The 116,553-nt window shown below is 46.9% G+C and overlaps 10 protein-coding genes and 1 non-coding gene across 21 annotated transcripts; 6 read left to right on the top strand and 5 right to left on the bottom strand.

Moving 5' to 3' along the window:
* The first annotated feature begins 2,682 nt into the window (after positions 1–2,682).
* On the top strand, positions 2,683–7,831 carry creb3l3a (cAMP responsive element binding protein 3-like 3a). 2 transcript variants are annotated; one of them, XM_037470518.2, is made up of 10 exons: positions 2,683–2,738; positions 2,995–3,111; positions 3,221–3,458; positions 4,117–4,250; positions 5,177–5,287; positions 5,361–5,467; positions 5,799–5,867; positions 5,954–6,038; positions 6,142–6,235; positions 7,069–7,831. In XM_037470518.2, the coding sequence occupies exons 1-10, from the start codon at positions 2,718–2,720 to the stop codon at positions 7,386–7,388; spliced, it is 1,296 nt and encodes a 431-aa protein (XP_037326415.2). In that variant the 5' UTR covers positions 2,683–2,717; the 3' UTR covers positions 7,389–7,831. The 2 variants fall into 2 exon arrangements, with proteins under 2 accessions (XP_037326415.2, XP_037326414.2); XM_037470517.2 differs by having other exon boundaries at positions 3,218–3,458.
* Positions 7,832–13,754: 5,923 nt separating this feature from the next.
* On the top strand, positions 13,755–16,564 carry rxfp3.2b (relaxin family peptide receptor 3.2b). The gene has a single exon (XM_037468594.2). It carries the CDS (start codon positions 14,275–14,277, stop codon positions 15,475–15,477), a length of 1,203 nt encoding a protein of 400 aa, XP_037324491.1. The 5' UTR covers positions 13,755–14,274; the 3' UTR covers positions 15,478–16,564.
* A 17,058-nt stretch (positions 16,565–33,622) lies between these two features.
* On the bottom strand, positions 33,623–44,120 carry LOC119216170 (peritrophin-55-like). Its single transcript, XM_062563513.1, has 5 exons — positions 43,935–44,120; positions 37,549–37,593; positions 35,792–35,818; positions 35,125–35,576; positions 33,623–33,664 (listed from the first exon to the last, which is right to left on the bottom strand). The coding sequence occupies exons 1-5, from the start codon at positions 43,966–43,968 to the stop codon at positions 33,623–33,625; spliced, it is 600 nt and encodes a 199-aa protein (XP_062419497.1). The 5' UTR covers positions 43,969–44,120.
* A 2,266-nt stretch (positions 44,121–46,386) lies between these two features.
* Positions 46,387–52,542, top strand: LOC119216384 (elongation factor 2b-like). The gene is made up of 13 exons (XM_037469144.2): positions 46,387–46,521; positions 47,421–47,635; positions 48,443–48,624; positions 48,749–48,960; positions 49,172–49,350; positions 49,463–49,568; positions 49,824–50,076; positions 50,173–50,368; positions 50,476–50,842; positions 50,923–51,276; positions 51,442–51,624; positions 51,790–51,922; positions 52,175–52,542. Exons 1-13 carry the CDS (start codon positions 46,519–46,521, stop codon positions 52,366–52,368), a joined length of 2,577 nt encoding a protein of 858 aa, XP_037325041.1. The 5' UTR covers positions 46,387–46,518; the 3' UTR covers positions 52,369–52,542.
* LOC119217322 (small nucleolar RNA SNORD37) lies at positions 49,657–49,725 on the top strand. Its single transcript, XR_005120259.1, has one exon. It is a non-coding gene; the product is annotated as a small nucleolar RNA SNORD37 (small nucleolar RNA).
* Positions 52,543–53,738: 1,196 nt separating the features above from the next.
* On the top strand, positions 53,739–57,398 carry hmg20b (high mobility group 20B). The gene is made up of 9 exons (XM_037470529.2): positions 53,739–53,834; positions 54,132–54,288; positions 54,804–55,004; positions 55,279–55,399; positions 55,523–55,575; positions 55,678–55,744; positions 55,972–56,187; positions 56,344–56,476; positions 56,735–57,398. The coding sequence occupies exons 2-9, from the start codon at positions 54,208–54,210 to the stop codon at positions 56,745–56,747; spliced, it is 885 nt and encodes a 294-aa protein (XP_037326426.1). The 5' UTR covers positions 53,739–53,834; positions 54,132–54,207; the 3' UTR covers positions 56,748–57,398.
* A 954-nt stretch (positions 57,399–58,352) lies between these two features.
* unc13a (unc-13 homolog A (C. elegans)) lies at positions 58,353–88,814 on the top strand. The gene is made up of 42 exons (XM_062563694.1): positions 58,353–58,376; positions 61,940–61,969; positions 62,070–62,169; positions 63,140–63,257; positions 63,588–63,711; positions 64,073–64,143; positions 64,346–64,400; positions 64,932–64,961; positions 65,368–65,566; positions 66,299–66,418; positions 67,860–68,702; positions 68,898–68,991; positions 69,810–69,856; positions 70,011–70,089; positions 71,474–71,548; positions 71,642–71,861; positions 72,527–72,754; positions 72,884–73,025; positions 73,236–73,405; positions 73,516–73,631; positions 73,922–74,085; positions 74,191–74,344; positions 74,443–74,511; positions 75,528–75,617; positions 75,756–75,890; positions 76,462–76,595; positions 76,712–76,797; positions 77,132–77,258; positions 77,357–77,453; positions 77,987–78,130; positions 78,212–78,289; positions 78,366–78,443; positions 78,663–78,751; positions 78,867–79,013; positions 79,417–79,540; positions 83,179–83,235; positions 83,348–83,428; positions 84,242–84,389; positions 84,895–84,951; positions 87,413–87,505; positions 88,246–88,405; positions 88,509–88,814. Exons 1-42 carry the CDS (start codon positions 58,355–58,357, stop codon positions 88,795–88,797), a joined length of 5,484 nt encoding a protein of 1,827 aa, XP_062419678.1. The 5' UTR covers positions 58,353–58,354; the 3' UTR covers positions 88,798–88,814.
* A 1,847-nt stretch (positions 88,815–90,661) lies between these two features.
* Positions 90,662–101,989, bottom strand: si:dkey-110c1.10 (unconventional myosin-Va). Its single transcript, XM_062563512.1, has 35 exons — positions 101,963–101,989; positions 101,292–101,402; positions 101,017–101,185; positions 100,440–100,584; positions 100,153–100,309; positions 99,941–100,084; positions 99,782–99,863; positions 99,574–99,681; positions 99,344–99,456; positions 98,991–99,265; positions 98,793–98,874; positions 97,962–98,102; positions 97,739–97,870; positions 97,553–97,636; positions 97,354–97,470; positions 97,142–97,239; positions 96,960–97,046; positions 96,543–96,863; positions 96,134–96,290; positions 95,798–96,037; positions 95,486–95,698; positions 95,192–95,368; positions 95,013–95,135; positions 94,714–94,887; positions 94,517–94,611; positions 94,311–94,425; positions 94,024–94,129; positions 93,637–93,738; positions 93,204–93,355; positions 92,985–93,074; positions 92,746–92,878; positions 92,357–92,654; positions 92,030–92,204; positions 91,307–91,387; positions 90,662–91,233 (listed from the first exon to the last, which is right to left on the bottom strand). The coding sequence occupies exons 1-35, from the start codon at positions 101,987–101,989 to the stop codon at positions 91,072–91,074; spliced, it is 4,986 nt and encodes a 1,661-aa protein (XP_062419496.1). The 3' UTR covers positions 90,662–91,071.
* Positions 101,990–102,201: 212 nt separating this feature from the next.
* Positions 102,202–108,903, bottom strand: mbd3b (methyl-CpG binding domain protein 3b). Of its 10 annotated transcripts, none has more exons than XM_037469184.2 (8): positions 108,742–108,903; positions 106,729–106,758; positions 106,009–106,168; positions 104,915–105,052; positions 104,603–104,693; positions 104,030–104,207; positions 103,769–103,922; positions 102,202–103,459 (listed from the first exon to the last, which is right to left on the bottom strand). In XM_037469184.2, exons 1-7 carry the CDS (start codon positions 108,753–108,755, stop codon positions 103,775–103,777), a joined length of 759 nt encoding a protein of 252 aa, XP_037325081.1. In that variant the 5' UTR covers positions 108,756–108,903; the 3' UTR covers positions 102,202–103,459; positions 103,769–103,774. The 10 variants fall into 10 exon arrangements, with proteins under 10 accessions (XP_037325081.1, XP_037325082.1, XP_037325075.1 ...); XM_037469185.2 differs by having other exon boundaries at positions 106,729–106,755; XM_037469178.2 differs by lacking the exon at positions 108,742–108,903 and adding an exon at positions 107,070–108,227.
* Positions 108,904–109,010: 107 nt separating this feature from the next.
* LOC119216394 (cytochrome b-c1 complex subunit 10-like) lies at positions 109,011–111,078 on the bottom strand. Its single transcript, XM_037469189.2, has 3 exons — positions 110,911–111,078; positions 109,828–109,970; positions 109,011–109,432 (listed from the first exon to the last, which is right to left on the bottom strand). Exons 1-2 carry the CDS (start codon positions 110,970–110,972, stop codon positions 109,847–109,849), a joined length of 186 nt encoding a protein of 61 aa, XP_037325086.1. The 5' UTR covers positions 110,973–111,078; the 3' UTR covers positions 109,011–109,432; positions 109,828–109,846.
* A 4,171-nt stretch (positions 111,079–115,249) lies between these two features.
* LOC134132188 (transcription factor 4) lies at positions 115,250–115,708 on the bottom strand. Its single transcript, XM_062563511.1, has 2 exons — positions 115,516–115,708; positions 115,250–115,395 (listed from the first exon to the last, which is right to left on the bottom strand). Exons 1-2 carry the CDS (start codon positions 115,706–115,708, stop codon positions 115,250–115,252), a joined length of 339 nt encoding a protein of 112 aa, XP_062419495.1.
* Between the last annotated feature and the right edge of the window lie 845 nt (positions 115,709–116,553).

Here is a 116,553-nt window from a genome sequence, read left to right as displayed (position 1 = left end):
GAATAGCTTGTAAAAACGGTGGTAACCTGAGATTAAATCACCAATAATGACGAAGCCACACAAAACTCATTCTTCTGCACGTCCCAATGTGCATCTACACTCAAACATACTCATGTTCAAGTACATTAGATCTATCATATGATATGTTAGGACATGAGGCATATAATGAAGACAGCCACCAAATGTCACATCTGTCAGCTGAGCTGTGTCACAACCAGCGTCCCGTGTTGTTATAGTATGACGACTGCCGGTAGTTTCATAAGCGATTTTTTTGAGGGGGGGGGTTTCTGTTTTAAATTATGCGAGCCCTCTCAGGGGTCTTGCGGTGTTACAGCTCTTGTCAGACTGGCATTTATTGTAATGATTGGCATTTGGCCTCCAGCATCGGCAGATCTCTTTTCAGGCGGTCATTTACATATTTTGTACCCTCACAACTTTCAATTTGGAATACGTTGTCACCTGAGCCTCGTTTCAGATTTATATAATGTGAAGCGTTTTTTTTTGGGGGGGGGGGGGAGTCGCGTTCAAATGGGGACTTGTGGAATGTCAACTCATCATCAACAACAACAACAACCGGGACAGAGACTATCCAAGGTATTCTGCGTGTTTAGCTCTTGTTTCCTGCACAACTATTCATCACTTTTTAAGAAATCCCCCCCCCCCCCCTGCCAGACTCCCCCACTGAGGAATTGGAATTGAAATGGTCTGACATCCAGTTAATTAATAAAAATAAAAAAGGACGTGTTGTAGCAAGTGAGGCACCCACCTGCGTCCATTCAGACACCTTTTGAATTAGTGTTTCACGGTGCTGTCAGACTTCAGGCCGAAGGCAGCTTGTTCTGATGCTACGAGGATGCGGTGCAGCGTGCGCTTGGTTTTTATGTATCGCAGCCAAACAACAGAAATATGCATTTATTCTCATGGGTCCTCAACGTGATAACATCTTGGAAGTAGGTCACCTGGAATTGAGTTGTTTGTTTGTTTTGCTGAAATTGAGCTCGAGCGGTTCCAAAAAGCAGCGAATGTCTGTCAAGTTTAAAATATATATATATATATATAATTTCACCTTGATAGCATGGATAACCCGCCTAAACAATAACCTTGCAAATAAACAGTGTTGATTGTTTCGATGCTCCTCTGACTCGTCGTCCCATTCATCATGGCTTTATCTTACTCGAGATAAAAAAATGCAATGAGATTACGGGACAGTTCACAATGACAACATATTGACAGCAGGTAATGTTTAACAACGTGTTCGACATCTAATTAGCACTGAACACAAAGTGCAGCGGGTATGTGGCCCACCGACAACAAATTAAAACCTGCTAAATGAGAAGTCAGGGGATCACCAAAGTCATTATGATCCGTCTGCAGCTTTTCTCTAGTAATCCGTCTTGCAGCTTGCAGCCTGCAGGCGGTGATGGAGGAAACGTTAGGTGATCCCCTGAGTTAGCAGGATTCTTTGTGCAGGAGCAACAAACGCACAAATTATGTGTTCTTGTTTATTTATAGGCAGCGAGAATGCTAATGAACTGGAATCCTATGAATCCTGAGTACGATGTTTCATAACAAACCTTCTATTGTACAACATGATTTAGTATTTCACGACAATCACGGCTGCATTTCCGAATTAAAGTCATGAAAACTTTGCACAAGTTGTGGCCAACACCTGAGAAAAGGTCAAATATTAACTTGATGCCAGAAGACCCTTTGATCATTGGGGGGGGGGGGGGTTCCTGGAGTTAAAGACAATCTGCGAGAGACAGAAATATTAACATGAAAGTGCATTTGTGTGTTTTTTCAAATAATCAGCTGGTGGGGTTATTAAACGCAGTTTCGACCTTTGGAACCGTCCTCCATCATATAACCGAGCAGCGATTACGTCTCTTTATGAAAACCAGGCCTGCCCAGGCAAGTCCCTCCAAGTCTCCCCCCCCCCCCCCCCCCCCCCCCCCCCGTGTCAGCTGACTGCTGCCTTATCGCACCAATCACATCTCAGCGCCCACGATTTACAGCATTCGTCATATGAAATATCATTGATATCGATGCTGTTGTACTTTCAGGTCTCTTCTATATTATAAAGATGTATAAAGATGACTCACTCCAGTGTAATAATCTTTACATCCACTAGTTTGAAGAAGGTTATTAAAATAGGTTCACTTGTGCTTTAAGAGGCATTAGGTCGTTATTAATAATGACGAAATGATGCCCTTAATAAAAGAAACCTCCCAAATCCCAAGAACACTGATTTATTTTTATTAAATGTAACAATCAATATGAGTTGATACACAACCATTTGTGTTTGTAATGTCCTTATTGCTTTGGGAATATATGGCAAAGGTCAGAGCTATCCCTTTTGTCAATAAGCTATCAAAGAAATAAGAGGAAAATAAAGACTTTGACCCTCGTGGCGTTCTACCTCTTGGTCGGAGGCGTCTCCAGGTTGACCAACTCGTGAAGTTCCTCAGTAGTGTCCTCTCAGGCTCCCAGTGACATCGTCCAATGAGGACAGGGCCGGCGCGTTGGCTGGGTGTGTTGGAGTTTAAACTTTGGACCTCAGAGGCAGAGCTCAGAGACACAGCGGAGGCTCTTTCACAGCCGGAGACCAAACTACCCCACAGCAGAGGGACAATTTTTTTGGGCTAAAATCTCTGCTGTGTTTGAGGGGAGGCGGGGAGGGTTAGGGGAGGGGGGAGTTCCACTGAAGCAAGCAAACTATGGAGCACTACCAAGACGAGGTAAATAACCAAAGACGGCACAATGCGTTGCGTTGCGGTTAGTCGGCCGAGTTCTTACGACATCTTGGGGTTAACGGACGAGGGTCGATTCTCCTGGAAAGTGACGTCGCAAACAAACCAACGATCTTCGATGGTTACGGCGAAGCCTCCTCAGACACAGAGGCGTCCGTTGGGTCGAGGCCCCCGCTCGGTGTGTGTGTGAGAGAGAGAGAGACACAGAGTCGGCGTTAAATGGTCCCCGCTCGTCTCATTTCAGGGCGGCGACGGCATCGAGCTGCTCGACTGGCTGTTCGATCAGAACGAGGGGATCCTCCGTCACGAGGAGGCGGGACGCCATGGCAACCGCCTCACCTGGCCGCTCCAGGACCCGACTGTGCGTGAGACTGTGGGATCCCTATTGTCGCTGACATTGTGTGTGTGTGTGTGTGTGTGTGTGTGTGTGTTTAACACTTGAAGGGTTGGGGGGGGGGCCCTCTCAGCAGATGCCGCAGGCGGACGACGACTTCCTCAACGCCCTCCTGAGCGGAAGCGGCGACTCGGCCTCGGGCTCGCCCCTCTGGCCGTCTTCTCCCAGCGACAGCGGGATCAGCGAGGACCCCGCCTCGGACCAGATGGACAGCCCCCAGCGCCCCGAGAGCCCCAGCGGGGCCGCGCGGTGTTTCGCCGCGAGGCCACAGACCGACGCGGCGGGCCCGGGAGCCGCAGCGCCCGCTGACCTCTGTGAGTGACCTAAAGTCTTGTTCGATCGAGTTACTCTCAGGTTTAATAATTCTCTTTCTGCCTGATGTGGCCAAAATGTAGCAATGCGTCGGCTTGTTTGGATGTACAAAGTCAGCTGAGGGATGTGTTCAATTGTACAGCACATAGTTTGAGTGGCGTTATTTTCTGATTTATAGAGTGCTGCAAAGAGACGTCCTAAATTCCCTAAAAAAACGCCCTCGCAATGAAACGGCACCTTTTGAAACTGACTCAATCTCCGCTCTGCGTATGCAAATGAGCACATATTAAAGAAAGATAGTGCCTCATTATTCGTTATTAAAATTAATAATTCAAGCCGGTCATGTCTACAAAAATAAGTGTCGTGATGGCATCTATATATTCCAAGAAAAAAAACAAATAATGTGAGGTTTCAGTCACATCTTTTTGATTATGAAACCTTGAATCTCGCTAAAGACAAAGTGAAACCGCACACTTTGCTCGTCACTGTGCGCTCGAAGGCGAAGAAAAGCACACACTCTGGGAGCCAAACACGAGTAATCGCTAATTGTGTAACACGGGTCCAAATGTTCAGCTCTTTTGTGTTGTTTACCACTGAATCCAAACAATGACAACGCTCCTGTGTGTGTGTGTGTGTGTGTGTGTGTGTGCGCGGGTGCAGATGGCTGGCAGGCCGCATTCCCAGCGGGCCGGACGAGGATTACACAACCCCCCCTCGATGCGCGTCGACCACAGATGCCCCCCAGCTTCCCGCTGACTGTCAAGGATCTGCTGCTGTGTGGCACCCAGGAGCCCGTGAGTGTGTCTGCGTTTGTGCGTCTGTTTGCGGCGGACAGTGCAGGCGGAGCAGTCCTACCGGGGGGGTCTCCTCAGGACCTGGTGTGTGTGTGTTTTGACATTTGGCCTTCTTCCTGTTTTACCCAGCAGCACCTCAACTTCGTCCGCCACTTTCCCGGGCCGCCGCTTTGAAGCCTCGAGTTCATAGTTGCGTCTCGCTTTTTTTTGGGGGGGGGGGGTTTGGAAGTGGCGCGACGCTGAGCACGACCAAACGTCTCACACACACACACACACACACACATCACAATTTGAGCCCAACAAACAAGTCACAGTTGACTTTCATGAACCGAAAACACTGTGGAATGGCCTCAATTTCTGAAACAAGGATAAAGAAGACGATAATAAGGCCGCTGTGAATGGAGGCGCGGGAGCGGATAGATCACTAAAAATTGCATTTCGTGGGCACAGAGCCTTGCGGAGCGTTCACCCAGAACCCTCCAGCGACCGAGGCGACGCCGCTGACCCCACGCCGCACCATATGAGGAAGTTGTTTTGTCATAATCGTTTAGTCCCGGGAATGAAATAATCCTGAAGGTGGATGTTATCGCATGCTCACCGGAAGCCAAATAAATGGTTTTTGCTCACAAAACTGCGGTGCCGGGGGGAGGTTTGGACTTGCAGCCCCGCTGCGGGTATTGATCCCATCTCACGAGCGGCGTCTCATGAGGGGAACAACTTTCTCACTCCGTAATTGCTTCAAGGAAGCCACGGAATGAGTGTGATCAAGGTGGCCTGATAGTTGGCTCTCATTTAACTACTTCCTGTTAGGCTGTGGGGGAGAAAGGGAGGAAGGCGAGAATGGGTAGGTGGGGGGGGGAGGAGTTCTGGGGGGCAGACAGAAAATTGAATGGCTTTTAATATTGGTATTCGTATTTCACCGGCAGCCCCCGCACCCGTCTCACCAGTCCATTCAGGAGCTGATTCTCAACGAAGATGAGAAGAAGCTTCTGGCGAAGGAGGGGGTGACTCTGCCCGGCCAGCTACCTCTGACCAAGGTAAACATCATCAGCACCAGGAGGGTCATCTGGGTGGGGCTCAGAATTGAAATGTCCCCCCCCGTCTATCTAGTACGAGGAAAGGATCCTGAAGAAAATACGCAGGAAGATTCGCAATAAGCAGTCGGCTCAGGAGAGCAGGAAGAAGAAGAAGGAGTACATTGATGGGCTCGAGAGCAGGTGAGAGGGTCACAAGAGAGCAAATAGCAAACTTTTGAGGCCTCAAACATTAACATTAACATCACAGACCCCTGATTCACTACAGATGAGAAACGGGGCATTTCATCACCGACCTTTTGGTGCTGTAATGTGAATGTGTGCCGGATATGAAAAGCGATGGCTACTTTTGAATATTAGTCACTTCCTAACCAAGAGAGGTTATTTTAGAATAGTTCTCTACAAAATGGGCTGTGTTTAAAAAAAAAAGGCATAGTTTATTTTCTGCAGCGGAGATACCTGCGTTCTTCTTTAATCTGATGGCTTTCACCGCGTCTCTTTCTCCCTCCTCTAGGATGGCGGCCTGCAACGCACACAACCACGAGCTGCAGAGGAAGGTGTCCCAGCTGCAGAAATGCAACATGTGAGCGTTTTTTTTTTTCTCTCTCTCCGTTCTCCTGACCCATGTGACGTCTCGACGGCTGACCTCGACCCCTTTGCCCCCCGCAGGTCGTTAATGGAACAGTTGCGCAGGCTGCAGGCCATGGTCATGGGTTCCTCCAACAAGCCGGCCCAGGCCGGGACGTGTGTGCTGGTAGGGTCATCTGTGTGTGCCCCCCCCCCCCCGGTGATTCACACCGCTCCCATCACTGAATAACCACAAACTAGATCTCCTTATTTTTCTCCATCACGCACAGGTGCTTCTGCTCTCCTTCTCGCTGATCCTGTTCCCGAGCCTCAAGCCTTTCTCTGACGCCAAGGTCAGCCAAGGGGACTTCGGTCCAGTCAGAAGTGAGTCACCTTCGGTGCCAAACTACTTTGTTCTCAGTCGATAGCCCCTAATGAATTACCATTAATGATCCCTTCACTAATAGATTCATTCACAGAGGTGAAATTTGTTATCGGGAGCTTTTTGACAGCTTTGAAAAAAAGACTAAACTTGATGCTGCACTCTCACTAATGCTAATGAGACCAGTTTCTAGAGCCTCAGTTTGGGCCAAATTCCCCCCCCAAAAAAACTCCATAATACAGACGGTGTATTAGACGTGGGCGTAATTATTGTGGCTTTGAAGCTTGCAGGGTACAGACCTGCACCAAAGTATATTTTACTCTAAAAAGGATCGTAATTAACAAAATGAGCATCATGCTGCATTGACTTCAAAGTAGCAATTTAGACTAAAATCTCATAATAATGAGGCAGAAGGCGATGTAGAGAACCAAATGAAAGTAGACGTGGCGTGGGCGACCGCGGCGCTCAGAGGGTGCGCCGGGGACCGCAGAAGGTTGGCGGTTCGTAACCCTGGCTGCTCCGCGTCCCTCGGGCAAGACACCCAAACCCCAAATCCCAAACCCCTAACCCTAACCCCATGGGGTGGGATAAATGACATGTAATGTGACATAATTAGATATTGCATTTGAAGGAAAAGCAGAAGGACCTTGATTTACTAAGAACTTTGATCGTAATGTTTCAGCACCAACAGGAGCAATGGATCCCAGAGGTTGATTAGTAGTTAGAGGCCCGGTTTATATGGCAAGAATCACGGAAACGGTCAGACTCTCATCTGCTGTGAGTGTGTCCACGGAAGCTCAAACTCGTGTCTTCCCCCCCCCCCCTCCTATCTCAGTCCAGTCACGGTCCCTGCAGAACCTGCAGGCTTCGCGCGTTCTGCATGTCACCGAATCCCCGTTCCCCGCCGCGGACGAGCCGGAGCCTCTGCGCCGGGAAATGGAAGATATCACCGCCGTGATGGAGAAGCTGGACGTGAGCCCGGACCGGTCCGCCATGGAGCCCCTGGAGCCCCTGGAGCCCGTGGCCGTAAACGGCAGCCGGCAAGAACCCGTGGTCGATCATTTCCACGTGGACCCAATTACCGGTCACATAGCTTCCCTGACCCTGGACCCCCGGCGCTCTGCGCGGCTGCGACCGCATGCTGATGACATGTGAGAGGAATGGATGAATTATTTCTACGTGAATTCCCTAAATCTTCCTGCTCCCGATAGCAGAAATATCTGTTTTATACAGTTTAAACTAATCGTTTCTGGCCTTTTAATATTGTTTCTGTATTTAGTTTGTATTTCTTTTCCTTGGTTGTGATGCTGTTTTATTGTGCATAATATAATCGTACACTGAAATTGGTCGTGTGGATTAATTGAGTAATATTGCGCTGCTGACTTTAAATAAAATGTCAGTGCGATTTAGTTTGTTTAAGAATGACAAAAAAAAGCTGGGCACATTGCGCTCGGATGACGTGTACAGTTTTGATCTCAACAGACAATTCTTAAAATGTTAATGTTTTTTTAGGGCATGTTTTCCATTTAAGAATTTATTGGAAGTGTTTGGAATAATTCATGAATAAAATCTGCCTCAAATAAAATATGTCAAAACAAGATCTTTTTTTTTTAATCATATACATTTCAGAGCTTTTATGAATATTAACTCAAAGCGCATGTTGCAGTCATTTCCCCGGCTGAAGGGAAAACGATCCAACGTCAACACAAGGCTGTCCCCAAATGTGGAAGTACGGTGGATTCAGCAAAACTGGGCCAAAGGTGTGACGGGTGACCTTTAATCTCATGACTCAGACTTCTTTCCCAACGATTCGCACGTTGATCTATTTATTTGTTGAAGACAGCTTGTGTCCTCAACGTTCTGAGGCTCGCTGCCCCTTTTGGAAGAAAAGATTGTTTAAAAAAAAAGATGTAACGGAGTCGCTGATTGGTGGACAAACGGAAAACTGGCTTATGAAGAGACATGACAGTTCAGAACTCTGAATTTTTTAACGCCATTTATAATTGAATCCGTAAATAATGGAAAGGCTTTTAAGAATAGATCTGTGTTTCATAATGTATCAAAAACCGAGGTGAAGTTGTTTTTTTCCTCATAGAAGACGAAGTCCAACCATTGGCTGATGACCACCCTCAAATCATCAAGTGTTCGAGGGCTCTCTCGTGGATATTCGGGGCCCCTTTTGAACCTTTTTCAAATGGAGAAATTTCTGAGGACTTTACCCGCAGGGATTTACCCACTATTCGAAGCCTCGTGACCTAATCAGTGGAAGCCAGAATCTTGGTAACGGTGCATAATCAAGAACACATGAAAGCAGAGGAATGCAAGCAGAAACTATATCGCACACTTGGCACATCCAGCAACTATTTCTTTTTGATTTTGTTATCCAAGCTGGGAAACACACTATTTGTCCTATAAGTACCTGTTATCACGTGAAACAGGAGCCTCAAAGAATACGCTGCTTTGCGGTCAATTTCACTCTAAATGGGACCAGAATTAATTAGCATGAGCATCATGCTGTATTAAAAGATGAGTTGACACCGCACAGCAGAGCTTCAGCCAGGGTTCAATCTTCTCTGTCCCCTTTTCAGCTATTTATATCTACTAATACACAAAAACGAAAGCAGCTGTATGTTCTTCGTTGACTCAAATCTAACTTCTTTTGGTTAGATGATCAAATCAGACCCCACTGACATTCATTTTTCTACGTTTTGAGTTCTCCTCTCTCCTTTACTTTCACGTGTGATTAACAAAGGATTGTTCTCTGGCAGTTTGTTATTATCTGAAGGCGCTGTGTTTGTGTCAGGTCTTCAATGTGCATAGAATAGGTAACAACGGTCTGCCAAGGGCAGGATTAGAGTGTAACATTTATCAAACAATACCCCAAATCAGTTCAAATCTCAGCCGTCGAACGGACGAAAGTAAAGTGGGCGACGATTGAGCCGGTGGACCCATAGCTGACCTCCACTCCGTGTAATCAGAGCGATTGACCAGCGGCGCCGTCAATCAGCACCTCCGCCCATCTGTTTAATTAACCCGGTCCCTCGGGGGCCCCCGGCTACGTCTGAGAGTTTGTGAGCCGCGAGGGAATCAAGGGGAGAGTCGATTGGTTCTTCTTTAATCCACCTGATGGGTTTTTCGACACTCTGAGGTGTTTTGGTAGGAAGATCTCAAAACTTTCTTGTTAACAAAATCGTTTTTCCAACTTCAAAAGGAGGTGAGAAGGAATCGAAGCACCTGACAAAGGGAACTTTTTGGATGTTTTTTAGACAGGGTGCACTGTGCTTTTCTGATTTGAAAATCTGAGTCATGCTAATCAAACTAAGCTGATTTTTGTATGTGTTTTTGTCTAAAATAAAACATTGTTTGCTCATATGTCATCATGAACATCAAGCAATATATGGAGGGCATATCACAATAGGATGAGCTTGTTTTCTTGATGTATATAAATCAGGGGGGTGGGAGATCACTTCTAAGGGCTAATATATATTTTACATTGCACCTCATGCACGGCTGCCCATTGTTCTGCAGTCTCACAATGACACTCATTTTCCATCTTTAATTTTCACTCACAGGACTTCTGCGGCACTCGACCCACGGCACACATCAGCACAGGAAATTACCAGTGACATTGCCCTATCATATATTAATGTCTAATTATAATAGTCCTTGAATGAAATTTACTTTTTACCCAGAAACAAGTTGACTATATTAAATTCATCTTTGCAAGTATGCTTCCAATAAACGCTAGTTGGTTAATATAATCTGTTTACAACAAGTATTAGTAATTGTGTGAATTTAATATAACATTTTGTCGCAGCATGAATTAATCAGGGGGATTTAAGGGGAGAATTCCAAGCATATCAACCAATTAAGTAGTTGCGCAGGTGCCACATCTTCACCCGCAATCAGAAACAATAAAGAAAATCTTTATAGAAGCTGCAAATTTCTAATCTGCCTTGTTTGGGCATTCTTTCAGTTTAAACTTGACTTTCAGTCAGTGGCAGCTGGTGGATTTTTCTTTTTTGGTAGGGCCAGCCAAAAAATAAATAAATATCTCAGTATGATTCAACGCAAAAAAGGGTATTAAACACGCATCATTACTTTGCAGTTAAATATTTAACATGTGTTCCAACAGTTTAACATAATAGGAATATCTTATTCAAACTACTCAGTATATCAATGCATATAAATATATAATAATATATATAAAACAATATATGCGCGAATATACGGCGTTAGCTTGTAGCTAACTAGCTAGCTAAACATCCCGGGTGTAGAAATCTACAGAAGCGTCAATGTGTGCGGCTTCCCTTTTATGCCGGTTTCGTTGTCTGGTCGTGAGGTCACGCTGATCCGGGTCCAGCTGTTTCACCTCGAAGTTTCTTCTCTCGTACCGAGTTCAGGTCGGGTCTTCTTGGAAGGACACTGCCGGTGGTCGCTCTTGTTGTTAAACGGTGCGTAGGAGACTCGCCCTGACGACAGGCCGTCAAAAGCAGCAGCCAAGAATTTCATTTTATATCTTTTATAAAAAATATCAAACTGACTTTGAACTGACATTGAGTGTTTACTGAGTAACACAAACATTGCTGTGAATTGGAAGCATTTTGAAATCGGGTCATTTAACGATATTTACAGCTTTCCCCTGTTAAGAATGATAAAATAAGTCCTGCAGAAAGCTGACTAGCGTTTGAGGAGTTTCTTCGCCCTTGGCTCTAAACCTCAGAAAGCCTCGCCATGCGCCCTTCGCTTTGGGGCTCAAGAACCGCTGAACGTACAAATGTCGGCGCGACCTCTACTGACGAGCTCAAAGAGTTGAAGGGAGGTCCGCTACTCTGAATCCACAGAGTGTCTCACAGCAGAGCTGAATCCGTTAAATATTAGCAGATTTGAGACTGCTCTCCCCGTCCTCCCTGGATTAGTAACTGTTCTCAGGGTGTTGATGACTTTGAGCCACTGGCCAGCTGTTGTGAGCTGGCAGCCAAAGGCTCCAGCCGGATATTTTCTACTCCTTCAAAAAGATATGTCATCCTGCTGTTGGTACTATCCACACCCCCCCCCCTCCTGCTGGGACAACAAAAGCGCTCATTCCTTCAAGCAGACGTTCTGCACTCCCAAGCAAATAAACATCAAAACGTGTCAATCCAATTGTTTTAATGATTCTACCATGTAGGACAAAGAACAAAGACACGTCCTCTTGGGGGTCAGTGAGACAGGGTTCAGTCCGATGGTATCAGTCACGAAACGCAACAGGTTATGTCATACATGTGTCACGGTTTGCTCGCCGCAACATTAGACAAGTACAAGGAATTGCTCATGGTGAATGCATTGGACGATAAGATTTACACAGTGCAAGAAATATGGATGAAAAATAATGTTTTACAATTTACAATTAAATGTTCAATTAAATTGACAAAAGAATAGAGAATAATTTAAAATGAAAATGAGGCCAACAGAGTGCATGTGAAAGTGTCGAGTGTATTTACATAATAATTATGAGGGGATGTGCAGGGGAGTGACCGGTAGGAAGTCGGGATCACAGAGTCCCTCAGTGGGGGACCAGGGCTCTGATGATGAGCCCGACTGCCGCCATGTTGATCTTGGCACAAGGTACAATCCCCAGGCGTTGTTCCTTTTGACTCCATTGATTTTCAACCTGGACCTTATAAATCAGGTTGATTACAAGTCTACGAGAAAATAACCATCACGTTTGATTTATCACTGCAGCTAACTGAGTTGATGTGTGTCCATGGTCCCAAAAAACTAGTTTTTTACAGCATGATTAGTAAATGATGGTCACACTTGGGTTAAAATAGACAAAGAAACGAGCTATTCATTGGGGCGTGGCTACACTGTGATTGACAGGTCGCTACCACAGTGTTGTCCAATCTGGGAATTGTCCCTGTTTCTGTGTCGTAACTTTAACCCTTCGTCTGTGTATTTTCAATTCATGAACGGGTAAATGAAGGGTTAATTCTGAGTCACCAGAGCGGTCCATCATTTTCCAGTTAGCAAAATTGGCAGAAGTAATTAGGAAAGCCCTTTGAGCCTAATTGAACTGCAGGTTACAATGCGAAGACTTAATAACACAAAAGAAGGGGACAAAAGGAGAACATATTGACAGACTCTCCATCACAACTGAAGGCTGTCTCCCCTTTTGGATCACTTACGTGATTACTTGGGGTCTCTGAGAGCTGGTTCGGTGTGCAATGTAAGCTGCTTAGTAAGCAGGCGGCTTGGCCTCATGCTTTGATTTAAACGCCGAGAACATTAAGGCACACTGTCAGCGCTCCGGTATTTGGAGGTTTAAGGGTTGTTCAAGTGTCAGGAACTGGGTCACAATGGATTAAAATGGTAAAGATGAATTTTTTCTCATCCTCTCATGTCTTTCTAATTTGCTCTGAAATGTACTGGGAGGGAATACTTAGGGAGAAGAGAAGAGACTCCAAAAAACTTAAGGTAACAGGATGATGCAACAGTAATACTTGCCAGCTGGAAGAAGTGAAGTGATTTTGTAGCACATGACGAGGTAAAGGAGGCATATTATTGCAATCTGGATGGACAGAAAACTGCACTTCTTTAGTGACTAAAGGGAAAGCAAAAAATGAAACTGATTCCTTACATCATCTTAATCGTATTAAGTTTGTGCAAAAGTGCCCAGACCAGACATCTGTAAATCAAATAAAGCTAAGTTCAATATTCTTGTTTAGTTTTGCTGGAATGTCAGAGTCGAAGGATTTTATAGAAGGCATCTGGTCTATCAGAAGGTCTGCTGAGTCCCTCAGCTCCTTTAAATCCACATTGCTGCCTTTCATTTACCAATTCTGCATTTCTGAATTTTTGGTAATCTTAAACTACATTGCAAATTTTTATGTTGTCTGTTTTATATCTTATAATTTTCTGTTTCTCTTATGTCTAAATCAATGTTCTTAACTGTTTTTAAATGTCTTTGGCTTATGTTTGGATGTTTTATGCACTTTGAATCACCTTGTTGAAATGTGCACTACAAATACAATTACCTTGCCGCCCACCTCTTTGTATTAATTGGAATCAATGTCAACAGCCATTAGAAATACATTTTCACCATGTTTTGACGAAAATAATGTTTTTTTTGTGGAGCCTCATGTGACCTTCTGAAACAATAATGAACTAATGTATCACCGCTTTGTTCTCACAAATGCTGCTCCTTCTCCCCATCTATAACTCCCCCAACAAACCGTTGAGCTATATATTCGCCAACATTTAGAACTCAGAACTTCAGTTGATTACTTTTTATCTATTAAAGCTGTAAAATAAAAACAAGTGTCTTTTTAGTATTTATAATGAAAGGCATATTTAAAAAGATAAAAACATGTATTGCCAAAAAATTCACAAACAAACTTTTTTTCATGTGTTAAGGACCATTTGCAATGTATTGGCAACAACATTCACCATATTGAACACTGCAAATGCATCGTGATCATTCAAAGAAGTTATTCTTTAACAAAAGGTTCACGCGCGTCATCTTCTCAGTCTTTTCAACCCTTCAACATTTCCTTCTCCTGTCTCCTGCCTTCCGGTGTGAGTAACACACCGCAATCGCAGCGTGACCATCTGCTGTTAGAACAAAGCGCACGCAGGCGTCCTCTCCAAATCTCCGCATATTTTACGCGCACAATAGTTTTTTTCGTCAAACGTCGCAACTTAAATGCGGCGCGGCACAAACATCTGGAAGGAAACACGGACTTGCTGGGACACTTGATGGTCTATTCATCTGGAGGTGATGAGCGCCGACCGCGCGACCGAGCCGCGCGCGTTCACGTGGCACCTATAAACGGAGCGTGGCGCGCACAGCCGCGAGTCGTCGTGGCGAGGAGGAGAACGGGATCCTCGTGGCAGAGGAATCTGCGGCGCACCGAGAGACGACCCGACGACACGGATGCTCCAGCAAAATGCTCACAACGCTCCCATCTAAAAACATCTGTAGCGCCACTTTTATCTCGTGTCTGTCAAACTTTGACGTCCAAGTCGACGTGAGAGCCGGAGGGACAGAGAGAGAGCAGCCATGCAGCTGAATGAGACTGGAGTTCAAACACTGGCTCCAGAGCCGCGGATCCCACGGGAGGAAAACGCCGGAAACTGCAGCGGCGGCGGCGGCGGCTCCACCGCCAACCTGTCGCTGCACTGCTGGCTGCAGCTCCTCACCAGGGAGTCCATCGTGGAATTCCAAGGCGACGGCGCCAATCTGGCGGTGCGCGTGACCATAGCCTGTGTCTACTCCACCGTCTGTGCCCTCGGGCTGGTGGGCAACTCGCTGGCTCTCTACCTGCTGCACTCGCGTTACAGGCAGAAGCAGTCGTCCATCAACTGCTTCGTGATGGGGCTGGCCGCCACCGACCTCCAGTTCGTCCTGACTCTGCCCTTCTGGGCGGTGGACACGGCGCTGGACTTCCGCTGGCCGTTCGGCAGCGTGATGTGCAAGATCGTCAGCTCCGTCACCGCCATGAACATGTACGCCAGCGTGTTCTTCCTGACCGCCATGAGCGTGGCGCGCTACTACACCGTCGCCTCCGCCCTGAAGATGCACAGCCGGCGGGCGGCGGCCACCAGGGCCAAGTGGACGAGCCTGGGCATCTGGGCCGTCTCCCTGCTGGCCACTTTGCCGCACGCCGTCTACTCCACCAGCGTGCAGGTGTCGGATCAGGAGCTCTGCCTGGTGCGCTTCACGGACTCCGGCAGCTGGGACCCCCAGCTCCTTCTGGGTCTCTACCAGCTGCAAAAGGTCCTGCTGGGCTTCCTCATCCCTCTGATCATAATCACCGCCTGCTACCTGCTGCTGGCGCGCTTCATCCTCGGCCGGCGCATGGCCGACGCCGGGGGCCCGGAGGTCGAGCGGGGCCGGCAGAAGCGCCGCTCCAAGGTGACCCGATCCATCGTCATCGTGGTGCTGTCGTTCTTTCTGTGCTGGCTGCCCAACCAGGCGCTGACGCTGTGGGGCGTGCTCATAAAGTTCGACCTGGTGCCTTTCAGCAAGGCCTTCTACAACGCGCAGGCCTACGCCTTCCCGCTGACCGTGTGCTTGGCCCACACCAACAGCTGCCTCAACCCCGTGCTCTACTGCCTGATTCGCAAGGAGTTCCGGGCGGGGCTCAAGGAGCTTCTCCTCCGCGCCACGCCCTCCTTCAGGAGCCTGACTCGCCTGCTGCGTCGCGGGGCCAAAGTGGCCGAGGCGCCGCCCGTCCTGGCGCTGGTCCCAGTGGACGCCTGACTGGGCCGCTGAAGGACTCGCAGGGCGAAAAAAACAAGCTGTCAACAACTTTGTTCTGGTGTTCCGGTCTTAGAGGACTACCCAGTGGGACGTGTCCCGCTTTCACTGCAAAGGACTTTGATGAGCTCAACCTCAATTCATGAGCCTACGATCAACCCTCCGCTACACTCATAACCAATGAGAAGTTTGCTCATCAAGCTTCCCCACTGGGAGTGGATAGAGGATTTACTAGAATGCATTGTGACCGTGAAGATGTTTTCAAGGAGGATGGAGCATACGAGTATGACATGTGGGGGGCTTCCTAGTGTTCTGGCAGGTAGATGTGTTTTTGTTTATTCTATGGTGTACATGTTTTAGAGGTTTTTCGGTAATAGTTAATCACTATTGTTAGTGAGATGAACACTGTCCTTGATTGAGTTAAGGGAATTCAAATTAGATTCACACCATTGTGTGTGATGCACGGGTCCCACACTGAGCACTTAGACTGTAATGTATGCGCACCAGTAGAAACGTTTATGCTTACTATTACTCCCACGCACACATGGAGGATACATCTGCAACAGGGTGAATCATTACGGCTGAATATTCAAACTAGGCCATTTATACAAACATATGTGTTTCTTCAAGGACAGTCCGTCCACACCAGCCTTTGCTTCTTTGTTAAATTAAATTCCAAACAAGCTAGTAACCGAGTACACGATGACACGATGATAGTATCTTCTGTGAATGTGATGTCTCCTCCTTTTCTGTCATTTACAATCTGTTATGATGATGTGTTGCTTTGCTGTTTCAATGTAATGAATCAATTAAAAGAAGGGTGTCAGATAATAGACAGAGACCCTCTCCCCTCTTCTCTTATTTATTATTTTTCAGATTCTCATTATGTATTTGACCAACACCTTTCTGTACGCTGCCTTGCACAAATAATCTATGAGCGAAGGAGAGAAGAGATAACTGTGATTGGTATTAGATGGAGAGAAAAGCATTTCTTAATCCTCTCGGAGAATCATATTTGAATCAAAACCCTTAACATGTAAACTTGGTAAACTAGGATATTTATTTAGTTTGAAATGCCCCAGACACGCAGACAACCCGAGCCCCACGAAAGCTCCTGGATTTGTTAATTTATTTTTGCTCATTTAAAGAATTGGTATGAAATCAAAAAAGGTAAAACATTAAATTCTAAAAAGCACCTTTTTAACTCTGTGTTGGCATCAGCCATCTTTTACGGAGCAGTCCGCTGGTGAAGCAGCATCTCGACAGCTGACAGGAAGAAGGCCGTGTGCCAGGGGGGGTCCTCTGGACACGGTAGAGGTGGTAGGAGACAGGAGGGCTTGTCTCCTGGGCTTCTCCGTACAGCTCCTTCCTTCCTGCTGTTGTCAGACTGTAAAACCAGCTCTGCCTCCAGTGGACCGCAAAAAACTCAGAACCCCTTGAAACCTGTGCAATATAAACACACTGAGCAAGTAGTCACAGTGGTCATTCTGTCTGTATACTTTTCTCATTTCAGATATTGTGAATTCATGTTTTTTATTCACTACTGCTTATTTACTTGTTTCGTTCTTGTATTCTTTGACCACATGTCTCTGTTTGCACTTTGACCTGCGCTGCTTTAAATCCTGTGAATTTGCTTTACGCAGGACTACTTAATGACTATATTATCTTATATTTGATTTAAAAGCACAGTATACCAATTGCACCCTCACGGCTCTCAATAGGCCGGTAGCATTCATCAGCGCTTAAAGCGCTGAGAAAGCAAACAACTACAAGTTGACTGTGTCATCACAGCATGCGCAGGTCACGACTTTAGGTCCCTCCCCGTTCAAAACGCACACGATGAAATTCCAATTTTTCTGCACAATTTCGGATGAAAATCAGGCTGATATTAGTATTAGACTATGTCGAAATAGATCCTATTTTTGTTCAAAAGTAAAAATGAAATAGAACAGACAGTAGGTAGCCCGCTGTGCGTGCAGGTCGATACACTCACTAACAATGGGAGGAGGGCGAACGATCGACTTTGTGCTCATGTGAACAATGAGCAAAGCTGATTATCAACGAAAAGCCGCTGGCATCGGAAACCGAGGGGTTTTATCACCCCCCGGTCCATTGTTTTCAATCGCTCACATTTGTAACCAAACATACCTTCGTTGTGTGCATCTCAGTGTCCAGCAGCAACTAGTAGGCCCTCTGGCCAACAGCCAAGTGGCCGTGATGAAACCTCGTCGTGAAAAGCTTATGAAATGAAAATGAACAAGTGTCGTGTCCAGGAGAACGGTTCAGCAGACAAAAGCTGATTTATTTTTTTTAATTAAATTATGACGACACCCAGTCGACAGCTAAGAATAAATGGAGGAAACACCTCGAAACCAATAAACCAACAATAAACAGGGCAGCTGGAGGACTGACACCTCACAGGGAAATACTGTGAGTTCTTATTTCATGCAAACGTCATCTTATATTATCACTCATGCTTTGTGTGAGTGATTTTCTTTCAGAAAACACCCACATCCAGGTTCATATCTTGTTCTTCTTCCAGCTGTTAGCCCGATTAGAAAAAAAAATCTCACACTTCAATTCTAAAGCTGTCAAATGTGTCTTTCTCTTAACAAAGTTTTCGGATTAGAACCAAATCTCCCCTGGCGGAAAAGCGCCTGGAGGTTTTAACAGTAAGCTTCATAGATTTATCAACAGGTACTCAACTATCTACCTTTCATGTCGGGCTGTTTGATCAATACTCATCCAGGCGTGGGCCCAGGCACCGAAAGTGTTAGAACAGAAGGATTGCACGACAGCCTTCGCCTTTCGACCAGAGCCCCACGACGCTTCACCATCCATCCATCCATCCATCACTAGAATACTGATGTTTCCCTTGTTAGTGTTTTCACAGACCCGGGTTGAGGTTATTTAGAAGCAACTCGGATTCATAGTGTGCAAATGTCACGTAGCTTCCATCAAAAGGTCCTGACGCAAAGGAGACCCCATGCGGCTGGGTTTATCATCTATACGGGTCATGCTGCAGACTGGGGGGGGGGGGGCCTCGTTGAGGGCCAAGAGGAGTTGTACAGCTCCTTTCATCTACAATTAACATTAAGTAGACCACCATTAAGAGGTGATTGAAAAGAAAGGTCAGGGTGAAAAAGTAGGACAATATGAAAATAAGCTTTGGGTAAAATATATTGAGGGGATGTGCAGAAAAATGAGCTAATCAGAAAGCAGAGCACAACGAGGCTGTCGGTAAAAACAAGTGAGACCAAAAATCAGTGTCCATTCATTAAAAGTTGTTCTCCCTCCTCTCTTTCATCAGTCTTTTCCTATTTCTTCGTGCCTTATTGTAATCAACTTCTCTTATCTTATTAAACAAACAATAGCCCTCTTAAAATATAATCCTATATCAGCTCCCTTTAATGAGATTCGTGATGAATAAATAAAATCCTCACGTCTTTACTTCTCTTGACTATCCAGTCCTTCAAAGCGGCACCTCACTCACTCACTATGCAGGAGTAGTTGTCATTTTTCGCATGTGGATCTGAAGATTTTCAATGAACTCATCTCCGAGTGGCTCCACTACTTCTCCGTCATATCTTCAAAAGCCCATCGTGGGATTCAATTTACTCTCTCATAGCAACAGAATGCTTATCACTGCCTGTTAGAAGGCTTAATGAGTGCTAAGGGCTAACACGGACTGGCTCCATCACCTCTGCGACCCTCCGATAAGCGTCCATGGCACAGTAATATGCCTGCATGTAATCTTAAATGTAGACTGGAAATGTACGGTGTGTTTATCAGGAAAACTAATCAGATTTAATGATATTCATCATTACACTGGAAGTCTTCTGTTGTCTCTTCACTTGTCCGACTGGTGGCTCTTTTGCGTCAATTGAATCAACTTTGCTCCCTGCGTGACGCCCATACAGTGCAGAGATAAGATTTAAGGCTCGTGATTTATTTTATCACCCCCCCCCCCCCCCCCCAGGAGGAACAAGTCAACGTTGAGCGACTCCTCCGGGAACCTGTCATCCCAGCAGGTCATAAAAGGGAGTTGTCTTGTGGTGTTGTTCGGTGAGCTCTCTGGAATAAGATAAGACGATCCTACAGCCGGCGGAGGAACACGCCGAGAAGTCTCAGGCTCGGCACGAAAGTCGAAATGTGTCAGCCAAATCATGCACTTTGCCAGCTACTCTTAAACAAAAGACTGCACTTGGATTATTCTACTAAAAGTAGAACAGAGAAAAGTTTGTGGCAGGAAAGGTTGGATCTGCTTTTTGCGGAATAGGCCTACGCAACAATTGACGGTCGCCAACGCACAGCAAAGTTTAAAGTTGTGATGGACCTCAAACTGAGGTTAAACCATTGAGGTTTGATGAGCTTTTCAGTGGATTTTGATCAGACCTATTTTGGAATAATGCAGTGACCTGATAACAAAAAGTCTCCACAGGTTATTTGCAACAGGATGAACACGGTCAAACGCCGCCGCCATCGGCCGTTGTCGTCTTTGCTGACCTTTCTCTGCTGACGAGGGTCCTTCCCTGGCCTAAGAGAACATAGATTAGCTAAAATACCAGCCAGTGTTTCAAGCTTTATCTGTTGGCAGTGTTGCCATGTAATGGAGCCCAGATGGAGACAAAGAAAGCTTTGGCCACACCAAGCCGGAAAAGGACACAACCTGTCAGCCCTATCTGGAGCCATTATTATCACTCACAGGAAGCAGGCGGATTGAGTGCAGGTCGACCTCGTATGGACGGAGGTCTGCTTATCAGGGGAGAAACCGGGAATGTTAACCGTTTTCACTTGTGAAGTGAAGATGCCAAAGAGAGAACATTAGACGGACATATTTCTAAGACTTTAAAAACCTCTTTCCTCCTCTCTGTAATATCTCAATAGCTGTTGGTTGGATTGCTAAGGTCAGCCTTAGTTTCACCTTTAGATGCTTCCTACACACGGCCGCGTCATGAATAAAGGATTAATCTCTATATTAATATGATCTTAATCTCATTTGGTTCAAATGCCCTCAAAGGGAGAATGCAGGGTCACAATTACCAAGGCAACCTAGCTGCCGCTGTTTAGTATGACTGCCACCATCGTCATCCTCATCATCGTCCTCTGGGAACATCATCATAATCACCACCTCTTAGAGATGTAATTAGCCCGGGATATGGCAGAGTTTCCATATATCTGCAAATTGAAAAGCTAGTGCTGAAGCTGTTCCTCAGGAGTCTCATCAATTTAAAAAACAAACAGGAATCAGAGAGACAGCGGCGGGGAAAATATTTACAGAACAAACTGTGCAAAGCTGCCATCGTTCTGGTTCAATGTAACCATCCCAAGGCGTCCCAGGCCAGTGCAGAGATATAATCTCTCCACCTGGTCCTGGGTCTTCGCCAAGGCCTCTTCCCAGGTGGACGTGCCTGGAACACCTCCCAAGGGAGGCGTCCAGGGGGTATCCTTAACCAGATGCCCAAACCACCTCAACTGGCTCCTCTCAACGCAAAAGGAGCAGCGGCTCTATTCCGAGCTCCTCGCGAATGGCTGAGCTTCTCGCCCTGTCTCTGAGGGAGACGCCAGCCACTGTCCTGAGGAAACCCATTTCGGCCGCTTGTACCCGTGACCTAATTCTTTTGGTCATGACCTCATGACCATGACAGCATGTGTCATTTTTAAAATACAGTTTGGAGTTTACTTAATAGTCAACATGTTTTTGTCACTCTTAGCCCTGAGCAGAGTATTGTTCAGTGTACCAAAGCTCTTAACCTCATGATATTTCAGTTATTTCTAAAGTGGTTTAGAAAAACAGACGTTTTTTTTGGTTTCAATGTGAATGCAATAATAACCAATCCAAAGTGTCCATGGTGTAAATACTGTTAGTGAGAAAACAAGGGTTCTCTTTCTTTCTGTGCCTACAGCATTATTCCCTTCCAACCAGGAAATTAAAAAGGCAGAGGAATGCTAGAGAACACAGATTAGAAATGCACTTTAGAGGTTCTCAGGGGACACACAAGGGGTTTTTTTCATCATCTCTTAAGAGATGACTTCGCAGCACTGAGACAGCGCCTGGAGGTGGTCCTTGGTTGTTGTTTTTTTATTCTTCAGTTGCTGGGTGAAGCCAGATGAATCGGGGAGAGAACCCGCGTTCACTGACCGCGGCAGTGAAACAAGGTCACCTCCGGGGGGGCGTGGCCTTTAATGTGCAATGAGATTAAGATGGTGCCTCCTGCCGTGAGAGAATTGGACCCTCTGGCTATTACATTGTTTTTATCAGCATTTACACACTCACCCTTATAGTATATACAACAGAAGTTGAAGCCTGAAAGTTTAATCACTAAGACCAACACGTTGGGACATTCGAGGCAACAAATGCTAATGTTGGTATGCTAATGTAGCTGTGCATGTTCTGGTAACAGGTTTACCATACAAACATTATCAGGTCAGAGTTGTGTTTTGATGCATTGCCCCTAGTTGGCATTAAATGAACAGACATTTTAGGAATGTGTTTTATCTTTAATGGCAACCATTAGATGAAAAGAGTGACCTCAGGTGTGTTAAATATGTAGCTAGAGAATGCTGTTTAGCTTTAGCATCACTTTATGTAAAAAGTAAATCAACGGGGTTTCTTTGAGTCTGTCGAACGGTCTGGGCCAAGAAAGCTCAGGCGCATGATACCCGGTATCAGTGAGCTTCAGAGGTGCCGGTATGAGGCTTTTGTTTCTTTCAGACAATGTCATGCTGTGACAACTGGGACAGGATCGCTCCGGGGGGAAATACTCAACTCCACGTCGCACATCTCTCTCCTGTCTTCGTAGCGCTCTTTGCAGACCCTCCTCACCCAGCATGCTCCTCTCTGGATCTGTTTTGCCGCACTGCCTCTTGTTCGTCTCCCCCGATGAGGAGATGCTCTCCAGGTGGGCCTCTTTCCCACACCTGATCCCTGCGCCCTCCCTGTGAGGGCCTGGGCGGGGCCCTCCGGCAGGAAATCCCTCCCGCCGAGTACGCTAGATTAACATATAGAGACACGAGAGGTGTGTAAATTAAGTGTACATTTTTAAGATGTTTTAAGATCGCTTTAACTAACGATTGTTGTATATAGCTAATAAAAACTCAATCCTTCAGTTGTTATCTATACAATAAATACAATTTAGCTTTGGATAGCATTAAGCATTAGGAGCAAGAAGATCTGACGAGCTTTTTGGTGTAAAGAGAAGCCTTTAATAACCTTCGGAAACCCACACTGCTAAAATCGCAGGACAACGCAATACAAGGAAAAGGGACCAGAAAGAATATATGACAACACCGTAATTGGAAGGAAAGAGAGACTGCAAATGTTAACGAAATTCACCCCTTCCTCCCCCATCTCAGTATGGTGGTAAAGAGTAAGAGTTTAAAGCAAAAGAAAACACATTCCATCACTGTGTTTCCTGCTATGATAACACTGAGCCATCGTAAATGGTAGCGGTCACAGAGGGACAGAGACGACTCACAGTATGCATAGAAAACATTTTTCCCCAACAACTACAATGCAGCATTTTGTTACCCCCTCAGGAAGCTGCCTTTGTTCCCCATCTGCACATCAGTGATGCCTCTGATGCATTGAGCATGTCTGCGCGCTGCACGGCTTGATAACAAGTCCATCACAAAGCCAAATTGGAAAATGCACCACAGGTGCCAGTAACTTAAACCCCTCCATAGATGTGGCCAGGAAAATCAGTGGGGTGAAGACATCCACACTGGAGAAAACCTCTGAGAGACTTTTTTAGGTCTACGTACACAAACAGAAAGCCTATGAAAGTTTCATGGCATAACGATGGTGGTAATTGGCATTATGTGAAATGGTTGTAATGTATGCTGAAAAATAGTGTTTTTGTTGCAATGTTGACGTCATCCACAGTTATAAATAAAAGCATTCAACTTTTCTACTCAGCTCATTCTGCCTACTGACACCTGTCAATGAAAACGTCTCCTCTGCCTCTGAGAGTGAAAGCTAAAAGGGTTCGGTCTCAAAATAAGCTGCAAGTCGTCGGGGACCGAAACCTAAATTTAATGTTTTAAAGGGAGTAGCCTCAAATAGTGCATTGAACAGGGTGGTTTAACAAGCGCTACATTGTCTCAGCTACACAATGAATCCAAAGGGATCATTAAAAAAACTACAAAATGAACCCAGTAGGGCTGGATTGAGTGTGTTTTCCTGCGGTTGCCTGCATGAAAGGAGGCACTTATTGCAGGAGGACTGGATCAGACCTTGTTGTCCTGGAGGAAAGGGAAAATGATGATTGTTGTCTGATTTGAAAAACATTGCACACGGGCGATGTAACACGCACACAGAACTGCTCACTATGACTAACTCTCCTGAGAGAGAGAGAGAGAGAGAAGCATAGCGGTAATCTCAATAACCTTAAGACCAATCCCACAAAACAGAATACAATAATCTTCTTGTCAAAATGTGGAAGTTTCGCTGGTGTCGGGAGCCACGCAAACCCGTGTAAATAATAAAAAGGTCATTGGAGAAAAGTGTCAATTGCGGACGGCGTTGTAGAGATTAACTTTGTTTCAACGAAACATCAGACAACACACATATGGGCCAATGGCAGATGAAGCCGGAATGTTCCCATCAGTGAAATGCCTTTAGAGAGAGACAAACGTCGCTCGTGTGAGAAATCGTAAGCGAGTAACACGCCCAATGGCCTCCGGGCAGCCATGGCCCAAATCATAGCCTGCACCGAACGGCTATGATTACTTACTGAATTCTGTGGCTGTGTGTATCACCGCTAGCTGAGGCTTTGACAGCTTTCTCATCTAAATGGAGCACTTACTTCCAACTCTCTTTTCTTCTTTTAAATTGGTCGCCGCGTAGGCTGACACGCGGGAAACGCCCAAACGCTGCCTGGTTTTAACGCTGTCAACAACAGCGTTTGGACCAGTCCTAAGAAGCAGAAAACAACAACCCGCTCGCCGGCGCGTGAAACTGCCCCCCCCCCCCCATGTGTGCGCAGCCATGCGATCGCGTGGCAACTAAGTGCTATAATATTGATGTTCAAAGTTTGATACCACTCTTGTTCCATCACCTTTATTTTTTTATGTAGTGGCCAAAAAGAAAGAGGAAATGCTTTGTTGGACCTTGTTCAGAGAAAATCCATGTATTCTCATAGCAGCAGAGACGGATAAAATTGTGATATTTATCATTTTTTCCCGTTGTCACCGTGCTTCATAGAGACATAACTGACTCAAAAAATTTTCGCCTAAAACTTGTTATTTTAGAGGTGATTACAGTAATGGGGAGCCCCAGATCCTCTCCGGGGAATCACATGACCTTCCACACGAATGTGCCTAATAGACAATAGGTTTTAAGTGAATGAAATACAGAAAATTCAGACTTTGGTAGCAGGAAGTTTAATCATTTAAAAGTAGCAGTGAAACTTTAAATCGGATTTTATGTCTTTTTTATGTACCCCTGCCAATTATTGGTATTTTTAATTTAGGAAGCTACATTAAAAGGGAGGAAGCTTTTTTTATGTATTGTTGAATTTTTAACAGTTTATAATCGGATCTTAGCGAAATGTTAAGGATAATAAAATCAAAAAAAGTCAACCACACAAAAAAGCAACACAGTCAACAATGAATCCAGGAGATTAGGGCTCAAAATCTCAAATGACATTATGTCAATGCATATAAAATGGTGATAAATACAATGAAATCAAGATCATCTAGATTCCAGTAAAGACTCCCATGTCTTTTGATTAGACCCGATTTTTCAAATTGGAAATCTTGGTTGCACTTCTGTGAATGCTCCCTGCAGAGGCGGCAAAGCCTCACGCCAACGTTATAAATAACACACAGGCAGAGTTGCTGATAAGCCCCCCCCCCCCCGTGGCAATTATCTTGGCAATGATGACCCTCCAGGGTGCAGAGAAAGAGAGCAGAACCGAGACAACTGAAACTGTGAAGCAGTTGAGAAGGCGCCGCCCAGCACGGCGCCGAAGCCCCTTTCGACATCGACAAAAACCCGGCTTAAAGTCGGCAGCTTTGGTTCCTGCGTGAGTGTTTAACCCCCGGCCCTCCAGTAAGACGCCTTCTGGCCGCGGCGCCGGCGCCAAGCTGGCTTTGGGATTTCATAAAAGCCTTGCTGGCGTTGTTCCCCCACCGCGATGACACTCGACGAACACAGAGAAATCAACTTCTCCTCCTCAATCAACCTCCACTATCACATGACTTCTCGGGAATCCGCCCGCGTGCAGAGCAGAACCTCATTCTCACTCACAGCGCCGCTGCTGCAACAACAACAACAACTAAATAATTCCGGAGTCGTGCCGTAACGGGGTCATTTGCAAATTTCTGAGCTGGTTCTAAAAAAAGCTCGCTGATAAACGTCTTGATGTCTAAATCAGGACTCTCCCACTCAGGACTTGACTGTTAACTTCGGCGACTCCGTGTTGACGTCCACTCATAATGCCAGGAACCTCGGTGTGACACTCGCAACTCTCCCTGACTGCCAACATCACGGCGACAACACGACCCTGTAGATACACGCTCTACAACATCGGGAGAATACGAGCCCTTCTCACTCAGTAGGCGGCGCAGGTACTGATTCAGGCTCTTGTCATCTCCCGCCTTGACTACTGTAACTCTCTTCTGGCAGGTCTCCCAGGTACCGCCATTCGACCACTGGAGCTCATCCAGAATGCAGCAGCTCGACTGGTCTTCAACCTTCCGAAATACTCCCACACCACACGACTTCTCCGTCCTCTTCACTAGTTACCACTGGCCGCCCGCCTCCAGTTCAAAACGTTGGTTCTCATATACCATGCTGTGAATGGATCGGGTCCAGTCTACATCCAGGACATCCACCACAGATTGAAATGTAGTCGTTCCAAAGAAATTGGGATTTGTAGTGCAACAATTTGCAGACGCTCCCTTTTTCAAAAAGTCTTTTAAAGCTCTGTTTTCCTCCACTCACATATTGCCCACCAAAAAAAACAGAAACAATTTGAATAAATACAAGCTGACAACCATTTCCACTCCCTGCCATCACCAGTAATCAGGGATTTGTGTTCTGACACTCATCACAACTGGCAGCTATAAGCACCTGTGACCTGCACATCACATGAGCGTGTGCGGCTCTTTCTGCAGTATTTTCACGTCTCTATGTAGTTTCTGTTTGTGGTTATTTTGGTCGATTTCTCATTTGTGTATGTGCGTCTGTTTTGTGTGTCTTTATAGTCACTTCAGTGATCCTTCAAGATGTTTCCTGGTCAATCTGAGTCTCTTTTGTATATTTTGTGACTCCTTCGCAGGTGTTTGGATGCTGCAGTTCACAGCGTCGACTCATAATTGTTCTGCTTCTAGTAGAAGTGCATCCGGGCCGAGCTTAATCTCTGCAGGGTCGGGCTACTCTCTCGAATACCTCAAACGCTGGACACCACTTGAATCTGAATGTGTCGCAACGACACGTTGGGAGTGGAAATCAACTTGTAAAAGTTTATTTCGAAAGTTCATTTTTTTTTCTGTGTGGCTGCGCTCAAAATTTGAGATTCAAGGGCATCAGCAGAGGAGCGTCACAGATTACTGCTGTCGCACGAAAGTCACATTTTTCTCAGAGGGAAGCGACTGCAGCTGCATTGCCAATGCTGCTGTGAAACAGCTGGAAGTCTGAAACTTTCACTTCAGAGGAAAAAACCACAGTCAAAGCACACGTGGAGTTATTATTGTGTAAGTTGCTTTTGTTATAGAAAGTTATAGAAAGTGTTTTCATTTTACTACCCTTTCTGAAAGATTTAATGTTTATTTATCTAGCTAATGTTTTTTGAATTTGGGGTACTTCTTAACTGTTCATTTTAGAGATTATTGGTGTTTTTATTTCTTGTTTAAATTCAATTTATTTTTGTGATGTGGGGCCCTCCAGACACAGGTAAACCACATCTTATTACTTGGTGCTGTGTGACTGTCTTAGTTGGGAAAAAGAGTTGATACTACTATCTTATCATAGTGGTGCCTGTCGGTGGTGTTTGGGCTGATTGGCGAAGAGTAAAACGAAGCAAGGAATTAACGCGAGAGAGAGAAAAGCGAGACTAATATGACTGAGATTAGACTGAGCCACACTTCTAAATAGCCACAGAAAGTACTTGCTGAAAATGGACTGTCCTTAATAAAGGAAAACCAAAACACCTTTCAATTTGAACAAAACCCATTCCCAGGGTAGGCTGTTTGATGGGTGAAATCACATCCCCCTAAAAGTTCAGTGTCATTTCAATCCATAGTCAATTACTCAGCCTCAGTTCCCTGTCATTTTCTCCCTGTCAATCATTCCGCGCGAGTGTTTATTCCGATCTGACAGCCCGCCGGGAGCCGCGGCGCCGGCTCAGACGGGCAGATCAAGTGTGATGGCGTTAAGTGAGAGCATTTTACACACTTTACTTTCTGTTGTCGCAGGTGATTAAAACTGTCAAATGGATTCAATGTATGTATGTGTGTTTTTTGAGCATGCATCTGCACCTTTCTGACCTAATTATTTTCTAATTCTGCTCCCGAGGAACCGGCCCCCCTCACCCAAACGCCTCTCTCCACTCAAAACAATGAGTCATGGAATCGTTTTTGGCGTTTTCGAGCGCTTTTGTGGCCGCTGGCCCGTCCATAAGATCCGTCACACCGCGGGTTTTTGGGATGTCAAACCGGCCGACGCCGATGCAGCAAGGCCCAGAATTGTGTCAACGTTGGAGTGGGAGGGAGAGGCCTTTATTCATCACGTCTGGCTCAGAACGCTGTAACTGTCATCCAACGTGTATTCCCCCCCTTCCCCCTGCGTGGAAATGAGGACTGAGACCACGTGTATTTTCTTACCCATCCATTTATTTATCTTTTGCATGCATGGCACAGCTTAATTTCTGATTTTCAAAGAGAAAAAAAGTGCACCACACGGAGGTGCCGAAATGTTATTTGATGCAACCAGAAGTGTTCTGTGTGTTTTAAACGTGATGGAAGGTGAATGCAAAAAACTCTGAGGCTTCTGAAAGGGTTTTGGGTGGAAAAGCAACACGTTTTGAACAATCGATGACTTCAAACGCCCGAGTCATTGTATTATTCAACAACTTGCACTCATCTTTGGGTATAGGGTTAGGGTTATACAATATTTTTTATAGTCAATAAAACCACCAATTAGTGAACCCCTGATATTTGAAAGAAATGAATACAAAAAAACTATGGAGGTTATACGTTGGACACTTGGACCTACACGTGTACTTTGATATGGAGCACAGGAAACGCGTGAAACACCTGAAGGCGTTATAAAGCAGGACCGTTTTTCATCATTCATGCTCCCTTTTTGTTCATTGCCACAGAGAGTTTAAAAAAAAGTCCTGTGAAGTTAAACAGAGTAGCAGCTCTCTGTGATTTCCCTAAACACCCGACTGTTATCTCTCGCACATCCTGTCGTTTCTCCCTGGCCCTCTTAAGTGTCTCTGTGTATGTACTTAAGAGCCACACAGCTGGAGACGCCATTGGCCTTGGATGCGTTCGGAAATAAATTAACGGAAGAAGAAAAAAAGCAAATGTTTCTTTTAGCGTATGGAGATTTAATTGGACACTGACGATGCATTCATTCCAGCACGATCAAAGTCGACGTCGAGGCATGTCTCGATAACACGGATGAGGGTGTTCTGTGGGACTGCTGTGCTCACATCTGGAAAGTCTGGAAGTTAAGGAATCGGCTCCATCTGCTGGAGAGGAGAAAAAAAAACATCAGGCCTCATGTTGTGAGGAATTTGGATTGCAGAGGGATATTCAGCTCAACGTGTTCCTGTCTTTTAATAGTTATAAATGATCTAATAGTGAGAGTTTTCATGTTATCAACATGTGACAAATTACATTTAAATAATCAGTTGAACGCCATTTTTAATTTGGTTTTTTAATAGCTACTAAGCAACATTGCTTAGTAGCTAAATCTGTATTATCATTTTAATAATACAGATTTATATGAAGCTGTGCAATAATTAGGGCCTGAGCCGACTGAAAGTGTTTCAGTGAGCGCTTGGTCACAATCACCGGCGGACGTTTGACAGCGAGGCCGGAGCGAACGCATGCCATGGCGCAGAGGTCACTCAAATCTTGGCTGAAGACTCCAGATTGGTAGTTTGATGGAGCTTAAGTGAGAATAATATCTATCAGTGTGGCAGATGACGGTGATTTTAAATTATGTCTGGTTGGCTCAGATACAATTTGAAAGAAGTTTAAGGCATCAAATTGCTGAGTAACTAAATCAGGGGGGGTTGATCCTATTTCAGGTTAGGTCACGCAGAAGGACGAACTCAGAAGAAATGTGAGGGGCCAACAGTTCACCGAGAGCTCTTAATGTGCATGTTGGAGGAGAGGGTGGTCTATAGCAAACAGCAGCAGACATAGTGACATTTGTTGACAGTTCAAACTGCTTGGGGACTGATCTCGACCACAGAACATTGCAAATGGTCTTTCACAAATATAGCCACGCCGCCACCTTTGGAGGGTCTATCCTGACGGAAGACATTGTAGCCCGGTATTCGGATTTCTAGATCCAAAACACCTTTTATTAAGCCATGTTTCAGAGACAGCCAGAACATCAACGTTTGCAGTGTGCAGCCAAGATGTTAAATGTTTTGGCAAGAAACTACAGGTATTGACATGTCGAGAACCCAGTGATTTAGGATCACAAAAATCATTCAACGACGGTTTAGAGACGGTGGGACCATGAATAGCGGGCCCTGGGTTTGGGTGAACATTTGCAGAGATGAACAACATGAGAATGATACGTCTGAGGACAGTGCATAAATGTTGCATGTGGTCCCCTTTCATTGATTGTTTGGTCAAGATGAAAGAGGAGGAACCGTTAAACTGCTGCAATAGCATGTAAGAGTACAAAGGAATAAGCTTTGTTACACACCAAGTAGGAAGACCAAAAGTCTTGGTAAACCAGAAGGATGAGATGAAGTCCAATGTACCTACACTGTTAGAAAAGGATGAGAGTGTTCTGTGTAAACCTGCGAGGAATACAAATGATTGTGACCCGAAAAAGCCATGAAGGTTTTAGCGGATGAAACATGTCCAAACCGCGAACCAATAGGTCGAGCTGTAGCAGGTTGAAGGTTGAATTGGACCAGGCTGTGGCAGGTATGAAGATGACATTGTTGATGTGTAAATTTAGCCGCTACTCTGAAGTGGCGTTCACTGTTGGCCTCTATTCTTCACGTTGTTTTGCCTCCAGACTAACACATGGCGTGCTGTTGACAAACAGCAAATAGTTGAAGAAAAACCAATGAAGAACAACAAAAAATAGTGCAAAGAATAACTTGCCATGATAAGTCTGGTATATTTGTGCTATTTTATTGATTCATTGTTTCTTTTATATATGTATTGTATCGTATTGTAATATTTCCATTTAGACAGAGAGAAATAAATATCACATAAATATCATTACAATATGGCACATTTGTGTCAAGACAAACATTAACAAAAGAAAAAAAATTGGATTATACACACAATAATTACATAATTACATCCTGTACAACAACAATAACGTTAAGAAAATAATGTGATGCTTAACCACTATTGCATGTATCACATCCTAAAGCATTGAAGAAACACTTTTGCACAACAGAATTTGATTATGTCGCATCTACGAGGCTTCACTTAACTTCACCAGAGACGCAAGAAATCAAATATGTATTTGACTAATAATGACGAAATAGTAACGCACAGTGACTTGGACAAGTAACTTTAACTTGATACTGGTAGTAGTCATGGAAGTTGTGGTGGGAGGACTGGTGGTAGTCATCAAATTGTGGTGGGAGGACTGGTGGTAGTCATGGGAGCTGTGGTGGGAGGACTGGTGGTAGTCATGGGAGCTGTGGTGGGAGGACTGGTGGTGGTCACGGGAGTTGTGGTGGGAGGACTGGTGGTGGTCGTGGGAGCTGTGGTGGGAGGACTGGTGGTAGTCATGGGAGCTGTGGTGGGAGGACTGGTGGTAGTCATGGGAGTTGTGGTGGGAGGACTGGTGGTAGTCACGGAAGTTGTTGTGGGAGGACTGGTGGTGGTCACAGGAGTTGTGGTGGGAGGACTGGTGGTGGTCACGGAAGTTGTGGTGGGAGGACTGGTGGTGGTCATGGGAGCTGTAGTGGGAGGACGGGTGGTGGTCATGGGAGCTGTGGTGGGAGGACTGGTGGTAGTCATGGCAGCTGTGGTGGGAGGACTGGTGGTGGTCACGGGAGTTGTGGTGGGAGGACTGGTGGTGGTCGTGGGAGGACTGGTGGTGGTCAAGGGAGCTGTGGTGGGAGGACTGGTGGTGGTCGTGGGAGGACTGGTGGTGGTCATGGGAGCTGTGGTGGGAGGACTGGTGGTGGTCATGGGAGCTGTGGTGGGAGGACTGGTGGTGGTCACAGGAGTTGTGGTGGGAGGACTGGTGGTGGTCACGGGAGCTGTGGTGGGAGGACTGGTGGTGGTCACAGGAGTTGTGGTGGGAGGACTGGTGGTGGTCATGGGAGCTGTGGTGGGAAGACTAGTGGTGGTTGTGGGAGGACTGGTGGTGGTCATGGGAGCTGTGGTGGGAGGACTGGTGGTGGTCATGGGAGCTGTGGTGGGAAGACTAGTGGTGGTTGTGGGAGCACTGGTGGTGGTCATGGGAGCTGTGGTGGGAAGACTAGTGGTGGTTGTGGGAGGACTGGTGGTGGTCATGGGAGCTGTGGTGGGAGGACTGGTGGTAGTCGTGGGAGCTGTGGTGGGAGGACTGGTGGTGGTCACGGGAGTTGTGGAGGGAGGACTGGTGGTAGTCATGGGAGCTGTGGTGGGAGGACTGGTGGTGGTCACGGGAGTTGTGGTGGGAGGACTGGTGGTGGTCGTGGGAGGACTGGTGGTGGTAATGGGAGCTGTGGTGGGAGGACTGGTGGTGGTCATGGGAGTTGTGGTGGGAGGACTGGTGGTGGTCGTGGAAGGACTGGTGGTGGTAATGGGAGCTGTGGTGGGAGAACTGGTGGTGGTCATGGGAGCTGTGGTGGGAAGACTAGTGGTGGTTGTGGGAGGACTGGTGGTGGTCATGGGAGCTGTGGTGGGAGGACTGGTGGTGGTCACGGGAGTTGTGGTGGGAGGACTGGTGGTGGTCGTGGGAGCTGTGGTGGGAGGACTAGTGGTAGTCGTGGGAGCTGTGGTGGGAGGACTGGTGGTAGTCATGGGAGTTGTGGTGGGAGGACTGGTGGTAGTCACGGAAGTTGTAGTGGGAGGACTGGTGGTGGTCACAGGAGTTGTGGTGGGAGGACTGGTGGTGGTCACGGGAGCTGTGGTGGGAGGACTGGTGGTGGTCATGGGAGCTGTAGTGGGAGGACGGGTGGTGGTCATGGGAGCTGTGGTGGGAGGACTGGTGGTAGTCATGGCAGCTGTGGTGGGAGGACTGGTGGTGGTCACGGGAGTTGTGGTGGGAGGACTGGTGGTGGTCGTGGGAGGACTGGTGGTGGTCATGGGAGCTGTGGTGGGAGGACTGGTGGTGGTCATGGGAGCTGTGGTGGGAGGACTAGTGGTGGTCGTGGGAGGACTGGTGGTGGTCAAGGGAGCTGTGGTGGGAGGACTGGTGGTGGTCGTGGGAGGACTGGTGGTGGTCATGGGAGCTGTGGTGGGAGGACTGGTGGTAGTCATGGGAGCTGTGGTGGGAGGACTGGTGGTGGTCACAGGAGTTGTGGTGGGAGGACTGGTGGTGGTCATGGGAGCTGTGGTGGGAAGACTAGTGGTGGTTGTGGGAGGACTGGTGGTGGTCATGGGAGCTGTAGTGGGAGGACTGGTGGTGGTCATGGGAGCTGTGGTGGGAAGACTAGTGGTGGTTGTGGGAGCACTGGTGGTGGTCATGGGAGCTGTGGTGGGAGGACTGGTGGTGGTCATGGGAGCTGTGGTGGGAGGACTGGTGGTGGTCGTGGGAGGACTTGTGGTGGTCAAGGGAGCTGTGGTGGGAGGACTGGTGGTAGTCATGGGAGCTGTGGTGGGAGGACTGGTGGTAGTCACGGGAGCTGCGGTGGGAGGACTGGTGGTGGTCACAGGAGTTGTGGTGGGAGGACTGGTGGTGGTCACGGGAGTTGTGGTGGGAGGACTGGTGGTGGTCATGGGAGCTGTGGTGGGAGGACTGGTGGTGGTCGTGGGAGCTGTGGTGGGAGGACTAGTGGTGGTCGTGGGAGGACTGGTGGTGGTCGTGGGAGGACTAGTGGTGGTCGTGGGAGGACTGGTGGTGGTCATGGGAGCTGTGGTGGGAGGACTGGTGGTGGTCATGGGAGCTGTGGTGGGAGGACTAGTGGTGGTCGTGGGAGGACTGGTGGTGGTCATGGGAGCTGTGGTGGGAGGACTGGTGGTAGTCGTGGGAGCTGTGGTGGGAGGACTGGTGGTGGTCACGGGAGTTGTGGTGGGAGGACTGGTGGTAGTCATGGGAGCTGTGGTGGGAGGACTGGTGGTGGTCACGGGAGTTGTGGTGGGAGGACTGGTGGTGGTCGTGGGAGGACTGGTGGTGGTATTGGGAGCTGTGGTGGGAGGACTGGTGGTGGTCATGGGAGTTGTGGTGGGAGGACTGGTGGTGGTCGTGGAAGGACTGGTGGTGGTAATGGGAGCTGTGGTGGGAGGACTGATGGTGGTCATGGGAGCTGTGGTGGGAAGACTAGTGGTGGTTGTGGGAGGACTGGTGGTGGTCATGGGAGCTGTGGTGGGAGGACTGGTGGTGGTCATGGGAGCTGTGGTGGGAAGACTAGTGGTGGTTGTGGGAGGACTGGTGGTGGTCATGGGAGCTGTGGTGGAAGGACTGGTGGTGGTCATGGGAGCTGTGGTGGAAAGACTAGTGGTTGTTGTGGGAGGACTGGTGGTGGTCATGGGAGCTGTGGTGGGAGGACTGGTGGTGGTCGTGGGAGGACTGGTGGTGGTCAAGGGGGCTGTGGTGGGAGGACTGGTGGTAGTCATTGGAGCTGTGGTGGGAGGACTGGTGGTAGTCATGGGAGTTGTGGTGGGAGGACTGGTGGTAGTCACGGAGGTTGTGGTGGGAGGACTGGTGGTTGTCACGGAAGTTGTGGTGGGAGGACTGATGGTGGTCCCGGGGGTTGTGGTGAGAGGACTGGTGGTGGTCACGGGAGCTGTGGTGGGAGGACTGGTGGTGGTCGTAGGAGCTGTGGTGGGAGGACTAGTGGTGGTCGTGGGAGGATTGGTGGTGGTCGTTGGAAGACTGGTGGTGGTCATGGGAGCTGTGGTGGGAGGACTGGTGGTGGTCATGGGAGCTGTGGTGGGAGGACTGGTGGTGGTCATGGGAGCTGTGGTGGGAGGACTAGTGGTGGTCGTGGGAGAACTGGTGGTGGTCATGGGAGCTGTGGTGGGAGGACTGGTGGTGGTCATGGGAGGTGTGATGGGAGGACTGGTGGTAGTCGTGGAAGGACTGGTGGTGGTCACGGGAGCTGTGGTGGGAGGAGTGGTGGTGGTCATGGGAGCTGTGGTGGGAGGACTGGTGGTGGTCATGGGAGCTGTGGTGGGAGGACTGGTGGTGGTCAAGGGAGCTGTGGTGGGAGGACTGGTGGTGGTCATGGGAGTTGTGGTGGGAGGACTGGTGGTGGTCATGGGAGCTGTGGTGGGAGGACTGGTGGTGGTCATGGGAGCTGTGGTGGGAGGACTGGTGGTGGTCATGGGAGCTGTGGTGGGAGGACTGGTGGTGTTCATGGGAGCTGCGGTGGGAGGGCTGGTGGTGGTCATGGGAGCTGCGGTGGGAGGATTGGTGGTGGTCATGGGAGCTGCGGTGGGAGGACTGGTGGTGGTCATGGGAGCTGCGGTGGGAGGACTGGTGGTGGTCATGGGAGCTGCGGTGTGAGGACTGGTGGTGGTCATGGGAGCTGCTGTGGGAGGACTAGTGGTAGTTTCATCAGAAGTACTGCTGGTTTCAGATGATCCGGGATAGTAACAAGTAGTTATAGAATGCTTATACACCAAATTTTTGGGGCATTTTTGGACGTAGGTGTGTCCCCAAACACAGTTGTAAAACGAATGTGGATCATTGGGGTTTGGGTATTTCCCATCTTGTCTTCCATAACAGGGGTTTCCATATCCTACTTTGTAACCTCCGAGATGTCTCGCATGGCCAGGTACACCTAAAATAATCATTGTCACATCAGTATTAATTGCTTTATAACTAACATTGGTGTATAAACGTAATAAAGTGAAAACAATACAAGAATACAATAAAGATAATAGCATTGAATCGTATACATGATTAAACTACTAATCCACTACTCCATTATGTCAAAGACATAATTGATTTAATAGCAATTTTGTCGATCATGATTTTTACATGTCGTAAACTTACCCAAGCTGGCGAAGATCAAACAGAGACCTGGAAAGTGACACACGTGTTAAAACTTAATCCAATACTTAATACTTAAGTTTAAACTAAGTTCAAACTGTGCCAAGATGTTGTTCAACATCCCTGGGGCATGTTTGGCTTACCTTATTTACCTTAACAATTTCAATCCCGCTAAGCAGCACCATGAAGCTGGTTGTCAACTTTTTATATCAAACCAGGGTTTCTAATCTGACAATGAGCCTGTTAACTTAAAATTGAAATTGACTACAGCATCAGACCGATCACAAAAATTAAGCCTGCAAAAGCCAAGATTAATCTATCATTTTGGACAAAAAAGAAGGTGTCACGGTTTGGTTTCATGTGTTTTTACTTCCTGCCTTGAAAGTAACATGATTTCAAATGGCACAAGAAACCCACTATGTTAATGCGTAAATTAACAGATACAGTATCAGCTCTTCATTAAGGTCCCAATAGATCAATATAATTAGATGAAGCAGTGATATTAAAAATCTACTGATTATACATTCTTACAGTTGCAGACTGTCTTTTTTGCATGTGTATGTTTAAACTGTTAACTTTAGTCTGAATTATGACTTTTACTTTTTTCAATTGTGTAATATTAACGTGATAAGTTCTGCATTTTTTTTTGCACGCAATCTCCTTGCACAAAGATATCCAGACTAAGTTTGTGAAGAAGCGTTCTATTACTGAAAGCACCAGTGAACTATTCATACAAAAGTTTTTCTCCACATTAGCTCTCTCCTGCATCCCTGTCAATGAGCTTCAATTCAAAAGTAGAAAATATTAGTGATGACTACTAAACCGCTTGGCCAGAATAGGGAAAAGAGAGTGTGCAGCGCAGGTGCCGCAAAACAAATCTCCAGGTCCAATGTGACATTTATAAAGACAGACGTTGTAATTATGAATCTGAACTTCAAAACAGGCTTTATTTTAAAGGCTATACTTTACATCTTTTAACGTCTTTTTTATCCTTTAACTGTTTTTCTATGTTCTTAACTGTTTGTACATCTCCTTGCTTTATGTTTGGATGATCTTAATAGTTTTATGTGAAGCACTTTGAAATGTTGTTGAAATGTGCTATACAAATAAAATTGCCTTGCCTTGCCAGATACCAGCTATTGCCTTAATGTGAGCGGATATTTCACCTCTAACATACCTGTTCCAAAGAATAGGTGTTGAGCATAAGTAACCGTGGCAATCTATTCAGATAAAACGTGCACTTTTTTCATGGAACTGAAAGCCCAGATTGAACCATGACATTTGATGGCCAGCCCCAATTCTGTGGGCCTGAGCTCAGTCCTCCCAAATCTAAACAAATGCAAATTTAAAATCGATCATGGCTTTTGGAGTTCAACTACTATTTTTGACTATTGTCAATATATACCATGTAAGGTTGTACATGAATGGCTTGAGCTCAGTCCTCCCAAATATAAACAAAAGCTAATTTAACAAATGAACACAGGTATTCTCACTTTCATCTGCTAGGTCTGCAGTTTTACAATTTGGTATTTTTTGGCATGGTCAATGATACTCTCAAATATTTGTATGGTCACCAAAATTACATTGGATTAGAATTAAGTTTAACATTTAACAAGTTTTTTTTATATTCTTGATAATCAACACTGTGTTGTGTGTGGATTCTGAATATTATAGAATACATTTCTTTCAATTTAACTACAACTGAGACAAAAAGTTCAATTAATTTGGTTATTGATTTAACTAAAACCAAAAGACCTTACCTGCAGTTAGTGTGAGCTTTCCCATTTTGACACGATGTGGATGCGCTAAAAGAGAAGCATTGGATTCTTATTGAAAATTCACCATCAAAATATTTAAGAGACATTTACCATTCTCACCCAGATTAACATTCAAATTGTACAATTATTTGACGAGAATTAAAAGAAATATGTACAATACAACTGTGGAACGCCAACTTTATAGCTCTAAAGAAGGAAGGACATGCTGCTCAGCACAAACCCCCCACACACAGTATCCCTGCGTTTTATACAGGTATAGCAATATGCATAGCACAAAAAAGGAAATAAGTTAAAAATGGATGGTTAGGAGCAAAGTAAAAGGTAAACTTACAGAAGGTGAAAGGTGAGCATGCACTGTCTCCGCTGTGTCTAGTGACTGACAGATGACATGCAGCTATGCTTTATATGGTTGAGCCGCAGCAAATATGTAGGTCACAGTGATACGTTTACATTCCCCAATTACATCGGAATCCTGAAACCTCCCCTTTTCAAGTCCAAGTTTGGAGAGCCTGGGCCAATGGTGAGTGACAGGAGTGCCAAACAATGCGGTCATGGCATTCGGAGTTCAACCGCCATTTTTGACTATTGTCTGTATATACCCTATAAGGTTGTACATGAATTTCCCAGTCAAAATTTCCTGCAAAACTCAAGCCAGCCTGTCAGGCATGTTCAGAGTCATCTTCCTTCCTCATTCTGATGCTTGTTTTGAACTCTGTCAGATCCTCGTCTACGTTTTAATGCCGGCAACAGAGTTTGAAAAAGCGTTCATGGTTCCAGGTTGAAAGAATTTTGATTACTGATGTGGTCTTTCGGTCTAAAACGATCGACGCAATGTCCCACCGTTCACAGTTCTGACTAATGAGTGATTTTATTTAATGTTTTACATTTGGACAATTTGGTCTCCGCGAGGCCCTTAGTTCAGTAATGCTGTTCAACCAACTCTGAAGCCTTCTCAGAACAATACTGAGAATTAATACTGCGATTAAATTGCAGACAGGTGGACCCTATTGACGAATGATGTGGCTTGTGAAGGCCATTGGTTGCACTACTAAAGCTACTAAAATACTGTTTAAACCAAATGTAAAAATTATGTTGGTTATCAAGGTTTTTTTGGTAATTCCCATATCTTTATCCAGCACTGGATTTTTCTACTATTGGTCACTTTAGCTTAGGCTGTTATGGTAGTGGTTATCTTTAAATAGTACTAAAATTGGTGTGTCTAACTTTATTTTTAGACACCAGGAGTTTGCTATTCCAGCCCAATTTCTCTTCTCATATTCTGTCAGGATGTAGTTGTACATTAGTACCATGTATTAGTCTATTAGCAACTGCCCAAGAAGTACAGGTAGAAACCATTCTTTTAACTCTGAATAATAAAAAAACTGTTCACGGTAAAGGGAACAATAGAACAAAGAGAAAAGTTCAAATGAAATATATGACGGAATGACGGATGTTGGATTATCTTTTGAAAATCAAGACCTCCTCTAATTACACAGAGGTTAAAAAAACAAAAACACACCCAGACCTTTAATTATAGGTGTGGGCTATCTGATTGGCACAGTTTTTTGTGGCGGTGGGGGGGTGGGGGGGGGGGGGAGGTGGTAGTGTGAAATACATTGTAACATGTAACATGTTTTATAATAGTCATGTAGCAATGGCTGCAGAAGGACAACGGCGTTCCTCCAGGTGGTTGTTGGTGCGCACTGCGTGAGCCGTGGGGCTCATGTGGAGATGGAATAGCTTCTTCTTCCTAACTTCCTAACCTAACTTTCCTCTCTCACGCCGCAGAGCACTTTCAATACCAAGGCAGGGGGGGGCAATTAAGAGTGGCCCCTTTGGTAGTTAACACTAATGTATCCCATGATCTCTTTGTGATGACATGAAATTACCTTTGTGGTGACATGAAGTTACCTTTGTGGTGACATGTAAATGGAGTTACCTTAACATCTCCATATAGAGCTGCGCCCAAACGCGTCTTCGTTTCTAAAAAATAAAAAGGCGAAGCGCTTAGTCACTGTGACATTTACTAAGAAACCTTAAGGTTACAGGTTAACCAGGTTGTTATGCAAAGCCAGTCTTATCACTACCAAATGAATCATTGAGTGATGTTTTGTGGGGCTTTTGAGTTGGTCTTTCCCCAAAAAACTAGGCTCATAGGGGCACCTCAATATATATATATTAAAATATGAATTTATTTATTTATTACGGAAAATTGTTTTGTATTTATTAATTAATATACTGAACTGTATGAATAGCATGTCGTTATTATGTAAGAGATTTGGGAGAAGGCAGGATTAGTCCTTCCTCCCGGTTATAACGTTACATTGTGCCAGGATGTTAGTGTGTACAGTAATTATATGACTTAAAAGACTATAAATTGTGGATGATCTATATTGCAAGTATTTTATCCAACATGCTAATGTAATAACTACTATCGCACAAACTTCCAATCCTAAAGGTTACTACGTGTATTATAGTTTCTATCACTAGGTGTGCTCTTCTGCTTAAACACTTTGTGCGCAAACAAGAGTCTCTGAGAGTGAAACAGTTCACCGATGAAATCCCTAATCCCTAAATCACCTTCTAAAATTCTCAAATTAACCCAAGCTATGACAAATCAACTCACACTTGTCACAGTGTGGAAAAACACATTTCTATTGCCTGATAATTGGCAACTTTATTATGATTGTTTTCAGTGTTATTAAATGAAATTTGGATTTGCCAGCTGTCCACTAGTCTGCTTTGATGGTTTCAAGATGATTTAGAAATGTTTGCAAAGGATGAGCACAACAGCTGGTGATGTCTTCATCCATCTAAAAGATTATTCGTATTCGTTTATCTCAACTTCCCCATTGGTTGAGACTGAGTGGTGCAGCAGCAGTGACGTCTGAGGTGGTTATCAGAGCTCTAAGCTAAACCATTATGGAGGAATTATTTATGATCTCTGAAATGCTGTGCTGATGCTGTGGCCCCAGCACATCATCCAAAAACTAATGCAATATCAATTCTCTCAAGCCAGAACGCAGCAAGACGACGTTGTTGATGTGTAACTTTAGCGGCTGCGTTCACTGTTGGCCTCCATTCTTGACTTTGTTTCGCCTCCATCTAACACGCGGGCCTTGACGTGCTGTGTTTTTAATTTGACAAAAGGCGGCTGGGTGAAGAGAAACTGATACCGAACAACTCAAAATATTGGAAAGAAAAACTTACATTTGTTATTCTTGGTTTTATTGATTCATTGTTTCATGATTATGACATCACAAGCTTTTTCTTAGTGCTGAGTCAGGGAAGTCATTTTCCTTTTTTTGGTTGAATTGTGCAAGGTCAGATGGCAAGCAGGCTCTAACAATAATGATGGTATTCATATCTTTGTATTATTTCAATTAAGACTGAGATTACATTAACATAATTACAAAATGGCACATTTGGGTCATAATGTAAGAACAATCCATTCACCAATGCGTGAACATAAACCAAAGAGAAAACACCCAGTGTGATTATACACACAACAGTTACATTACATCCTATTCAACAACAATAAAGTTAAGAAAATATTGTGATCTTTGACCACTATTACATTTCCCACATCAAGAACCAACAAAGGAGCACAGGAAAGTGCACGTTTAACAGAATTTGATGTCCCGAAGACTTTGGACAAACCTTAATGGATGATCTATACACGCACTCCTCAGGACAGATACACAGTAATAAAATGTAATACACGGTAATAAAAAGAATGTTGATTATCAGGATTGGGCTGTTGTGTCACGGCGAGGCCATGCCTCCTGCCTTGTGTAGTAGGGCATGGCTCTATTCAAAGCTTATTCAGTCCGATCAGATAAAGTTCCTACCAAGTTGCCTTCAATTAAAACCTCGCAGTAGATCAATCCCAGGTTGTTCATCCACTCGTCGCAGCGCTTGGCATCTGTTAAAGAGCGTTTTCAGCCATAAGGCTTTATTGTTTGTCTGCCTGCTTTTTTTGTATTTGTGTCCTTGCAGTCGTCCATCCTCCCAGTCCCCCCGGTCCGTGTGCCATTCCCCGCCTGCCATTTCCCTGCCATTCTCCACTGTGTCCATAGCCACGTGTTCCCCTGTACCTCCTGGTCTCTGCATTTGGGTCCTTCGCCACATATTGTGACATATTGCCCATTTCTTCTTCCACTACATTCCAGTATTTGTACTGGTTTAATTTTACATTACATTTACATGTCATTTAGCTGACGCTTTTATCCAAAGCGACTTGCAATAACTGCATTTCAACCGTAGAGATACAAACTCAGAAGAACAAGTAACAAGAAAGTACAATTTTCATCAAATAAGCAATTTCAAGACATGTGCCATTATAAGTACAACTTAATATAATTAATATTTTATGGCAGTGGCACAAACCTTAATTGTTTTGTTTTAGACCAGATATGTTGGGCGCTGTTGGACGTGTTTTTCTCCAGCTGCACAGTACTGTGTAGTCCCCGCTGCTGCCGTGACTCCCTATTATAATAAATATTTGTCAAGCAATGCATTTCCTTCTACCACCACCACCACCACAACTCCCACTTCTCTCTCTAAATAACCTGTCATGTGAAATACAATGGGCCTCATAATTGGTTTGACCCGAGAAAGAGCCCGCTGTACCTGTGCCAAAAAAGATAACACGCACGCAGCTGCTCCGTGTAAAGTAGGGTATTTTTTATCAAAGAATCACTGCGTCATATTCCTTACATGCCATTTGCACATCTCAACAAGGAAACTAAGTCCTGTCATCACATAATTACTGTAATAAATACGCATTCAGGAAAACAAAAGATTAGATTAGGGAAACTTGTGATGTTTAATTCATATTTGTTCACAAGTTAAAAAAAATATGTTGCAATTATGCAACTGTATATTATCCAATTGTAAGTGACATTTTGGGGGGGGAAATATCAAATATCCAAATAAGGTTGCAGTTTGGGCCAGCTGCTTTACCTCCCTTTTTTTTCGGTATGTCCAACTAATAAGAAACAACAGAAACCGTGACTAATAAGACCAGGCAACATCTTTCAAAGTTTTACACGTTTAGAAATGTTCTTTCTGCCCTTTTTGACAGTTCTCTATGTGCCCTAAAAGGTTGCACATGAAAATCAGCAGATGCTTTGAATATTCCACAACATCTACCACAACCAACACCACTACCACTACATCCACTCTCACTACCAGAACAGAGCCTTTCATTGAAAAGATCGATAAACACACACCAACCTTCTGACACTATAACTGTAAGCAGTTGGCAGGGAGCTACAGGTGAAAAACAGCTGTTTTTTATCATTATGCCAGAAAGATAACCATTGTTATTGATAATGCTTAAAATGTGCTTTTCAACAATTTTCTAACACATTCCGATTAAGCTAATATAGATTTAGACTGTACTAATGTAATTTACTGTTGCATTTACTGATCACTAAGGCATTGGAATATTCATTCATCAATATTTATTATATTAATTGTATTAACTCTATTTTTTGGCTGCGGTCAGAACTAGACACTAAAGATTGTAATTAAATTGACTGTTATGTTCACTTTTTTAAATTACACTCAGTGCAGATGGATGTGAGTAGTAATAGTAGGCTGGATAAAATGGCAGACCTGTCAATCATGATTTATGACTGTGTGTGTGTGTGTGTGTGTGTGTGTGGGTGTGTGTGTGTGTGTGTGTGTGTGTGTGCCCGGAAGAATGCATACGAAAATGTTATTATGTCATGCTGTTCAGGTTCTTACCATCCAGGGCCAAACACATATTCTAATGTATTTCTTTCGGATTTTACTTAGGACCAACACAAAATATTGCAACATCTGGATGACATGGATTTCAAAATGATTTACAAAAAAAGTGGTCCATATGTATTCACACCCCCTTTATGGAAAAACAGCTAACACAGATCTAGTGCGACCAATTGCCTTTGCAAGTGCCATAATTAGTTAATAGGTGATAACACCTGCACAGCGAAATAATAATTCTAGAGGATGCACAGACCCATCAAACACGTGGCATCGTTTCTTATTGAACAGCGACATGCTGCTCTCCGGGAGAGTCAGGTACAGAGAGAGAGAGAGAGAGCGGAAGAGAGGGGGGCGGGACATTCCCCTTATATGGTAGCGACGTTATCAGTCACACGTGACTCAGTGCCATGTGTGGCACAACAGCGCCCCCTACAGCTACATGGATCCACACACGCTCAACAATAGGGTCCACCCGTCTGCAATTTAATCCAAGTATGAATGGAAAGTTACGTTTGTAACTACTGCCAACCTTTCCCGTCTGTCTGCCTCTGGCCGTAGTTGGAGACCGCAGGGGAGACTTCGTTCTATGCTCCAGGGAAGCGAAGTATTACCTGTTCGTGACTTCGGGGGTTGATCCCCTTCCATTTCCTCCTTGCAAATAAATGCCCACTGTATTCTTGCTTCGTGATTTTTTATTTACACACTGATAAACACAGTTACAGTACAAGTTCTCCTCCGGTCGCTACATCCAAAACCTTCCCGGGCATCACCTTTCTCGCTCGGCCATACTCACCATAGACATCTACGGTACCCACCCTGCACGTGCTGCCCTTAAAGGGGCCGCGCCATTTTACAGTAACACTACGGCTGCATGAATCCCGGATGACCGCTAGAGGCAGTGCTTCTCGCGCATGGGCAGGTCCCAGGGCCCTTTGTACCAGGGCTATTCAATGTGAAGAGGTCCAGAACGTTTTTCCAAGCAATGGTCGAGAAGATCATAATGTGACTATTGAGTGTGATTAAATAGCATTTGCAATTTAGTCAATACACGACTAACAAATCAAATGAATTCAGTAGGATTCTAAAACTCTTTTTTTATTGTCACGTAACAAAGAATTCAACATACAGGTGAAACTCGAAAAATTTGAATATCGTGCAAAAGCTCATTACTTTCAGTAATTCAACTTAAAAGGTGAAACTAATATATTATATAGACTCATTACAGATATTTCAAGCCTTTATTTGATATAATTTTCATGATTATGGCTATATATAAATACTAATATATTGCCAAAACAATGAGTCATCAGCACCATTCTATATATTAAGAGCACATTGAACCAATAATGATCCACCGAAGGCTTCGTGACAATCAAACTCAGCTTTTAGGAGAAATTGCCAAAAATGTGTTTTTCACTAAATTCAAAATGGTGGAAAATCTAGTTAGGTGCATTTGCATACCATGATTTACTTTTTTTTCAAGTTGATCGGACATCGGGGGCAGAAACTGGCCTAGTGTGGTCTTTTTTTTAATTTCTAGAGGGCGCTATAGAGACATCTCTTTATACACAAATGTGAGACCCAAAAATTATCAATTTTTTTAACAGTCGAGATATCCATGCCAAACTTAACAACTTTTGAATATGATAAAGGCCCCAAAAAGGCCCGCAGTTTGTGAGAATAATAATAATATAATAATTCCTTAAAATACAATAGGTTCCTCTACGACTAGTTGTAGCGAGGAGCCTAATAAGTTCATGTGCATAAAAAGTACAACATGGAGCCACTAAGTCATAACCAAAATTCTGGAATTATATGTGGAATCAGTTGTTGAGAACTTTTCCGTCGTGTTTGTGGCCTGACGTACAATTCAGATTAATGTTAAGAACCTACTCAGAAAGGTTTTTTATTCAGACATGACATGTCCACAGATCAATAGACATTTCCATGCAAGAATTTTATCTTTTGGTTTGATTGTTTATGAATTTGAAATGATTTACTGAAGACTCAACTCCAGGCCGGCATTTATCAGCTTTATCCAATCCTAGTTTTGCCATCTGGTAATTTATTATTTTTTTTAAACCTGTCATACAAAACAAGTAATGCAGGCTTAACTGCTTGCTAAAAATACCAACTTGTCTAGGCAACATGTAGCGCTATTTGGGCCTTGTGAACGACTGGTTGTATAAAGACTGGCATTAAAACCAGACATGAGCCTCTAAGGTTTCAACTTGACTGGTCAAAACAGATGAACTGGGTTAACCTGTCCACATCACCTGAACACTAATATGCAGACCTGAGGATGTTGTTCGACACCTTGCTCTGTAAAACACATGTGGTGGAACATTCCTGCTACTCATTTATGAGTCACACACACACAACATAACTAAAAAGTAACGGCTAAACATATCCTTAGTACGATTGGAGACAAAAGAGAATGAAGCAATGTGAGGCTTTTGTTTTGGATTTCATCACACGTTAAGGTTGGGTGGCGTTTTTTAAAGCGTGAAGTGGGAACAACAAAAACATGTCGACTGCAGAGGCACTGAGTTACTGCGGACGACTGATGCTGCCTAAATAAAAATGTCCCCTGCCTCGGGGTGGACCGGTGAGATGGTAACATGCCATTATGGCCATGCTGATAAAAAGCGCCACAAGGCTAAGAACAACAATTTTAACTGTGAGTTTTTGTGTTTCAATAACATTCACGACTCAGGTGAGGTTCAGGTGATTCCATAAGACATAGAGATATATAGACGGTGAGAGTACTGCACATTTATTTAAAAAAAGCTATTCTTGATGAGCTCAATATACTAATGTTTCTATATTTGGAAAATGGGAGATTTATAAATATTTGAAGAAGAAACCTTCACAATAGGCAGTGGTATATGGTCGTAAATAAGTTATTTATGTACTATGGTGTTTATATGTTTAATAGACAATTCCTGTAGTCATACAATTATCAATTAATTAATTCAGTGGCGGATGACAAAGCTCTTTTGATTTTGTCGACGTGGTGTGTCACGGTCCCTGAGCGCAATATTGCGTGATGACGCAGAGACCTGACGCGCGCAGTATAAATTCTCACTTTCTGACGTCAGCGATCTCTTCCCTGCCTATGACCTCGTGAGGTGGGCAGCGTACAAATTTCCTGTCTCTTTTCGCCACTGAGCGGATCCCAAACCATCCGTCAAAATGGTGAGTTGATCATATTTCTCCGAGTATTTAATGTATTATCGAGCGCCCAAGCTGCCCTCGACGTTAATATTGACGTGCTAAACGGCATTTATTAGGCGATGATCGTACTTGAATGCCGTTCCTCTGGATTGTGCTTTGATCAAAATGGCAGCCGTTCTGCCTTCGTCACTGCAACCCATACTGAGTTTTTGGGACGTTAGGAAATTAATTTTTAGTTTATTTTCATCAACAGTTGCTTGTTAGTTTTAGTTTAATCGTCTCGGGCCGTTTTGTGGTCTCATTTTGTTCAGACTGTTGAATAACTGGCATTAACTGACGAACCGCTGATGCGTTTGCGCCGACATTTATAGTATTAAATGTTCGCAAATCTCGACCTAAATGACTAGTTACTACACTGGGGCGAGTTTTTTTTAGACTTTGTGTAATAGTTCGTCTCTCGCGGTGTTGATGCCACATCACTGAAGTTAAAACACCGGGCTGGAATTTACCGGCATTTCGCGCTGCCGGGCCCAGCCGGCTAGTTTAGCAAACAAGCTAACCCTAGCATGGTATCAGGAGTCCGTACACGTGGCCGTTTTGTGCTGACGTAATATGCCGGGTGCTGCTTTACAGACTTAATATTGTTACCGATGTTGTTACTGTAGTCGAGTCGCGTATCATTATCCGCTGTATATATTGATCGTACGACGAAAAGGTTCTGAAGGGGAAAAAACCGGCGGAATTGTGTAACGTCACAGCTGTGACGATGGTGGATAACGCCCTGGCTGGAAGTAAAGGACAAATTGTACAACGTCAGACGCACTTCTCTAGGATCAGAAAACTCGTTATATTAATCCTTTTGGTTTAATGGATTTGGGGATTCTCCCGATTTAACGATATGTTTTTCTTCCTCCCCTTAGGTGAACTTTACAATCGACCAGATCCGTGCCATCATGGACAAGAAGGCCAACATCCGTAACATGTCTGTGATTGCGCACGTTGACCACGGAAAGTCAACTCTCACGGACTCCCTGGTGTCGAAGGCCGGCATCATTGCCTCAGCTCGTGCTGGAGAAACCCGTTTCACCGACACACGCAAAGATGAGCAGGAACGTTGCATCACCATCAAGTCAACGTAAGAATATTTTAATAAATCAGTAGGTCGGGTGGTGCAGTGGTCTGAGTGCAAAACTGTAGTCTGGCTCCCATCTCGGATCCTCCACGGGTCTTGCTGAGTTGGCTGTGGAAGATCAAAGTCTGCCACACTTAAGCCAATGCCCACTATTTTTTCGGATGTCGCTGAATGTATCTTCATTAGATGAAGAATGTATACAATGGATTAAAACCTGCTCCATGTAATCATAAAATACACTGTTAGTAATCCTAAAACAGTGGCTGAGTTCTTTTTTTGTCCAGGCAGCATGAATCAGGGCTCACCGCAAAGCACGCAGCTCACAATTGTGTAACGCCCATTGATGATGCATTGTACTGAACATGTTAGGACTCAGCAAAGACTGACAAAGTTAAATATTGTAGTTTTCCTTTCAGCTGACATTCTTAGTTTTCCAAATTGACATTTCCAAGCAAATACAAAGCATTTATTCAGTATAGCTCTTATCATTTCTAATAAACTGCAGTTTGTCATCCCTATAGATTCCCCGTTTGGTTTAACATTGAGCCAGCTATGTTTTGATGGACAAAAGTTAATTTTTTGATCAGTTAAAGTTGTTTGAATATCAATAGAAATCTCCTCCCCTTTTAATGACTAAAAATATTTCACATCTGCGGCTCAAAGCCAGCTTGCAGTCCAAACTGCACTCTTGGAGCGTTTTTGGATAGTTTTTGCAAAACCGCTAGACAGATACTTGCCTTGTATGCAAATGTTGTTTTCAATCTGGTGCATTTGACGAGTGACTAAGTATCAAATTATTCTGACTTGCAGCGCCATCTCCCTGTTCTACGAGCTGGCCGAAAATGATTTGGCCTTCATTAAGCAGAGCAAGGATGGTTCCGGCTTCTTGATTAACCTGATTGACTCACCCGGACACGTTGACTTCTCGTCTGAAGTGACTGCTGCTCTTCGTGTCACTGATGGAGCCCTGGTTGTAGTGGACTGTGTGTCTGGTAAGAACAAACTTGGTTATCAATGAATATGTCAACTTTTTACTTGCATATTTGGATGTTTACCATTGTGTTAACTCGACCCACTATCTGCTCTAGGCTAAACTGTCTTGTGTATCTCCACTAGGTGTCTGCGTGCAGACCGAGACAGTGCTCCGTCAGGCCATTGCCGAGCGCATCAAGCCAGTCCTGATGATGAACAAAATGGACCGTGCCTTGTTGGAGTTGCAGCTCGAGCCTGAAGACCTTTACCAGACCTTCCAGCGTATTGTTGAGTCTGTCAATGTCATCATCTCCACCTATGGAGAAGATGAGAATGGACCTATGGGCACCCTCATGGTGAGTTTTTTTCCCCCTCAACTTTCATCTTCAGTGCAAGAAACTAGCCCCATGTCTTGGTCTACAGCATAACATCATGGTTTATATAATTTGCGCACTCTCTTGAACACGTTTTTTTACATTTCACTGAGCAGGACCCAGCGCTTTAATGAAAAGCCATCTTTGGCATTTTTGTTTCCAGTCTATTAACGCACACTAATGTCCTTCAAAGGTCGATCCTACCATTGGAACAGTTGGCTTTGGCTCTGGACTCCACGGCTGGGCATTCACCTTGAAGCAGTTTGCTGAGATGTATGCAGCCAAGTTCGCTGCCAAGGGCAACACCCAGCTGAGCCCAACTGAGAACTGCAAGAAGGTGGAAGACATGATGAAGAAGCTCTGGGGGGACAGGTCAGTCTACAGTCAGACACGAAAGAGACTTGCTTTTAAATGTTTAATGTAATCTTGAACCCTATCTGTGTATAGCAGTTTCTCGTTAGTCACACCATATGTATTTCTTTAGGTACTTTGATGCAAGCACTGGCAAGTTCCTTAAATCTGCTACTGGAGCTGATGGCACCAGGTTCCCACGTACCTTTGTTGCTCTTATCCTGGATCCCATCTTCAAGGTAACTGAATTGATTTCACGTAAATACTGTATTTAAATTATTCATTTATCTTAACTTTTGAGCTAAATAAACAAGTTACTGTGTGCCTGCAAGTGATGACATGAAACATTCTTCACTTTGACCTGATAAAACAGTGATGATAACCTTGACTCTGAGCCAGGCACAAAAACAGTAACCTCATTCTTCGCTTAGTTATGCCTAATTGCTTGTGATGTGGTCCGTTCGATGGTTCTAATTCAGAAACTTCATTTATAGGTGTTCAATGCAATCATGAACTTCAACAAAGAGGAAACTGCCAAGCTGGTGCAGAAGCTGGACATCAAGTTGGATGTTGAGGACAAGGAAAAGGAGGGCAAACCTCTCCTGAAGTCAGTGATGCGCCGCTGGCTGCCTGCTGGAGAAGCCCTACTTCAAATGATCACCATCCACCTGCCTTCACCTGTGACTGCCCAGAGATACCGCTGCGAACTGCTCTACGAAGGACCTGGAGATGATGAGGCCGCCATGGGTAGGTTAAACCGCTATTGATGTGACTGGTGGTGTTCAAAATATGGCTGCAATTTGTAGTTTTTGGATCTCATTGGCAAATTACTCTTTTATCCAGGTATCAAGAACTGTGACCCCAAGGCTCCCTTGATGGTCTACATCTCAAAGATGGTTCCTTCCAACGACAAGGGTCGCTTCTATGCGTTTGGTCGCGTGTTCTCTGGCTGTGTCTCCACTGGCATGAAAGTGCGCATCATGGGGCCTAACTTTGTCCCTGGAAAGAAAGACGATCTCTACCTGAAGCCAATTCAGAGGTTGGTTTCTCTATCTGTCAGTTTGCTGATATGTAAAATAGTGTAGTGGTTTATGTCACTCAAATCTATTGTCACATCTGACATGTTCTTTTCTACCACTCGTGCAGGACCATTTTGATGATGGGCCGTTATACTGAGCCCATCGAGGATGTTCCATGTGGTAACATCGTGGGTCTGGTTGGAGTCGATCAGTTCCTTGTCAAGACTGGAACGATCACCACCTTTGAGCAGGCACACAACATGAAGGTGATGAAGTTCAGCGTCAGCCCTGTGGTGAGAGTTGCCGTGGAGGTCAAAAACCCAGCCGACCTTCCCAAGCTGGTGGAGGGATTGAAGCGTCTGTCAAAGTCCGATCCCATGGTGCAGTGCATCATTGAGGAGTCTGGAGAGCACATTGTCGCTGGAGCCGGAGAGTTGCATCTGGAAATCTGTTTGAAGGATCTGGAGGAGGATCACGCTTGTGTTCCTCTTAAGGTAAATAAAATGATTAAACTATATATACTTAAAATGAAAGTAAATATCTTTCTGAATTGACACTTTAATTTTATTTTCAGAAATCTGATCCAGTGGTGTCCTACAGGGAGACAGTCAGCGAAGAGTCAAGTATTGTGTGTCTCTCAAAGTCTCCCAACAAGCACAACCGTCTGTTCATGAAGGCTTGTCCCTTCGCCGACGGCCTGGCAGAGGACATCGAGAAGGGAGACGTTACCTCTCGTCAGGACATTAAGACCCGTGCCCGCTATCTTGCTGAGAAGTTCGAGTGGGATGTCGGAGAGGCCAGAAAGATCTGGTGCTTTGGACCCGATGGAACCGGCCCCAACCTTCTGGTGGACGTTACAAAGGGAGTGCAGTACCTTAACGAGATCAAGGACAGTGTTGTGGCCGGCTTCCAGTGGGCTGTCAAGGAGGTAAGGGGCCATGAATATTTAATTCCTTGCACTGAGCTAAAACAGTTTGTTTAAATCTGTGGAGATTCAGTACTGCAAACCTAGTTGGTTTAAGGCTACTGGAAACTAAATGAACTGGTAATTTGTTAAATTGTTTTTAATCTAAATTGGCGCCTGTTTCTTTAGGGTGTCCTGTGTGAAGAGAACATGCGTGCCATTCGCTTCAACGTCCACGATGTGACCCTGCATACAGATGCCATTCACCGTGGTGGTGGTCAAATTATTCCTACAGCTCGCAGAGTGCTGTACGCCTGTGAGCTCACTGCAGAGCCCAGAATGATGGAGCCCATCTACCTGGTCGAGATCCAGGTATGTTTTCTTAAAACAAATGCTTCACTTCACAAATATCTGGTCAGGGTGTAGAAGTTTGTAAATGTTTGTCAATTATGGGCAGTCTTATCCATAGTTGACATTAATGTCATTTCACAGATATGACTAGATTGTACAACTAAATATCTCCCTTCTCCTTTGCAGTGTCCTGAAGATGCCATTGGTGGAATCTACGGTGTCTTGAACAGGAGGCGTGGTCATGTGATCGGAGACCTCGGCTTTTCAGCTACACCCATGCGTGTTACCAAGGCCTACCTGCCTGTCAACGAGTCATTCGGTAAGTGTTTTTTTTAACGACTGTTCTGAGCACCTGATTTTTACTTCAAGAGTTTGCTTTCTTTAATCAAAGGGGGGGGGGGGGAATCCTTTAATCATATTTTGTCAGTGTCCTTTATAACTTGTAAATGGCGTTGTGCAGCATTTCCGGAGTAGGTTGCTCCATTTGCAATGTTATTGGACTCCCGAGAGGAGAGGCGGCAACCCTTTAGCCCAGAAAGGTATTAATGCATACTGCTCCCTCCATTCTCAGGTTTCACCGCTGACCTTCGTTCCAACACTGGTGGCAAGGCCTTCCCTCAGTGCGTGTTCGACCACTGGCAGATCCTCCCAGGAGACCCCTTAGACCCGGCTAGCAAGCCTGGCGTTGTCGTTGCCGAGATTCGCAAACGTAAGGGTCTGAAGGAAGGAATCCCCGCCTTGGACAACTACCTGGACAAATTGTAATCGCCTGCACACCACTTGGCTCTTGCCTCATTCCTCCCTTTCCAACAAATTAAAAGTCTACATTGTGGGACTGATTGTACAGAACACAGTGAGCACCAGTGTTTGCCAAAAGGATTGACAATAATGAATAAACTACAAAAATTGTAAACGATAAATAAAACAAATAAAAACTAATTGCTGTTGATGTTTTTGTTCATAAGTGACTTGGAAGCTCAATGATTACTGCCTTTATCTTACTGCTTAAGTTTTAGATTGAAATGCCATGGCTTAATAATTGCAACTTGAAGCAGAAGGACTTTCTACAGGTATTGGAAGGAGACAAGTCATGATCAATCCTGAAGGCGGCTGTACAAGTGAAAACCGTTTAATGTCAATGAGGCTACATTCATCCAAATGCAGGTTTATACCACTATACTTAATGTAGTAAATGTTTAAGCGCACCGGTTTATGGATTGACCCGTTACCACCCAGTGTTCCCATTTAAATGAAGGTGAGCAAGAAGCGACCTAAAACTTTAAACTAATGTGTAGCAACTTGTGAATTTTACCACTTTTAGTGTGTAGGTCTTGACGACCAGTTTAATCTGAATTCAGTCACAGCTGGGCATTTATATTTTGTCACCTTAAGCCTTAACACTGTTCTGCAAAACAATTAAAGTAACTTCAGCGCCACATTTTACCTACCCCCCCCCCCATTATTTATGATAAAGTATAATCCATTTTACACTTTGTGAATTGTAAAGGCCAATCTACAAATACTATTAATCAAGCCAGCTTCCTGGTGTTGAATTACAAGATTTGTTTCTCAGCAGAAAAGCCATTGTGGACCTCTGCTAATAAAAATGGAAATTTTTTACAATACTTTTTTTGCACCTCCCCTGTTCAATTAGAATTTGTATATTAAGGAGTTTTTCCTTTTCTATGTACAAATAAGGTCTTAAAACATATATTTATCAATGTATTAAACTTGAAATACATAAGACTTCTTTCCTCAGCCTAACACGTTATATTGTATGTATTTGATGTAAATTGTTACACTTGCCAAATGCTTAATACACACAATTACAGGATATCTTTGCTATATATACACATAAGATTAGAAATTGCTCAAATGTGAATAATACAAATAAAGGAAAAGACTACCGGATCTTTGTGAACGTACTAATTATTTATTTATAAAGAGTGCCATTTTAGTTCTTTTCTATTCATTCGTTTCTTGAAGGCTGTATTCTAGGGATAGCAATTGTAGGATCTGCGACTTAACATTTACTAAGTTTTGTGCCTTCATGCAATTTTAATGTACTTGAGTATTTCATTGAAGCTTTTTAAATGTCAACGATTAATTTACTCCGTTGCGTGGGGAGAGGGAGGGCGGGACATCCAGCCAACCAATCATGACTCTCCGTACAGACCAATCGGATTGCAGAGAGGGTTCTCTTCCTGTTTAGCTGTGGGAATTATTAACGGGTAAGTTCCGAAGAAATTTATTCCACCCAAAAGTAGAAATAATTATAGATATATATGTATATGCCCTTGTCTGCACTCCAAATACACGTGTTCTTATATTATTATTATTATTTTCTAGCGATAAGTGAGCAGTTTGAATCAACTTCGTGTTTGGCTATCGTCCGTTGTGTGTGTTAACAGTTAGCTAGCAGCCAAGCTAGCTTAAGAAGAGGCATCTCTATCAGGAAATAATCGCGGGCTTGTATCCTGTATTCTTTTTTTTTTTTTTTACGACGCCTCCTGCGTTGTTCTGGACAGGCCTCTCCGCCACCACACAGACCACTGAAATATAAAGACCCATCATCCCAGTTTACGCGGTCCACGAGCGGCGGTGATGGGGGGCATCAAACAGGAGCAGAGTGAAGCATCGCAACAGTCCAAGCCTTCACATTCAGCGGAGCAACCACAAGAAGAGGTGAGTGCTGTTCCATCGGTTTAAATGGTTAAACTGTGCACTACACATTCAGTTCTATTGCTATTGGATAGACCAGAGCAATCCGAACCACTGCTGCAACCACCCAGCAATAAATCATTCAGACATAAAGGTATGAATGTTAGAGGGGACAAATTATGAGCTAATATTTTAGTATTTTATCGTTAGTAAATATTTATATCCCTCATCCTTAAAGGAAATGGCTCTTATTTTGACATGACAACCGTTATGTGGTGGGTTTATTTAATAGTGTAACAATTATTCCATCCATATAATCAAAATATTATTAACAGGAAACCATTTTAATTCTTGAATAATAGTTGCCTCTAATCATTTGGCATTTTTCAAAATATGAATAGTTTATATCTTGGTGGAGAACCTCATGTGTATATTTATTGATATTGAACCAAAACTGTTGCAACCCCATTATGTGATGATGATAGTTGTCTCCTCAGCAGCGCCTGCCTTCACGTGAGCATCTTGCCCCCTTTCTGCAGCCAAAGAAGAGAGGCTGGCCAAAGGGAAAGAAAAGAAAGAAGGTTCTGCCAAATGGTCCCAAGGCACCAGTAACCGGATATGTCCGCTTCCTCAACGAGCGGCGAGAACGTATGCGGGCCAGATACCCCGACTTACCTTTCCCAGAAATCACCAAGAGACTTGGAGCAGAATGGACCCAATTGGCCCTTAACGACAAACAGGTGTGTTGTGTATTGTTTGACAAAGTACATTCAGCTTACATTCAGTGAGCAGTGGGCATCTTAATAGAAGCGATTCATTCACATCGCCATCATCCATCTTTATCAAAAATCAAATCCAGCTCAAACCTAAAATAAAAGTCTAGCTGATGCTTCCTCGTTGAGCCAGTTGGGCCGCTTTCTACAGTCATGGATATAAACCTGCCAGTGTTATTGCTTCATCGGTCTTGTTTATTTTCCCTAAATATGTTGCACTACATTATCTTTGCCCGGGCAGCGCTACCTGGACGAGGCGGAACGGGAGAAGATGCAGTACGCCCAGGAACTGAAGGATTACCAGCAGACTGAGGCTTTTCACATCACCACTGCGAAGATACAAGACAAGAGGATCAAGAAAGGTGCCGGCCACTTAGCTCTTCATTCGTCTTACTGGATCAGAATCTAAATCAATACATCTCTTACAGCGCGTCACATGAGTTTATTTCAATACTGTAATGTGCACATACGTTTTGCTCTTTCAGAAGACACTCCATCTGTCATCATCAGCACCAGTTCAGAGACCTCGGTATCAAAGGTACATGACACATCCATATCTTGTCACCCTATTATCCCCAATGTAATTTTCACCTGCATTTCAAACAGTCAAATTGTTGTTTTTGCTGCCTGTGGGCTTCAGGCTTCTGACCTCACCAGAGGATTCGACATCCCCATCTTCACAGAAGAATTCCTCGATCAGAACAAAGGTAACGGGGAGTCTGAAAACAGGAAATCATCTTTCTGATGTGTCCCAAACTTTGTAGTCTAATATGATTGGCTTCTAAAGCTACGACAGATTTTTTCGATTACTGTGTTAGCGGAAATGCTATTTTACCAAACCGCCGACAGTAGAGGGGCCGTGCACCTGACCCTATTTGTGTCGTCCCCCCCCCCCCCCCCCCCCCCCCCCCCCACCCACCCGTGGGACTTTTAGCTCGAGAGGCCGAGCTGCGGCGGCTCCGAAAGGCCAACATTGAGTTTGAAGAGCAGAACGCAGTGCTTCAGCGGCACATCAAGGACATGTACAGCGCTAAAGAGCGGCTGGAGGCTGAACTGGGGCTGGACGAGAAGCGCACCCAGGCTCTTCACCAAAACCTGCTGACCATTAAACACACTTTGGTCAACAGCCTGTCATCAGTTCCACTACCAGGTCACCATGTTACGTTTTGTCTGCTCGATCTGCTTTGTTTAAGCTGAGAACGCAGATTTTCTTAAGGACGAATAAAATTGTCATGTCGGTGGCTGGCCTCCATTGCGTTTCTCCGGGAGAGGAATCGCGGATTTAATGGTTCTGTTACATCAACAGGTACGGGAGAGACGGCGTCCCACGGGAACCTGGACTCCTATCTGAGTCGTCTCAGCGGGGTGCTGGAGGGAAACCCTCACAAGCACCGCGCACTGCTCACCCAGCTCTGCGACGTCCTCGCTCATGTGGACAGGTAACTGATGTCATGCAGACTCAACCTGGTGGCTTGAAAAGTAAAAAAAAAAAAAAAATGGGTCCAATTTAATTCCTACACTCCTGTTATATACTCCAAGTGTTGCAGTATGAGTAATAATCCAAGTCATTACACAGACTATTACTTTTGATTACGGCGTCACGGAGCAAGCTCTTTTTACACCTCCATTATTAATGTCCCAAACCGTATATAGTATCTATGGCATAACATTTTCTGTGTTTATTTTCTAACTCTTAGTGAGAAGTTTTGAGGGAGACTTCAGCGAGCCTCTCCTTCCTGCTACAGAGGGACCCGGCGTCGGTTCAAGTCAGGGCCAAACGAGCATGTGGATATCTCAAGGATAGTAAAGGCAAAGGTGCAAAAAGTTCTAAAAGACACACACACACACAGTCCGCGTCTACATGCCTCTTCTTTATGAATATGTGTATATGGTAGAAAAGGTATATGGATGAGTTTTTGTGAATGTAAATCTGTCTGGCAGGGTTTGGGGTTTTTACACTTTTCATTAAATGTAATGTAATAATATCTTAAAATCTGCTTTAATTAAGTCAAATTGGATTGAGCTTAACCTCATGGTGCAGGATATGTAGTTACCTTCAGGCTCACGACCTGACCAATAAGACCAACGGAATTATTTGTTTACAATAAATGTCATTTGGCATTTTATGGGTGGGCTAATGTGTAGTGTTATTTAGAACGCATGAAAAAGAAAATAAAAAAAACTGGAAAGGGTGAAAATGAAACGTTACGGTTTACATGTTTGAAATTACATTGATGGTGACAGATGATTTAAATGGATAAAGCTGTCAGAATATTATATATTTGTGAAGGTATAAATGTATTTTCTAAAATGTTCATTAAACAATACTGAGAATCTTTCCAACAAAAGTTGAATGTGTCAAAATGTTGCCTTTAAAAAAAAAAAAAAACACGTTCTCTATCGTTGTCCCCTCTCAAATACACCTGTGTGCTGAAGCGACTCCCATGAGTCGGTGGAGGCGCAGTGGGTGGGGTTCTCCAGCAGGGGGGGCTGTCCGCCCACACTGCAAAATGTTTTAACATTTTGAAACGGTTTTATTTTCGAGGCTACATCGGTGGCGTCAACTGGAGCGATGAAGATGGGAGGAACTGTGGTAGATCTTCAACCCACTGACCAACCCCCCCACCTAACAAACTCTGTAAATGGTTTAAAACATGCTCTCCGGGGGACATTCTAAGGGAAGTGCTCCATCTTTTCCCCTAAAACTGACTCCGTGGAGATGGATGCCCTTTAAACAACTCCTGCTGACAAAAGCAACCATCATATTATTTTTCACGGTGCCGATAAATGTATAATTATTTGAGATATCTTTGAGAAAACGGGTTGAGGGAGAGGCTAATAATCTGGGTGTCACGGCTTCCCCCGCCCCTTCCCCACGCCTTCGGCCCGGCTATGACGTCACTACCAGGAGCTGTTCGCGCAGCGGCGGTGCTGAAGCTGAGCAAGATGGCAGTGTGTTGGCGAGCGCTGAGCTGAGAGAGAAGGGTGGGGGGTGGAGGGGGGGGAAGAGGCTGGCGGCGGGGGTGGGGGGGAGGGATGGTTGGAAATACTCTCGACGGACACGCCATTCATTACAAGTTCAAGACCGAGGATCGCGACGCCGGCGTTCACTCTCCCGAGCGTGACGATTTAATTCCGGGTCTGTTTTTTTTTTTTTTTTTTTTTATCAGGCGGAAGGAGCCTCTGCCAGGCCCCCGACGGCAGGCTTCTCTCCACCTCCGAGCCCTGCTCGGTGCCCAGATCATCAGCTCGGTGAAGAACCTGGACCCCCTACCCCCCACACCCCGGCCCCCTTGGACTAAAGGCGCATGTGAGACATGTCCTTGCTGTGTGTTGGAGGTAAGAGGACACGTCGGTGTCTCGCTGTGCGTTTCGTCCATCTGGTGTCCACCACGTCTGGTCTTTACCGCTTTCGGGGATTCACCTGTTAGGAGAACCAGCCCTCGTCAGTATGTTAAGAAGAGCCATCTTGCACAGGAATGTTTGTAGTCATTCGAACACGCTTATTAACTTACTGTGGAAATATTCTTTTACGAAACCTTCCATTGCTACGACGGTATCGATGTATATGGAGTAGGTGTGTATGCCGCGGTCCAACATAGTAAAACAAGACGTAACCCCGCCCCTTCCCCGTAAAATGATCTTTAACCAATTTAATTGTAGCCTCAGAACCCCCCCCCCCCCCCCGAAAAGGCGTGTGCTGCAGATTTATTTCTTTAAGCCACGTGATTGGTTGCAGCATTCTTTCAACAAATCCCTTCTTTTGATTGCGCTCCACAATGACGACCGGTTCCGTCTCTAAGATTCTCCCAATCGGGTCCAAATTAGTTTGGTCTGGTCTTGTGAGTGCTGGAGCCATGAAGCCAATGATGACAACGTGACCGGTCAGTGCTGAACACTTGAATTCAGCCAGTAATCATTACATTTACAAAATCAAGTCATTTATTAAAATGTAACAATGTGTCCGTTTTGATTGGTGAAGCTGCGGAACATTTCGTGTCACGTGATCAGGGACTTTTAATTTTTTTCTTTTTTTTTTTCTTACTTATTCACTTGACCTGAATCTTATTAGCTGTCAGGTACTAACATTACTAAATTGAAGTTCACTTCTTGTTAAAACGGGCCGACGGGATGGATAAATACTGCGATACTGTTCTCCTTTACATCCTCAGGTAACTTTCTTACTATTCCAGAACAGTGCATGACGTTTCACTAAAAATTATAAACTCTTTTAAGATTTATTACATTTCGCCGCTAATAAAGACTCCAAAAAAACCACCTGAGCCTTGAGCCCGGTTGCCCACGCGCTCTGAGACGTGGGCCCAGTTTGGTGTCGTTCCCTAAGATCACCAATGCAGGGACGGAAAGGTGTGACGGTGACTCCTTCAATCCTCTCCGGGAGTCCCTGAGAGGTGGCAGCAGACGAAGAGGATGCTCTGTCGACGTGCTCGAGCTGATTAGCACAGATGTCAGGATTGAAATCCATTCTCATTGCCCGGTCCCTTTATGTCCCGAGGCTTTGTTGGCATAGCAACCGCAATGTATTTTAGGTCTCTGCTGGCCTTTTCTCATCGCGCACGTATAACGTTATATTCCTGCAGGAAGTGCCTGTGTCGATATTATCTTCTTTTTCACCCGGGGCTGGTACTGGAGATGCCAACTCGTGCGTGATGACTTTATAACGGAGTGAGCCACGAGAGACGTCCTCATTAGTGTCACCTTCCTCTCGTTTAAGCCATTACCCACACATCTGTTTACTGATGCATGCGGATCATTAGCGGAGGTGTTTTTTTTATTTTTTAAAAGAACTCTCAAAAGTACAACTTTAGAGATCCATTCAATTCAGCAGCAAGCCGCCCTCGGCCGGCTCTACGTCTTATCACCATTTCTTATTACTGTAACTACCTGGGAGGTAATTTGTGTCTTAAGAGGAATGTACCCAACCGCACTGTGGGATTCATATTCTGAGCTCAATGATCCCAAGGCTGCATAATGTACATATAGTGTATATCCATACTTTTAAAGCTTCCATACACGCACGCGATGACCTCTCCTTGGAAACGTTTCTTTTTCTCTTTTTGTGCTACTGAGTCATTTCTTCATCATACTCTTTACATTCTTCCCCCCCCCCCCCCCCCCGCCCCCCCACCCTGCGTTCCCCCGTTCGCCTGCTTGTGTTTTTGTTGTTGCTGCTGTCAGTAAGAAGCAGATAAAGTCCGTGCAGAGAGAGCGAGAGACGGACAGATGGGATTCTGTCCTTTCTGTGGCGGAGACTCAACATTTTACAGTTTGAGGGTTTGCAGAAAATATCCAACTCCTCCTCCCCTACTCCCTTCTACTCGTTCCCCCATGTTCTGTAACTAGTAGCCGTGGCGGCTTAGTCTCATGCCTGTGAGGTGTCAGCCCCTCCCCCCCGCCCCCCCTCAATAAACTCGCCCATGTCACACTGAAGCGGTTATTTTTAGCGTTTGGGATGCAGCTCGCTCTGCCCGCATCCGGCTGCACACGGAGAGAGAGAGAGAGAAGAGAGATTAATGGAGCACGAGAGAAAGGGAGCACACGTGCCTCCTCGCCACATGGCGGTGGGCTGGTGAGGAAGGGTGTGGGTGGGTGGGTGGGAGAGAGAGAGGGGGGGGCAGCTATGGTGCTGAGGAGAGGACAGTGTACGAGACAGAGGGAGACGGTTGGCAACGGTGCCGCCAATCTGTCATCTGCCGTCTGAAAGGGAGAGGAACGGCTCGGCTCTGTAATTTTCGGGCCTCCGTTGAGAATGGTCATCGGCGGCTGGGGCACCAGCACCAGGACGTGGATTCAGCCTGAAGTCGGGCCACGAACCCCTGGCTCCGCCACCTGCTCCGCGAGTCGCACCCAGGTCTAAGTGAAGCGCTTCGTGGCAGGGGTTCGCCGGGGTGACGCTATTTCTAGAATCCAATTTGTCCACAGTGATTGTGATGCTTGTCGTGCTGCCGGCGACAAAGGAAGTGACTCAGAGTGTGTTTCTTTGTCAGCGTCACCTCTGCACGCAACTCATTTTTAGGCGTTTCCCGATTGAACGACGGGGATCGTTGGTTTATTTAGTTCTTCCTGTCTCAGTGGCTGCGGGTCGTACGTAATGAGACCATCCTTCTCGAGCACGAGCATGATTACAGCACTGATTAACGTGGAGGTCCGATTAGATTGGAAAGTATCCGTTAACAGAGGCAATCAGCGGGGACTTGGGAAAAGAAGGAGAAAGACACCCAGAGATCTGAATATTAATACCTCGCTGCTGAACAGTGGCGGATTTGAATGAATAATGAATGAATCGTCGACGTCACCGCGGTTGTAAAAGTCAGTCTGGTGCCTCCGGAGGCTCCTGGCGCGAAGGAGCCGGGCAGCGGCACCTCTATCATTGGGCCGGGCAGAGAATCAGCACCGCTCCGTCTTTTGTCCACAACCCCATCCCCCCCCCCTCCCCCCATGGTGTCAACCATCCAGGAATACACGCGTCGCGCACATCGCTGAGAGGTATGCGGCCTCATGCTCACGCCTCCACCGGCTGTCCTTCTGGCCCAGTAGTGACTCAGAGATGCCGTCGCCCCCCCCCCCCCCTCCCCCCTCCCCCCTCTCCCGCTGACCCGATACGGGCTTTCATATCGAGATTGTGGCTTTTTTTTTTTTTTGGCCCAGTGAGGTGCTGAGGAGAGAAGAGTAGCCCCCCCCCTTTGAAATGCCACGCTCCTGTCAATCAAACCGCTTTTGCTTTAATGCATGCAGAGACCTGCCCTGATCAAAGGTTAAAGTCACATCCCGCTGTAAACAAAGGCCTGAGGAAAAGCCTTTGAGGATCCCCTAAGTGGTGTGATAGATTCTGATTTATTAACTCACTATTTGTTTTTGTTTTTTTCTTAATTCCTCTGCAGTGAAGAAAGCCAAGCTCGATGGACCCCAAGGTGAGTTGCATGCCATCCGTTAGCCGCTCAGAACATTTCCGATCACCGCGCACACACTCTCTCTGACCGATGGCGTTCATCTCTCTCTGCTTTTTCACAGAGAAATTTAACACATACGTGACGCTGAAGGTGCAGAATGTCAAGAGCACAACCATCGCCGTGCGCGGCCTTCAGCCGTGCTGGGAGCAGGACTTCATGTTGTGAGTGCTTCTTCTCACGTCTTCATCTCGGCGCGCTCCCGCGAAGCTGCCTGCGCCACGTTGATTTTTTTTTGTCGCTTTTCAGTACAAGGCTCCAAGTTTGGACGGGCTTTAATTCATTATTTGCCATTGAAAGCACCGAGAATGATAATGAGAGCCTTTTAAAATAGGAGGGAATGGTGCCACACAGAGCAGGCTCCGCTGTGACATTTATGCTTCCTTTTAAAGGGAGTTATTTTCGCTCCGGCCTTCTTGCCTCCTCTCTCCTTTTGAAGAGGCAGAGGATGACCCCGGCTGCAGCAGAGTTCACAAACCCAGTGCAAGGGGGTTCATTACGTAGAAACAGACTCCATAGAAGAAAAGCTAAACTCTACAGACACTGCTTTTATGTTCTCTATCTATATTTTCAAAATAAACAGCCCACTTCCTTCCAGCTCTTATATTTGTGTCACTCGCCTCCTCCTCACCTTTACTCCACACCTTTGTGAATCGGAGATGCTTTAGTGAGCTGAAAATCTGCCAGTCCGATTTGTAACCGCTTTACAAATCACTATTTATATTTACATTGGCCGTATTGTGTTCCTACGGTGTGGCGCTTAATGGAAAAGATGAGCAACGGCGACTTTTTAGACGCATGTTGTCAGACATAAAATATAGTTCACTTTTCCATCCCGCCAGCAGCTCAGTCGACAATCACCTCCTCCTTCCATCTTCGCCAGTGACTCATTTCCCTTCTGCGGATTGAATCACGGCGCGTATCCATCTCCAGATTTAAGTGCAGCTCCCCATGTTGCGGACTGTATTCCTGTTGAAAGCTCTCTGTGCACTGATGTGTCTTCACGCGAGCCTGCCTCCACTCAGCTTTTTATTACATTCTGTGTCATTTCCTCCTCTTCACCCCCCCCCCCCCCCCTTATACCGCTCCCTCCGAGCTAATCTCCCTTTTTTCCTAATCCGCCTCGTTTTTCAGTGAAATAAACCGCCTGGATCTGGGCCTGACAGTAGAGGTGTGGAACAAAGGGCTGATCTGGGACACCATGGTGGGCACCTTATGGATCCCCCTGAGCAACATACGGCAGTCCAACGAGGTACGCGCCCTCCCTCCCTCCCCCTTTCTCTCTCTGGATCCCACCGTTTACAAGTGAAGGACCCGTTCATGACCTCACACTGGCCTGAGAAATACACCTGGCATGGCATAGCTCATATATATATATACTATAAGAATTAATTAACAACATGTTAAGTATTAAAGAAGATAACATGCACATTTAGAAATAGAGAAAATGTGGAAAGTATGACCTTTGAATGCGAAATACTCTTGAGAGTACTCTCTAAACTTTTATTTTTTGTTGATAATATTACATTATTTACTATACACGGGCTTTTAGTTCCATCTTCAATCCCTCCATCCTGTGCAGGACGGTCCGGGCCAGTGGCTGACTCTGGACTCCAACGCCATCATGGCTGAGAATGAGATCTGCGGGACCAAGGACCCGACCTTCCACAGGCTGCTGCTCGACACGCGCTTTGAACTGCCCCTAGGTCAGACCTTTCCGTCACATGGGGCTCATCCCACCTGGTGCTTTATGCTGTTGCTGCCTGCACTATGAGTGGTGCACTTGAAATGCATGAATGTGTGCAAGTGCAATGTAAGAAACCGCAAGCTCTTGCTTGAACAGCAGCTACATTATGCTGTTAATTTCCCAAACACTGTCCTACTTACTGCACTTTCAATTCAGACTGCTTTTAAAATCCATTACTGTTAAATACTGTTGGCCCAACATTGAAAACAGTCAATTGGATTTCTCTTTGATTCTTTTGCAGTGCTTACAAAATGCTAAATGTAAAGACTGTACATATGAATCAGTGCTGAACAGACGTGTGTTTGTGTTGTGTGCTGCAGACATTCCTGAGGAAGAGGCGAGATACTGGGCCAAGAAACTCGAACAGCTAAACGCCATGAGGGATCAAGACGTAAGAAACGTCCACCCCCTTCCACCATCCCTCCTCATATCTCCTTGACGCTTCGTTCTGCCACTCACTGCTTGCGTTCCGTCTCTTTATTCGCGTCTTTCTAATTACGCACGGAGTCAATGTTCTCACCGGCGAGTAGTGCTGGATCTCATATCTCATAAGACGTGTGTGTGTGTGTTTTATTTTGTCTTAACCCTCTCAGTATGCCGACCAAGAAGAACAGGAGCGGCCGCTCCATGCGCCGACCACACAGTGCTGTGAGTGTCGTTTCTGCGTCCGCCTCCTCCTGTTCCGTCCTCCCCGCTGTGTCCTTTTTTAAAAAAAAATTTTATATGCCTCCTCCTCTTCTTCTTCCTCTCCTCACGCCCTCTGACAGCGGTACTAGACGGGAGTCGGAGGGGGAGGAAGAACGGATCAGACGAGAATGGCTTCTCGGTGCTCGATGTGAACTGAAATGTGATTGGTTGACAGTCTTGTCGGGTTATGATGACACACGGAGCAAGTGTGTGAAGTGTGTACCTGTGGTTTGTGTGTCCGGAGATGATAACGGCGTGTGTGTGTGTGTGTGTGTTTTCTCTGTTACTTTGCAGCACCAAGGCCAGCAGCAGCTTGTACGAAAGCCCGTTTTCATCTGAGCTTTGTCTGTAGAACTTGTGCCGCACTCCTTTTATCTTTAAATGATGAGGTCTCAGTTCTGCAACTCTTTACGGTTTTGTTTATTCGGCTCCGTGATCTGTTTAATTTGCCGTCGGCACCTAATTTGTTCTTTTGCCTTTGTCTCCTTGCAGGCAATTGGAGTCTGTGGGGAGATCAGCAAAGTAAGTTTCTTTAATGCGTTTCTGCATTCTTTTATTTTTTATTTTTTATTAATGTAATGATCTCCTGGTTTAGTTCTTAAATATTATCTTCTAAAATAAAATGTGTTTCTCTGTAAAATTGTTAAGGAAAATTCCTGTAGATTTATGGTTTTTTTTCTTCATTTTAATTAAGTTATTTTACCTTCATTTTATGTTTTTTTGATGCAATCGATGCTGCCAGTCATTTGAGCTTCTTTTTTACAGTGTAGAGTAAATTTATCTCTGCAGTGTTTGCAGTGAAGAAGCATATGCACGCAGCATTATTCCTAAGATAGTAAATCGATCATAGGTTTATTTTTCGGTCTCATCCTTCCACCACACACTGCCCATTCTGCCCATTCTGACCCCGTCGTCCTCTTCTCGCCAGCAGACGAGGATCCGGACAGCGCCGTGGACGACAGGGACAGCGACTACCGCAGCGAGACCAGTAACAGCATCCCACCTCCCTACTACACCACCTCGCAGCCCAACGCTTCCATGCACCAGTACCCCATGAGGCAGCAGCAGTACATACACTCGCACAACCAAGACATCCACCAGCTGGACTACGACCACGGAGCCGTGAGGTAACGAGCCGCCCTGCAGGCACCGCCGAGCCGCCACTGAAAAAAAGAAAAAAAACTAAGGAGAAATGTTTTTTTTTTTTTGTTTTTTTTGGATGAGACAGAAAGAGAAGAACACCAGAAGACGAATGTTTGATTTCAGTTGTAATATCGCAAGGTCCATCTGAAGCAGATATTCCTGTTTAGAGGCCGGGGAGAGCTCGGTCCCGCTGTGCGCTGCTCTCCGTTAGAATGACCCTGGCCCCCTTAGTGTATACAAGCACGCTGAGGCAGCACAGTCCTTGTATGCAGGTCATGTACAGTATGAAGTGGGCCTCTGGGGTTAGCGTCCGTGTGCATGTGTGAATGCGTGTTTGAGCGAGTGAGCATCAGAAAACCCCATCTGTGCAGAGAGTAACAGCCATTTGAACATATTTTTGCAAGGTGGCAGAGGATTTAAATTCACGCATTGCTACAAACCAAAGGTTTTCAACCAGATATCTGAAAAAAACTGCATCTTTTGAAGTGCGAGGTGAAATGTAGGGGACACAATAAAGGTGGTACACTCACCTGAGTTAAACAACCCACACTGCTTTAGCCTCCTATTCATTTAGGAAAAAGGTTTTGCATGACCAGTACGTGCAGAGAGGCTCAGTTTGGTTAGATCTTTCTTGGAAAGATTTGCACTGATGCTCCTCTCCCACCTCTCCCCTCTCCCCCCCCCCCCTATACCTCCCTCCTTACTCCTCTCGCCAGACGCTATGATAGTTTAGAGTCGGCCACCAACGGGCGCAGCGAAATCGACTCCGGCTCGTGGTCGAGCCGGCGCACCAGTCGCCAGTATTCTCTAGACAGTAGGCACTCGCTGTCCGATAGGTGGGTCTCTGTACCTCCTCTCCGACTCCTTCCTCTTTCCTTCCTGCTCTCGCTCCGGCCTGTGACTCCGTCTTCGCTGTGACGTCAGTGGTGGACTTGTCCCGTCCCCCCCCGCCCTTGCTCGCCGCTGTGCTTGCGTGCATGTGCTCTATTTCTATTTCTGTGCGTGTACGTGAACTATCTTGCAGGAAAAACCAGTGTCCGCCTGCATCTATCGCTGCTGTCCGCCTCCTGGTGAAGAATCACAAAAGTCTGCTATCACAAACGATGCATCACCCTCATCCTTGCCTTTGTCGGACTCAGCAGTTTTGTGTTTTTGTGTGTGTGTGGGGGTGAGGGATTGACGGGTTCGTTGTGCGCGTGTTGTCTCATAACAGTCAGGGACAGAGAGGTCAGTTTGTGTAAGCGCCTGTGTGTGTGTGTGTGTGTGAGAACCCGGTGTTGCGGCAGCCTGTTATTACAGCCTCTCCCTCCATGTGAGATCTTAAGAAGAGCCCTGTCTTGTCCCGGGTGTCCCGTACGTGTTAATTACAAACATTTACATTTCCACTTGTTTCCACCAAGACAGCATGAGGCCCAAATGTGGGGCAGCCGAGAGGCACATTTTCCTCTTCGTGTCATCGTTTTATTTCTGTTTCTTGCAAAGAAGCAGGGCAGGCGTGGAACGTTATGCAAGCATTTGTCTCTGCCCGTGTCAGTCTTTGTGCTGGATGAGAGAGAGAGATCGGAGGATAGGCGATGAATAGAAAGAACAGGACTGTGCGAGTGTTTCGTGTGTCCGTTCGTTGTGTATTTCCCCCCCCCCGTGGATCACAGCCCAAAGCCACAACACAGTTCTCTCCTTTACTGCTCCCGCACCATGCGTTATTGAACCAACGTGACTGTAATCAATACAGGCAAAACAATCCGTGTGTGTGTGTGTGTGTGTGTGTGTGTGTGTGAGCATTTTCCTTCGCATGCGTCTCAAATCTCTCTCTGACTCATGGTCTGCCTCGATGCCTAATGGCCTCATTCATCATCGTGAATAAATGTTATTCCCTTATTTATCTTATTTGTTCTGCCAGGGTAATACATTGCCCTCAGCCTCAATAGGTCCATTTTTATATCTGATTCATTCAAAATGTGTTTTTGCTAATCGTGCGCTTTTGTGTGCTGTGTGTTTTATGTATTAACTTATTACTGAAAAGATGATTCTCCTCGTAGTTGCATCGATGCATAACTAGACCCCCCCCCACCCCCCCGTCCCCCCCTTTTATTGGTTGGATAAAGACGCTGCTCTGCTCTAATTGGTTAGCGGCCTCCCTCAATGGCCCCAAACACGAGTCCCTTAAGTGTCACTGTGACAGCTGAGCTCCTCATTGTGCAAGTGTGTGGGGAAAAAAAAATCAGTTTGAACCTGCATGTTCATCTAACAAGTGTCCGTCTCTCCCCCCCCTCTCAGTCCCACCGACAGCCGCTACGCCTCGTCGGGCGAGTTGAGCCGCGGCAGCTCCCAGCTCAGCGAGGAGTTTGCCGGGGAGGACGGCGGCGGCAGCCTGCGAGGTTCCGAGTTCTACGACGAAAACGACTCCTACCACTCCTGCCACTCCTCCGTCAGCTACGGCAAGGAGGACTCGCCGGTGTGGGATGGCGAGGACCCCCAGGGCGCCTACAGCGACGAGGGCGGCTACCTCAAAGACGGAGGGGAAGAGGGGGCGCTGTATGCCGGGGAGGAGGAGGGCGTCCTCTACGGGGAGGGAGCAGAGTACCACTACGAGGATGAGGAGGAGATGCCTTTCGAGGAAGAGGAAGAGGAAGAAGAGATGTATCCCCTCGACGGCACTCTCGGTGAAGAGCAGGAGCCGCCCTACACCCCGACCCCCACGGGCACGGCCCCCACCCCGACGCCCGCCCCCGACGCGCTGTCCTCCGCCAGGCCGCCGCTGGAGAAGCAGGCGACGTTGCATCAGCAGCAGCAGCAGCGGCCGGCGGCCCCCGATGAGCTGCGAGGCGCCGGCATCACAGCCAACGGTCGACCTGCCGACGCGCCGCCCCCTTTCGGCGCGGAGGCCCCCGGGCCTCTGTTCGCCTCCGCCCAGGGGCCGCTCTCAACCGCCGCCACGTCCGCCCCGGCCGCGGCCACGGCGGCAGGGTCGCGGGCGCCAGAGACGGATGCCGAGCTCCTGGGGCCCGAACCCGAGCCAGAGGCGGCGCCGGAGGGACCTCGACCCCCCGAGCAGCCTCCGGCGGCAGAGAGCGCTCCTCCGGCTCCGGAGCAGAGGTTGGAGGAGCCGCCGGTCTCGAGGTGAAAAAAAGATTCGGGACGCACACATACTGATACCTTCAGATCAACATGGGCCCGTTCCAGCTTTTAATACTTGTGTTTATTCTTATGTGCAACTCAGATCATTCTCTCATAATTACTCTAATAGATGAATGTGTTGAATCTAGAGAATAACCTTTCACCCCCCCCCCCCCCACCCCCTCAATCATTCATTAGCTTCCCAAAGAGGGAAGTCTTGCCACCCGGGTACGCGAGAGCAAAATCCAACTGGCTTCGACTTTTCAGCAGAGTACGGCTACAGCTGCAAGAGGTACAACCTGCGTGCGTGCGTGCGTGTGTGTGCGTGTGTGTGCGTGTGTGCGTGTGTGCGTGTGCGTGTGCGTGTGCGTGTGCGTGTGCGGGCGGGCGGGCGGGCGGGCGGGCGTGTGTTTCTTAGTGCACGCAGGTGTGCACCGTGCCGGGGCTCATAAGAGTGTGTGACATGTCGCGGTTGCTCTGGTTTTTACTCACCTGCCGCCTGCTCTGCTGTCAATGTGTTTTTGTTGCAGCTTCTGTTGACTCCATTCCCCCACCCCCCCCAGTTTTTTTGGTTAATGCTGCGGATGCATTTGTTTTCTGTTTAAACCATAGTTTCTGTTCACCCCTTGCACTGTTTTGCCATTTCATCGTTTCCTTTTCAGTTGTTTGCCATCCTCGTAGCGATTTGCATGTTGTCCATTCCGATTCCCCCCCCCCCGGCCCCCCCCGTGGCTCGAGCAGACACTCAGGTGGGTGTGGTCGGTGGCGTGTTAATCAATCTGATTCACATTTCCCGTTTTCCCGTGCAGCTCCTACATATCAAAGGCTGTATCTTTTTTTTTAAAGCCTGGCCTTCACGCTACATCCGCCCCCCGTCAGCGTGACGTTCAGGCAGACAAAGAACATGTCTTTCAATAAGGGGGAGAGCAGACGGAATTAGACGCACTACTCACTTAGCTAGACACGGCTCGGCGATACCACTCTCCTCGTTTTCCTTTCAGTACATTATGGTTGCGATACTCAGTTATGAATTTTGGGAACACGTTACAGTACAGTACCCTACAGTTGATACTGCTGTTCTCAGTGCCTCGTGTGGTTTCTCTCTTCCAGGCCCGAGGAGAAAGTGTCGGCATCGCCTCTCTGCTTTTATCAGCGGGGTGAGTAACCGTGATGCCGTTACCACTAAGGTCATTGAAAAATCTACAGCTCACAAGCCATAATAACCGCACATGTCCACTGTATAATGGATTTGTTAAGTGCAGCTTCTCGTTGGCTGTACCTGTTCTGCTCTGTGCACGTTCCTATCTGCAGGATGGGTGGCGCTCTGTACAGCATCGACAGTATGCCCGACCTCAGGAAGAGAAAAGCGATGCCTCTCGTCAGAGATCTGGTGAGTTTCTGCACTAATCTCTTCCAGCGTCCCCTGACTCGGTGTCTCACATCGAGCTCTCGCACGTCAAGCCAGCTCCTGTTTGCCAGTGTAATTCTCAAAGGCCCGTTCACATCTAATTACGTTTACCTCTTTTACCTCTATTTTTTCTTCTTCTTATCTCTTCTTCCACACCGCCTTATACCCCGCTGCCCTACATCCTCATCTGCGACCATACGATATATTAATCCTGCAGGACCGAGGGCCAGTTGATGTTTCTTATGACTGACACTGACGTTTGCTGGACGCTGTCGTATGACAGACCATTCCATTACCCCAATGCTGCCAAGTGTCTCCCTGACATTGCCTTGTTAGAAAAATAAAGCCTCTGGGAGTCATTCATAGAAGATCCGTGGAGTGCGTGTTAAGGTTGTTGATTGTGCACGATTGTGTGCGCACGAATGAACAGGAGAATGCGCTCCTGGTTGTTCCAAAAGACAAATGACACACCAATAAACACAAAAATACAAATTCAGTGCTAAAGTACACGACATCACTAAGGCACAATGACAATATCCGCTACGTGGAGAGCATTGTGGGGTTAAAGATGTAGGAGACATCTGCCACAGTGAGAGGGCCACGCTGTGCTTTCTTTGTATCCAGGCCTCGCCACACACACACACACACACACACACACATGCACGTACGCGTTAGCTCCGAGGCGGTCTTAATTAATTATGACCTTTGACTAGGCACTGACGGACCCTGACAGGCAGGTGCGGCGGTGTTTCTCGGCCTCCGGTAATTGATCGGAGCGGGTGCGCGGCCGCGGCTTAATGAGCCCTGATCGCAGGCCACTCCGTTCACAAATACTTAACTCTGGCTGACTGGCTGTGACTTCCCTCCCTTAAAGTCCTCACATCTGACTGTAGATTCTATTTTTACGATGCACCCCCCTCCTCCCCTGATGTTTTTAATGTCGGCCTCCGTTCTCTCTCAAGTCAATAAATACTGTATATGCTATGTGCAATAAATGCACCCTTTTTTAACTATTCTCTAGGGGGGAATAATTCCCCTACTGTCTGTCTTGCCTTTTTCTAATAGTACTTTTCTTCCCTTGTCCCTCCCACCCTCCCTGCGCTGCTACAGGCTATGGTGAGTTACACCCTTTTCTTTCAAAACCCTTTGGTTATGAAGGAATAATCGCTCTCATGAGTGGAAGCACTTTACATTCTGCAGCTGTCATCTGTCACTATTCGGGGGATGATTGCCTTACAGAGAGTAATAATACACATTGCTTGACGGTGCAGATTGGCGAGATTTGTCCCGATAAGAAAAGAAAAATACAAAAATGTTGGGATGGGCGCTGAGAATAACCGAACCTTCCCGCTTTCCTGTCGCTCAGTCGTTGGTTCAGAGCTCCAGGAAGGCTGGCATCACCTCGGCCCTGACCTCCAGCACCCTGCACAACGAAGAGCTGGTCAGTGCCCGTTTTACGTATCCCACGCCGCGGCGTCAAAAGTCCTTCTAGCACGCCGGCCTTGCACATCTGTGTCTCTCTCTCCTTCTGTAGAAGAGCCATGTCTACAAGAAGACCCTGCAGGCCCTCATTTACCCCATCTCCTGCACCACGCCGCACAACTTTGAGGTGTGGACGGCCACCACGCCCACTTACTGCTACGAGTGCGAGGGACTGCTGTGGGGTATCGCCCGCCAGGGCATGCGCTGCACCGAGTGCGGGGTCAAATGCCACGAGAAGTGCCAGGATCTACTCAATGCCGACTGCCTGCAAAGTGAGCCAAAAGTCAAACTACCCTTTCTTCTAGCCCCCAAAGCACTGATAATACGGTGAATTTGAGAGAGGATGATGTAAAATAAGTTAGAAACACTTAGCTGTATATTGTAGACATAAGGCTACAGCTTGGGGACAGTTAGCTTAGCTTAGCTTAACTTAGCGTTAAGACTGGAAACCAGGAAGAACCATTTTGACAGGAGCTGAACAACCATTTGCTGACTCGATGTTCTCGAGCGCTGATGTTGCTGTTTTCTTGTATTAATGGTAGTAAACTCTCTAGTCCATCTATTTCCTCTTAAATCTGTTCGTCAAAGCCAAGCACCCCGTCCTCCCACTTCTCCCCCTCCTACACCTCCTTGCTTTCTTGAGAGGAAATGAAAAGCCGTTTTTTGTCTTTTGTTGTCATCCACCTCTTCTTCCTGGCTTTTTTTTTTTTTTTTGCTCAGCAGTGTTCCCGCCTCTCATTGATGAAATATAGCCTCATTTTAACCTACGCAGCCTTCTTATCTGCTCTCAATTCTAAATAGAATTCTCTATTTCAAATCTCCCTTTGATTTGTGGAAGAGCACCCTCCGATTTTCGCCTATTCTATCCGTCGAAAGCCAACCCCGTGACACCCGCCTGACCCTGTTGTTTCCTCTTTTTGATTTTCTCTGCAACCAGGAGCCGCGGAGAAGTGCTCCAAACACGGCGCCGAGGACCGAACCCAGAACATCATCATGGTTCTCAAGGACCGCATGAAGATCCGCGAGAGAAACAAACCGGAGATCTTCGAGCTCATCCAGGAGGTGTTCGCCGCCCCCAAGGCCACGCACGTCACCCACATGAAGCAGATCAAACAGAGCGTCCTGGACGGCACCTCGAAATGGTCGGCCAAGATCTGCATCACAGGTGAGGGGGGAGGAGGGGGCAGCGTTTGTGGGGGGGTTAGAGAAGAAGGTCCGGTGATTTAACGGACTCCTGTTTGCGTCCAAGCGCACACAGTTGAACAAAAAGCCTTTTTTTCCCCCTTCCTCCCAGTGTTGTGTGCTCAGGGTCTACAAGCCAAGGATAAAACTGGCTCCAGTGACCCTTACGTCACCGTCCAGGTGGGAAAGACAAAAAAGAGAACCAAGACCATCTACGGCAACCTCAACCCGGTCTGGGAGGAGACCTTCAACTTGTGAGTCGAGAACTCTCGGAAACACATGGCGCATTTTGAAGTTTAACAACCAGTATTATCTCAGATAATCTAGGTGAAGGTAACTTTCTTCAGTACGTTATCTGTTCTGTCTGCTTTCTGTTGAGTTCGACATATATGTTCAAGGCCGGTTGTTTTGTGCTCAACCCACGGGTCGTGCCGGTAACCCCCCCCGGTCTGTCCCGATTTCAGCGAATGCCACAACTCCTCCGACCGCATCAAGGTGCGAGTGTGGGACGAGGACGACGACATCAAGTCCCGCGTGAAGCAGAAGTTCAAGCGGGAGTCGGACGACTTCCTGGGCCAGACCATCATCGAGGTCCGCACCCTGAGCGGAGAGATGGACGTCTGGTACAACCTGGGTCAGTGGAAGCGTCGCGCACCCGGCGCCTCCCGGGTTGTTTTGAGTGGCTCAACTCCTCCGGTTCGGTGACCGTGTCGCTGTGCTTTGTGTCCTCTTGCTTCCTCACAGACAAGCGCACGGACAAATCCGCCGTGTCCGGAGCCATCCGCATGCACATTAACGTGGAGATCAAAGGAGAGGAGACGGTCGCCCCCTATCACGTCCAGTACACCTGTTTGCATGAAGTAAGCTCAGTATTGTGAGTGTTTGTGGGTTTCAACAAGTCGAAAACGGATGAAATACATTGAGCTTAAATGCAGTTTAAAGAACTTTTACTGCTAGTAGATAGTTACATTAACGTTAAACAGGTCCATTTAACAGCTCATGGTGGGTTAGGGTTAGGGTTAGGGTTATTTAAAGATGAACCCGATCAAATGATCTGCTCGGTTTCCGCATTTTCTCGCACCCTCACCTCCGCGTTTTTTTAAATTCTCCCGCCTCTAACTCGTTTCTTCCCTCCCCCTCGTCCGCGCAGAACCTCTTCCACTACGTGACGGACATCCAGAACAACGGCGTGGTGAAGATCCCCGACGCCAAAGGGGACGACGCGTGGAAGGTCTACTTTGAGGAGACGCCCCAGGAGATCGTAGACGAGTTTGCCATGCGCTACGGAGTGGAGTCCATCTACCAGGCCATGACGTACGTGGACCCCCCCGCCCCCCCCCCCCCGGAAAGCCTCATCGTATCAGCCGCGCGTTTGCGTGCGCTGTAGATTGTTTTTAATGCATCATTCTCCTTTTGTAGTCACTTTGCCTGCCTGTCGTCCAAGTACATGTGCCCCGGCGTGCCGGCGGTGATGAGCACGCTGCTGGCTAACATCAACGCTTACTACGCTCACACCACCCAGGCCACCAACAACGTCTCCGCCTCAGACCGCTTTGCTGCTTCTAACTTCGGGGTGAGTCGATTCAGAGAAAGAGAGGCAATAGTCACGTGTGTGTTTTTGCTTCCCTTTTGCGTTTTGTAACGTTGGAATCTCTGTTGCCACCTCCACAGAAAGAGCGGTTCGTCAAGCTTCTAGACCAGCTTCACAACTCCCTGAGGATCGACCTGTCCATGTACCGAGTAAGCCCCCCCCCCCCATCTCTCTTTGCCCTGGTGCATTATCTTGGGAAAGGCTGCAGGACATCATCCTCACATCTCCGTCTTTTTCTCTAGCGAGGGAAGCAGCTCCTCTGAAACATGCACAGACACATCCAGGAAAACATTGCACACCCACACCGTTTCCTTCGCTGAATCATGTGCGTGTTTAGTTATTTATTTTAGGGCCGGGACTTTAGTGCGTTAATTACGATTAATTAATTACAATATGAATTAAGATTAATTAATTACACATAAAAATAACGTATTAAACATTTTTTACGCATTTTTACACTTTTTTTTGCACCGCGGAACGTTTCTCACTGGATGAGTTTCGGGGGGACCGATTATAATGGAGCACCAAGTAGCGTCCATGACTTCAGACAACAACAAACCACAGTGAACATGAACGAAGAAGCTGACGAGACCGTGTCGGTTGGCCCCGTGAATGGGACATTTTATTATAATAAACACACGGATTGAAGCGTCGATAAGAGCGTGGTTGTGTGCAAGCTGTGCAACAAGGAATTCACATCGAGCCTCAAGTATCACCTCAACGCAACACAATTAGCAGCTAGCATGGACGTTAGCCCGACCCGAGTACAAGGACCCACACCCAACCCACACTGCACCAGATGACTGGTTTAAGGACCAGGGTAACTAAGTCCACGTCTGAATAAAGAACCATGTTCTGAATGTACTTGAAAGTATTGGTCTACTTAAAAAAACCTAGTTTACAGAAGGTCTACTTACCTATAGGCTACCTGAATTTCTGAAAGTACTATATTTCTAAATATGCTATTGCTACACTGGAATTGGTTGAATAAAAATAAAAATCCATGTGAAAAAAATTACTTCTCACTGTTCTCAGGTCATATTTGTATGTATAATATATGCGATTAATTTCGATTAATTAATTACAAAGCCTCTAATTAATTAGATTAATATTTTTAATCGAGTCCCGGCCCTAATTTATTTATTTATTTTTTGTCTGACTGCAGAACAACTTCCCGGCCAGCAGTCCCGAGAGGCTGCAGGACCTCAAGTCCACAGTGGACCTCCTCACCAGTATCACCTTTTTCAGAATGAAGGTACCGTCTCTCTCTTTGGTTTTTGTCTGTCAATTGTTTTTCAGGCCCATTATTATATTTTACAGTTATATAGATTTTTTGAGAAGAAATAATTCTGTATTTGTCAGTTCACTCGCCTGCTTTAACCTTGTGTTCAAGGTCCAAGAGCTTCAGTCTCCGCCCAGAGCCAGTCAAGTGGTGAAGGACTGCGTCAAAGCCTGCCTCAACTCCACCTACGAGTACATCTTCAACAACTGCCACGAGCTGTACAGCCGCGAGTATCAGACGGACCCGGTGAGAAGCAGCTTATTAAACATCTGTGTGGAAGCATCTCGCTCTGTCTCTCTCCTAAAAATCTGTTTGGTACCCCATATTAATAATATCCAAGTACTTGTCTAGGCTCTGGAGAAGATCATATCGGATGTAACTGTATCAAATTTTAACATTTGTTTTTTTTTATGTCCTTTGGCTGTGATTTCGTTTTTTTTCTCCCTCAGATGAAATAAGCTGGATAAATTACCTCCTAACCTCAGATTCATAAGAGTTGGCCTTATAATCATTTGAAACTTGGCTTGCAGTTTTCTTCATTGATGCCAATTTTCCAGGAGCTGTTCCCTGGAAATATTTAGACCACGTTTTGAATATTAAACTTGTTTGCTTGTGGGTTCGTCTCGTCGTGGTGATTCTCCGTCGCCCTCTTAGTCCGTGCAGACCAGGCTTCTAGACTTTAAATCCTCATTTAAATGGAAACTCCACTAAGACTCCCGTATTTGCCTAAAATGTGTGTCCCAACCAGCAGGTCGATATCCCCCAAAAGAAGTAAATGTGGCTTCCCTTGTGACTGGTTCTGCCCGTGCTTCTCCAGGCTAAACAGGGGGTCGTGCCTCCGGAGGAGCAGGGCCCCTGCATCAAGAATCTGGATTTTTGGTCCAAACTCATCACACTTATCGTCTCCATTATCGAAGAGGACAAGAACTCCTACACTCCCTGCCTAAACCAGTGAGTCTCTCCACTGCTGCTTAGTGTCTTCACTCACGTTTCCTTCTCAATCTCTTCTCAGCTGTTTTTTTTTTTTGCACACACGGTACCCATTTCTCCTTCTCTCCTCCGTTCAGATTTCCCCAGGAGCTCAACGTGGGTAAAATCAGCGCCGAAGTGATGTGGAACCTGTTTGCTCAGGACATGAAGTACGCAATGGAAGGTGAGTGCAACGCTGCACCGAGCCTCTGAATCAATGTACTGAACTGACTATTTGAGTCAGTATCTGACCAATAATATTATCAGTGCATCTCTAGTTTTGATGAAGCTTTTTTTCAATCATGCAAAGCCTAAAAGGGAAATGTCTTAGTTATTTAATACAATTGTTCATTAATAATCTCAGTCTTAGGTTGGGCTTTGAAAACTGAATCAATTATATATTCATCAGTCCGTGAAGATGTGGGCTTGGCTGTGGGTCAATCCCACTGAATGCTAACCTGAAATTGCAGGTGCACAGAGCTTAATTAAAGACATTTGCATTAACTGCTAAATTTCAGAACACGAAAAGAATCGCCTGTGTAAGAGTGCAGATTACATGAACCTGCACTTCAAGGTCAAGTGGCTGTATAACGAGTACTGCAAAGACCTGCCTTTCTTCAAGAGCAGGGTGCCTGAGTATCCCGCGTGAGTATAGCAGCTCTTTGACTTGCGCTAAAAAACATGGTCTGATTTTTGTCTTCCTGTTTAGTGGATAAGTGTTTCTGTCCTTCTGCGCTCCACAGGTGGTTTGAGCCATTCGTTATTCAGTGGCTGGATGAAAACGAGGAAGTGTCTCGGGACTTCCTTCACGGCGCTTTAGAGAGGGACAAGAAAGACGGGGTAAGGATGTCCGGCTCCTCCTCATCGGCCTGTTCACACCTCTTAAAAGATGCCCGAGTTGTTCTCTGGTTGTCCGTGCAGGATCACCGTGATCCAAGAGAGGAATCCGCGCGCTGCGTTTTCATAAAGCGGCCGTTTCGGAAGTTCAAAGAGGCCGTCACGTAGCGAGACAACCCCCCCCCCGCGGATCGCCAGATATTGGGAATGAAGTTTAGACTGCAGGAAATCCGTCTGCGCCTCATTTGCCGGGGATCTCTCTCCCCCCCCACCGAAGGAGCACAACCACGCTCACCTCGAGCCAATTAGGGACCAGGTGCAAACCAGCGGCCAATTACAGGGAGACAGACAGGAGCTCCCCAACTGACAAGCCGACAGGCTGCGGGGATTGGTCGTCTGTCGGGGGGGCCCGAGGCCCTCGTGCAAAAGTCTCATCTGCTGCTCCGACTCCACGCCTCATCGCTTGCGCCTCTCCCCGCTTTTTAATCTCCTCGCGCGCGCCCCCCCCCCCCCCTTTTTTTTCTCTGCCCCTGCAGTTCCAGGTCACATCGGAGCATGCTCTGTTCTCCTGTTCGGTGGTGGACGTGTTTTCCCAGCTCAACCAGAGCTTCGAGATCATCCGGAAGCTCGAGTGTCCCGATCCACTGATTGTGGGACACTACATGAAGCGCTTTGCTAAGGTAGGTTGACCTCAGTTTGCGGGTCAAATCCCACCTTATAGCCAATACTTCGTTAACCCGCTTCCTCGTTTCCCTCTCCAGACGATCAGCAACGTGCTCCTCTCGTACGCCGACATCATATCCAAGCTGTTTGCCAACTATGTCACCATGGAGAAAGTGGTGAGTGGCTTTATCTCGGGCCTTTGAATCAAACAGCAAGAAGAAGGTTGATCAACGCTCGTCTTTCTGCCCTCAGCCGTGCATCCTGATCAACAACATCCAGCAGCTGAGAGTTCAGTTGGAGAAGATGTTCGAAGCCATGGGTGGAAAAGATGTGAGTGACTCTCTTGTTTGGTTTGTTCCTCTCTTTTTTTTTGAGTATGACGACGTTCCTTAAAGCCGGGGGTTTGCAGTTTAATTTTGGTATCAGATGTCCCGAAAATGTTCTTGTAACCTTTCAGCATGCCGTGGTTCAAAATGGTCCGAGATGAGAGACGTTTACGTACACATCAATGGTCATTCCCGTGTGTGTGTTTCCGTGTTTGTTGGTCAGCTGTGCCTGGAGGCCAGCGAAATCCTGAAAGACCTGCAGATTAAGCTCAACAACGTCATGGATGATCTCAGCAGGATCTTTTCTGTCAGGTAGAAACACTCGTTCATTGCAAAAGATCACATTAATGTGCCGTATATATTTAGACACACACACACACACACGGTGCGCACCCTGCTCAAAGCCTCCTCTGCTTCTCCTCGGTAGTTTCCAGCCTCACATAGAGGAGAACGTGAAGCAGATGGGGGACATTTTGGCGCAGGTGAAGGGAACCTCAAACGTGGGAAACGCCAGCAGCGTCGCGCAGGATGCCGACAACGTGCTGCAACCCATCATGGAGTTCCTCGACAGCAAGTGAGTCCTTTTTTAAAAAGGAGCACTTCAAGTCATTATTTGACCCCAGTTGAAGGTATGTTTCACTGGTCACCAACGTAGAGGTCAATGTGTAAGTGTGGGTGAAGCTAAGTGGCTAACAGCAATTCATACAGAAGTTTCATTTCAAGTAAGTACTTTCTTTACTTTTGAGGGAAATCTCAACTTGATTCCGTAGTCATTTTTTGGATTTTGCTGAATATAAGGTGCAGATATAAGGGACTCTTGGTGAGGAGAATTTGAAGTTTTTTTGAAGTTTTTTTTTTTTTATCGCGTTGAAGAAACAAGGCGCTTGCCTCCATCTGCTGCCTGTTATTCATCACTCCTTCCTGCCCCCCCCCCACCCCCTCTCTCTCTCCCTGCTCCCCCTTCCTCCCCCTGCCAGCTTGACTCTGTTTGCTAAGATCTGCGAGAAGACCGTGCTGAAGCGTGTGCTGAAGGAGCTGTGGAAGCTGGTGATGAACACCATGGAGAAGACCATCGTCCTGCCGCCGCTCACGGACCAAACGGTGAGAGCGCTCGGACGCATGAACACACACACACACACACACACTGAGACGCGCACGGCCTCACAAGCGCACACGATACCGATGCCAAGCCGGACGCACCTTGCGATGTCGAGTGTGCGCCTGCTGCACACATGCGAGAAGGGATTTTTTTTTTTTTTTAATGTTGCTGAATATCCACATATACGCGTGTGGGGATGTTGCTATGGCGATGTGCGAATAGAAAGGAAAGATTATAAGCTAAACCTGGAACGAACACACACTTCCACACACACACACCTCCAAACTGCTGAGGCAGCGTCTAAAGAACGAGGAGGAGGAGGAGGAGGAGGAGGTGGTAGAGGGAGAGCAAGGAAAGGCAGACATTTTGTGCGTGTTGCGATTCAAGATGTCCCTCTCGTAAAAGACCAGTCTCTGTGTGTATTATATACTTGACTTCTCGCCCCAGGTGCCTTCATCCATCCAAACGATCAAGATGTAACGCTTCCCTTTAAAACAGCTGAAAAGGAGTGCACCATATCATTCTTGCACCGGCTCATGGCTGCTCTCCAGTATGTCAGCCGGCAAATACCCGGAGAGATTTCCCGATTTATGAGTAACTCACGTCAAGTGGCAGAAAGTATTTGCCCAAAGGATCTGAACCACTTCCAAAAAAAAATTGAAAAGAAATCACTGCATTTTGGAAAGCAGCCTCTTGTTTTATTTTGTTTTGGATATATGTGTTTTTATTTGTGTTTGGTTATGAATTAAAGAGCCTCATATCACTTTTAAGGAGGTGATAATTCATCTCTGGTTTCTGTGCTTTCCAGTCATCAAAACAAACTGGCTGAGCCTCAGTTAGCGCCCGCCCCCCCAATTCATCTCATCCAACGTTGCTGTAACTTTAACCACCCCCCCTCACTTCTCCACCTGTACATAGTCCAGGCTTTAGACACAATTGGTCTTCCCTCCCTCCAGCCAACTTGTGTTTTATTTGTTTTATTGATGTGGGGCTCTTTGCAGCTTGACTGACCCTTTTCTCTGGTTGTTGTTGTTGTTGTTGTTGTGATTACTATTACATCCCGCTCCCACCGCTCTTCCTCCACAGATGATTGTAAGTACAGCACTCCTGCGTGTGTGTCTGTCTGTCCGTCCACGGTTGGTTGGTCCTTTTGCTAAATGTGGCTGCGGTCTTCCCCTGTTTTCTACCCACCCCCCCCCCACATCGCACAACCTGTCCCCTTCTCTCGGATCTGTCCCGATCCGTCTTCTTCTCGTTCCTTCCTCTGCTCCTCCTCCTCTTCCTCCTCTTTTGTTTCCTCTTCTTGGTCAAACCTCCTCTTCTCTTCACCTTCCTCCAAACACTGTCCCTCCTTCAACAAGACAGAAGCATGGTGCATTCCTGACTGGTTCCGATAGGTCCCACGACCCTTTCAAAAGCCCCCCCCCCCCCCCCTCTCCTCCCACCTTCCTCGTCTGCTCTCTCTTTTTCCCTGATCTCTCTCCTCAGACAGGAAGTGGTCCTCCTCTCTTCCGTGTCGCCTTGTTTTTTTTCTCTCCTCATGCATCGTGTCCTTGTACTGGGACTCGGGTGGGGTGACTCTGATCTCTATCTCTCGGTGCCTCGGTGTATCTGGTGTCCTTCCCCCCCGCCCTCTCCCCTCCCAAACACACACACACTCCCTCCCTCACCTTTCCCCACCTGTTGGCCCGCTGTGGGTGTGTTTTGCTTGCGTCTGATTCTACTTCAACGCCGCAGCCCTCCCTCAGTTCGCTGAGCGGCGCCGCGCCGCACGTCCCTGCAGAGCCTGTCATGTTGGTCCGTCCCGGTTTGAGTCGATGTCCTGTGGTTACTCTGATGGTTGTGAGGCTGGTGTTGTGTCACCGGTCCCCCCCCCCGATGCGCTGACAAGGTGTCGTCGGCTCGACCCTGAATGTCTCTGACCTTTATATTCCGCGGGGCGCTTGATAACGACCGGAAAGCGACGCGTTTCCTCGGGAGCGTAGTCGACGACATACTTATCGTGTACTTTTCGGTGCGGTGAGGGAACTCGTTAATTAGCTTGAGTTGAAGACGGTTAGCGGCGGGGGAAACAGCTAGCCGGGACTTCTCCAGTTCACAAAAACCCACCTTCCAGAACCTCCAATGAACGTCTTATGACTGATTTAGCTTTTTCTGTACATTTCAATGAAGAAACTGTGGATTTATTAAGCGCTACACGCACTAACTATTTCCTGGAAGTAGCCGCCGGGGCCTAAGTAGAGCCGTGACAGCCCTAAAGTCACTTTGGCCACTCAAGGGACAAACCAACAAGACGCGAAGTGTTTTACACTCGTGAGCTGAGCCAAGCTAGCGGTGTCCCCTCTGTGCGCCAAGACGAGCTAATCACAGCTAGCCGCGCTAGCACAGGTATCTTCACATCAAAGTCTGCGTAGGAAGAAGACAAAATGTTGTGGTCTTTTTTTGTTGTTGTTTTTTTATCAGCATGCGTTTTTACTCCCGTCAGCATGCGTGCTGTTCGCCGCTCTGCCAACCCGGAAACGCGTTGTCTCGGTTTCCGAGGTAAATCTGATCGGGGGGGGCGACGTCGACAGCGGCCATGAGAATGCTCAGCTTTCAGTTTTGCGGTAGAAAAGCAGCCCGATGAGAGTGTCGGACTGCTGGGACCCCGGGGGCCACTGCTTGAAGTATTAACCACATGCTCTCTTTCCAGGGGAGACTGAAGAACGCTTCCCACAGCGATGTAAGGACCAAACCCCCTTAAGATCAATCAATGTGTCTTGTCCCTCTCCTTGTCTTCTCCACGTGTCTCCGTCCATCTCCCTCGGCTCGCCAGTCAAACAAACGGTGGAACTATTGATTTTTTTTTCTCGCCCTTTTAAAAAAAATAAAGAGATTTAAACACGATGTTCCTCCGTAGCGCTGTAGGAGTAGCTGCCTACACTCTCAGCTCCACCACGGGTCACACACTCAAGTCTGCATGCAGCAGAAACGCACCACAAAAGGACGAGGAGGTCAACCGACCAAGCTTAATTTCACTTCAAAAACACTAAGCTGTTATGTTATGTTATGTTAGCTGACGGTAGGAATGGCCCAGTGAGTCCAAATGAGCTCCACAAGCCGCATGAGGCAGAGGAAGGGATTTTTTTTTTTTTTTTGGACCTGGATTATTGCACATCATGGCTGCAGAAATGCGCTCGTAGGCCCGAGAATATTCAGTTGCACACACCAGAGTAATGCATTAGACGACCAATAGACACCTGCGTTCACCCCACTGTAACCGCATAGCTGCTGTGTGTGTGTGTGTGTGTGTGTGTGTCCATGTGTGTGCACGGGTGTGACTCCTTTCTCGCCCCCACTACGAGCTGAGCCGTGTGTGTGTGTGTGTGTGTGTGTGTGTGTGTGTGTTAGGATTTGTGCAACGGCGTGTACTATCCTGAAATTAATGAAAATGTTTTAAATTGTTGTAAAAAGATAAGTGTGATAACAGCAGTTAAAGGAAAAAAGCACCTTGATATCTGTTAAGCGGCTCAGAGTGGCTGAATGTGTGTGTGTCAGAATCTGTCCTCTGTGTGACAATAAGTCCCCCCCCCCCCCCCCCTCCCTGCATTGTCCCCGTAATAACAGCTGTCCTCTACCTGTCCCGCTATCTCTTTTCCAGGGCACTCAGCTCATCTTCAATGCCGCCAAGGAGCTGGGACAGCTGTCCAAGCTGAAGGTACGACGCGTCGTTCGGGCTTGAATCTCTAGTTGCGTGGGGCGAAGAACGAGGCCCGGTCCTCTGAGCGGACGCGTAGTCACCGTGGTGCTTTTGTCACTGTCGTCGGCAGGAGCACATGGTTCGAGAGGAGGCCAAGGCGCTCAGCCCCAAGCAGTGTGCCGTGATAGAGCTCGCCCTGGACACCATCAAGGTACAAAGTCATCTTTGCAGTCCAGATGCTGTTTTGGTGTATGATTGTTCAGCCTTTTTAAGCACGGCTAAAGTTAAAGAACTTCATTTAGAGTATTATTTTTTTCTACGCTTACTATTACAAGGTAAAGGATACCAAAAAAAAAGAATAAAAGAAAACCCTGCTGTGGCTGTTTCAATTAGATGCAAATAAAATCAGTGGTGACCATGGCAACCAGACCTCCAGGTGAGAGCATGTTCCCTTTCTGGAGGTGTTTTTCCCTTTAAAAATACTGGACCAGAGACGTAATCATTCTTTAAAAAGACAGGAAGAGCATGAAAAAAGGTTCTATAGTTAACACCCTTTACGCTGATTTATAAGTGTCCTCTACCTTTTGAATGGTTTTGAAAAAAGGTGAATAAGACGTGTTTAAAATGGATATTTTCCAAAAGCATCACGTTTAAGATAACTCGAAGGGCGCAGAAATGAATCGGGATGTAGAACTGAAGAGAGGGAGTGTGAGATTATGTCTATTTTTAATTCATGCAAACCATTGGTGATTTTTAAAGAGACAGAAACCACCATCACTTTTAAAGATGGCAAGGTTTAACATTTTGAAATCAGGCTGCAACTAACAAATAATCCACAACTTTTTTTTTTAATGAATCATTTGAATATAAAACATCCATCACATTTTCCTTTAGCCTATAAAATGTCTGCAAGTTTTTCATTTAGTAAAATAAGAGCTTACTGTTATTCATACCTTTTTTTTTTTTTTCCTTAAAAAATGTGTTTCAGCTGGAAGTAACTTGACTTTTTGCCTCTGTGTTCCAGCAATATTTCCATGCCGGTGGCGTAGGTCTGAAGAAAACCTTCCTGGAGAAGAGCCCCGACCTGCTGTCTCTGCACTACGCCCTGTCCCTCTACACGCAGGCCACGGACAAACTCATTCGCACTTTTGTCCAGTCACAGAATGCACAGGGTAAGTCTTCTTTTTCTTCTTTTTGTGGAGCAGGAAGTCGAAGGCTGTGGTTGCACACCGTATTTTCTTAAATTCGGAGTCCCCCTGGTGGCCAGCCTCGAGAAACACGCAGACTATTATTTACGTGATCAGACAGCTATTTACAAAAAAATGGCAACCCCCCCATCCTACGGTCAGATGGCTTCATAACAGCCCCCCTCCCCCCCCCCCTCCGGGCGCCGCTGGTGGAAGTTGCCACGCCTGTTTAAAATTGAATTAACGGAAACGCCACGTTGTCAAGGTTTCCCAGCGGATCGGAAGAGTCATAACAAGCTGTTTTGATTCAAACCCCCCCCGTGTGTCTATCAGGATCTCTCCCGTCTTTAGGCAGCTACCGGACGTCTAAACGTAGGTCTGTTTTTTTGTTCTCTGCAAAACCTCACATTTCTACGTGTTTCTCTTTTTTTTTTTTTCTCTCTGTCCACTTCCATCCTTCTGCCCTTCTGCCCCGTCCGGGGGGGGCCAGTGTTCGGCGGGAAGGGGGTGAGGTTCACCACTAGTGAGGATGTTTGCCCGGAAAAGGGTATGTGGCACCCAGGCTCAGGGCCTGAGGCATCCAGGAGTACCAGAGAGCACTCCGGATCAAAGCCCAAATCCCTGCACCCTGCACCCCCCCCCCCCATGTGCATCCCAAAGCTCCCCTTGCCTGTTCGAACTCATCCCAACAGACAAAGACAATGCACAGATATTTTTCTATCTCTGCCTTTTTGCATATACGCCCACCGCAACTATGAGACCGTTATGCATTCATGCATGTGACGTCCACACTGGTGTGTGTGTGTCTGTGTGTGTGTGTGTGTGCGGCGCTGGATACATACGCTGTGGACCGTTATGTATGAGCACACATTAGAAGCATGATGTGCTGACATCAGACTAGACAAATTGGAATGCATCAAAGTGTGGAGGAGTCCTGATCCAGCATGACGTCACCCAGAGAAGCCCGAGGCGTGTGTGTGTGTGTGTGTGTGTGTGTGTGTGTGTGCGGGCGAGAGGAGCCAACGTGACTGAGTGTCTTTTTAAGGTCTATGAAGCAGAAGCACAGTGTGTCGGTGCATCGTCTGTGTCCAGCGAGAGGACGACGGGGAGGAAATCCCCCCCCTCACCCCCCCCCCACCTCCCTCCCACCCACACTCTCTCAAGAAAAAAAAAACTAGAGGGATGATGGGATGGCTGTTCAGTTTTTGTCTGGGAGGGTCCTCGCCTGCTCTGTCATCACGCATAAAGACAGACACGGACTCATTCAAATGACTCCCATGTGAGGACACCACCCCCCCCCCCCCACCCCCATCCATCCCCCCCCCTCCACAGTTTGAGCCAATGGGAAACTGCCCCTCGCGTCATGTGGTCTGATTTCTGTCACTCTCGATTAGTTTCCAGAGATGTGACTCTTGCTCCCAAGCCCTTACACACGATGACATCATTCGATGCACAGCTTTGATTTTCTTTTACTTTGAAAAACTATTCCCCCCAAAATGTCCCCATTTTAAATGTCCAGTAGTTGATTTCATGTTTTGCAATTTCAATTTTTTTTGCTATTTTTAAAATCCTTTTAAAAATTTAAGTCATTCCAGGGTTGCGAGTTGCATGTCTGAGCTCCTCCATCTTTGATCACATGACTAATAGAACATAATCCGATTGGATTTAAGGCATTGAGACTGTTTTAAGTTTTTATTCTTACTCTTAAACTTGTCATTTAGACCAATTCCAAATAAGCTAATTCATTTTCTGACTGACTTTTTTGAATCTCTTAATCTTTTAAAAAAAAATGTTATTGCATAACTTGAAATGACCTTGTAGAAGTTTCAAAGACACCAATTTAGACAACCTTTCAAAGGCGTTAAAGGAAACAAAGTAGTGTTTCTTCCGCCAGCTGCTGGACGCTGTAACGAGGATGCAAATTAACCGGATAGTTCATCCCAACGACGTGATTAGAGAAGACGATCCGAGGCCCAGCAGACCCTTATTCTCATGATGACTGTGCTGCTTACATAATGCAGGATATGAGCTGCAAATCCCAATGGAAAGGATCAAAGGTCAAGCTGTTTGGACGCCATTCACACAGAGAGCTTGAGAGATTTTTTTTTGTTTTTTTTAAATGTCTATTCTGGTTTATATTTTCTTTTAAAGAAGCATAGCCTGCGTTTCCTTGGCAACGTCATCCGGCCTCCCGGCCAGCAGCCAAGTTTTGTTTCTCATCTTTTTTTTTTTTTATTGGAAGTCCTCCACAGAGTAGACGAGACCAGATGGGTGGCTGCTGCTCTCGTTTTGGTGCCACGAGGCTCCCCGGAGAGCCGCGGGCCGAGGAACACTCGGCCGCCCCGACTCCCGCGGGACACCTTCAGAACGTGGCCGGCGCTGCCCGACAAAGCGCCGAGACGTTGATTGGGCCACTGGAAACGTGTGTGTCCATCTGTCGGCGCGCACTGAGGAGACCCGGAGGAGACCCGGAGGAGAGACGCGTCGCATCGCGTCCCTCCCAGACAAAAGAGGTCCGGTCCGGTTGGGCGGTCTGGTTCTATTGAACCGAAAGGGATTTAGTTCCTTTTTTAGTTTTAAAATGCAAACAATTTGAGACGTATGGATCTTAGATCTGAGTTGAGAGAGTCGCCCCCCCCCCCCCCCCCCCCCTCCGCCTTTTTCTTGTCCCTCCTCCAGCCATGCTTGGGTAGAACTCTTTACCAAGGAAATGGGTGTGTCCACCTGTCTGGATCCGTGGGAGCATGTCTTGACCCGATCCACGTCAGGTGACCTTCTCCTACCAGCCGGACAACCTGAGTGGGACACGAACCCCTGTCCTTCGCCGCATCCAAACCGTCGGCGCCCCGTCTCTCCGTCTCTGATGTTTTTTTTAACGGAGGAATTAATCACAGCTGTTTGAGTTGATGTGTTCTGCCTCGTCGTGGTCCTGCACTAGAGGCCCATCTCACGTCCCCCCCCCCCTGGTTCATAGAAGTGAGCGTTGTCCTCTGTGCCTTCGCCCTCAGGCTCTGGCGTGGACGACGCCGTGGGAGAAGTGTCCATCCATGTGGAGATCTTCACTCACCCCAACACCGGAGAGCACAAGGTCACGGTGAAAGGTAAAGGAACAGGCCGTGTGATTAAAAAAAAAAATGTGTAGCTTGTCACATCGTTGGCGGAAAAGGTCATCGTATAACGTCATGAATAAAACTACATTGTAAAATTAACAGTAATAGTATAGAAAAATGTCACATTAAAGAATGCCATGGTAGATTTCGATGAAAATAGTCATAGTACTACATAACATTTTATTGAAAAGTAATTGTATAGTCATGTTTATAGGATGCCATAGAAATGCTAAAAATATCAAAATAAACAAAATGTTAACATACAGTATAAAGTATATATGAATGCTGTTTAAAAAAAGTCATAGTAAATTACTTCAAAAAAAAATATAATACTATATAGTGTGTCGTAAAAATGTGATATTTTAGTATATCATAAAAATAAAATGTAATTAAAGTGCCATTGTGAAGATGGTCAAAAAGTCTTAAAAGCAATTGTATAGTATGTCAAAATAATTAATAAAACAAGTCATTGATAAAAAAAAATTCACATAGTATGCCATAGTAATAGTTAACATAGTCAGAAATAATACAACGGTATGAAATGCCATTAATGTGTCTTTAATATTGTTGCCATATAATATCTTACATTCCCTGCAAGACAGTATTTTGCTTCTCCTAAATTTCTATTCGATTCTACATTTTCTCACACATTTCCTCCACATGAATCTCTCTCTCACACACACACCTTCCCACTCTCTCCCCCTCCATCTCCATCTCTCTGTGTGTCTCAGTTGTGGCGGCCAACGACCTGAGGTGGCAGACGCAGGGAATATTCCGGCCCTTCGTGGAGGTCTTCATCATCGGCCCCCACCTCAGCGACAAGAAGAGGAAGTACGCCACCAAGTCCAAGAACAACAGCTGGGCTCCCAAATACAACGAAACCTTCACTTTGTGAGTAACGGCGCTGCTCTGTTCCCGGGGTTTAGGTGGTAGGGAAGGGAACGTCTTAACGCCCCCCCCCCCACCCCCCCCCCCCTGTCGTCCCCCCCCGCAGCACCCTGAGCAGCGAGGCGGCTCCCGAGTGCTACGAGCTGCAGGTGTGCGTCAAGGACTACTGCTTTGCGCGGGAGGACCGCACCGTGGGCATGGCGGTCCTGCAGATGAGGGACATGGCGTCCAAGGGCAGCGCGGCCTGCTGGCTGCCGCTGGGCAAGCGGATCCACATGGACGAGACGGGCCTCACCGTCCTGCGCATCCTGTCGCAGCGCAACAACGACGACGTGGCCAAGGAGTTCGTCAAGCTCAAGTCTGACCAGCGCTCGGCGGAGGAGGGCCGCAGCTAGAAAAGAAAAAGAAGAAACCCCCCCCCCCCCCCCGCGGTGTGTTTGTTGTTCCTCGTGATGAACGTGCACACGTACGCACCGCGATGATTACGTAGTAGCCTCCTAGCTTCCCGTCTAAGGAAGGGACGACGAGACCGGGTGGGGGAGAACTAAGCACTATCAAATTATATTTATATTTAAATGACTGTAAACCGTTGGCAGGTCAAATATACGAAGGGCGCATTATTGGATGGACGTGTGGTCTTTGAGAGATTGTCCTCGTCCGTCTCTATCTGTCCGTCTACCCTGCAAACAGAGCACACTGCCTGACACCCTTACTGCCTTCTGTCTCGTTGACCTGTGTGTGTGTCTGTGTGTGTGTGTGTGTGTGTGTGTGTGTGTGTGTGTGTGTGTGTGTGTGTCCCATGTAGCGACGCCCCCCCCCCCCCCCCACCGAGTCGTGTTCTGTGTGTGTGTGAGAGAGTGAATGTCGATGCATAATGTGTGTTTTCCGAGGTGTTCTAATGTAGCCGCCCCTCGTTGCCCCGTTAATGTAAATCACAGGAAGCCATCACGAGGGACGCCACACTTGGGGGGGGGGGATTTTCAAAGTGTCTTTTACTCCGGGGGAGGGGAGGGGGGGGGGGGGCGTCCTGTATCTCATGATGTCCGTGTTACTGTAAACATTCCTGGCCGCGTGAGAGGAAGAAAAACTGCCACTTCCTTTTCTCAAAAGAAACAATCTGCCATATCAAAAAAAAAAAAAAAAAGTCTCTTTTGCCAAAAGCGTCTCTTCGGTATCCAGGGGCCGGACTTAAAGAGGGGCCCTCAGCTTGGTGGAGGGTGACGAATCACAGGGCTTTTAAACACGTTAATACTTTTTTGGGGGAAAAACGAATCACGGAGTTGATTTCATGTGGAATTAAATGTGATCGCTGCCTGTCCAGCATGTTGATTCTACTCAGATGTTCTTTATGGAAAGGTTGTTTAGTTTATTGATCCATAAGAGGTTTGCACGTTTGGAGAAAAGGGTGTTTTTTTTTTTTTTTTTCCTTTCTATTTCTACCTCTTTTCCCTGAGAAGCACCTGATCTTAAATCAACCGTTTAACAGCCCCCCCCCCCTCCCTCCCCCTTTTTTGAACAAGGTGTAGGAACTGATCTCTATGCATCTAATCTATAAAAACCTTTGTGGATGAGTCGTCTTCTAATGTTTACATCGTGGATTCTTCTTACTATATCAGCACAAGTGTTTATCGTAAGGGACCAAATATCGGGGACTGGAATCTTGTTTTTTTTGTTGTTTTTTTTGTGAAGCTTCTCGGCGTCGGTGGCCCTTGTAAAAAAAAAGCTTGGATGTAACGAACACACGTCAGCCTAAATGTGAGGTGAAGTTTGCTGCTCTTTTGTAGACTTGGATATTTGCTCTGAGGGGGGGGGGGGGGGGGGGGGGGGGTTAGTTATGTGTATCTGGAGATGTAGCTTATTATTGGAAGGTTTAGGGGGGCCGTGTACTCACCGGAGAACGACGACATGGACTTGGTGCGAAGCCGATCGTTTCACAGGCTTGATTAAAAAAAAAGGGGGGGGGGGGGGGGGGAACTTCCCTCCCGAATGAGGTCAATCCAAACACCTCGTCACTCTCTGGTGGCTACAAAGCATTTATTAACAGGTCGATTAGCTGGGAAATGCCACGAAAAATAACCTTTTATTTATTTATTGCTGTTGACAATGACACGGCGTCGTCGTCCTCCTTTCGGAGTCTGGGTTGAGATCGATATGTAGAAGCACAATGAAAAGCACAGCGTGACGTGATCCGTCCAGCTGAGCGGGCCACGCGGACCCCCACGGGCCTGTACTTCCAAGAAAAAGGTGCATGATGGGACCAATAAAACAAAACGAAAAAAAACGTATTGTGCCAGCACGGATAACTATTTGATGTTAATTGCCAATTGATGTCTCCTTTTATTTTGATATTTTGTTTTCTATTTTTGAAATGTTTGTGAATATATAAATATGTATTACTGATGATGTGTAGTGGTACAAAGTACTCGCATGAGTTTTTTTTTTTTTTTTATACACAAGATGTTTCTAATTTTTGGGTTTTTTAAATTCTGGTTGTTCTTGGGGGGGGGGTCGAAGTGACTGCAGTCTCATTGTGTTTCTGCTTCCAATAAAAATATGAAGGAATAAAATCCTCTCCTTTGTTTCTTATTCGTCGCTTCACTAATAATCAACTGCTCCATTGAAGAGTTTCTCATCAACATGAATGAATGAATCACAGGTTCACGTCTCGCTCAGGCTCTGCGGAGGAAGGAGATCTTGAGGGAGTCCGGGATGACCAGCTGCTCGGCATGGAGGACGGGGGGAGGCGAGTAGGGGAACGTGACAGGAAACACCCGCCTCACGTCCATGAGCAGCTGGGGGGTCAGACCCTCGGAGCGGCCTTTGAGAAGCCCCTGGAAAAGAGCAACGACAGAGGCAATAGACACACTTCTTTGTAAATTGTGCACAGGGAAGGTGGCGCGGCACCTGGACGGTCCGGATGAAATTCAGGGAGACCCTTTCCTCGAGGTCACTCTGGGGAGTGTAGAGGGTCAGAATCTTCACGATCTGTCCGGACGAAAATAGAGGCCTGCGTCAAGTTATGCACGAATCAACTGCACGACAAAGTGTCTTGTCCATAGATATATTTAGATCTATACATCTATCTATATATAATGTGATAAGTGTACTTTTTAAATAACCATAACTCGCTCAATTGTCAACCCATTTTTAAACGGTTTGGTTTGTTATAAACATCACGTTGTAGTTAGGACACTGCATACATGCTATAAATAATTAAGCATGTTCTAAAAAAAAATAGAATAATGTTCCAAAATAGGTGCAAGATTTCCTTTTACAAATCAAGAAATGCTGCATGTTGAAAGGTGTATTTATGACACTGCAGTCTTAGTTAAACATGGGTTTTCATACAAAAATAAAATTAAACAGAACATTATTCCACACTATGCAATGTCATACATCTCTTTAACGTTCATGTCTAACGTTTATACCATACCAAACCGTTTAAAAATCGGTGGAAAATTGAGCAAGTTATTATTATTTAAAGTACATGTACCAGTACCAACACAATGTTATGGGTGAGCGAGCTGACTGTACCAAGATGGCCGCCGCGTGCGGACGTTCTATACTGTAAGACATATGTATATATCTACGGTGTTGACTCCCAGCAGGATGCCGGTGGAGACCCACCTGCTGGCTGGACAGGGCGGTGCAGGTCTGAACGAGGGCCTGCGCGTCGCCATCGGTCTTTTTGCCGGCCTGCAGCAGCTGGACCGCCTGGATGAGGTGCTCCAGCGCGGCCACAGCGCCCCCTGCCCGCAGGCCTCGGCGCCGCAGCCACTCCTCCAGGAGGCTCACGTTGTAGCTGTAGTGAAACGAGAACGAGTGGGGCGATCATTAAACAGTCATTAGTCACAGATTAAACCTCCAGTGGGTTGACCATATTTTATGTTATTTACTTAAATTTTCCCCAAACACACCTGATATGAAATGTTGCATAAATGTGCATATTTCTACCGTATTTGCATGCCGCGGCTCCAGCAGCACATGTCCTTCCTCAGCAGGAGGCTGTTGAACGCGGAGGCGGAGATGAGGTAGGTGAGCTGGCCGAAGGCCTGCTCCATCAGCGTCGGGGGCAGATCCTGGCGGGACAAAGCGGCGTGAAGGGCCCCCAGCTCCCTCAGCAACGCCGACATCGCCTGGCCGTCGCCCCCCGCCGGCCTGGGGTCGGAACCCGCCCGCTTCCTGGACGGTGCCGGCTTCCCCGCCGAGCCGGACAGACCTGCGATGGTCTCGCTCTCCAACAGAGCGGGTACTGAGGGAGAGAGGGAGCGTGAGGTAAGATCGGGGGGAGGGGGGGGGGGGGGGCATTAATGGCATCAGTGTTGTCTCAATCCCAGTGGTACCTATGACGTTTTGCAGACGTTTCTCGGTGATGGAGAGGAGCTGCTGGTAGGCCTGGATACAGAGGTCACTCAGGGCGCGGACCACGTCTCCGGGGTCGGATGCCAACGGAACCACTTCGTCCGGGTCGAGGGGCTGAAAGGCAACCGACCCACTTTGAAGCATCGATGTACATCAACGCCCTGTTTTAGTCTATGTCTGCGGTTCTGTTGCCAATAAAGTGTAATAAAGTGCACGCTACCTGCTTTGGGGAATGCTGGGTCAAGAGGTCGTGCAGCAGACAGGCGTTTTTCAGCCACAAAGCGGTCATGTCTACATCACTACTGTGTTTCTGCAGGGACGAATAAAAGGTTCAATTGTCACTTGGGGATGAAATAATACATCCCTGCTGTCATGTGTCAGCGGTGTTTTTGTATTTATATTTTTTTTTTGGGCCGAGGAGACTCAGGACTCCGGTTACCTTGAGAGCCGCCTTCACGGCGGTGACGGCGGCGCCGCAGAGCGCGCGGGCGCGCGCCTGATCGCCGCTGCGGTCGGCCTGGCGAACGCACAGGAAGAGCACGCTGGCGGGCAGGCCGGGGGGCAGAGGCAGGGCGCCGTCTGCACGGAGGTCTGCACCGCGGACACAGAGCGGCAACGGCACAGTGAACATGGCCAGCTCGTGTGTGTGTGTGTGTGTGTGTGTGTGATCTCTCTCTGCCACCATAAGAAAGGCTTCGTACTACTTCTACCTCTCGGTGTTATTCATTCGAGTGACTTTTCATTCATTTTTAATCTCGTGCTGCTCTGTGAAGAACTGCGTGGCTGATTCCTTTCAGATATTCTGTCTTCCGGGTCAAAGGTCAAAGGGCTTGCATCCTAGCTTAATTTTCTGCTCTGATTTAGTGTCTCACCTGTGACGAGGTTCTTGAGGAGCTTGGCCTCGTCTCTCTTTCTACATTCCAGCAGGCCGCTGACGGACGGGGTGGGCCAGGAGGACGTCTCCGGGTTGACCACTGATGGGAGCACAAACACAAAAACAGTGAATGGTTAATGGTCAAAATAGCTTTCTGATCTTGACCTCTATTCTTCTTAACCTGCTGAGTGGAAAAAGTCAATGGATGGAACCCCATTATATTTCTCTAGTAATACGTTTTTAATTATCGGCTTTAAGGGATCAACACACATCAATGATCCAGATAGAACAGAATACTATTGTGTAAGTATATATATATATATTTAAACTATTCTGAAGGTAAACAGCAAACCAAAAGCTCTGACTCGTCCCGATGAAATCTCACCTTGTGCCACGACTCGTCTGAGTGAGACGGTGCTCCTGAGCTCCTTCAGCTCCCTCCTCAACCTGACACACTCGTGCTCCCTGGCCTCCAGTAGCGCCTGCGCCTCCTTTAAAAAACACACACACACACACACTCACATTTCGCCTCCGCAGCTTACAGCAAACTCCACGGACTGCGGAGCGACGGCGTTCCCGAAGGAGAGGGATCAAGGGCAGATGAACCAAACGCCCCCCCCAGGACCCTTTGTGCTTCCTGCGCCACGGATGGCGGCCTCCGTCAGCTGGTACCTGCTGCTGGGCGGCGGGGCTGGAAGCAGCGGCCGCCTGACCGAGCTGGACCCGGAGAGCCTCCAGCTCCTCCTCCCTCTGACCGCACTGCTCCCTTAGCTGGCTCTCCAGAAACCTGCAGCCGGGGGGGGGGGAGCGTCAGCGTCAGCCTCGCGGCAATCCCCCCCCCGCCCTCGCTGTAAATCATCGGCGCCACACCGACCGACCTGTTAGCCACTCGCACGGCGTCGTAAGCGTGCGCCAGGTCCTCTGTGCTCATCCTCGCGTCTCTGGCCATGTCCATCGCCTCCATCAACTGGTCCTGTGGACGCAAACGTGCACACAGACCTTTTCTTTTTTTTTTATGTTCACCCCCACTCCCCCCATTACCCGAACCCGAAAGGCTTCACATCACATTCCTCACCATCGGCGTTTCGGTGGGGGACGTCACGCTGACCCGGCGGACCTCCTCCGGGTCGGGGAGGGCAGGCGGGAAGGGGGCCAGCGGGCCGGGGGACAGGGGAGACAGCAGGGTGGGGGAGGGAGGCTCCAAGCTCAGACTGCAGGTGGAGTCCGTCCTTCTGTGGCCCGCGGTGCGCTGTGGGGGGGGGGGGGGGGAGGAAAAACAAATAAATAAATAAAAGGCCCTCAGCGACCAAGATGAGAGTGTCGGTCCACAAATAGAACCCGTCCAAAAGAGTGTGTGTGTGTGTGTGTGTGGACCTCGGTGAGCAGACTCATCTCCCTGAGGTTGTCGTATCTTTGCTCCAGTCTGGTGAACTCTCTCAGGAGGCCCTGGTACTTTCTCCTCTCCTCGTCCAACTCCGTCCTCAGAGCCGCACTCTCCTGAGTCACAGCCTGCCGCACGCACTCTGCGCGCGCGCGCGCGCACACACACACACACACACACACACACACACACACACGGAAAGTAAAAAACAAACCAAGCATTTAACCAGCATCTGCATGATGCTGAAGAACCCACCTTCTTGTGATTTTTCCTGTTCAAACAAGCGAGTGGAGAGATCCTCTCTCTCGCTGTAGAGACTCTCCCTTTCTCTCTGCAGGACTTGCAACTCCTCAAAAAGTACCGAGAGAACGAGAATGAACAAACCTGCGGGACTTCAAGATGAACCTGCGGGCGCCAGGTCCGCGGCGACAGCGCCCACGGCGAGATGCCCGTCGGGTCGACCTACTTGTGTGAGTTGAAGGATCTCCTGGGCAGCTTTCTCCTCCGCTCTCCTCCTTTCCTCCTCCACCTCCTCCTTCTCCTTCTCGCTGACGACGGCGCGGTGCCGAGGCTTCTCCTGTTCCTGGCACCCAAGCTTCTCCCTCAAAGCCGCCAGCTCGGCGCCGGCGGCCTGTCGCTCGGCGCGCAGCGTCTCTTTCAGCGCCGCGACCTCCCTGGCCTGAAGGCGCAACCGGAGGATTAAAAAAAAAAAAAAAAACACGACTCCTCGAACACATCTTAGGGCCACGTGACCCGGATCACACTCCCTGTCGCCCACCTCCTGGTCCGCCCTGAGCTGCAGCTGCATCAGCTTGACTTCCATCCCCCTGTTGAGCTCTCGGAACCGCTCCACGGAGCGGGCCTCCGTCTTCAGTCTCCTCAGCGCCCTCCTGGCGGCGCCGCGGCGAGCGCAGCACTGCGCGAAGACCGCCGCCGCGCGCACCCGCCTGTAAGCCCGCCGGGCCAGCCACGCGCGCACCGCCGCCTGGAGCGACACGGCGGCCCGCTCCGCCACCAGCTTGATAGGGGAGGGGGGTAAAAATCATGAAAAATGTCATTTAAAGCAGCATTCGAAAGCCGGCCGGTGGAGTTTTGAGGGAAAAAAAATTCTGACCCGTCTGTATCTGAAGCGTGCCAACGCGCCCCTGGTGAAGGCCTGGATGGTGACGGCGGCCTGTCGGATCATGAGGAACATCTGCCGGACCAGCACCATGCGCAGAGTCTTCTGGATCACTAAGGCAGCCTTGGTGTAGCGCAGCGTCGACGCAAGTCTGCAGCCAAATGACAGAAATGTTTGATTAAAAAAAAAAAAAAAGCAATTTTAGAGTTTAGAGTCAACAATTCCTCCTCCTCCTCCTCCTCCTCCTCCTCCTCCTCCTCCTCCTCCTCCTCCTCCTCCTCCTCCTCCTCCTCCTCCTCCTCCTCCTCCTCCTCCTCCTCCTCCTCCTCCTCCTCCTCCTCCTCCTCCTCCTCCTCCTCCTCCTCCTCCTCCTCCTCCTCCTCCTCCTCCTCCTCCTCCTCACCGCCGGGCCGCGGCTCCTCTGCAGTATCTCTGGATGGCGACAGTCGCCCGGCGGACCCTGGAGTGCGCGACCCTCGCCAGCCACCCTCTGACCCGGCTCTGGATGACCACGGAGGCCGCGCGCAGCCTCTCGCCTCTCAGCCGCTCCAGGAGAGCCACCTGCCCGGCGCGGAAGAACACCTTGGTCTTCCCGAAGCAGTACTGGTCCGGGTCCCCGATGAGCCGGGGCAGCGCTCGTCTGCACGAGGCCCGGGCGTGCTCCCGGCCCGGGAGGCCCCCGAGCAGGAGGCGGTACCTGCTGAAGAACTCCTCGTACGTCCACCTGGGCTCAAAGAAAAATGGCGTCACATAACGTCTTGGAAACCTGAGGTCTCGCACGGGGGAGCGAGGAGAAAGTGGAGGCAGCGGAGCGCCGCACCTGGACGGAAAACCTGCCGCGCTGATGCGGATCGTCTCCAGCACGCCGCAAGCCCTCAGCTGCTGGACTGTCCTCCTGGGGTCAAACCTAACAAAAAGCACAGCGTTCAGGAACGAGGCGCAACGCTTCGAGGCCAAAGAGAGGCGCGGGGGGGGGGGGGGGGGGGGGGGGGGCGAGCGTACGTGAAGGCTGCTTTGAGGTCGTTGGGTTTAATGCAGCGGACGTAGTGCGGGCTGGTGGCGTTCAGGGCGTCCATCAGCATCTGCAGGGACCGACGGAACTGGCGTGGGGGTTGGGGGCAGAGGCGCAGCGTTAAAAGACAGGGGGCCCCTTCGAGGCGCCCGGCGAGGTTCAAAGGTCGAGAGACAGAGAGAGAGAGCGAGAGAGAGCTCACCTGGAAGCCCACGGTCAGCTTGTGCTCCCTGGGGGCTCGTTTCCCCGGACGAACGCTTCCGTCGGCCACAGAGGAGGCGTCGCCCTGCGGCTGGAACAACTCGGCCACCAGCTCCGACTGAGGCGCGCACACACACACACACACACAATCAGCGCTCCGGTGGAGACTACATGAGATGCCATTTGTTCCGCGTGCCTACCTGACTCGCTCTGAGGATGTTGACGAGCTCCTCAAACACCGTATCTCGATTCTTGGCCAAAAAGCCGTCGCCTTCGTATCGCACCTGATGAAAAGCGGCGGCAAGTTGCAGACACTTGAGATCAGAACTTGAGATCAGGGCCCCGGGGGAAGGGGGGGTGGGGGGGGGGGGGTTCCCGTCGCTCACCGTGTCGGCGAAGTGCACAATGACGAAGGCGCCGTTGAGCACGCGGGGTTTCTGGAAGTGAGGGTGTCGCTTGCTACTCAGGTGTTGATCGCACAGCTTCAGCACCCAGCTCTCGTCTGAGCCTTTGGGCATCTGATGAGGAACACAGAGTAGACGAAAAAACACGTTTAAAAACAGGTGCACTTGATGAAACAGGAAAGAGGCGGGGGGGGGGGGCACTGACCCTGCACTCCTCGTCCAACAGGTCAAACACGCCCAGTTGTCCCTCCAACAGATCGATGCATTGCTGATTGTCACTGAACTCGATCCTGCTCCAGGACAGCTCCTCCCGGACGTACTCCTCCTGCTCCAAGTGGAACACGTGCTGCGAGTATAAGAGAAATAACGCGTTGTCCCACGGAGAGAAGAGGAAGAGAGAGAGAGAGAGAGAGAGAGACCGACCCGCCCTTCATCTTCCAGGGGGGGCGTGGGAGATTGCACACCTGATAGGGCACAATGGATGATTATTATGCTTTTGGAACATCTTATAGAAATTAATCATGTGTAGCTAAGAAGTGGTACAGCATCAGCTGACTAACACAGGATGATGTAATCATGAGCGCGTGCTTGTGAACTCTGCACCCGTTTAGAACAAAGGAAGCCCCCGCCCCCATGTTCCACCCTGTTGTTGATTAGGTGTGAAGGATGTGAATAAAAGGCTGTTGTAAAGGGGAGTTCAGGGGAGTCGACACACCATCTACTGGGCTTCCCCTTTGCAAAGTGAAATATATACGACTTGTCTGTGGTTTATTTTCATCCCTCGGTAAGGTAGCAGAAATACCTATCAACACCCCTGTTCCCTCATTGCCTCCTGATTATGGAGAGGATAAAACTCTGGATTTCCCCTCTCCACAGGACTTTCCTCCCGGGGAGCGACTGCCTCTGGAGGAGACACTTTGGCCCTTACCTTTGTTTAGTTACTCAACTCACACCAATCTTTTCCCTCACCATTTGGATTATGCTTTTTCCCTTTGTTTTGAACCCCAGGGTCCATTGACAAAGAGACCCCACTCACCCTGTTGAATTGCTGTTGCAGTTTTTCGTTCGCATAATTTATGCAGAACTGCTCGAAACTGTTGCGTTCGAAGGTCTCAAACCTGCTCCGAGAGAGAGAGAGAGAGAGACTTATCAAAGCCTCACTTCCACATTGACCTCCATCGACGGTGAACTAAAGCTGGGGTCAGAGGGCCCCCGCTGAAGGCCCCGCGCTCACCCGTAGATGTCTAGGACCCCTATGAAGGACGCGGCCGGCTCGCCGCCGCGGCGCGCCCGCAGGCCGGCGTTGAGCCTGCGGACCGTCCAGCCGAACAGCCGGCCGTAGACGTGCTTGGCCAGCGCGTCCCGGGCCTCTCGGGCCTGCGGGCCGGACACGGGTTTGACCAGCGTCTCTCCCCCGACCGCCAGCCTGCGATGACACAGCCAGTGGGCCACCTGGGGGCCCTCCACGCCCAGCAGCTTGGAGAAGAGCGCCAGAGGTCGGTCGCCCGCCTGGAGGAGGCGTTAAGACGAGGCGGTTAGTTGGGAAATGGTTCTGCGGAGAAACGAACCCCCTTTTTTTCCCCTCACGTCGATGTAACTCCGTTCGGACGTTCTCCCGCTGGCTTGGATGTCCACGTTCCCCAGGTGCAGAACAGCTGACAGGATCCTGAAGAGCTCCATCTGCTGGTCGGGCTGCACGCCTGCAGAGTCAGCGCACGCACACACACACACACACACACACACCAACAGCGCAGGGTTATCTCCATGACCGGATCGGATTCAGCCGCACCGGGCCGGGCGGGGGGGGGGTGCGTTACCCAGGACGGTGAAAGCAGTGCACGTGCGCTCCAGGTCCAGCAGGTCATCGGTTCCAGGAATCTGCATCTCTCCTCCCCGGCTGGTGTAGCGGAAACGCTCGGGTGCATCTGGAGGGGTGGTGGTGGGGGGGGGGGGATCCGCAGCACAGTCACATCGCCGTCGATATATATACACGGAACGTCGGGGTCGGACGTGACCGAGCCTCACCCAGCTTCAGGGCCCTCATTTCCGGCAGGTCTCTGGAGGCACACAGCTGGTAGAAGATGTGGTAGTTCCTCTCCGCTGGCGCCTGAGACACCGAGACAACGGTCACGAAAACACGGGAGGGAGGGTGAGCGAGGGGCTCCCTGACTCTGAAGAGCTCACCTGGAAGACCACCCTAGACTTCTCCAGTAGATACGTCCTCATGTTGGCCCCGATGATGTCCCCTCGCCTGCCAAAGCCGATCTCGATGTACTTCCCGAAGCGGCTGCTGTTGTCGTTGCGAGTGGTTTTAGCATTCCCGATGGACTGTGGGGGGTTAGGGTTAGGGTGTGTGTGTGTTGTAAATGTTAAACCTGTTCAAACCATCCGTTCACCTCCATAATGGGGTTGGAGGCCAGAACTCTCTCCTCCACGCTGGTCTGCTGCGATGCTCCTCCAACCACAGCAAAGTATCGCATGGTGAATTTGGCCGAGACCGTTTTCCCCGAGCCGGACTCCCCACTGATGATGATGGACTGGTTGTTCTCCTCCCTGGACACACACACACACACAGTTTTATTCTTCATCTCACCCCCACAACGTTTCGGCCGCTTTCTTTTATTGTGTAAAAAAAAAAAAAAAAAAAAACACATTTCTCATAGCGTCCGGGTTGACCTCTGACCTGGTCATAGTGCGGTAGGCCTCCTCCGCCACAGAAAAGATGTGGGGTTCCATGTCGGCCGCGTCCTGACCGCTGTAAGCGTCGATCACCTCCTGGCCGTAGATGGGGAGCTGGTCGTAGGGGTTGATCGCCACCAACACGATGCCTGGAGGGACGGGCGAAGACGAGGCTGTGCATATTCACGACTAGGTCATCGCCAATTCGATTTTTTTGAATTTTAGTTTAACTTCAGCGGAAGAGAGAAATCTAAATAAAAGGGTTAAAAATTGTTATGATACAACAACTAAAAAAAGCAAAGCGGGCAATGCCTAAATGGACAGAGTGACTTTTGATTGCATTATAAAATGTTTAATGACATCTTAAACAGGTGGCAGTGGAGGGAGTTGCCTCCCTGTCTCGACCTTTGACCTGTTGTAACGTCGCATCACGAGCTGTGATCACACAGGAGCCGGCTGTTGGTGGCACAAATCCAAAAGACTTCCATCACTAACGTCCTCGACCCCTTTCAGTCGGAACAGAACTTCTCTGTTTGAGTTTGAACGGCTCGAATCGCCCTCGATTTTTTTTATTTTTTTACCGCAGTACGTGTAGATGCTGCTGTAGTCCAGGAACCGAACCCGCAGGTTGTGCAGCACCGCAGGTTCGTGGAGGAAGCTCAGAGCCGTCAGATCGTTCTCCCCCTCCAGGATGTCGGGGTTCCCCAGCGGCGGGAGGTCCGCGGGGGAGCCGACCGGGTACCGGGCCTCCTGCCGGTGGAGAAGTTCTGGTTGTGGGACACTGGAGCGTAGCGTGATGCTAATTTTGGAGCGTTGTCTTTTTTTGGGAGGGGGGAGATAGTAGTGCGTGTCTCACCCTTCCATCGGACAGCTCCAGCAGGAGGTGCTTCTCTGCGGGACTGTAGTCCCGGAGGAGCAGGCCCGACACCCAGACCGCATCGGCGTCAGGAATCCACACACTTGCTCCCTGGTGAGAAAGCAGTTGGATTAATGACTGAAAACAGAGAGCCTGCAGGTGGGAGTCCAGGGAAAGGAGATGTTTTAATGGCACAATATTCTACTTTCTGTCCCGACCCGGTTTAGGAACATGTAGCACATCCTGTCCCCACCCAGGCTACATGTTTGTCACCCATCAGCATAAAAGGCTCCTAAATGGTGTTAAAAATTAACAGCGGTCATCCTGCAGAGCTCAGCCATTACCCGCCTATAACATATAACACCTTGGTCTACAGATGTGTCTAATTTACACAAGAATTCAAATGTGATCACTGCATTCTCAGGTACTGAGCACTACATTTACAGAAATACAGATGGAAAGAAGTTTTGGGATAATTTATCAGATAAAATCTATTTAACTGTGACATTTAACCTAAAGAACAGATGCAAAATGTAGCAAAAGGAAAGTTTGCACACCAGGGAAACATAACATGCACATCACCGTCATTGCTGCAATTCTTTAAATAGAATTCATTTAAATGATCGCTTTCCTTCCTGTGGCCTACATGAACGATTCGAGTTGACGCTTACCTTACTGTAAAGGTCCAGCGATGTCATCTTCAGTACTTTTAAAGACTGCAGTTGAGCCGCTGCGCTCTGCTCCGTGTGCGTCGCACTTTGCCCGGCACACACAGAGGCATGAGGACGGTCACGTTAACTGTTAATCTGTGGGAGGATGCACTGATTGGATGGAGGGGCGTGGGGGGTGGAGGGGTCACCATTTGAATGTGCAGTATTTTTTTTTTTTTAAAGACACACCAACAGCAGCGTTTGACATATTCACTCATTTTAATATGTTATACAATCAAATTCATTTCAGCAACCAGACGTGATTTCAGCTGGGTACATTATTCACCATCACACCTCAACAGACAGGGATAAAAACATGACTCCTCAGTAATCACATCTCCAACTACACCACATCCACACTGGACGTTGACTATAATCTGTGCGTGGGATCAAGAGGAGCTTTTTGTGTGGCAACAACATTGACACATTAAAAGGGACGCAATGGAAACGGAGCCTAAGCGACATCAGTAAGCACCTAAAAACACGAGAAGAGTTTAAAACACTTCTACGACAGAAACAGCTTTCAAGTGATTCCCTCCCCCCCCCCCCCCACCCCCACCACCCATTGCTCAGCCCCGGGGCGCTGAGGGCGGGGCAATATGATACTGACGCCGTGCACGAGGCTAGAGATCGTCCTTCCTCCGTTTAAAGGCCGTAATACAATAAAATGACATTGCTTTAGAATCAGCTGATCTACTATTCACCGCCACCCACGTGCACGCCGCTGATGACCATTTATCAGAAATCTCATTGTTTAAATATTTTGTAAAAGCACCAAGGGTTGGCGGGAGGGAGGGGGTCAAACTACAACAACCTGCGTTTGCATCATCAGCTTTATGACTGATGGAAATGAGCCCCGTTGCAGCTCGGCTGGTTCCACTAGAAGAGGGTTTTGCGTCCGGCGGCTCGTGTAGTGCATCGTGAAATTACAGAATCAGACGCGCCGAAAATACAAAACATTCATTTCCATTTCGGCCCAAAATAAAAAAAAAAGGACAGAAAACAGCACAAGCAGAAAATGTTCGATTGTCACCCCAAAAATACAAACCCATTCAGAGCCGTTCAGTTAAAAAAAAAATATAATCAAACATTACATTTTGACACACTGCAGATAAGTTATGTTTTATATTTGGAAGTTCAGGGGAATTTCTTTTTAATGATCTACTCAAAAACGAACCGGCTCTCCAATCGAAAGGCGGTTCGAGGCGTCGCATCCTGCGGCGACGCCACAGACTCACAAGTGTTTCGGGTTCAGGCGAAAGGGGCAGTTCTTTTCTGGACTGGTGCACTCTGGGTAAAAAAAAAAGGTGGAAGCGGGGACGCGGGCACACAGGGAAAGTTCGTCGGGGCTGCTGCGTGTCCCCGGGCCGCTCGTGGCTGTGCGATGATCAAACCCCCCCCCCCCTGCGAGAGGACGCAGAGAAGACGCAGCGCGTCAATGACAACGGCTCCAGAACCCTGTTGATTGGGAAGTAGAAAGCGGAATTATTCATCATGCACTTATTAGCAGATACGGATGCAGCATTTACCACAACTGGAATAAGTAAAACAACTCTCAGGGAGAAATTAATACTTTATATTCTATTATTAGTCCAATTAGAGCATCATTCAACCTTGAGGGTAATTGTAAATTATAAAAGACACTGAGAAGGGAATGTAAAATAACAAATAAATGTGTGTTTAAACGACTTTGCTTTATTTTCTGTGTGTGCCGCAGGTGGGAAAATACAACCCCCCCCCCCCATCCCCATCCCCATCCCCTCGTACCAACTGCTATACGCTCTCCATGTCTTCGCTGCTGTTGCCTTCCTCTTTCAGAGCCTCCCCGTCGCTGGCGTTCTCCTCTGCGTGCGCCAACATGTCGGCCATCAGCGCCTCCTCCAGCCTTTTCCTCACGCTGTACACCAGCTCCTCCTGCTTCCTGCGCCGCACAGGCACACGTTTTGTACACGTTATTGTCATTTACAATGGAAAACCCGTTATATGACGCGTGATCCACACAGCGGGGCGCCGCCCCCCCCCACCCACCTGATGTCCTCATCGGTGACTATGAAGGCCTTGCACAGCGGCTGCGTGGTGTTGAGCCAGACTCCCGGGTTCTTCTCCACAGCGGCGGACAGCTGGCCGGTGATGGGAGCGGCGCTGGTGTGCAGCGCGCTCGCAATGGCCGACAGGAGAGTCTTGTCCGTGCAGCCTGGGCCCACTCCTGCAGGGTGGTTAGCAGACATTTAAAAAAGAAAAAAGAATAAGGAGGATCCAAGCTGGAGATTAGTTACATTTTTTTTAAAGAAATCTGCTGCAGGAGCAATACGGCTATGATGAGAAGAAAAGTGTCGCCACAGAATGTTAACGGTAACTGGTCTTAAAACTCAAATGTATAAATGCTAGCCTTTTACTTTGCTATAGTCATCCTTAAAAAAACACAATTTAAATGAGTAGGAATGCATGCACGTATTGTACAATAAACAAATCTGGTCAGTAGTCTGAATGATGTATTTATAGGATGCTTGGAAGTAGTAGTAACCGGTCGTGTCTCATCTCTCAGCGAGGACACCATTAAGGACGACATTAAAGGTCATCAGGGGTCATGGAGCACATTACCTTGCAGGCCTTTCGGTAGTTCCATCGTTTTCACCAGCTCTTCTGCGATGTCGTAAGCATTGAGACCACCGAGTTTCTTCTCCCAAAAAAGCTGTTGACAAAAAAGAAGAATGAAAGAAAATATGAAATTTAAATCAAATAAACATTGTGCAACTTCCCCTAGAGCCCCCCCCCCCCCCCCCCCCAAAAAAAACACCATCAACATGTTAAAATTCGTGGGTGTAAAACCTCACAGTGTTTCTTCTGCATCGGACGCCGCGTGTTTCAGACACGTACCTGCCTGTTGCCAGGCAACAAGCGGAGGCTGCTCACCTGTCGGGGCTGCTCGACGGCTTTCTGAGGATCCGTCTTCACTTTGTTGCTGGGGTGGTTGGTGACCTTGGTGACGGGCTGCTTGAAGATGGAGGCCGTCTGCCGGACTGGCAGCGACGTGTTCAGGTCCGGTTTGCCCTTCAAAAAGCAGCAAAAGGCGGGAGGATGAGCGGCCGGCGGCACAGAGACGCGCAACATGACGCGCTGTTCCACCCGACCCGAGGCACCGCGTCATGCGGCTTTCAGAGGCCTCGGTGTCGGTGCTCAAACCCGTTCACTCATCGCAGGACCACAGAAAAAGGAGATTACGGCGAAGAGTAATGTGAAAAAGGACAGTTTAACGCCAATTATGTTCATAAACCTCCTCCAGCTGCCCCTCTACAGCGCTCATGTGATTAAAATAAGACACAGGTTGTCTTATCCAACCTCCATGATGTAATGGAAAATGTCTACTTAGTATTACTTCATAATATATCGTGATATTCTGATCTCAGCGGCTCCTCTCGCTTTGAGTTTGCGTACATACTTCACTGGATCTTACTCTTTGTTTAACACTAGTTTGTATCTCTTAGGTGTCACAAAATAGAGCTGTTTGATAACTTGTTGTGTAACGGACATAAGCTCGCATCGTGATCCGTGCAGCTGCCTCTTCCTCGTGTTGGTTAACATGCGCTTAGTGTATGTTCACATCTATGGTTAAGTCAAAGGGACCCACCCATGATTACTCCATTTATGACTCTGTTTGGTTTTGAATCCTTAGTGGACACTTGTGCAGACTGTGACTCTATACAACTGTGCCTCTTCATGCGAGAATAAAAAAAGGTTATGTTTTAAAGACAACTTCTGTTTCACAATATTCTTCAATTTAGTTCAAAACGACTCAACAGCAGGTCAAGTTTGTGTTTTCCACCACGATGCCCACATGTACACAAATATGTACATGTTGTGTATTCTCCCATCATGTCCTTATCCTGTAGGTTTTGTCGTGTATGATCTTTGCACTTTTAGGTTGAAGCCTATCGAGTTCACGCACTCCACACACATAAACTAGACTGTACCAGTCTGTAATATTCTGTGCAGTGATCTGGTCTCACCTTATTCTGGTTGTTGTTATCATAGCGCAGTCTCTGCCGGTTCTTGTTCAGCTTGCTCATCAGCATCTTCCCCGTGCGGAAATCGAAGGAGCTCAGGTCCATCTGGTTACCAAGGTAACGGGCCAGCTGAGGCTTGCTCCGAAACTTCTTCCCAGATGGACTGTCGGGGAGGCAAAAGGAGACATAAGAAACCGTTCTCCTCACGAAACAAAACAACAAACAAAAAACGACACAACACAAAGCAGACCGAAGAGAGACACAAACACACAAAGTACCACAACATGCAGTCCGATGCAAACAGAAGCAGAGCACATTGAGCTAAGACGCTGCAGACTCCCTTAATGGAATGGATGTGATCGTTGACGACCAGCTGACCCTTCCTCGTCTACACAACTTACGACGATGTACAAATACACAAACGACCACGTTCCAGGAGGTTAACCTGCGAGGACCAGGTGAGCACGACGTGAAGCTCTCTCTCTCTCTCTCTCTCACAATGGGGAACACAGCAGCTCCTCTGGTGGCAGCCAACACTTTCACGAGCGATGACCAACACAGAATATTTAAAAAAAAATAAAACAGAGGAGGAAACGGCAGTGGGTGGTGGGTACGACGTGCGAGGCAGCTCATGCAAATGGGTTTTATCTTACAACACGGTGCCAGTGAACAGTTGGCCTACCACGGACTACACAACCGACCCGCCCCCCCCCCCTCTCTTGCCTCTGTTCCTCATCTTGCTCGTCTCCTCTGCTAAACGGAAGAAGGAGAAGAAGAAAAAAAACAAGCCCGGCGTTTGTTTGCTTCACTTGCAACGAGGGGGGGGGGGGGGACACACGGAGCATTACACACTGCGGTGGATGCGTTACCCACGGCCTCGCCACGACTAGACGGACTACTTTATCTCAGAGCTTGTGAGAGGTGCTGCCCCCCCCCCCCCACCACCCCAAACTTTATAACGACCCCCCCCACCCCCCTTCACCGCAAACCCTGTCTTGTTTCCGTCCGCAAAGTCGGTGTCTTGTGCACCTGTAAGTTTCGCAAAGCCCCCGTTCGTTTAGTACCTAAAATAATAGACATCGCTTTTTCCAGCTGACAAACCCGACTTTCTGGTCACTTCTTCCATTTTCCAGCCCTTGGGGAGAGCAGTGCAATCCCACCTTTTCTTCTCCATTTCCCACGCGAGTAGCCTATAAGTCCACTAAAAAGTTACTGCGCGTGATCAGATTTTAGCATTGGTTTTGCTTTTTGTTTTGCTTTTGGCTGGCGGGCCTATCGCTTCTTACGCTTTTGTTTCGACCATATTACAACATGCGTCCTCTGTAATGGGATCTCCCTGCTAACAACAGCTCGTCTCTTTGTCGTCGCGCAAATCACTCCGCCACGGCGCGCGGCCACATCACTGCCCTGCCCGTTTGGCCGGGGCAAAGAGGGCTACATCCGCGAGGAAAAACATAGGACGACGCGGCTGCGTCAACGGCCGCGACAAGACAGGAAGTTGGCGTGAGAGTGTCACGGACTAAAGGTACCGAAGGTGCGAGAAATATAAAAAGAAAAAGTTCTATAAGTCACGATTCAAAATGTTGGTGTTTAAATACATTAACTAGTATCTGCTAAACTATTGTTGTATAAACCGTTTTGTATAACAACTAGACAAAATAAAAATATTTTCAACAACTAATAGGTGAGAAATCTCACGTTGTTCTACATGAGTTTATTGAATGTGTGTCATTGGGTAATTTCAGCATATTTGGAAAAATTAAAACATTTAAAAATGTCTCGCCCCATGCATCAATGCAATTTTTTGAAAATAGTTTTTTTACTTTAATTAAACTTTGATTAATTTTACCAATCCCAAACCCGGAAGTCGAATAACTGAGGGACAACAGGTTCAATAAAAAAACGGTTGGTCTTTTATTGTGTAACGCTTTAGCGGAAGTGTCATCTCTAGCTTGGCGTTGGTAGCCAGCTAGCTGTTACATCGATTGACTCGGGGGGTGGTGGTGGGGGGGGGACAAAAATTAGGCTACTGCTACAAGTAAACCGTAAACAGTCATCACGCAGACACGGTGACAGCGAGCCTGGCCGCCGCTGAATAAAACCCGCCTACGGGAGTCGATAAAGTGAAATTCTGCCCCTCACTTGTAGCTTTCTCAGTAGCACGAAACGCGAAAGTTTTGCCGTTAGCTTCGTGTAACTAGAGAGAAAGCCCCCCTTTTTCACCGCGACAATGTCCCCCCCCCGCCCCCGTTGTCATTCGGACACGAAGCCGGCTTTTTATGAATGAACAAAGTCACGTTAGATCTCAGCGATTGAACGCAAGCACAATTTTAACCGCGTAACGTGCGTCTACGGAGGCTTTGTGCACGTTAACGACGCAGGGGAAACATGGAGAGAAAAAATGTGACCCGCTTTGTGAGATTAAAATCTATCTCGACACGGCACGTTCATCGGCGCAGCGGACGGACTCCGTAGTTTATTTTAACATTAGCTGTAATGATCAAGACAGTTGAATCGCATTACATTGATGTTGCTAAAAAAAAAAAACAGAATCGACATACGGGCTTAAGACCATTTCTATTTTTCCAATGCGAGACCAGTGACTGCATCATGCCGATCGATGATAAACAACACTTCCAAACGGTTACCGAGGGAGACAAGACAGCGGAAACGACGCTACGGGGACACGTATTGCTGCGGTTGGTGCTTCCATTGCCCCTCCGATCATGTACTTACTCGTTTTTATCCATCTTGGAGACACTATCTCGCGTTTTCTCTCCCTCTCGCTGTGTTAAATCCCTTCTGCCCTCTCCTCTTTCAGTCCCCTCCCCCTTCGATGCGAGAAATGAAAGACATTATCCACGCAAATTTCGCAGTGTGGTTGATAAAAATGTTCAGGAGTAAAATGTCACGGGGGGGGGGGGGGGGGGGGGGTGTTTTCAATAAAGCCCACGACATCTCGGGAGACACGCACGCGGCATTACATTATCAAACTTTACATATAGTGTCTGCAATAACATTTTTATTTTACAGTACTTTCACAGCACACATAGTTTACAGCCAGTTGGCAAATATCAGCTGTACAAAGACAGGTTTTTTTTTTCTTCCAAATACCACATGCAAAAGAAAATTAAAGTTGATCTCTTTTCTCCTCTCTGAGCTCCAAATATAAAAATACTTCCACCTTCAAAGAAACAAAGCACTTGAGTAGATGATATTTTGCAGAGTAACTTGACACATTGGGGATATATTGAGGATTTATTCACAATAAATAACAGTGGATCAAAAGCAACATTTATACACGAGTGCGTTTTTGGCGTCCAAACTCCTAACGAGCCCTCAGCGACTGATTGTTGAGCCCAGGCATCATACTTAAGCTCACGTTGTGCAAGAATTCCACCCAAGTGCCCATTTCCGAGTTCTGGTCCTGCAGGCAACATACACAACCCATTTATTAGCAAAATGTTAATGAACCCATCGGTTTGAATGTGGGAAAAAAACACACATCCTTTATCAAAACAATTCCAAGTGGGTGAGGAGGAATCCAAATGTGTAAAAACCTTTGAAAATATCAACAGATTGTCTAAAGGGGGGTATTACAATGACTCTGATGGATAATGTCTGGGGTTTAGGTTAGAAAACAAAGTATTACAATACGGTTTCCTGATATTTGGCGAAATTACAAATGTCCGGCATCAAAAATGTTTATATTTATGCAGTGAGTAAACAAATTCATCATTTAAAAATAGTCAAAATTAAAATGACAAGTGTGTGGACGAAAGCCAGCGACACCGTTGTTGGCTAATACAGCAATAAACTCACAATTTAGTCGTGTGGATCTTTACTCGTCATCGTTGCTGAACTTCCCTTTAATGTATGGCACATAGTCCAGAACCAATCGCCAGTCTGTGAAGTGAACGAGCGCCACTCCACCAACTGTTCCCCAGGCAACCATGTTTGGTACCCTGGAAAAAAAAAAAACACACAAAAAAGGTTTATAAATTAAATAGCACGCTGACTGCATTACACATTTCTAAAGCTACTTCGAAACACCTCGATTTAGGTGACGTGAGGAGATTATTTTTGTCAGAACAGTCTTAAATTTGAAAGATGCAGACTTCCCGAGAAAGTTATTGTAATGCTGGTTGATATTCACAATTAAAAAAAATTATAATAATAAGTATATATCTATATACACGATTGATTGATTAGTTCACATTCTTAGTAATTATAATGATCTTTTACTCAAAATTCAACATTGGCTAGCTGCGATTTTCCCTTTAGACCTTTTTGCAAGGTCATTTAAGAGATGTGCTCACAGTGGGAGGAAAGATCAATCATTAGAATAAAGTTCACTACCACGAGGGGTCACTTGTAAGCCATATTTGAGGAAGACAATTAATAATGTGATATACAAACATTTATCTCCCATTACCACATTAAATGAAGCGTTTTATCAGCCTAAAAAAGGTCAAATAACTCATGAACTGAGATTCTTCTTTGTTGGCAAAGGACTACGAGAACTTCATTAGATATTACATTTTAAAATAATTTTGACATGGATAACGTGAATATATTAAATATCGGGCACTTGAGATCTAGGACACTCACATATACATTTTCCAGGGTCAGTGGAAACAAACGGTAACGTTACATTCCTCCTCCACGAACACCAGCATTAACGTAGTTGTTCATTAGTAGGAACAGTTTAGCATCTTTGGTTAGAACAACGCTAATACGATTATGCTAACTAGCTCAGCTAACTAAAGTCAAAGGGAAATAAACAAGCAGGCTAAGCTAGTAAGCTAACGGGTCACTCAGAAGGACAACGGTTCATTAGTGATTTGAACAATAAGAACAGTCTCTCCAACACAGTGCTCCACCTCCGTTAATGACGTAACTTACCAAGTCCTTAGAATTGTGATGTATTTGGCACCGACGAATTTATTTAGTATTTTCTGCACCATCCTGACCTTCTCGGTTGTAGTTCTTTACTCGTTGCAGTGTTTTCTCGCGCCGGCGGCCTTGAAGGACCCTTAGGCGGCCTTTTCTGTGCCTGTTAAAAAAAATAAACCGGCTGCCTCAAACGGCCTCGGTTCCTTTCAGGCCACCACTTCACAAGCTTTATTAAATACTGTTGTGTGTTGAGCGCACGTGTGCTCACAATACGGCAGTGCTGTGCGTGATGACTTTGACAAAAACAACTGGTTTCAATCATATTTTGAATTGTGTGTGGTGCGCTGATTGCGTAATTATGAATCACAATTGCATTTGGGATTCCCAACCGCCTTATTGACAATGGCAAATATGAAAAAATTCATTTTCCGAACTACAATAAACCCTTTATTACAATGTTTTCCTTTATTTTCCTTTTTATGTATACAATATTCAAAAGCCAGACATTGGAAAAGGTATAATCTGTTATTAAAATGGCACATTTATTGCTACATTACGGTTATATACAGGACAGTTCTCAACTATATATATATATATATATATATATATAAAAGAGAGAGACAGAGAGAGATTGAGTGAGACAATGAGGACCCAGCAGGAGTCAACAGCACGCTCACTCCCAAGATGTCAAGCTCTGTACCTGCGAATTTATTAACACTCAATGGTCTCCCCCTTTTTAGTTTGACAAAGATATGACAAAACTGTTGAAAGCAAGTGTTTTATTACTGCTTTCTTATACCAAAACAATTTCAAGCCCGTCAACTTAACATTTTCCGTCATAATATTGTAATTTTCTGTTGACATCATGTGCACCTGCAGTGTTCGGCTTGCTTTTCTGCAGACTTCAAACTGTGTCTATATGAAGACTCGTTTTATGAAATAAGGTCCCCCACCCCCAAAACAAATAATGAGTATGTCGCTTGAAGGCTAATGGGATGCTCACAGAATACTAAATGACATCAAGTCAGAGTTTCCCCCAAATCGGCAATATTCAGTACAATAGTTGATCTTCAAATAATAAAAAGAAAAACTTAAAATACAACTTTTTTTTTTTAAAGAAGGGATTAGAACTTCTTAAAAAAAAGTCAGTGTCAACAGCATCAAAGAGCTGGAAGAGGTGAAAATAGTATGTGGAGACTAAGTATACTGAAAGTCTCTGCAGCAAAGGGCTTGCACTCTGATATACAGAAATTTAAAATGCTCCAAGTCATTAGAGGTTCCAGCTACAACGAGAAAGAAAATCAAATTAAAAAAAAAAAAAAAAACTCACTCCCTACATTGAAATTGAAGCAACACATACACTGAAACATGTTAATGTGCATCAAAAGCAGACAATCAGAGCCAAAAGCAGCATCTCTTGAACCCTGTAATGTGAAGCAATGTACCAATATAGGGCTGAAAGAAAGAAAACTCATGACCTGGACCCATGACCTTAACTAAAACAGCAGTTTGGACAGTATAATCCAGTTGAATAATTAGAAAAAAGGGGAATAAAAACTAAACAAGATCTACGTAACATTTATTTATTTAACTAGATACACTGAAAGAAAAATATCTTTATACCATTTAAACTTCTTCCTGAAAATTGAAAAAAGCATTAGGAGAAGGGAGGGTGGGGGAATGAACAAGTACCTCTTTATCTCCATGATAAATGAAATGATATGGTTCACAAAATAAAACTGTCTTAAATGAAAATACAAGTTCAGGCACTGATAAGGTATCACTCTCCCATCATGTCATCTTAAGTCTTGAGAATGAAAAGGCCACACTATTGATTTGTATAGGTCTCTCTCTTCATCTCTTTTTGTAGAAATTAAACACAAAAAAAAAAAAAAAAAAATGCTCTACCTCCCACTTGTGATTACATGTTGGTAAAAACCATTCACAACATGACATGACATGGGAATAACGTCACAATAACACTGTTTTGTTCTCCATATTATCCATCAGCCTCGCTCCCAAATACGGACGCCTGCCTCCAAAATCGATGTGCGAGCTACTGAAAAGTGAGCTGCACACTGAGCCACTTGGTTGAGGGCAAACATTAAGAAAAGAAAATGAAAGTAAGTATTCGGGTGCGGACAAAAAAAAAAAAAAACCAGGAACACGACTTTGTGAATGAAGGTGATCCACATTTGTATGGTAGCTACATTCAAAAAACCAGTTGCATAATTACGGTTGGAGACAGAAAAATCCTCCCGCGTTTCTCCCTCGGGCGCCGCGCTGCTCTCGTGAGCAAGTTCATCAAGCAGCCGATGACGCGCTTTACAACTGAAAGTTGGAATAAAAGGATGCATCAAAGGCCTTTTCGTTTATTCAGCCGTTGACCCTTAGCCTCCCCGGTTCAATTTAGAATGATTTCTTTTGAACAATTCCATTTTTTAATGTTGAATATCCCATTTTTTTTTCAGCTCATCTACAATACACTCTAAACTTCAAACTAATATTGCCATTTATGTAAAAAAATCTACAATGTATAGACTAACAAAAAAATATATATTTTTATATATATATTTAATTTGGAAAAAAATGAAACGTATCAGAGTAATGCAATGAAGTCAAGTTACACGTCGCGCTCCTCTCGGCAACCAACGGGGGAACAAGGCGCAACTCGGGAGGAAGGAGAGGGGGAATGCTCATTTAAGGAAAAGAATGCCTCCGTCACACCAAGGCTTTTCTGCTTCAAACAAGATCCCTTCTCAGGAAAGGAACCCAGAATATTTTTGTTTTTTGTTTTTTTTTGTCGTCTTTTACAGATAATTTAATAAGGGGGAAGAGAAAATTGAACTGTTAAAGTCTGCTGGCATCGTCAGTAAAGCGTTTCAGATAAGAGCGCCAAGTGGTGCTGATCACCCAGCAAGCGTCTCAAATGGCTTCAATACGCGACTTTTGGGGACTGAACGGGGGTGGGGGGTCGACACTTAACTTCCAGCCCAAACCAACGCGACTGCGCTTCGCCTCGTCCAAGCGTGCTTTAGTACATAAAGCAGTACAGACACCTGAAACCATGTGACGAGGGATTCCCGGAGTAACACTCGAATTAGTGGTCAGCGAATAGGAAGAACGGGTTTTTGTGGCCGACGGGCTCCTCCCCCCTTGGATAATTTATTCAGAACAAACTCGGGAGGAAGGAGCCTTCCGATGGATCCCAAGTCTCCGGGTGTCTTGCGGGACGAGACCGATCTCGAGTCAGAGACCCTGGGTCAGAGTTCACGTCTTTCAGGAGCTGCTTTTTGAACTGTCGGGACTTTTGACCTTTCCGCTGTGACCTTTCGGCCGCCTTCCCACATGAGATCGGGGGGTGGGGGGGGGGGGGAAAGTCACTGAATTTAGACAATTCAACCTCAACTATGGGCTCGGTTACATAACATATGTAAGACTTTACCACCACGCTGGGAATGACATACATTAAAAATAACTGCTCATACACATAAGCAATCCCTCACAATAAATGTTCCTCACATGTAAAGCAATTTGCTTGAATGTCAAATAGAAAACATGTAACAATTAGGCACAAATCCTGGATTCAATTTGTGTGTGTGGTTTTTTTTTTTTTTTATAGGTCTCCTTTCTTTCTCAAGAGCACCTCTCGGCAGTGTGTGAACTCCCAATTTGTGGCAGGACAAAAAATAAAATAAAAAAAAAGAACCCCGGTGTTCCGTCATGTTGAGGAAACCAAGAGGATTTTTCTTTTTTACATGTATAAAACAAAGCAAAAAAAAAAAAAGTTCACATTTGAGCTTGTAGTCATGGTTGGGAGTGCGACGAACAGGCTGTGTCAGTTTTGGCAGTATGCATGTGTGTGTACGAGTGTGTGAATGTGCATCTTGAAACTTCAACGGACCACACACACAGACATGTCCACATGTACACACACACACACACACACACACTGGAGAATAATGGGTGGAAGAAATCTGTTAAGGCCACATCCTGACAGCCAAGGAAACACCACCAGATCTGCAAAAAGAGGACCACAAACATCATGTAGGAGTAATCCCGTGTTACAGAGAATTAGTGCAGTTCATGTTTTTACGTTATAATCCATGAGATCTTCCCGCAATCAAATTCCTGCTTTTGCAAAGCAAACATTGTTCTACTCCTGCTGCTTAACATTCAAAAGGGAAACACGCGGAGTGGCTTTCACTGGGAGGCAGCCACACAGGAAGAAGGAGCAGCCAGGGGGACGCAGGGATGCAGGCAACAGGGCGCACACACACCTCTTCATCGAGCATGATAAAGACCATTGGCTGCCCAAGTGATTATTATGGTCAAGGCCTACCTGGCGTTACATGTGGCCAACTGGGTTGTGGCCATCTCCTCCCATACCAGGATGGCCCCCCGAGAGCTGCATGGGCGCGTCCCCCCCCACGCCAGACACCTTCTCCTCCTCGCGGCGTTTTAAACATGCTGCCTTGGGGTTAAGGTTGCGCTCTGACAGAGGTGGAGAGGGGGGGGGGGGGGGGGGGGAAACAGAGACAGGCCCTCTTCAATACAGGAGCGACGGTGTATTTTGACGGCAGGTAAACGGCGCTGCCCACCGCGCGGACTGACCTCTGACTTGCTGTTCCAAGTTGAGGATGACGTTGACGGCCTGGTGCAGGATGAGAAGTTTGGTCTGAGGTTTGTCGTGGCTTAGGTGCAGCTGGCACATCCTCCCGAGCTCCTTGAACGCCTCGTTGATGTCCCGCACCCGGAGGCGCTCGCGCGCGTTGTTGGCCACCCGCCGCTCCTTCTCACGTTCCATCTTCACCTCGGGGGGAAGGTCCTCGTCGTCTTCGTCTAAACTACTTGAATGCGAAGAACAAAAAAAAAAAACTAAATCAGGCCGAGGGCGAGACGACGTGGACAAAGACAAGCAAACACTAGTGTGTCCATGTGAGTGGCATCCGTCTACTTTCAGGTCAGCATGAATGAAGCTGTGCACGCGCAGTTGAACTGAATGGATGCACTTGAAAATAGTTTGTTAAATGTGCACTGTATGAAATTAAAAAAAATCAGTAAAAACATTATCCAAGAGGCAGCATCTACCTCTAGATCATTAAATCAAAGTTATAATATAATATGCCACATTGTAGGATTATGTGCTGCTTTGTTTAAAGGTTCCAACCACAAATTGTGAACTTAAAAAGGGAAGGCACCACGAGCTGCAGACTGCATTCACATTTCAAAAATGTAAATGTCTTTGTGTGTTTGCAGCACAAAATACAGAAAATGTTAGCAATTCCAAAATGTCAGTTGTTTTACAAATGATTCTGCCACTCAAGAACAGTCTGATTTGAGACACCACTTCCGTGAACGTGTGCTTTTTTCATGTCGTGCGGCGAGACGCCACAAAGCACAAGAAGTCGAGCCTCTACTGGAGACACTTACTCATCTTTCTGGTCTGATAGGCTAGAGAGCATCTGGAGGGTCAACGCCTCCTTTCTGAAAACGTGACATGAAGGGAAGGGGTTAAACGCCTACCAAAGTCCGGGGCATAGGTGGGGGGGGGCACACAGGACTACGATCAATTACACCGCCCGACACATCTCACATCTGGAAGCTTGCAGCAGATATTCCAACATACGAAAGGCTCTTTTAACATTTTTC

The sequence above is a fragment of the Pungitius pungitius genome, chromosome 7 (assembly GCF_949316345.1).
Source record: "Pungitius pungitius chromosome 7, fPunPun2.1, whole genome shotgun sequence".
NCBI classification, from domain to species: domain Eukaryota; kingdom Metazoa; phylum Chordata; class Actinopteri; order Perciformes; family Gasterosteidae; genus Pungitius; species Pungitius pungitius.
The sequence above is the reverse complement of the archived record's forward strand: the minus strand, read 5'-3'. Positions and strand labels throughout refer to the sequence as shown.

Bases quoted from the DNA above. Each gene is read 5' to 3' on its own strand.
- creb3l3a (XM_037470517.2), top strand. From the start codon at position 2,718: ATGGAGCACTACCAAGACGAG. The intron at 4,251-5,176 runs GTGAGTGTGTCT...TTTCACCGGCAG, and splicing joins TGTGTGGCACCCAGGAGCCC to CCCCCGCACCCGTCTCACCA. The intron at 6,236-7,068 runs GTGAGTCACCTT...CTCCTATCTCAG, and splicing joins GGACTTCGGTCCAGTCAGAA to TCCAGTCACGGTCCCTGCAG.
- rxfp3.2b (XM_037468594.2), top strand. From the start codon at position 14,275: ATGCAGCTGAATGAGACTGGAGTTCAAACACTGGCTCCAGAGCCGCGG.
- LOC119216170 (XM_062563513.1), bottom strand. From the start codon at position 43,968: ATGGAAGGGGATCAACCCCCGAAGTCACGAACAG. The intron at 35,819-37,548 runs GTAAGGTCTTTT...GTCACTTTCCAG, and splicing joins AAAGCTCACACTAACTGCAG to GTCTCTGTTTGATCTTCGCC. The intron at 33,665-35,124 runs GCTCCCATGACC...GACCACCACTAG, and splicing joins CCACCAGTCCTCCCACCACA to TCCTCCCACGACCACCACCA.
- LOC119216384 (XM_037469144.2), top strand. The intron at 50,843-50,922 runs GTAAATAAAATG...TTTTATTTTCAG, and splicing joins ACGCTTGTGTTCCTCTTAAG to AAATCTGATCCAGTGGTGTC. The intron at 51,625-51,789 runs GTATGTTTTCTT...TCTCCTTTGCAG, and splicing joins TCTACCTGGTCGAGATCCAG to TGTCCTGAAGATGCCATTGG.
- hmg20b (XM_037470529.2), top strand. From the start codon at position 54,208: ATGGGGGGCATCAAACAGGAGCAGAGTGAAGCATCGCAACAGTCCAAG. The intron at 55,005-55,278 runs GTGTGTTGTGTA...TTGCCCGGGCAG, and splicing joins TGGCCCTTAACGACAAACAG to CGCTACCTGGACGAGGCGGA. The intron at 55,400-55,522 runs GTGCCGGCCACT...TTGCTCTTTCAG, and splicing joins AGACAAGAGGATCAAGAAAG to AAGACACTCCATCTGTCATC.
- unc13a (XM_062563694.1), top strand. From the start codon at position 58,355: ATGTCCTTGCTGTGTGTTGGAG. The intron at 64,401-64,931 runs GTGAGTGTCGTT...GTCTCCTTGCAG, and splicing joins TGCGCCGACCACACAGTGCT to GCAATTGGAGTCTGTGGGGA. The intron at 78,290-78,365 runs GTGAGTGGCTTT...TTCTGCCCTCAG, and splicing joins ATGTCACCATGGAGAAAGTG to CCGTGCATCCTGATCAACAA.
- si:dkey-110c1.10 (XM_062563512.1), bottom strand. From the start codon at position 101,989: ATGACATCGCTGGACCTTTACAGTAAG. The intron at 97,471-97,552 runs GTAGGCACGCGG...TGCGCGCCTCAG, and splicing joins ACATCCTCAGAGCGAGTCAG to TCGGAGCTGGTGGCCGAGTT. The intron at 97,240-97,353 runs GTGAGCTCTCTC...CCCCCACGCCAG, and splicing joins AGCTGACCGTGGGCTTCCAG to TTCCGTCGGTCCCTGCAGAT.
- mbd3b (XM_037469176.2), bottom strand. From the start codon at position 106,638: ATGAGCTGCCTCGCACGTCGTACCCACCACCCACTGCCGTTTCCTCCT. The intron at 106,169-106,450 runs GTTAACCTCCTG...CCTCCCCGACAG, and splicing joins TGCTCACCTGGTCCTCGCAG to TCCATCTGGGAAGAAGTTTC. The intron at 105,053-106,008 runs GTGAGACCAGAT...TGCTTTTTGAAG, and splicing joins ATAACAACAACCAGAATAAG to GGCAAACCGGACCTGAACAC.
- LOC119216394 (XM_037469189.2), bottom strand. From the start codon at position 110,972: ATGGTGCAGAAAATACTAAATAAATTCGTCGGTGCCAAATACATCACA. The intron at 109,971-110,910 runs GTAAGTTACGTC...TTTTTTTTCCAG, and splicing joins ATCACAATTCTAAGGACTTG to GGTACCAAACATGGTTGCCT.
- LOC134132188 (XM_062563511.1), bottom strand. From the start codon at position 115,708: ATGGAACGTGAGAAGGAGCGGCGGGTGGCCAACAACGCGCGCGAGCGC. The intron at 115,396-115,515 runs GTCAGTCCGCGC...CACCTCTGTCAG, and splicing joins CTTGGAACAGCAAGTCAGAG to AGCGCAACCTTAACCCCAAG.